The 144,179-nt window shown below is 31.9% G+C and overlaps 3 protein-coding genes across 5 annotated transcripts; all 3 read right to left on the bottom strand.

Annotated features, from left to right (window-relative positions):
- Positions 1 to 54,875: 54,875 nt before the first annotated feature.
- LOC130445103 (uncharacterized) lies at positions 54,876 to 66,981 on the bottom strand. The gene is made up of 6 exons (XM_056780614.1): positions 66,903 to 66,981; positions 62,510 to 62,731; positions 60,978 to 61,145; positions 59,725 to 60,000; positions 58,983 to 59,235; positions 54,876 to 55,390 (listed from the first exon to the last, which is right to left on the bottom strand). The coding sequence occupies exons 2-6, from the start codon at positions 62,583 to 62,585 to the stop codon at positions 54,952 to 54,954; spliced, it is 1,212 nt and encodes a 403-aa protein (XP_056636592.1). The 5' UTR covers positions 62,586 to 62,731; positions 66,903 to 66,981; the 3' UTR covers positions 54,876 to 54,951.
- Positions 66,982 to 68,218: 1,237 nt separating this feature from the next.
- LOC130445880 (uncharacterized) lies at positions 68,219 to 101,239 on the bottom strand. The gene is made up of 4 exons (XM_056781767.1): positions 101,121 to 101,239; positions 96,798 to 96,964; positions 69,026 to 69,257; positions 68,219 to 68,931 (listed from the first exon to the last, which is right to left on the bottom strand). The coding sequence occupies exons 1-4, from the start codon at positions 101,237 to 101,239 to the stop codon at positions 68,364 to 68,366; spliced, it is 1,086 nt and encodes a 361-aa protein (XP_056637745.1). The 3' UTR covers positions 68,219 to 68,363.
- Positions 101,240 to 103,129: 1,890 nt separating this feature from the next.
- Positions 103,130 to 114,368, bottom strand: LOC130445393 (uncharacterized). 3 transcript variants are annotated; one of them, XM_056780989.1, is made up of 4 exons: positions 114,328 to 114,368; positions 105,928 to 106,145; positions 105,523 to 105,606; positions 103,130 to 104,331 (listed from the first exon to the last, which is right to left on the bottom strand). In XM_056780989.1, exons 1-4 carry the CDS (start codon positions 114,353 to 114,355, stop codon positions 103,870 to 103,872), a joined length of 792 nt encoding a protein of 263 aa, XP_056636967.1. In that variant the 5' UTR covers positions 114,356 to 114,368; the 3' UTR covers positions 103,130 to 103,869. The 3 variants fall into 3 exon arrangements, with proteins under 3 accessions (XP_056636967.1, XP_056636966.1, XP_056636969.1); XM_056780988.1 differs by lacking the exon at positions 114,328 to 114,368 and adding an exon at positions 109,298 to 109,453; XM_056780991.1 differs by lacking the exons at positions 105,523 to 105,606; positions 114,328 to 114,368 and adding an exon at positions 109,298 to 109,369 and having other exon boundaries at positions 103,230 to 104,331.
- Positions 114,369 to 144,179: the final 29,811 nt, after the last annotated feature.

Below are 144,179 nucleotides of genomic sequence, written 5' to 3' on the forward strand. Positions count from 1 at the left end.
GAATGAAAATCATCCCTGAATCCTAAAAAATCGATGCCATGTCTTTGCCTGTAGATGGAACGATCTTTGGAGTCGGTTATCCCTTTTCAGTCCATTGTTTTCATTGTTCTTTTGGTTCGGTGAAGTGTAGGACTCACTTTCAACCATGTTTATGAATCTGCGTAGAAATTTGTGATTGAAACGTTGCCAAACACTCGAAGGAAACATCTTTACGAAGCTGATTTTGTTCGACCACTGCGGTGCTGGTTTTCTCAGATCGTACGGCCTCGTTTAAACTCCTCTACCCAATATTTTACTGTTGATAACGAACAAGCAGTCTCACCCAGAGTGGAATCTAGTTCAGCTTTAATATTGGTTGGGATAAGGTCTTTCAAATAAAAGTATTCTATCACAACAAATATTGAACAACGTGGCGTCTTCAAGCTTGAAACTTGTATTTTCTAATACAGTGGTACTTTTCAAACAGTTACCGCCATCTCTAGATTAAACCAGGTATTTCTGGGACCATATTTTATTAATATTACGTATTTCAAAAAAATTTTAAATAAAAATAAGACATGCTGCTATTTTTACGAAAAAAAAAAACGAAATCAATATGAAGTATATATCGTATAGGAAAAAATTCAAATAAAAACCAAAGTACGAACGCGACATAAAATACACTATACAAAATACAAAAAGAATACTCTACTTCCATATAAAACAATTTTACATTCAAAGTTACATATGCTACGAAACAATCAAACTGAGAACGTTTCCGAAGTTTTCCCTCTTCTCCATAACTATGCTTTAAAAGACAACCCCCTAGAGTTTCCGTATACCCGTAGAGCTTCTAAATATTTCATGCACTGAGTCGTATAAGGTAATTTTTGAGAATTCTCACCGACAGTCGTCTCAAACAGTGTTTATAGTCAGTAGCCTGCAATATCAATAACATCCAAAATAAATGCCTTTTCTATTTGATTTGGTCGTTTTTATTACGGTCGAGTTGGCTTCCTCAAGCCAAGAAATTGATAAAATAGAATGAAATATTCAATAAGGTATAGGATCATACTGTTTGTATGAGGTATTTCCGAAAATTATCGCTCGGACAAGAAAATAAGTTACTTAACATTAATCTTTTGTAGTATCAATCTCAGCTATATAGAAGTCAATTCGTGTAAAAAAATAATTTTTCTCAAGCAGATTTCCACTACCTAATGATCATTAAAACTAACTGAACAAAAATTAGGACGATTATTCAACTCAAATTACAATAGAAAACAAACGATTTCATAACTACAGTAGATGATATTGATAATTATCATGTATCAAATATAAACCAGAATTTTGCTATAAAAATGTTATTCACACTTTTTCCATCTTTCCGGAAGTCTTTCAATGGGCCTAATAAATAATAGTCGCGTGGAGATAAATCGGAATTATAAGGAGGGTGTACTAATGTTTCCAAACTCAATTCGTTCAACGATTCCATCTTGCAGCAATTTCGATCTACAGATTGGAATATCGTTTCATTTTGATCTGTAGACAGGTTTCACCGTGATTTTTAGGACTATATACTTTCGTCTTTTTTCCTCCATTTCATAGACGCACGATTATATCTGAACCACCCTCGTATAACAAAAACCATAAATCATATATCATAACAAAGATACAAATCATCAATTTCCTTTATATTTGTACGATGAGCTGTTCATTTTGTGACAATATTGAATATTTTTGAATTGTTTTTAATATATTTTGAATTAATGATAAAAAATTTTTTGTTTTCAATACACGTAATAGAAAAAGATACATTTCAATCTAGAAATTCACTTTTGATGACATTTTCTATATTCTAATCAACAATATTCTTTCCTTAATGTTTGCATCGCTCGGAGACGACGCAAAATTTGAAATTTGTACCAACCCTTAGATTAATTCATATCTTTGATCATTAAACTTTGAATAACTACGCGATATGGTATTCTTGACATACGTGGAACTGAAATTTTCTCTTTTCCATCTTCCATCTTGATAATTTTATTTGGCTACTTCAAATCTATTCGATATTGAGCGGCTAGGGCATTGGGAAATATCACGTTCATGGTTTTAATTGTAAATCCTCCCATATTTTTCGATATCGATGGAAATTTGCTTAGTCACCTTCCAGAATCTTGTGAACCCATGGGATTTATAATAAAAACATTCATCAAAGTTGAATTGTGTACAATAACATTTTTTAATCAGATGTAATAAACTTTTTTCGAGTTTTTAGTGTTAGCTAGATACATAATCAACAATATTAAATCAGTTTTGTAAAAGATTTAAAAATTTCAGTGCGATTAGATGAAAACAATGATAGATTCATTCACGAGAATCAATTTTTTACGAATTTATATGAAAGAAACGTATCGAATGCTTTCCGAACCGGCGATTTTCTGATAATAATTCATTCCGCGATTCCTCCAGACAAAAAAAATTGGGAAAACTGTTAAACTCTTGGAAGCGTCCCAACATTTTCAGACAGGTCAGGTCCAGCGCCGATGATTTATGGAAAATATTACCAGGCGACTTCTGGAAGAAAAGTAACGAATTTCGCATTTCCCCAGGGAAAACAATACCGGCCGATGGGGATTACGAGTTTTGACCACAACACATTTTGGATATTTATTATTTTGTATGTGAAAAAACTTAAAAATACGTGAGTGGAAATTATATACAACAATTTTTACTATACTATACATTTGTCGTTAATACTCACGATCACATTGTCTGACGCGCGTTTCGATAACCAAATTATCGTCTTCAGAGTAAATAAATTGCGTGAGCTTGTTTTTGGAACTCTCGTATCGAATATTTTTTAGAGCGACATTTTAAAATATTGATTATTTTGGTTGACATTCAGTAACACACATATTGAAAGTGAAAATTGTATCCCAATGATTTCTGTCGTTGAATTTTCTTATATAATGTTCAAGTCTCTTGTAGAATGCTTATAACTTTCCCAAAATCTCTTTACCTCTATAGAAAAGTGGTGTATCCAAAACTATAAATATATAAGAGGCACTTTATACAGGGTGTTTCAGGAATTGACGATTTATTTTCGATAAATAATTACAATTTATGGTAATTTTCTTCAGAATGTCTCCTTATGACGAACGGTTTCCTTGCATGTACGACTATCTAAACATCTTCGTATCTCCTAATATGATTTGAAAATGTCTTTTGGACATACGTAATCATTCATTTGAAATTAATAATGTTCTAATGTATAATTTAGAAAATATACTTCAATATAAGTTTCGATTTCGCAGCTTTTAAGAGCTTTAGCGGGGTCTCACTCCAGATTTTATGGTAACAAGACCCTGTATATCTCTTTAAATAAGAAGTGGTGGAGAGTAGGAACCTCTTTTTAATAAGAGCTTTCGTTCAGCACTAGAAAATATATGGATCCCAAGGAATTCGCTGTATATTATGTAGTTTAATTTTTTTTGTAGAACAGTCAGTAACTATCCACTGTATTCACCTGATTTAACCATGTGATTATACATATATACGAATGATAAGATGAGGCATTCAACAATTTTTTAATAGCATTCCAGAATGTGAATGATCCAAGCTCATAAGTTGTGATCACTTTGATTATAGATAGCATTGTTTTCTTAAAAAGTTTTCTGGTTAATCAAAATTATAGCCACACCCTCGTATTCTCAACCATTTGTATAACAGTCACTGCAGTCGATGCAAGAAACTTGCTACTTTTATAAATGAATTCCAAACACGATAAATTAACTTTAGATTTCCTTGGAAAAATAATGAAATTTTGATTGAAAAAAAAAAGATTACGAGCAATTATAAAGCACGAGAAAATAATCATATAGTTAGCAGGTTGTATCATATGGCGACTAGCTTTTGCAATCTGAACCCAATTTAATTTCAGAGTCTTTATTCCCGCGGGATCGTAATCTCCGACGAGGAAAGGTCGACCTGGAAGTGGTCAGGATATGATGCGGCTATGAGTTAGAGACCACGACCGCAAAACTCAATATTCAGCCGGTTGGAAACCTTATTAAAACTACCACTCAGACGGAACAACCAATAGCATTTCTGTATATATGTAGATTTATTTGCAATTAAGGATCAGTCTAAGGGTTTTCTGAATAAAGTCATCGGGGACTTCGAAAGTAATGATTCTGACTTTGTTTGACATCTACTGAAAATATACGTATCTCAATCACGATCGGCATATTTGTTTATTTGTAAATCAATATTTATATTTACTCTTAACGCAAAACTAGAATCACAATTCTTCCTCAAAACAGAATTTATTAGATAGGTAAACCTTTAGAAACAAACTTACACTAACTTTCAAAAGTTTTCGCATACTTAATAGTTTGCGTGATACAGTGCATTCTTCCTTTCGAATTCTTTGACCTACTCTTCGAGGAATGCTTGGGAGCGTCATCATGGTGGAAGATTAATTTTCAGCGCTGGCCAAAACATACTACATTTTCTTTAATATATTTTTTGATTTGCGCTCAAGCTTATCTTCTCTTAGACCCAAAAACATCAAACTTTGACCCATCATTACGGAACATCAGTTGAGAAGATCGAAGGAATGATTAATACAGAACCAATTCTAGATGAACAACTAAATGAGGCGTCCAAAGATTATTATTGTGCCATGAAAAAGAGTGAGGAAGTAGTCGTTACTGAATTTAATACAGACCTAGAACAAACCATTTCTAATTCTTTTATTCGTACTGATAAACCATTGTCAAACATTTCTGAAACAAAAAGTGCATCAGAGTCAAGTAAAATTGATGAATCCAAAGAGATCCAACATGCAAATATCCTTGATTTAAATACTTCACAATTTTCGGTACTATGTTCCCAATGTGGAGAATTTTCTGTAGGAAACACGAGCTTGGAACTCCCCGAAGACGCTATCTATGAACCTTCAACTACATTTAGTACACGAACAAAAACTGGAAAGTTATTAGAAGACAGTTATAAGAAAAAACAAACACCAAATGAAGGATACAGTGACAAAAATTTAGAAGAAAAAACTATTGCAGCAGAAGAAATTGGGGAAGATGTAACTATAATAACAACTGAATCCATAACAAATGATGAGTTTCAAACATTCAATCAGGAAATCGTTAACGATAGTTCTATAGAAGCTGTCGAAGAGGAAACTATATTTGAGGTTACCATAGAAGATTCTGTTCATAATGAAGAAAAATTGGAAGAAGGTTCTTTTGAAGAAAGTAAAAATGCAGATAATGACAATCAAGCGCTTATAATGAGCAACGATTCAATTTTAGGAGAAACCGAAGAATCAGCGGTCAGCCAAGTCCGTTCAAATTTTATGTTCTCTAATTTATTTTGAAACCTTGAAAGAGAATTTTCCATTGCCAATTTCCCAAAAAAAGCTAGATCTGCAGATCCCTATTGATCATTGATCTTAGTTCCTATCCCTGGGACTGTGGTCGTGGTGTTTTTTTACGTTGTAGTCCACGGTACTATTTCTTAACTGAATCTTTAGAGAATATACAGGGTATTTGTTTCCAAACAGTACAAATACTTTGATTTTCTCAAACTTTCTCTTTACTTTAGTACGGGAGTTCTTAATATAAGTATGATTTAGAAACGTAGCTGAGTAAACACACACAAATTACTAAATTCAAGTTCAAATTAACTTTTATACCTCCCGTAATTCTTATTTTCCATTTTATTGTGAAGTTATTTTCATTGCAAGTTTTTCTTGATGGTATTCTGTTATTTTCTGGTAATATCCTTGATTCGTACACTATGAAATTAGCAGGCACTTTTCTCCTTATTTATAGCGAAGACACCCTCAAATCTCAAACCACCAATTTGTATTAATTATCTATGGAACGCCACATTAAAACTTTACACTGAATAACTGATAACACGTCTGCTCAACGGTATGTCTTCATTATTATATTTGAGTCAAGATTCTGAATTATGCTACAAGATTTCGTCTCGTAAACTGTCAAAAAGTTTTATGGAAATGAAAATTAATACGACTTACACTTTGTGATGTTTAAAATCACATCCCCGGGGAAAAATTTTTCATAGATAAAGTGATGTTTGTTCCAAATTTCATGTTATAAAATAGACATTGCTTTTAGTAGTACCAATTAAATTGAAAATTCGGCAATAAATAATATCTGGATTAACAGTTTGCCATAGCTCAATAAAAAGGCCTTTAAGGCTTTAATTTTAAAGTTATAAATATCTATATTACAAATTGTGAATAAATTTTGATTTTTAGTTGCGGAAATCAAAAATTTACAGACGAGGCGAAGAATCTGGAATGATTTTTTTTTTGTGAATAACTCATTCCAATTTTTTTATATAAAAAACCGATAGAATGAAATCCTCTTCGAATAGTACAAACATGAAAGTAAACTGTTCCTGAAGTTCTGCTGCGTGCCATTTGGGTTAATTTGACCCCAGGGTGAAATCGACTAAAACACGACGTACATCTTGATAGCCGAATCGTTATTTTACTATCTGTCGAAAGTTTCAACGGATTCCGTGTTAATATATTTGATTTACTACAATAATCCATATAGATGTGAGAAAATTGGATTATTATGTATAGTATATTGAAAAAAAACAGTTTTAATATAAATATTTATATATTTTCATCAAAACATTCAATTCTTCCGGTATAAAAACATAAATTAATATAGTTACACAACTAAATATGAAAGTAGTGAATCAATTTCTTTATGATGAAGATGCAATACGAGGTCTGGCTATTAAATGGTGAGAGTGGTTACGAAAAAGGGTTTAGAATGCTCCCCTTCAACATACACCCTCCCCCTTCGCCTCACACATTTCTATAGGTTTTTTCCATTGATCAAAGCAGTGCTGGAAGTCTTCTTTGGTAATGGCCTTTAGAAGCTCTGCCGTTTTATGCTTTATCGCTTCCTTCGATTCAAATCGGGTCCCTTTCAAAGCGTATCTTTTTCTAACCTTTCAAGGAAATCTGAGCAGACCCGTTGACGTAAGAGCTTTTGGTGAGGAGTCAGATTTTTTGGCACCAGCTTCGCACAGACTTTCGTCATGTGTAATTCCTCGTGTACAATTTACAGCCTCGACAACTATGCGAATGTTCAGGCGACGATCTTCACTCAGAATTTAGTTGATTTCACTGTTTTCGAGGTTCCTGAACGCTGGTCGCCTTGAGTGCTCTATCTGCTCTCACTAAAGCGCTTAAACCACTCAAAAATACTGGTTCCAGTTAGAGAATTGTCCTGATAGCCCTCTTGTAACAATTTTTAGCACACAAAATTTTGAATTGCTACCTCACGCATCCTATTCGCCAGAATTAGCCCCCTCAGATTTTTTTCTGTTCCCAAACTTGAAAAAAAAATCTCGGTGGTTAAATATAGGGACTTCTAGGAACCCCCTCGTATATTGACAAAGTTTGCAAACGATTGGAATTGATTATTGCCTATGCTCTTGTGATATGATTGAAATTTAATATAATTCTATTCCATTTTTTCAACAACGTACATTAGAGTCGTAGACTGTAGTTAAAAATTGCAAATTCTCCTTTATTATCTGGTAGTTCCTCAAGAGCGATATAGCCGAAGCGAATTAAAAATTTAAATGTCATTCTTTCCTGAGTAGTTAGATTGAACAAACTTCCGTTGACTCTACATTCTGTTCTGTAATTGTGATGTTAATCATGTATTCTGTTGAACTTTTTGACAATCAGTTCAACTTCCGAGTCTACAGAGCTCGGGGAGTTTCCAGAGAAACTTTAAACTTATACAGTTTTACTAAAAATACTAAACGATCTAATTTCATCTCCTACATTCGCGATAAAAGCAGAGGAACAGGTGAAAATGATTTATTTTGAAAATAAATTACAAAAACAACTTTTTAACAAAGTAAATTTTGAGGGAGAGAATGAATAATATTGAATTATTTAACTGTGTTATGTTTAATAGAATTTTATTTCATTTTCAAATCTATTCGATATTGAGCGGCTAGGGCATTGGGAAATATCACGTTCATGGTTTTAATTGTAAATCCTCCCATATTTTTCGATATCGATGGAAATTTGCTTAGTCACCTTCCAGAATCTTGTGAACCCATGGGATTTATAATAAAAACATTCATCAAAGTTGAATTGTGTACAATAACATTTTTTAATCAGATGTAATAAACTTTTTTCGAGTTTTTAGTGTTAGCTAGATACATAATCAACAATATTAAATCAGTTTTGTAAAAGATTTAAAAATTTCAGTGCGATTAGATGAAAACAATGATAGATTCATTCACGAGAATCAATTTTTTACGAATTTATATGAAAGAAACGTATCGAATGCTTTCCGAACCGGCGATTTTCTGATAATAATTCATTCCGCGATTCCTCCAGACAAAAAAAATTGGGAAAACTGTTAAACTCTTGGAAGCGTCCCAACATTTTCAGACAGGTCAGGTCCAGCGCCGATGATTTATGGAAAATATTACCAGGCGACTTCTGGAAGAAAAGTAACGAATTTCGCATTTCCCCAGGGAAAACAATACCGGCCGATGGGGATTACGAGTTTTGACCACAACACATTTTGGATATTTATTATTTTGTATGTGAAAAAACTTAAAAATACGTGAGTGGAAATTATATACAACAATTTTTACTATACTATACATTTGTCGTTAATACTCACGATCACATTGTCTGACGCGCGTTTCGATAACCAAATTATCGTCTTCAGAGTAAATAAATTGCGTGAGCTTGTTTTTGGAACTCTCGTATCGAATATTTTTTAGAGCGACATTTTAAAATATTGATTATTTTGGTTGACATTCAGTAACACACATATTGAAAGTGAAAATTGTATCCCAATGATTTCTGTCGTTGAATTTTCTTATATAATGTTCAAGTCTCTTGTAGAATGCTTATAACTTTCCCAAAATCTCTTTACCTCTATAGAAAAGTGGTGTATCCAAAACTATAAATATATAAGAGGCACTTTATACAGGGTGTTTCAGGAATTGACGATTTATTTTCGATAAATAATTACAATTTATGGTAATTTTCTTCAGAATGTCTCCTTATGACGAACGGTTTCCTTGCATGTACGACTATCTAAACATCTTCGTATCTCCTAATATGATTTGAAAATGTCTTTTGGACATACGTAATCATTCATTTGAAATTAATAATGTTCTAATGTATAATTTAGAAAATATACTTCAATATAAGTTTCGATTTCGCAGCTTTTAAGAGCTTTAGCGGGGTCTCACTCCAGATTTTATGGTAACAAGACCCTGTATATCTCTTTAAATAAGAAGTGGTGGAGAGTAGGAACCTCTTTTTAATAAGAGCTTTCGTTCAGCACTAGAAAATATATGGATCCCAAGGAATTCGCTGTATATTATGTAGTTTAATTTTTTTTGTAGAACAGTCAGTAACTATCCACTGTATTCACCTGATTTAACCATGTGATTATACATATATACGAATGATAAGATGAGGCATTCAACAATTTTTTAATAGCATTCCAGAATGTGAATGATCCAAGCTCATAAGTTGTGATCACTTTGATTATAGATAGCATTGTTTTCTTAAAAAGTTTTCTGGTTAATCAAAATTATAGCCACACCCTCGTATTCTCAACCATTTGTATAACAGTCACTGCAGTCGATGCAAGAAACTTGCTACTTTTATAAATGAATTCCAAACACGATAAATTAACTTTAGATTTCCTTGGAAAAATAATGAAATTTTGATTGAAAAAAAAAAGATTACGAGCAATTATAAAGCACGAGAAAATAATCATATAGTTAGCAGGTTGTATCATATGGCGACTAGCTTTTGCAATCTGAACCCAATTTAATTTCAGAGTCTTTATTCCCGCGGGATCGTAATCTCCGACGAGGAAAGGTCGACCTGGAAGTGGTCAGGATATGATGCGGCTATGAGTTAGAGACCACGACCGCAAAACTCAATATTCAGCCGGTTGGAAACCTTATTAAAACTACCACTCAGACGGAACAACCAATAGCATTTCTGTATATATGTAGATTTATTTGCAATTAAGGATCAGTCTAAGGGTTTTCTGAATAAAGTCATCGGGGACTTCGAAAGTAATGATTCTGACTTTGTTTGACATCTACTGAAAATATACGTATCTCAATCACGATCGGCATATTTGTTTATTTGTAAATCAATATTTATATTTACTCTTAACGCAAAACTAGAATCACAATTCTTCCTCAAAACAGAATTTATTAGATAGGTAAACCTTTAGAAACAAACTTACACTAACTTTCAAAAGTTTTCGCATACTTAATAGTTTGCGTGATACAGTGCATTCTTCCTTTCGAATTCTTTGACCTACTCTTCGAGGAATGCTTGGGAGCGTCATCATGGTGGAAGATTAATTTTCAGCGCTGGCCAAAACATACTACATTTTCTTTAATATATTTTTTGATTTGCGCTCAAGCTTATCTTCTCTTAGACCCAAAAACATCAAACTTTGACCCATCATTACGGAACATCAGTTGAGAAGATCGAAGGAATGATTAATACAGAACCAATTCTAGATGAACAACTAAATGAGGCGTCCAAAGATTATTATTGTGCCATGAAAAAGAGTGAGGAAGTAGTCGTTACTGAATTTAATACAGACCTAGAACAAACCATTTCTAATTCTTTTATTCGTACTGATAAACCATTGTCAAACATTTCTGAAACAAAAAGTGCATCAGAGTCAAGTAAAATTGATGAATCCAAAGAGATCCAACATGCAAATATCCTTGATTTAAATACTTCACAATTTTCGGTACTATGTTCCCAATGTGGAGAATTTTCTGTAGGAAACACGAGCTTGGAACTCCCCGAAGACGCTATCTATGAACCTTCAACTACATTTAGTACACGAACAAAAACTGGAAAGTTATTAGAAGACAGTTATAAGAAAAAACAAACACCAAATGAAGGATACAGTGACAAAAATTTAGAAGAAAAAACTATTGCAGCAGAAGAAATTGGGGAAGATGTAACTATAATAACAACTGAATCCATAACAAATGATGAGTTTCAAACATTCAATCAGGAAATCGTTAACGATAGTTCTATAGAAGCTGTCGAAGAGGAAACTATATTTGAGGTTACCATAGAAGATTCTGTTCATAATGAAGAAAAATTGGAAGAAGGTTCTTTTGAAGAAAGTAAAAATGCAGATAATGACAATCAAGCGCTTATAATGAGCAACGATTCAATTTTAGGAGAAACCGAAGAATCAGCGGTCAGCCAAGTCCGTTCAAATTTTATGTTCTCTAATTTATTTTGAAACCTTGAAAGAGAATTTTCCATTGCCAATTTCCCAAAAAAAGCTAGATCTGCAGATCCCTATTGATCATTGATCTTAGTTCCTATCCCTGGGACTGTGGTCGTGGTGTTTTTTTACGTTGTAGTCCACGGTACTATTTCTTAACTGAATCTTTAGAGAATATACAGGGTATTTGTTTCCAAACAGTACAAATACTTTGATTTTCTCAAACTTTCTCTTTACTTTAGTACGGGAGTTCTTAATATAAGTATGATTTAGAAACGTAGCTGAGTAAACACACACAAATTACTAAATTCAAGTTCAAATTAACTTTTATACCTCCCGTAATTCTTATTTTCCATTTTATTGTGAAGTTATTTTCATTGCAAGTTTTTCTTGATGGTATTCTGTTATTTTCTGGTAATATCCTTGATTCGTACACTATGAAATTAGCAGGCACTTTTCTCCTTATTTATAGCGAAGACACCCTCAAATCTCAAACCACCAATTTGTATTAATTATCTATGGAACGCCACATTAAAACTTTACACTGAATAACTGATAACACGTCTGCTCAACGGTATGTCTTCATTATTATATTTGAGTCAAGATTCTGAATTATGCTACAAGATTTCGTCTCGTAAACTGTCAAAAAGTTTTATGGAAATGAAAATTAATACGACTTACACTTTGTGATGTTTAAAATCACATCCCCGGGGAAAAATTTTTCATAGATAAAGTGATGTTTGTTCCAAATTTCATGTTATAAAATAGACATTGCTTTTAGTAGTACCAATTAAATTGAAAATTCGGCAATAAATAATATCTGGATTAACAGTTTGCCATAGCTCAATAAAAAGGCCTTTAAGGCTTTAATTTTAAAGTTATAAATATCTATATTACAAATTGTGAATAAATTTTGATTTTTAGTTGCGGAAATCAAAAATTTACAGACGAGGCGAAGAATCTGGAATGATTTTTTTTTTGTGAATAACTCATTCCAATTTTTTTATATAAAAAACCGATAGAATGAAATCCTCTTCGAATAGTACAAACATGAAAGTAAACTGTTCCTGAAGTTCTGCTGCGTGCCATTTGGGTTAATTTGACCCCAGGGTGAAATCGACTAAAACACGACGTACATCTTGATAGCCGAATCGTTATTTTACTATCTGTCGAAAGTTTCAACGGATTCCGTGTTAATATATTTGATTTACTACAATAATCCATATAGATGTGAGAAAATTGGATTATTATGTATAGTATATTGAAAAAAAACAGTTTTAATATAAATATTTATATATTTTCATCAAAACATTCAATTCTTCCGGTATAAAAACATAAATTAATATAGTTACACAACTAAATATGAAAGTAGTGAATCAATTTCTTTATGATGAAGATGCAATACGAGGTCTGGCTATTAAATGGTGAGAGTGGTTACGAAAAAGGGTTTAGAATGCTCCCCTTCAACATACACCCTCCCCCTTCGCCTCACACATTTCTATAGGTTTTTTCCATTGATCAAAGCAGTGCTGGAAGTCTTCTTTGGTAATGGCCTTTAGAAGCTCTGCCGTTTTATGCTTTATCGCTTCCTTCGATTCAAATCGGGTCCCTTTCAAAGCGTATCTTTTTCTAACCTTTCAAGGAAATCTGAGCAGACCCGTTGACGTAAGAGCTTTTGGTGAGGAGTCAGATTTTTTGGCACCAGCTTCGCACAGACTTTCGTCATGTGTAATTCCTCGTGTACAATTTACAGCCTCGACAACTATGCGAATGTTCAGGCGACGATCTTCACTCAGAATTTAGTTGATTTCACTGTTTTCGAGGTTCCTGAACGCTGGTCGCCTTGAGTGCTCTATCTGCTCTCACTAAAGCGCTTAAACCACTCAAAAATACTGGTTCCAGTTAGAGAATTGTCCTGATAGCCCTCTTGTAACAATTTTTAGCACACAAAATTTTGAATTGCTACCTCACGCATCCTATTCGCCAGAATTAGCCCCCTCAGATTTTTTTCTGTTCCCAAACTTGAAAAAAAAATCTCGGTGGTTAAATATAGGGACTTCTAGGAACCCCCTCGTATATTGACAAAGTTTGCAAACGATTGGAATTGATTATTGCCTATGCTCTTGTGATATGATTGAAATTTAATATAATTCTATTCCATTTTTTCAACAACGTACATTAGAGTCGTAGACTGTAGTTAAAAATTGCAAATTCTCCTTTATTATCTGGTAGTTCCTCAAGAGCGATATAGCCGAAGCGAATTAAAAATTTAAATGTCATTCTTTCCTGAGTAGTTAGATTGAACAAACTTCCGTTGACTCTACATTCTGTTCTGTAATTGTGATGTTAATCATGTATTCTGTTGAACTTTTTGACAATCAGTTCAACTTCCGAGTCTACAGAGCTCGGGGAGTTTCCAGAGAAACTTTAAACTTATACAGTTTTACTAAAAATACTAAACGATCTAATTTCATCTCCTACATTCGCGATAAAAGCAGAGGAACAGGTGAAAATGATTTATTTTGAAAATAAATTACAAAAACAACTTTTTAACAAAGTAAATTTTGAGGGAGAGAATGAATAATATTGAATTATTTAACTGTGTTATGTTTAATAGAATTTTATTTCATTTTCGAATTCTATAGGAAATTTGTGTACAATTGTCCTATACCAAAAAAGTATTTTCGAGATATTTCGATCCTAATCCACATTAGATAACGATATCTTCATTAATATCGAAGCTACTGAAGCTACTAAACTTGTGATAATAGTAGATTATGTTGTATCAATATATTGAATAAACGTTTCTCAACGTGTAATTCGTTTTTTCGAAACGCCTTCTCAAAACTCCGTAACGTAATTGGCGCAGTCAGTAGGATATTTCAAAAATTTAACGATTAACAAAAATTAACGAATTTGTGTTTGGAAACTGTGAATTCGATTGCAGTTCGAGTGGACATAGAACGATTCCAGCGGTTCTAGAAGACGACACCAGTAAAGAACTTCAGAAAAAAGATGAATCAAGCCGAACGAGAAACAGCAAGTGAAGAAGACGTTTTGAATAATTTTCCTCTCATGCCGAACTCTGGTCCATCGCCATAGTTCTATCTTAAGGCGAAGGAGTTACGTTAATGAACATTATTTACTAAGTTATATTGTGTAAAGCCGTCGAGGCACTTCGTAAAACATATAAATATTGTAAACTTGTAATAGTAGTAAATTCTGTTTTGTCATTGTATTGAATAAACGTTTCTCAACGTGTAATTCGTTTTTGCGAAACGCCTTCTCAAAGCTCAGTAACGTAATTGGCGCAGTCAGTAGGATATATAGCAGGTTCCAGAGGACGACACCAGTAAAGAACTTCAGAACAGCTAGAAGATGATGAATGAAAAATGAAGATGAATCAAACCGAATGGAAAACAACAAGTAAAGAAGACGTTTTAAAAGTAAATTAATGAATTAAAGTTATTTTCTGTTTGGAGGTCAAAGATTTTCCAAAAATAAAGAGATGATCTTGATAAATAAAATAAATCATGATAAATATTGTGATAAAAATTTTTGTGTTTTTTTTTTGTTGGGCGAGGTTCTTTAGTGAATGCTTAATAATCATGTACAGAACAGAGAACAGAATGTACGAAAAAAGTTAGACCACGGTAGTTGCAAGATTATTCAATAAGTTTGATAAAAGATTTATTCATAAAAGATATTGATCGAAAAGTATTTTTGTGATCAAAATTTAGATCCGTGTTTTCCTGAATGAATTGTCAAATCTCTCAACGTGAGCCAAAGATTAACGAATGATAATTAGACCTCCAACATACAGTAGATGATTTAAATGAAGTGTCATAGCCTCAGGTACATCCAACTCGAGACATCTTTGAATTAATACGTTCAAGACGTTATAAAAAGTAATAAATTCTGTACAATAAGTGATGAATAGTTTTAAAAGTATAACTTTCAATTACAGTAAGTTAAACATCAGTATTCTTAGGCAATACTCACCTGATAAGAATGTAGTAGTAAGGAAAAGGGAGAAATCCATTAAAATTGATGTTTAAATAAACATCTTCGTGGAGAAAAATACGGACACGATTCCTATTGTATCGTAATGTTACATTAACAGAACAAGAATAGAACTGGGTTTGTAAACAATGCTGGGGAGGCATCCCCAGTAAGAATCATAGCGCCCATGAGAGGTTCACCTGGAGCATCTCATTCCCACCTCAATATCTCTGGAGATAGCGCCGTGGGCCTGAGAGATGGATGGGGGCTTTTTAACATCGGTTTAGTCGAGAAAAGAGCATAATACTGTTTTTCGGGTTGATGCTACACTCAAAAAAATACATCGTTGGAAATATCGTTAATGTCAGTCTTAAGGTACAGCAGTAAAAAATTGAAACACTTATTTAGAGTTTGATTTTTGAAATTGCTAACAAACACGGTTTTTAATCAACTCTGGTTTTTATCCAAATATACTTCATAGAATAAAATCATTGTTTATAACATCCAGACTATTTATAATAATCATTACAACGATACCATTCGAAACTATAATAATCTTATCACATGGTGGATCAGTTAGGTATGGACGCACTAAAAGAAACAATATTTGAAGCGGCAAGCTAAACTTAAGATCTAAATATAACAAGAACTGATCAATTTTCACCTAAACGAAGCATATTTTAATGAATAGGACGAGTAATCATCTGAAAACTGAATTTGAAACATCAATATCTTAAAAAATGAGTAACACAGCCCACTACGACGGAAAAAAATCAATCCTACATTGTGGTGAAGACAGAGTATCAATGAATACATTCAAGAAAAATTTTCAGGGGAGATTGGAGACTAGGAAAGATACTGAACGCATCCCATACGTCATAATCTAGTTGCGAAATAATTCTTAACACGTTGAGCCCCAACCAGAACTGATAAACTTTATCTCTGGGCCCAAAATTTTTTTTGAGTTTGCACACTTCATATGCGGTGTAGATTCATAGGAAAATGGAGTGTGTGCGGTTCATAGGCCCGCTTTGGGCCCGAAGTAAAGTTTACCGCTAAAACTTTCCCCAGGGCCCAGAGTGCGACATGTTGATGCTTTCTACAAAACATGCTGATGAGACGATCAGGAGTAGATGTAAAGCCTCAAACCGTGGTCGACTAGGCAAATTTCCTGTACATCTATCTGGCCTAATGGCAAGTTACAACATTTTTTTGAGAGGGACGTTGATGTGATGCAGGAAAATGGCTATTGAGCTGTTATTTGGTACAGCAATGGTCAATAACAGAATAACAAAAAAATATAGTAATTACTGATTTTTAAATCAGTGTAGCAAAGAAGTTACCGAAGAAAGAAACTGGGGATGTTGCTGATCAAGATGCCAAAACCAAAAAATCCCATTACTTAGTGAATAAAGAAGGTCTAAGTCAAAAGATGAGAAGGGATGGTGTAGGGTACAGTGAAAAAAATTTAGGTACAGGTAATGTAAAGTCTAGCACAAGTTACAAAATGTAATCAAATACTATTTGAATTATATCGATGAAAACAAAAAAAAAATATGAAAACTAAGACAAAATCAAATTAACCAAGTATAGGGTTATGTTCCAAGGACCCAGGACGGTCCAAATTACTGTAAAATATATTTAAATACGGTCCCTTGAGCCGTGAAGGAGATTTTGAATAAAATATGTCGTGCGGTCCACTGGATCGTTCTGGGTTGCGGGGAGAGTTCAGTTGCGGGCCTATGGACCGCACCAAGGCTCAACGTTGTCTACTATAGTTTCCAATAGTATCACACAACTACATGATTATACTGTCTAAATCACAGTGTATTCAATATTTTTTATACCAGTTGTACTCAGTATTTGTTATATTTTTCTCTTTAGGTATATTTGTTGATTTGTATAAACTGTCCAACGCTATATCAGATTAAATACCGAACAAACCTTCACAAATGAAACAAATCAACCACACCTCGACCATCAAACACCTTCACTAATTACTAAACGCCGCAAGCGGTCGTCGCCGATGCGGGGAAGATGACGCGAAGCGTCGGACGTCGACGGCGTTCATTTCGTAATTATCACCTCGAATAAACCTTATCACCAAAATAGGCCAGTTCTAAATAATACCTGGACGAAATAATTAGGATTTTTAAGTCTGTGGTGTTGTCGCAATGATCATTGTACATACCAAAGGAACCGTTCGCCATAAAGAGACATTCTGAAGGAAATTATAATAAATTGTAATTGTTTATTCCTTATTGAACTGTCGAACATCGTTTTACTTGGAAAAACTTTGTCAAAAACTAAAAAATTCTGGTATAGAAATTTCATCTTTCCAAAAATATTTTCTTTTCATCAGTGAATGAAGCAAAGAAGCTTCTAAATTAGGGACCATATTTGATTATTACATTTTTATATTTGTGAAAAATGTACAGGATGAAATTTAGCTCAAAAATTACAATAAAATTATATGTTATATCTACGTAAGTGACTCAAAAAAGAAATATTATAATCTTATAAAAAATATAGTAACCTCAGGTCAGTAATATAGAACGAGTTATGTAACATCAAATTTTATTTTCAAAAAAAGTCCGTTCACTCAAGACTGGCTTCAAAATCGAAAAAAAAGGCTTTCCAACTTTTATAACTCGCTCCCTAAGAATTTAACAAGAAAAACATCAGTATATCATTCTTCGTAACACCACTTGCCCCAACTATTCTTCAAAAGGCTTTCATTTTGGTGTTGAACGAACGTCAACAATGGAAAACGTTGTTCCACCATTTTTCAAATATTGAAGTTAACAACTAGAATTAACTGGCCTATTTGTTATTAAAATTAAATTTAGAACGATATAATCATCGCATACTTTCATTTTGTTAAGTTGGTTTTCTAGTAGTTATGGCCATTCCGATCGCTTATCGCCTATAATAAAAATTTGAATTGATGGAGTTTTCCATAGAGCATGGTAATACCGTCAAATCAATTACGCAGGGACATTATATAGTAAATGAATTGAAGGGGTCATAGCTATGGTAAATTTATACAGAAATATGTCTCTATAAAAAACTTTCTTTGTGAACAAAATTGTCGAGCTACGTTGCCAGCTTGTGTATAGCAAATTATGTTCATTATACATTAAGCATCCTTGAAGTTCATTATTTTATAATTATTATAAATTCACAATTCCATTCAATTCCAAGTAAGTGATTATGTTTTATTAACTTCAACTTTGTAGTTTGATTCAATGGAGGTCCTGCAGGTTTTTTCTGTAACCTGGTGAACCATATGGTCAACGATAGGGAAAAAAGCAGCTGCACCCGCTCACTCAACTACTCGCTTATCTCAATAAACAAAAAAACAAATACGAAACAAATAAAAAATATCATCAATATCTGCAAAGAACCGCTTCCTTTTTGTATCTTACTTTTCCTTTTTCATTCCTAGTTTTTCATTATTACTTTTTTCTACCATCTACTATAGATCCAATGTTGCAGAGGATTATCTCATTTGTTTGAATTGCAATGTCTAAATACTTCGAGATACCAAATATTTGGTAGTTTAGCAAAGATCTTAACTCGACTTATAAACTTCAAATTCTTGCCCACCCTATAGTTTGCGATTTTTCAACTATATCGACAAATAAATTAGGTTCCATTCGTTTTTCAGTATATTCCAGAGATATGAAGTGAAATCAGGACACTGCTTTCTGATTTCTCTGTCAATTTGTCCTACAAGAACTCAATCGGGTTGAGATCGGACGACTGTGCAGGTCAAATCATTACTTCGAGTACAATTCCTCCAAATACTTTTTGCACGGCTTCGAGTAATACTTGAGATCGTTGTTATACTGGAAAATACATTTCAGCCGATCAGGTGATGATCAAAACGTACTGCATTTTCTTTTCCTTCAATGTTTATCAAGTAGGCAGTCACCCTTTCTCCAAAATATTCAAGTTTATTTGTCTAGTAAACACATGGATCTAGTATCCGTTCTTCCTTCGACGTACATCCTCTCCTAGACCCAAAAACCTCAAGTTTGACTCATCACTCCATAAAACTCTCTCCTACTCTTCGGGCGTCCAATTTTTATATCATTTAGCACACTGAAGACTTAATTTTACTTTGACGTTTTCCCGTTACAACGAGGCAGATCCCTAGATTCATTGATCTGAGCTGCTGTGTCTGGACCAGGGTATTATCGTTCAAATTCCTGGTGGATGCATATTTGTTACATTGTACTCTACGATACTTCGAGATATTTTAGCTTCGGAGCCAATGATACGGTTACTTTTGCATAAACTACCGATAGTTGATTTTACCCATTTTAAAAGTTCTAAATCCGAATTTTCGAGATTGAAACCAATTCGTATACAAACTGCACAAAAAGATATCTCGTTCCAACAAGTAAAAATCACAGCTCTTGCGTCTCACAGGGACTAAACTACAATCATAAACATCAAACAAATAATGGATTATGGATTGGGACAAAACTTTTGATTCGTAGTGTAGGTATTCCTCTTATTCTTCCACGATTTTTGTCTATTGACTCTATTTTTGTGACACTGTTTTAAAATTTGTTTGTCCTCTAAATATCTTCCGATATTTTTTGCTGGCTTCCCTTTTTTCGTGACATAACTATCTCAATTTCAGTTTTTCTAAATTTGTCATTGTTTATTTGGTTTTTTTGTGGCTTTTTGAATGCTTTCTACTCTTTAATACCTTATATTTTCGACAAATTGCACTCAATATTTCGAAAATAATCTTTGATTACTGTTTTTGGTCAGTTTTTCTCTAGATAGGAGACAAATTGCACTCAATAATTCAAAATTAATATTCAGTAACACTTTTTGGTAGTTTTTTTCTTAGTTTGGGAGTCAATTTCCACTTGAGTGTGATACGGAAAGTCTATTTCCATCAGCTGTAGTGTTTTTTCCATTATAACCACTACAAAAACTGGAAAATGTAAAATTTACTTGACAAAAACGATATTTTCGACAAATTGCACTCAATGTTTCGTAATTAATCTTTGATTACTGTTTTTGGTCAGTTTTTCTCTAGGTAGGAGACAAATTGCACTCAATAATTCAAAATTAATATTCAGTAACACTTTTTGGTAGTTTTTTTCTTGTTTGGGAGTCAATTTCCACTTGAGTGTGATACGGAAAGTCTATTTCCATCAGCTGTAGTGTTTTTTTCCATTATAACCACTACAAAAACTGGAAAATGTAAAAGTTACTTGACAAAAACGATATTTTCGACAAATTGCACTCAATGTTTCGTAATTAATCTTTGATTACTGTTTTTGGTCAGTTTTTCTCTAGGTAGGAGACAAATTGCACTCAATAATTCAAAATTAATATTCAGTAACACTTTTTGGTAGTTTTTTTCTTAGTTTGGGAGTCAATTTCCGCTTGAGTGTAATACGGAAAGTCTATTTCCATCAGCAGTAGTGTTTTTTTCCATTATAACCACTACAAAAAGTGGAAAATGTAAAATTTACTTGAGAAAAGCGACATTTTCGACAAATTGCACTCAATATTTCGAAAATAATCTTTGATTACTGTTTTTGGTCAGTTTTTCTCTAGGTAGGAGACAAATTGCACTCAATAATTCAAAATTAATATTCAGTAACACTTTTTGGTAGTTTTTTTCTTGTTTGGGACGCATAGTAAAGACCCATCCAGGCAGTGATGGACTTGTTAGAGTAGTGACAGTAAAGACTTACAGTGGTATCACTAAACGTGCCATAAATAAATATGTATATTATATAGACCGAAGTAAGAACGTTTTTGGTTCTAATAAAAGAAGCTTTGCTTCCAGAAAATAAATGGGACTTTGTTTCATTTAAAATAAATAGAAAAATTAAATACAAAATAAAATTATACAGTCCACTTCATTCAATACAACATTTTGGTTAATACTATTCCCATATTTTTATATCGTTACTTTGAAGTTTCGAAACTTTAAAATATCTAGAAATACAAAAAATTAGATATGAAAAAGTAACGACAATTTCTTCTTGTATTAATAAACCAAAAACTTGATATGTGTTATTAGTTATGTGGCTCATCCGTATGAATATATTTTGAGTTGGAGAAAATAATTTTCGCCTATATGGTAAGCTGAGTAGATAAGCGCACCATCTATCATCGAAGGCGAAGTAAAAAGGGCAGAAACGGGACTCCTGTACTCTCGATCAAACTCTAATTGAAATCGGATATCCGACGTCACGACGCCTAATGAGCGTTTGTATCCTCCGAGGATGATCTCTACCTTAGAGGCGTTTCTTAAGATGGGTCCTTCGAGAATATTATCCCACGCTCACTCAATATCCCACTTAAATGCACAACTCGTTTATCCCTATCGATTTCTCATTAATTATTCAAATTAATACAAACTAATATTTTAATTGAGTTAGATCCATTTCTGACGAGAGTTTAATTATATACAAACTCGTTTCGAAGTTATTTATTTCAAAATGACTGTGTCGAAAAGTATTTTATTTATTGTTAATCATCTTTTCGGTAACTGTTTCTTCATCAGATCACTCTCTACGTCAAATAGAAAAGACTTGTTGGTGTTTTTGAAAACTATAAGGTAAATCTTGTTTCGTAAAATCTAAATTTGTTTTCCCCAGAAATAGCGATAATTAACTTTTCTGTACAGCCCCCGGAAATGAATTGGATCTGAAAGAAAAAAATATTATGATAAATAATTACAGATTGTCGAGTAAAGGACGCCGCTGCGTCGATTTTATAAACTTATACACGTAACACCAAATTGTCGCCTTGTCTGATGGTCAAAAGTTAGTTTAGAACTTTCGAAATAGCATATATGCTGAGGAAAAACAGACACATTGACATGTAAATTTTCTTTTGGCTGCATAAACAGAGTTTCAACCTCGTCAACACAGACAACCTCAAGGGTATCGATAAATTGATTCCGCGACCTCAAAGGGACTCTGTGAATTTCTTAAAATATTGACGACAATTTCTCTTTATTTTTATTCTGAAAGTATAATTCTGTTTTGAGATTCGACTGGTAGGGAAAATTCAAAAGATAAAATAAATATTTGAAAATAGTCATTTCATACAACATACAAAAATTTGAAAAGATGTAAGGTAAATATCACGGCAAGTTATAAGTATTTCAGCTTATATTATCACTTTTGATTGATTACAAATGATTCCGGATTAAATTACTGACCATAAACATCAGGTCAAGTAACCATCCTCTGAAAACCAAAATTTTCTATAGATGTTTCATAGTTCGTTCGAATAATGTTGATTAGTACTTAATTTTATAGTTATATATTAAAAATAAGTTCAAAAACCGATGAAATAACTAAAATAGAGACTTTACAAAGCATCTGCAGGGGTTGCCACCTTGACTTCAGCCCTTAAAATGAAGCTTAGCGTCGCTATAACGTTTACGCTAAGTTACAACGCGATATCACGATTTGCAACATAAGATGATGTATTAGAAACATGAAAATAAGTATTTGGAAAAATCCCCAATAGAATTTCCGAAATTTACATCAAGATGATAAAATTTGAACGAATTATGGCACAATATTAATTCATTGGATAAAAATTTTTCACAATACATCCAGGTCTAAAATTTCCGTGCATAGCTTCCATAAATTTATAGTGACGGTAATTCTTTTTGAACGTACCAATTAAACTACATCTCACATCATAGAACGAATTCCCCGGAGACGTCCCTGACGTATGATACATACCGAACACGAGAAGGGATCTTATCACCTATCAAAAGGGTGCGACATTCTAGCTCCATATATAATCGTAATTAAGACAGGTACTTTGGGGATGGGCAAGTGTAAAGTGACCACTGACATGTTTTATGGTCACCACGAATATATATTTTTACATAATACGTGTTGCGTAATGTGATTAGTCAATATTGCAAATTTATTTCAACCTTTCCCATTATTATTTCATTTATATATGCGGTGGTTGTTTCTATATCATTGTACTTATTCTTGTAGGCGAATTCTTAGATTCATTAATCTCTGAGTCCGTGAGTCGTCGATCAGGTTTACTTATCAATACATAGTGGCCCATTCTAAATGGATTCATCCATCAAAGAAAATATCTTTAAGATATCATTCTATATTCAATATTTTTTCCGAAAAGTCTACGCTATTTAAGCATTTCAAGTGGTACACTCATTTCAAACGGCCGCCATTATGATCCAAATTGACCTATCGGGACAAATTTTTCTTAAAAATGTGCGTAAATCATTCTACTTTCAGCTGGCCTTCTCAGAATTAACATTGAATCAAACGTTTTCCGTAAAATCTGGAAAAACTAAAAAAATGATTTTTTTTTACAAAAATCGATTTCTCAAAAACCCCACCTTTAATTGGCGCGATTTTTGGATATGTTTTTCGGGAATTCTTGACTTATCTTTCTGTCAAACGGCAATTAACTAAAATGCCCCGTTCGGACAATACAGCACCGTAACGAAAAATTCAGTTTTGACCTAACCAAGCCTCACATACTTTAAGTATTACACCCCCAGCACTTATAATGTAGGTTTTATCGTAAAAATAACAACTCTATGGTATTCTACGTGAAAAAATACATGGAAAAGATATATCACTCTATTTAGAAACATTTTTAGTCAGAAGATACTAATCATTTACAAAGCTATATTTTCCATCATTCATTTTACAAAGAATTAATAGAAAGAAATTTTCAATTCTAGTTTCAACCGATAGATCCTTGGTTTTACCAATTTTAAAACTTACAAGCCTCGATAATTTTTCGTGGATGCAGTAATCATATTCATAAAATGAAAAATTTGCTACAATCAGTTGCAAAACTACTCCCTATTTTTAAACCTTTTAAAGTCTCTAAATTTACGAGAGCGAAAATAATTCAGTTAATCAGAAAATAAAAGCAATTAAACAACGAAATTAAACTAGTGGTAAAATAATTAGAGTATCTTCAAAAATGTATTATAAAACGAATGATATTGCTTTGTTAATTTTGTTTACTTCGCCCTAAAAATAAATGTGACATGTCTCAGTTGACAAGGTAGAGAACTGATCTATAGACATATCAAATCAACCATCCCGAACCTTCGTCTTTTCCAATTATTTCGTTCAATTAAATTTCGTCTAACCCCATCAAAAGTTCTGATGTAATTCTTAGAAGAATCATCTCTCTAACTCGTACAATATCGAAACAGTTGGAGTGTGATTCCCGCGGGACTTCCCGGTCGACACCAGTTACTAGTGTTAAGAATTCAGCAATTTACTCCTGCCTGTTTCGCTTCAATGCAATAAAATTCAATATTACATCCTTTAGTATGCCATTATTTGTTCTTTTTCTAACTTTTTCCATACACTTTTCTCACCTGTAACAACGGAAACTCGGAAAACACGCTTACATAAAAACTTCAATAATTTATTTAATATATTTAATTCGCTGTTCAATTATTCATTCGAGGAAAGTATGTAGTAAACTGAGTGAATAACGGAAAATTCGGAAGGAATCAGTGCTTCTATTAATTGTATATAGTGGGCGCTACCCCAAAACACCCTTCAATTCAGAACCGCTCAATTCATCGGCTGTTCGCTTCTAATTCTTTGGTCCAGTAATCGCATTGTGCCTCAAACGATGTTTGCCCAGTATTTATTTATGTTTTATGCTTCGTTTCATTTTAATCTTTCCATTGTAGTACAAACAAACCTAAACAAACACTTGTTCAATAATAATTCTCTCTTTGCGACCGCGGCGAACATAATTATTTGTCAAAGATCATCCACTCTTCTTTTTACGAGTATTTTCGCTTCGCCAATTCCGCGCTGGTAATTAGAACTTTAATAAATCGCTTCCAATAAATCGCTAAATAAACAGAAAACCATCGTAGAAAACTGATGAAATGAATAATTGTGAATAAAGATTAAGTTTCCGTGTGAAATATTTGTCGCTCAGTATTAAAGAAAGCGGTTAGGTAATAAAATACTATCACTTGAATAAAACAATTTCTCTTGAGATTTACGGAAACGGCTCGACGTAGGTACTTAAAATTTCAAATTAAAACACTATTCACCGCGTTTTAAGCGATCTGGGGCTGTCAAACTCTCTCGCGTGTTGTGCTATAATTAGTTGTTTAGCATAAAATACAATACGATTAAAACTAAGTTGAGCAAGAGAACTAACTCTCATACGAGGGTTGCTATTTATATTTTTGGCATGGCAACATCAACTGACTGACAATTAGTTTTCATGATTTTTACTCACAACATTGTAGAAAACTGCGTAATTATTTGATACGACGACATTTGTAAAAGCGGACCAAAGTTTTGACCAGGGTATGAATATTCGTTGGAGCTTTCTTTATCGGTTTGAATATAGAAACTGTAGTTGTGCCAAAAGTAGACAATTATTGGTGTTCTTGTGCAAATACCACAAAAACATTTTTTTCTAATGTGTTCACTAGAAGGAAATTCAACCAATTATTTTGGATTTACATTTGACAACAATAAATTCTCTTCCGGGACAATTGGTTACCTTCAAATTAGTTGTAAACTGGATTACCACTTCACAATTTGCAGTTAAAAGTATGATTAGTTGTCATCATGCTACGACTGTGCAGTGGAACAAAATTGGCTGTGAAAAAGATGATGAATAAATTCAATGAAGCAACAATCATAAAAGAAAAATACAAAGGAAAGAATGTCTTGATTTTTCCAACTATTCGATTTTAAACGTTTATAATTTCCGGTACGTCTGGCATTTGCGATAACCATAAATAAATCACAAGGCTAGTCACTGGAAGTTTGCGTAATCAACAAAACTTAAAATATAGTTCATCAGAAAACTCTAAGTTGATTAACAAAATGTATCATATTTCAGGAAAACTCTATTTTGTAAATAAGCAACACAAAAAACTTCATTCATACCGAGCATTTCTTTTTGTTTGTTTTATACAAAAATTTAGGTCTTTTATTTATTGATTGAGGCAGTACGAAGTCTACCGGGTCAGCTAGTGTTATCTAAAATCCTGATTGGGGCATACGTTTTGGCTGACTCAGAAACTATGTACAATAAAAATCAATTACAAGGGCATACCTAATTCCATAAAAAAAACCAAAGCCCCAGTTATAGCGCTGGATTTATTACAAAAGCAACAAAATGTGGAAAAGCCAAAAATTTTTGATAACTACACGACTTCAATAGATCGCGGTGATCAATCATCATCATCGTCATACTGTTTCCTAGGAAAATGTCTCAAGAGGTGGATGAGAACTTTCTTTTGGGTACTGAAGATGTCTGCCATAAAAGTATAAATTTTATATAAATGTTTAGAATGAAGCAAAAACGAAAAAATACTATCCCAGTTCATCAAGAGATTAATCGATCGTAGGCGAGTTCCGTGAAGATCCATCAAGACCTTCCACATTAAACAAGACTGCACATATTACGAAAAGGCAAAAAAAATATTATATAAATTATATTTCATAAATTATTATACTTATAGTTGCTTAAAAAACTATTTTCTTGTAAAAAACTCAATAAGAAAGCTAACAATTTGGTTTTTCTGATGTATAGGGCCAAGGACAAAATTTAGCGATACTAGAAAATAGATTAATGAGTCTGTGGTATTTGTAAAGGCTGAAAAATCTTCAATATATCTTGTCTTTTTTCGTTTTAGCTAGAAAAATTTCGTATTTACCCCCAATTAATTGATATAATTATCAAAATACTCAATACATATACCGTGTAATGAAAAATTCACGAATAATCCCAATCGAATTAGCATATTCGATTTTTGACACATTTTTTAGTAACAATTTGTTTTGTTTTTATTATTTCATCTCATTTTGCAATTTTTTTCACAACTTCCACCTTCTAAAACTTTCTGCTAGTATATTTCAGCATTATCTGATTATAAAGCTTCTTTTGGTTCTCTTTTAGTGAATGAATGGACTATAATTTCATCCCAATTTTTCCTATATCACTACATACATAAAACTCCGACATTATATCTCGTATTTAGCCCCAATTAATTGATATAATCATCAAAATACTTAATACATATACCGTGTAATGAAAAATTCACGAAAAAACCAAATCGAATTAGCAAATTCGATTTTTGACACATTTTCTAGTACCAATTTGTTTTGTTTTTATTATTTCATCTCATTTTGCAGTTTTTTTAACAACTTCCACCTTCTAAAACTTCCTGTTAGTATATTTCAGCATTATCTGATTATAAAGTTACTTTTGGTTCTCTTTTATTGAATGAATGGACTATAATTTCATCCCAATTTTTCCTATATCACTACATACATAAAATTCCGACATTATATTTCGTATTTACCCCCAATTAATTGATATAATTATCAAAATACTCAATACATATACCGTGTAATGAAAAATTCACGAAAAAACCAAATCGAATTAGCAAATTCGATTTTTGACACATTTTCTAGTACCAATTTGTTTTGTTTTTATTATTTCATCTCATTTTGCAGTTTTTTTAACAACTTCCACCTTCTAAAACTTCCTGTTAGTATATTTCAGCATTATCTGATTATAAAGTTACTTTTGGTTCTCTTTTATTGAATGAATGGACTATAATTTCATCCCAATTTTTCCTATATCGCTACATACATAAAACGCCTACATTATATGCACACTTTATCTCTACATACTTATATTACCCCTATGGGGTGTTTCTAAAAATTGTATATTAAAAATTTGCGTTTTACGAAATATGGAAATTGGCGAAGCGTCGCGGCGAAGATCTATCCGTGTGTTAAATTATGAGATATAGGAGTTGAATTATAGAAAGTGACCAGTATCCAATTTAAGTTGAGTGTGAAAGAGACGGGGTCGGACCGGTAACGGCCCCATAGGGACAAAACTTCATCCAATGATTCAGACTCCTGCCCTATGCCTGCCCTTCTAGTTAAACCGATCACAACCAACATTGATGTTGCCATATTTCTATCTAGATGATATATTAATTCGTCCCAATTGTAGATCAACGTATTAAAGTCGATTTTCATTCAAGAAAATGTCACGAAAATTAGCGTCTTGTCTCAAAAAGACAACTGAATATTAAGGATTCAAAATCGTGTGGTTTATCAATAATTTCTGAGTCAAAATACCCAATCGGAACCTTTTCACTTTCCAAAACAATAAAACTACCATCGCTGTTTCTATTCGAATTAAATATTTTATTGGAACACCCTATATTTTTAGATCATGCTTCTAAAATGGTTTCTAATATGGAAAATATATGCTCAAACTGATTCTATTTCATTTTACGAATGTTTGGCTGTTTTGACATTTTTTGTTCCTTACTAAAAGAATTCAAGAAAGGAGAGATTTGTGGAGTAAATTTTATCGACGGTCATTTAGAAGCTTTCTGTGTACATTTTACTTTCCACTAGTGTTCAAAGTTTATCGTATGGTTGGATCGTTTCTCTTAATATTCAAAAGACTTCTTTATTCAAAATTACCTTCTTGGGTTATTCAGGAAGATGAAAAAAATCAGAAAATCAATAATATTTTGCTACTCATCATTAATTTTTGGATAATATTTTGAAAAAAATTGATTTTTTTTGCTTTCTGGATTTGTAAGATCTTTTGCAATTGCTCTCTTTGGTTACCTGGAATTTTTCCGTAACTAGATTTGTTAATCAGGATTTTTTTAAACTTGTGTAGAAATAGAATGATCCAATACTATTTTTCTGTGAATAGAATTATGAGGGAGGATCTAAATCTGATTCAAAGGCTGGTTTTTGAAAGCTTCACCGATAGAAGGAGGAAAGAATTTTAATAGAGTTTTAAAATATAATAAATCCGACTCCATTGTTAGATTTGAAACTCACTGTCACTCACTGAATAAAGAATCTTCGTTTTTGTGTCAAGTATTTTTATAATTGGATTCCAGGGAAACTTTAGAAGAAGTTCTTGTTTGAATTCGTTTGAATTGGTTTTGTATAGAATTGCGACAAAATTTACAAACGAGTTTTGCCAAACTGACCAAGCATCTTACAAAAATTGAAGATTTCAACCAGTAAGCATCGTTTTAGAATATACAAAATTTATATAGTATGTGTTTCAAGTTTGATGACGGCTCCAGAAATGTGTGCTAGCTAGAAGACATGGTAGTAATTTTAAAAAGTGCGGGACATCGCATATTGACTAGAAATTTGGACATGACAAAGCTGTGCGCAAAATGGGTGCCGCGTTTCATCTGCAGGCGTTGGTTTTTGGAGTGTGCATGGGGTAATTTTGACCTTGAAAAAAATGCGAAATTATTGCAATGTTTGAGCGAATGAATCAAGCCGCATTTGGCTAAGAAGAAAGTGTTGTTTCAAAAAGACAATACACCAGCTCAAATATCCGTTATTGCAATGGCCAAAATTAATGAATTAAAGTTTGAATCGCTACCTCATGCACCCTATTCGCCAGATTTAGCCCCGTTGAATTATTATCTGCTCCCAGACTTGAAAAAATGGTTCTGTGGTCGAGTATTGTGATGTCGATGGATATTTTGAGAAGCTTAACGTTTCTTATTATAAAAAAACTATCGAACTTAATCGCTGGAACTTTTTTTCGAAATTTTTGTGTATTGGAACCATCGTCGTACAAGATATCAATAAAATTTGTGCCAAAATTTCTTTAGCAACTAAAAGAGGTTTTTGGGGAAAATCTAATTGATAGGACATCTTGAAAAATTTGTTCAACATACTTCTAATTATCAACTTGTTAAAGAAATAAGATTGATTGCATGATATGTGTATAATGTGGATCTGATATGTTACATTTCCGATTATAAACTAAATAAATATATCTAATATTCATATTAGATTGATTTTCCTCGTTTGATATGTCCCAAAGGTTTGGTAAATAATTTCGTGTGGCAACGTAATGAAAACTGGCATTAAATCTTAAAGTTTCCGCCTCAAGATAAGCAATTCCTCTAAACCTCCTATAAGATTATGGGGAATTTAATAAGCTGATTAATATTCAGAATGGCGCGTAGGTGCCAACACACTACGAAACAGCTTTGTTAGACAATTACTTGTCTTGGAACAATATTAGGTGAACTCGCTGTCGAGGTTTAGATGATGTAATTCAGTTATGAAATATTAAAGGGTGATGCTGTCTAACCATGCATGGCTTTCGGATTAATTTGTGTTTAGTATGGTTTTGATGTGTTGACAATCTATTCCTCGAGTTCTTCCTAATTAATTTTAAAACGTATTTACAGGGAGATTCAAATTCAGTATTCTAATCTTTATTGTTCGTCGTACCAATTGATTATTTTTATTCTAAAGTGTTGATCTTGAATAAAATTATCTGCTATTTGCAAAATTCATTTCTTTTATGTACTCCTCGTATCAAAAAACTTGTTTCTACAGAAATTTAGCAGTAACTGAAAGTAAATTTTCTCCTTTTTTCAGAGAAAAGGTGTCCCCTTTGAAATTTGAAATTTTGTTTCATAACTTTTGACTTTATATTATATAACTTGATTTGTACAGGGTGCGGCAGCATAACTTCCTTTTTTAAAAAGTTCGCCATTTAGTCGGTAGATGTCGTAACGGAGTGCTAGTGGTCTCGTTCGAGAGGGGGGACTATAAAGTTTTGTCCCGGCACAGTTCAGTCGCCATCATGCGTTGGAACAGTGAGGAGCGTGCGTTTGCCGTTGAGGTTTACTTTTCGAGCGGATGTTCTGTGATCGCAACCCAGCGCGCCTTTCGGAATCGCTTTAATTTAGCCCCCTTGGCCCCTGTCCCTGACCGGAAATCAATTGTTACGTGGGTCACTACGTTCAGACAAACTGCAAGTGTGACAAGACGAAGAACTGGAGTCCCTCGGCCCATTAGATCACCGGAGAACATTGAGTTAGTTAGAACTTCAGTGTTGCGATCACCACGGCGTTCTGCGCGCAAACATGCGTCTGCCCTTGGACTTTCCGATCGTTCTGTGAGGAGAATACTTCATGATGATCTTCATTTTCATCCATACAAGATGGCAATTGTGCAGGAACTTTCTGAACGTGACTTCAATTCTCGGAGGAACGCGTGTGAGGTTTTTCTGGAAGTCGTTCCTGAGGACGCTATTGTTTTTTTTAGTGATGAAGCCCATTTTCATTTGTGTGGATCCGTAAACAAACAAAACATGCGCTACTGGGCTGATACCAATCCTCGACAATTGCATCAACGGCCTTTGCATTCACCTAAAGTCACAGTGTGGTGTGCAATTTACTCACGTGGAATTATTGGTCCCTGGTTCTTTGAGGAAAATGAAGTCACAGTGACAGTGAATTCGCACCGGTATGTAAACATGTTACAGGAATTTTTTTTCCCACGGCTAGATGAGTTGGACTTAGGGGACACTTGGTTCCAACAAGACGGAGCAACGGCACACACTTCAAGAACATCGATGGCTGTTTTGAGGGAACACTTCCCAGAGCGCCTTATCTCAATTAGGGGCGATTTGGAGTGGCCAGCCCGCTCTCCCGATTTGACCCCTTGTGATTATTTCCTATGGGGTTTTTTGAAATCCCGTGTGTATGTGAACCGTCCAAGGACCCTACAAGATTTGAAGACGAACATCCAGGAAGAAATTGCCAACATAACGCCTGCTATGCTGGCAAGAGTCATGACAAACGCCAGAAATCGGTTTACTCAGTGTATGGAGAATGGGGGACGTCACCTAACTGATTTGATCTTCAAAACTTAGTAAAACAAAACTTTATGTATGTGCCTGTATTATAAAAAACGAATAAAAATTTTCTGATTCATACAATAAGTTTTATTAACTTTTGAAAAAAGGAAGTTATGCTGCCGCACCCTGTATGATCAGGAAAAAGCCGTTGTATTTTTTTATGGCATTTACAACGTTCCCCTATGGATTTTTTGTATTATAACATTGATATTTCCCAACTGTAGAAAATATGATTTCATATATTGTTATTTTTCCAAAACAAAATATTCCAACTTTAACCCTGTATATTTCTCACAATTAATTCAATATATACAGTCACTCAGATACACGTACTGGCAATTCATTTGTGTCAAAAATTAATGGATATCTCAAATGGTTTCGAAAATATTGAATTTTTTTTATAGAAGCATCTCAAATATTTTCTAAATTCTTAAACTTTTTCACAACAAAGCTGAAAATATAGATTTATCGTGAAGATATGCGAAAATATATAGATTATCACAAAATTTTTCCAAAAAATTCAATTTTCATAGTTTTTCCTCAAATTTAAGCCAGCAGTTAATGTATTTTTTGAACACCTAGTATTGAAAAAGACTTTTTTACATAAATAAAAGTTTTTTACTATTTTCAAAGTAATGGGGTCCCCCCTTTGATATCTGTTGTGAACGCACCTCGTATATATGTATATTTCTTTCGTGTTATTAATCTATTCGCAGTTTATACTGAATTTTGTTACCGTGGCAACAAGCCGTATTGTGGTTTCTATTTTTAGACCTTTTTTTTTGTCTAGTCGTCCAACGCTGGGCTGTAAGATAAATAGAAAAAGATATGTAACACTTGCTTTTTGGCATTGGTATTGTGCGTGTGATTATTATTGCGCTACTATCTTATAATAATATTTATATTTTATGTATTTTGGTTGATGTCAATTAGCAAGAGTGGATAAATGTTTTAGTTTTAATGTACAATTTAGTTAAACAGTAAATACAGTCCACTACTTATTGGTTTATAGTTTAATGATGTAGTAAAGGTGAATAAGAAGAAAGTTTAGTGTTTTATTTGCTATTACAAATGAACTAAAAAATAACGTAATCAGGAATCTCCTGTATAATATCTCATAATTTTATATTAAATAACTTGGTTTGTACGATCACGAAAAAGCTATTACAACGTTGCCATTCCATAACTGTAGGTACTATCAATTCTTATAGTGATATTTAAAAAAAGCTACGCAAACGAATCTGTACGTTTTTTACAAGTATAGAACTAAAGGAATCCAATATAAACTGTCACATAGACACACGTTCACTCAAATGATTTTATATCAAAAATAAATGAATATCTCGAAAGAATTCGGAAATCTAGAATTTTTTTACAAGCTTGTCGAAGATTTTATAAATTTCTCCACTTTTTGACTGCTGAAAATACGCATTTATTGTAGAGGTATCTGATTCATTTTTTTTTTGAAAAATCCAAATAGCCTGTTGTTTTTTAGATCAAAATTCCTTAATTATTTTTAACACAATTTTTAACCTATAATATAACTGATATATTTGTCGAACTCCTCGTATCAAAAAGATCCCTTTGTATAGCAATTTAACAAAATCTGAAACAAAAATTTCTGCTATTTTCAGAGCAAAGGATATCTGAGCTTTCATTTCTTGCAAAATTGGTGTTTTTTACAAGAGTATTTTCTTAATTTTCCATCATTTAATGTCGTTTAGTTGCTGGATACCAATAAACCCTCTCCCACAAACTGTTAATCCAAAAATTTTACAAAACTTGGTATTGGTTTGAAGTAGGTTTCAAGGTTTGTGACAAAAAACTGTCTTTTTTAATTAATTGATTATTTATCTCAATATCCCTCGTCGTAATTGTTCTAAATTTGCTCTGATTTATCCTCAAAAAATTTGGAACCAGGCACTCTCCCGAAACCCTTTTGGTGTTCACTTTAATAATTTCGCGATTTTTTTTCTTTCAGGTAAATTTCATAATCATCTCTGAAAAATTCTACTTTGTATAAATAATGGCGTTAGAAGTAAATTCACTCATCTCCCTCAAATATTTATACACGTTTTCGAGCAGAGTATATAAACAAGAGATATTTGAAGAATGACAGTTCTTTCCTTGATTTTTTATTAATGTTCAAATTAGCCGCATTCTTCTGTCGAGGGTATGTTATACGGTTTCGCTATTTGATTTTCGGATGACGTATGTTGGGTTTCTAAAATATAAATGTGCAGCCAACGTTTAATAAACTGAAAAACGAAATCAGTCAGCTACATTTTTACCTGAGAAAGTAGCTTATTTCATACACATACCTGTATTGAAATGCTTCTTTTTTTATGTTATTTATGGCCTCGAACGATAGAAGGGAATACTCGAATACAATTTGAATCTGGCTGGGTGCCGAAAGGCAAAAGGCCAAATTTAAAAAGACTGAAGAAGTAGGCAGTATGATTTTTTGAGGTTACATAAGTTTGTTGTGATTTGTGTTCAAATACATGTCTGCAAGATAATTTAAACGTTAAAATTAAGTGTTATTATTATTACTGGGTAATGTATAAAGTAGTTGAATGAAAATTTATTCTCCACAGTTAAGTTAAAAGTTTAAAAAGTATATTAAGTAGGTTGTAGTATTAATTTTTTTAACATTACAGCCCACGTGTTAATATACTTTTCAACACATGTGTGATATTGTTTAAATGACGTTCTTATTTAAATAATACGTTTTTTTGAGGAATTTTTTACGTGGTCGTATGAAAAATAGTGTATACAACTCATTGGAAACTAGTGCGAAATGCATCCCTTTCCAAACTCGTTTTGTATCTGTTTTTTTAATGGCACATGAGAGTGTCGATTGTTTGCCAAAATATACCTACTCGAAATACAAACAACATTTTTAGTACAACCGTGAATAATTGACAGTGGCTGAGGTATATTGAAAATAAATAATTCTAATACATATTGACGTGGTTTTCTGATCTGATAAATTCTGATAAAAAAAATGATTTTAAATGACTGTTGTCTTGAAAAAAAATAAACAACGGCTTATAAAAATCTACCTCTGTAGCAGAGCCTGAGAAGAGTGGGGGTAGGGTGGTTATTCGTGCATTGGTAAGAAGTGATCCGATTCCGTGGTCCCAATCTGCCTACTCCAAGCCACGAATCGCCCCTTTTTTTGATAGATTCCAAGGCCTCAATCTACCTACTCCTTGAAACTTCGCCGAGGAAATGAAAAATTGGAACAGAAAAAATATAAAATGATTAAAATTGGCGGGTTTTTGGTTTTTGACGCGCGTGGGAGATAAATGCGTGGAGCTCGGAGATTCTTGGAGGAAATATTATTGTTGGCCGAAGTGGTATTGGAAAGAAGTGAATGAAGAAGGTGTTTCAAAATTGACGGTAATCGTCCCTTGGTTCAGACAGTCTGTTTCTCGATTTCGATAGCTTCCCGAATAATTCTGGACTTAATGGGGCGATAGTTTTGGTTCTATTGAAATCGATTGTGTATCCGGTATGGATACCATGATGGGCAAGGGTGGAGGAAGTATCGGAATTGTTGACAGATATTTAGTGTTCCTTTACTCTGACGGAAATAAGTCGATTTCTTTGATCAATATAGGAACATTCACCACTTTTATCCAAATTATTGATTTATCTGATAAATAATCTACTATTTCAGGGATTTTATCAATGGTTTTGTTTATTTTCTCATTTTTTCTGATTTTAAAAACATCAGGTAGTCGTTGGGGACATATTTGAATAATATGGTGATTTATTTTCTTCCCTATATAATTTTCTTCGTCGATTAATTGAAAAAATGGACAAGAAATAGTTACTAGACATTTTTTCTTACTTTTCTAAACACATAGGAAAATTTGTAGTTAGATAGTGTGAATCATTTTGTCTAAACTGTAAAATAATAAAATTTTTAGTGCTTTGAGTTGTGTTTAAAAGCTACTTCGTAAGCTCTAAAGGATTTTATTAGAGTTAGGTTATGGATCTATATAATTTCAATTGGGAGCATGATATCCCGTCTCCGAAAAAATTGATGTGGTTTTACTAACTTTCCTGAACTATGCATTCACCTGAGATTTTATGTTTTGAAAATTAATAGTTATATATAACATCAATCAATATATCAAATTCAATATCGAATGGATTCAAAAGAAAATTACTTCTCAGAGATTGTTTCTTTGACTCTATGACATTTAAAATGTCCATCAATGTAGGAACTTTTGAATGGCGATTTAAATCCCAATTTTATCAGACTAAACCAAATTATAGTTAAATGTTAACTATCAGTTCCAAAATAACATAAATGCAAATAAGGATCTCATCTCTATACCTATTTTGTTCAATTTGGAGTGAATGAGTTTTTTAAAATATTTTCAACATTATCCATTATAACATTATAATATAATGTATTGAAATATATGTTTCTCTTGCTGTTTCAATTTTTTAGTTAAAATCTATCAACTATTAACAACACTTAAATGGCTTATCCGACAACTCTATCAAATTCATTAATGAACCTAATCCTGATAACAAGTTTCGTAGTTAGAAGGGTTCTTAATTAAATATCTTCGAATTCGTGGTCAACTCGGTTTAAAGGTAGCACGTTAATAATAAATGAAACAGACTGTTCCATTTGATATGAGGGTAACTGTAAATATGAAACTACATCACAACTTTGATCACTGATCTTACTCCACTTATCCCTAATATACAAGGTGTTCCTGAAAATAATACTTGTATTAATAGTCTGGAAAATGTGTCGTCGTGTACTGTGACTTTTAAAAATGACATTTATTATACAGGTACACTTTAAATCACGATATTTCTCACACTTCAACTGTTTCCTGGAAAAACTTTCTGTAATTTATATATAATAACTGTCCGATGCCTGTCCAATTCCAATTCCAACCTTAATTTTAGAATTTCAAGTTAACTTTCTTTTAAAAAGTTCCTATTATTCTAACAGAACTTTATCCTATAATCCTGTTTGATATACTTGGTAGTACATTTTAGGAAAAACCAACATATATACATTCCTCTACCTTCCATATTGTTTCTTATAGCAATACTGAAGAACCCTGTGTTTACAGCTGATACATCAATTCCAATTCTATTAAAAAGTATGGAATGTGGGATGGCTTTGATTGCCAGAAATCTTCGTCTTCTATTTCATACGCTCCCAGGTGTAGTTCTCTGGAGTTCCTTAATGTTCCACACTTCGAGAGATTATGGGTAGAGGTTCAGTGCGAGACGTGTAGCATCGAGTTGCCTCTGACAGTGCTACGCTGCTCCTAAAGAGTAGACACGCGCGACTAAGTTTAATTTTACGTTTTGTATGTATATGTACATATAGTAAGTTTTAAATAATTATCGTGGTTATTGTGCTATATCTTTGTTATCTAAATACTACAAACTAAAGCGCTAACAAAATGGGAGTGAAGAAAATTGAATATACGAGCTGCAGTCTCACTTGAACAAGATTGATTATATTATTATTCAGAATGGATTTAGATCGTACATACATAACCTATATCGAGAGGGCGTAATCTAACCCCTCGTATTCGTACATTTTTCATGTGTACCTAACCCCCTAGGCACCACAAGGGTGAAATGCAATTCGCTAATATATGTTGCAGAACCATACGTCTAGGTCGATGCTTGCTTTCGAGGACCTGTCGATCTAGTTACCCTCGACAGCTTTATAATTCAAACTTGGATTAAGTTTGAATTTCGATTTCAATTATCTTTATATATAATGGCGAGATATTTCAAGATTTATGATTTCGTAGTTAGTTGTATTGAGTCTCTCGAGATAGAATCGAAATAATTGGATGTGAGTAATAAATATTGAATTATTAAAATCATAATTATATCTATGTAAACATTAGCAGAAAATGGGGTGAATAGTGGAGACAACTCAATCGATCACAGCGCTTGATGTGGTCAAACTATCGTCAAATCTTGCTCTTAATATAAATATAAACAACTGAAAATATAATTGGAAATTGTTCATAGTTGTACGTAAATGCATACTAAGAAGGTATTTTCAGAAAGTCAAACCATAAGAGTTCAAAATTGAAGTAATAAGTTTATATGGAACTATTTTTGCACCAGCAAAGCCACATGGAACTGCTGGTAACTTAATAAGCGCAGTGTCAATATATTTAGAAGCAATTTTGCTTATTTACCCACTAATGTTTCACTACTTGGAACAGTACTATGGAAGTCTTCCTTTTTCAGCTCCTTCAGGACACTTTTTCCTTCAACAATCTTCAAAAAACTCATTTTCGATTTGTATATAACAGTAGAAACATTTTCACGCTCTTTATTTTTTTCAAGCACCTATTTGACATAAATTTTATTATTATTTTTTATTATTTATCGATTTTTTAGCATGGATAGCGATCCGAATATGAATAATTTCGAATTTCTCTAGAATACTATATATAATGTATTTTTTTTTTCAAAAATTTTTGTGTTTTTTTGTTGGGCCAGATACTTCTCTGACCATCCTCGTAGCCACTTGAGTCACACACTTCTTTTAATCCTAACTAACAGTTAAACTTGCAAGTTAAACGTGAGATTTCATTTCATGAAGGCAACGGCTATACTGCTTTGTATTTCAAAGCAAAAAAAAGATTGACAGTTGCTTGAGTTTCTTTCAAAGCATCGTTAGTCTTATTATTAAATAGCTACACTCGCTATATCTCACCCCCTAACTACTAAAACGAAATATGTTCATACAGCTAATCGATTTTTTAAATTTTTCTCAAAATGTATCATCAATGTTTCGCCATGAGTTTCTTTTTGATAAAACAGAATAAAGAAAATCGCGTTCTTCGAAGTTCAAGCTTCATTTTTGTATTTTATAAAATGAAATTTCCTGTTAATTTTTGTTTCACTCTGTATATAACACACATTAAGACGGTCATTCCTATTATTCTTTTTTCTCAAACCAGTATCATCAGGACAACAGTATAGATGAATATGAAATAACTCAATAAGCGCAATGTCAATACATTTAGAAACAATTTTACTTATTTACCCACTAATGTTTCACTATTTGGAACAGTACTATGAAAGTCTTTCTTTTTCAGCTCCTTCAGGACACTTTTTCCTTGAACAATCTTCAAAAAACTCATTTTCGATTTGTATATAACAGTAGAAACATTTTCACGCTCTTTATTTTTTTCAAGCACCTATTTGACATAAATTTTATTATTATTTTTTATTATTTATCGATTTTTTAGCATGGATAGCGATCCGAGTTTGAATCATTTTGAATTTCTCTAAAATAATTGAGATACATTAGAAGAGATTACGTAGAAAAATATATTTTTTTTTTAAATTTTTGTGTTTTTTTGTTGGGCCAGATACTTCTCTGGCCATCCTCGTAGCCACTTGAGTCACACACTTCTTTTAATCCTAACTAACAGTTAAACTTGCAAGTTAAACGTGAGATTTCATTTCATGAAGGCAACGGCTATACTGCTTTGTATTTCAAAGCAAAAAAAAGATTGACAGTTGCTTGAGTTTCTTTTAAAGCATCGTTAGTCTTATTATTAAATAGCTACACTCGCTATATCTCACCCCCTAACTACTAAAACGAAATATGTTCATACAGCTATTCGATTTTTTAAATTTTTCTCAAAATATATCATCAATGTTTCGCCATGAGTTTCTTTTTGTTAAAACAGAAACTTCTTTCAAATTCAAGCTTCGTTTCTGTCAAAATGGAATTTCCTGTTGATTTTTGTTTCACTCTGTATATAACACACATTATGACGGTCATTCCTATTATTCTTTTTTCTCAAACCAGTATCATCAGGACAACAGTATAGATGAATATGAAAAAAATTGTTGGATTAAAAATTATTAATTTCGAAATTGATCAATTCCAAATAGGCAAATGATTTGATTTAGTTGCTTCAAATGATATCCCCTTCTCAAAATTAACTCACCATAATTGAGTTTTCTCCATCACTTCCATTAAATCAAATTTGTAGTCAATCAAATTTGATCGATTCAGTTGAATTTAGTCGGGAAAATTGCAAATTAATGTTTCGTATTTCGAGGATAGAAAAATCACTCGTTTTACATATAAAAATTTCAAATTTAGTAATTTTTTATTCATTCAGTCACAAAAAAAGATAAACATTGAAATAATATGACAAAAAAACGGTTCATCAAACAAATATTTTCATTTATTATATTAAAAAGTCTTACTGGGAAATTGTCATTCCAAGCTGGTTCCAGAAGTACCTGACCTGACCTTTAAATGAATCTTTCGACAGACCCTTGTGATTCTTCTTCTTTGACCACTTGAAATTGTCTTGTCATTATAATTTTGAAAAACACTAAGCGCTCCGAATGTAGTAAAAAAAGTTTTTTTTTGGGAATACGTTTCTCCTTACAGGATTGACATATATGGCAACGTATTCAGTAGTTTTATTTTGATGTTTTCAATATTAAAAAAGATCTAAAATTACTATGAATGATCACGTGAAACATAAAAAATGTATGACAAATAAAAATATAAAAAAAATCGTATAAATATCTAAGCATATTCGTCAAATAATACACTTTTATATTTGACTGAAAACTGATCTACTGGTGGCATTTCTTCGAAAGACTACATGTTTTTCATTGTCTTCTCATTAAAAAGAGATGGTAGTTTTCATTTTATGAACCTTGACAGTTATGTAATTTGAAATATTGGTTATCATACAATTTGCCGAAGTTTTGATTTGTAATTTTCGATGTAAATTCAATCCTACCCCCGTAAACGAACTATATTTTAAATAACGACACGTATGCTGAATTAAACAATAATCGTTTACAAAATTCTTACACCACTGGGGAGAGACCTATTAGTCATTTGTTCCGATTTTGATGCAATCGTCAATTGGGCATCGTTAAACAGGATTATCGTCCCTATTAATTGCGCAAGTGATAGGTGGCACCGCTGAGGCTCACCATAAACTACATTTTGACCCCCTTAACGAGCAATGCATAATTCTAGTCATCATAAAAATGTCGAAAATATTGCTGATTCATTGTTACATACGAATGAAGTTGTTATATGGATTTCGAGGCTTACGGACCGGCAACTTTATGTTGGGTTGGGGTAGTTCATATTTCAACGGTATTTTGGTTGAAAAATTAATCGTAAAAATGATTTTACAACAAACTAAGTACGATCTTTCATCATTTATCATCGTATAAGTTTTTCATTCTAATTGAACATAAAATATTTGCAAATACTCGATTTTATTGGTTAAGAAATGATGATTGTATGAGGAAAATTTATAGTGAATTGTCTAGGAAAATAAAAATTTTCACTGGACCGACAACTCCCTTGCTCTTATGATTCCGTGTTTGTTTTACAATTTCAAACATTGCAATTATATATTCCTGACACATAAGCAATTCTCAGCAAGCCGAGAAATATGAAACATTTGAAATTCTATGTCACTCACTGGTCGACGTCGGGACGTGACTAACAGAACTCATGTCATTGGCAATAAGGAGAATGTTTTAGTCTTTTTTCCACGGAAAATGCAGTCGAAACACATAATGACCTTTTTTCCTCGGAATTTTCAAACTTGATATACCACTAGAATCGAGATGTGACCAGATGTAAGATAAAAAGTAACTTTATATGAATCTAGAATAATTAATTCAATCACAACCTCATCAGGGTATCAGTTTTGAGACCTGACAAAACTGGAACAAAACTAGGACCAATCCATGAACCTCGGAATCGAAAGAGGACACAAAGGAAAAGTCAGAATATTGAGAGGAAAACCAAGCGAAGCACTATATAAGAGAAAAAAATATAGTGCTGAATACCTTCTTCAACAATTACAAACTTTCTTTTAAAATAAAAATGTTAAGAAGCAACGTTTTTTCTATCCTGTTTTATGGAGTGTCTTCTATTAAACCTCCCCTCAACTCTTTCGCATTGCTGCTGATAGAATAAAGATTTTCACGGATAGAAGAAGAAGATCAGCTGAGGACACACCAGTAAAACCAAGAACCAAATTTGTTTTACTTATAGTATGCCACAATATTGTGGAAACTAAATTAAGTAAGAGAAAGTGATAAAATTGATGGAAAGATGCTTTCTCAGACAGAAAGCTTTTATGTAACTTCTTCATCTACTCAAAAGGTGATTTAGTTATTTTTGATAAGCCATTTCGATTGACTGAGTTGGAAATTCTGGAACCGCCGGTGATATTCGATATTCATAATGAACACACTGTTTAAACTACCACTACACCAACAATCACAATTAAACTATCTGAGGCGCGTTTCGATAACAAAGTTATCCTCTTCAGTTTATCTGAAGTTCACGGGCGGAAAATAACGAAAATTGCAGAAAATAGAGCATTTCCACAAGTAGTAACTTAAATATAGCGATTCAAGACAAACTACTTTTGAAAATTTAGAAATAAATGCAAAAATATACGAAAAAAGTGAAGTTATTCCATTCATAGTAGTCTCTTTGGATATAACTTGACCGATGAAACTGAAACTGGGACTGAAGAAGGGATTAAAACAATGCAAATCGCCCACAGTGTTGCCAGTTTCATTACTTTAATGAGACAATACAATTTTAGTCTGAAATAGTAGATTTGGGCATGTTATTTACATTGTAGGTCATTTTGGTATTGATGCACTAATGAGCAACATTTTTTTTTCATCTTTTATTCGATTTTAACGGAAATTTAGATTCGAAAAGTGAGAAATAGAGACGTTGCAACAAATGATTAACACCTAATACCACTGGTACATATGGTAATTCGATTTCGTTAACGCGGTTCCATCAAATATGATGTGTATCATATTGGTGACATGACGTATTCTATTTCGAACATATATACGATTTAGGGTAAACGCAGCGAGCTGTCTCGTTCATTTCGCATAACCAGATTTCAATCGAGCGAATTGATTCGATTCGCCATACCCGTACATGCATAAATGATTAGAATTTGTAATACAACAATCATTAATCATGTATCCAGTTAACCTGCCTCTTTTCTCTCGGGAAATGCTTCGTTGCTTTCGACGACGTTATTCCTTATTTTTTTCATATATCACAAACTAGTATAATCTGACACGTTGACGTTACACGGTGAAGGAATTTTCTAGAAATAAAAATGACTCAAACCATTTTCCAATTCAATTCAAACACTTTTTTCCAGTGACTTGTCGAAATCTTTACTTTCGCTCAAAGCTTAGGAATTCCTCAACAGTAATTCGGATCAAGAAGCAACAAAGTCCATTCCATTCGATTTGGAAAAGCCTCAGGAAACTTTGTGTACGAAAATTATGAAGAAAAAAGGAAAATTCCATACTGAAAAGTGCATCGTGGATGGTTGAAAAGTAAAAAATTCATAAATCGAAAAACATTGCCGGAAATGAATTCACTTTCTCAATACTTGGAGGTTTTCGAGGTCATTGCATGCGAAAAACATGACAGAAAAGCTCTACGAGGTACCTGGTGCCCATCATAGCCAATTAATATATAATCCTACTAGAGCTCCGTGGAAACTCATTATGAAATTGGTTTTCCAAGTCTTTGAACACGAATCTAACGACAAAAATAGTGTACAGGGTTCTCATTATAAAATATTGTGGATAAAACTAGTGAATTTCCAATTTTCAAGTTTTCAGTTAACAAAACCAGTTAAAAAATAATTCAAGACAGTTTTTTTGCTACATTATTATTCTGTGTTTTCATTTTCTTCGCCTCTCATTATATTTTCTCCCTTTACAATGGTACTCTTCGAGATATTTTACCAATACTGCCATTTAAAGCGCTAAATTTGAAAGGATTTATTCGAATTATTCTGATATATTTGATAAAGATTATTGAAAAATACACAGGTTATCGCTTTCATGATATTCGTAGTAGACGACGTATAAACCAGCAAACCCGGGCAACAGGTACATCCGGGGTCATCGCCGTCGTGGTATTCGCACTAAGCAACCTAGAAAACTCCCAGGACATATATAATCGTCCAACTTCATAACGAAATTCCACGGAACTACATAGATGTCGTCCACTCTGGCCACCAGGTACCTCGTAAAAGTTTTCTGTCATGATATTCGTGTTCTACAACACTTAAAAAGCCACCGAATAGTAAAATCGAACCGCTAATAATTTCCAAGAGTTAGTTCTAGTTGTTTTTTCATTTTCTACATTTCCGATCTACATATCAACGTACGTAATCATTGTATCATGGACCAAATTCGTTACTATATATTACGATTTGTGGTTACAACAAAAACATAAATGTCCAGTATACATTTAAGAGAAAAATGCACCTATTACACAAGGTGGTATGAATAATCATCATTGAGGGAACAAGACCCTCCTAGTCCAGTAAGGAGGGAAATCTTCGGAAACAAACGTTTACACTTAAGAACATAAAGCAGCTCTTTCCATTGAACAAACTCAAAAGTGTGTATTAATATAAAGGTTTTAACATTGTCATAGTCAATACTGGAAAAGATTTATTATTTATGGGACTAGGTCAAGAGAAAATTGTATAAATACCAGCCTAGAACCTCAAAAGCTTTGAAGCTTGTAGTTCGCCTCTAAGTTGGTGGCATTCCACAGCAAATACAAAATTTCGGAATCAATATATATCTACTTGTAGATTAAAATTAAATAAACTAAATTAAACTAAACTAAAATGATGACTGGTCAATATTAATTAGAAAAATGATTTAATTCCATTTTCAACGTATTCATAGTGAAGTAACAAACTTGCTCGACGGAAAACATGGAAAGGGAGGACAGAAGACGGTAAATACGAGGATGGACTCCCGCGCGTTTTCAGCTCCTGTTTCCGAAGAGATATGGCGAACAATTCGCGCCTCTGTGTTGTCCGCTTTGGGATTTCCATCAGAACTGGACTTGTTTCTCATAATTAACGGTATCCCTTGACGGAAAGACGCAAAGTTGTGACTTCGGATTAACTCCGCTTACAGGGTTATTTCGATTTTGTTTAAAACAGTATATTAAAAGTTGAAAATTGACAGAGAGTAGATGAAAAAACTATAAACATTATTTTTTAGTAATGAATTTCCAATATTTTTCCGAAAAATATGTTTTGAATTGAATAAGATTAAAGCCTCAAAAATCCTGATGGTGCGCAAAAACTTCGCAGGGAGGAATAGGGGGTTTTCACCCAAAGATCCTACTGTGAGAATAATCATCACATATGGGACAGTGATTTGGGGTACAAGAACTAGTCTTGATACCACTAGGAACAATCTATCAAAGGTACAAAGGCTGGCTTGCTTAAATGCAGCCACGGCCATGAAATCATGCCAAACAGCTGCACTAGAAGTGATTCTAAAAAGCGTGGCAGATAAAACATCACTTAGAATGTTCAGAGAAGGAATCACCAAAGAAAATCCGTCCTTAAATAATGACCAAACCAAAGCCTGGATAACACACCAGTTCTAAGCTCCAATATTATAAAATCCAAACTTGTTTTGGGAAGACCAAGTTACAAGTAAGGCAGACTAAGATTACATTAAACAAAATCTGATCACTTATAGAACCACCCTGTAAATTCAACGAGTATAAGCATCTAACTAAAATGTATCGCTTCATTAAGTTCGAATTTGAATTCATTTTGGAGGGTGCGGATAGGCTCGTATTCGCTGACTTTTTCCTTTATTGAAAGGTAGCTTTTCTGTTATGGATGGTCTCGTGAGGTAATATAAATCAAACTTCTTGACGTTTCAGAATATAACCCAATTTCCTCTTTCCACCAACTGGATCAGAAAAAATATTACAGCCTAAAATTATGGCGAAATTTAGGGAGCATTTACATTGTGTTGGTTTTTTTGTTGGATTTCAAACAATAATCATGCACATTCATACGTTCGATTGAATTTTTTCTGTGTCAAAACAGAGTCACTACTTTTTATAAAATAAATTTGATTTTTTATTTGAATATTTTGATTATTTTGTTCGTTGTAACTTAAGAATTGGAGGGTTTAATGAACTGGAAACGCCGAATATTTGAAAAATAATGTCCTCTAAACATCAAAATAAATCACAAACATATCAGTTAAAATATTTCCGACGTCCAAAATACAATACACCGAAAAACAAAAGTTCTAGCAAATATTTTTGTTCACAAAGGACAAACATCATAATATTTGATAAACGAATTGATAATCATCAAAACGATGTCGATCGGACGTATTGCTAACTATGAAATGCAACATCACTTGCCAAAACAATGCTGCCAGCTCCTAGATGATTTAGAATAGATTCAGAATAAAGCTAGGAGACTTTCGATCATTTTAGCAGTAGAAACAGTCATTTAGAAGATTTAGCTAAATTACAAACAACGATTTATTAAACTTAAGCAAAGACTTAGTGAATCAAATGGAACAAGATCGAATCTGAGCTCATAAAATTTATTTACAACCAAAAACATGTGCCAGTAAGATTGAATAATGTTTACGTAGACTGATAAATAGCTGTGAATCACATTGGATACTTAGTAACATTAAAAATCCCATGTCTAGAATGTGTTGAATGATAGAGAGAAAGTCCACTCTGCATATTTGCAATATAGGCAAATTTTTTCATCATACAACTCTAGGACTTTACTAAAAAAGGTAACTCAAGAGCCAAGGATAATAGTAAAAACTATACTATAAATAATGACTACTATTTTTTGACGACACTAACCAGACAAGAAGACTCAAAATGATTACTTCAATAGCTCAAACGTAATACTTCAACAATTGAAGAAATTTATTTATTGAGGTGGTGTCAATGTCAAAAAATATTTTGATTAAGATAACAATCAAGCCAGAACGTTAAAACAATTTATTTAAATAGTTCAAAAATAAAAAGAAGTACATCGAATATAATCTTTCTCTTCTCGTAATATCTAGAACTCTAAAAACGTTTTTGATCTGATTCATTTATCAAAAAATGGTCAGTATTTAAACCTTATCTTCAGTATTTTGTGGTAATTGACGATTTTTTAATGAAATTTCAATTATGCATGTACTAAATTTTGATTTATAGGTAAATAACTTCTTTCAAAATGGAATATCAGATGACAGCCAGGAATGTTTTGCGTAACGATTTTTTTTGGCATCAAAAACCACTGTTATTATTATACAGTTGTTAATTAGACAAAGTCTGATTATTTTTGAAAAAATATTGAAATAAATCTCCTCCGAATGAAATCAATTCATTCATATGTAATTCGATCCAATTTAAATGATAGGATAGTTATTATTTAAATTAATAGTCTCAATAATTAATCAATAATTAATAAAAACTGATCATCCACGTTGATTGTTGTTATATTAATCGTAGTTTTTATAAGTCTGGAGCAGATGTCGCTTCATTTTTTTACAGAGTACTGTAAAATTTTGTCCTTTGCACTACCTCATAGATGGCGCCACATATATCACTAATTTTCTTAGACTACATACCATACATGTCTTATTTTGTCTATACCACTTAACGTCGCTTCTTTCAAATCATTCTTCATTTTGTTTTCGTTGCGTAAATTACTTCGAATATTTTTTTTATATAACTTACAGTTATATAAAAATCACTCAGCCACCTCAACACGTGGCCGGATCTGCTAGTTATTAATATTTTATTGACCGGTTCTATTTTATTTTAGTGAGCGCTATATTACAAAATATTTCATTTAAATGTAGTTTCTACTAATGTACGAGGATTATCTTCAAAATTTTGTCAACATTCACAGAAAATTACTGGCAGAATATTGTTGTATAAATTCTGGAATGTAATTTGGAAAATCGTACGTTAGAATGTATAATAGCGGCAATGAAAGCAAAGTTGGGGGCACGTCTTATCAGTGTCCGCGGAAATTATCCTAAGTATAGCCATAATACTGAAAGTAGCGCACACAGGCCCAGTGCGTCGATAAAACTTTTTCCAAGAAACAAAACTGTCATCAGCACGCCTTGTCTGACAATGTGTTGCAATGTAGCGCAGTTACTAGCAGAGTTCCGCCCCCATTTGTATTATAATATTTATTATTTGTGTGTCCCTCACGGATATGTTCCCGTCCCATCGGTATCATAACCACCTTCCCGTCTCAACTCTCATAGAAATATTATTTTATTCTGAAGTCTGAAAACAGCGTCCCTTGTCACCTCTTTTTCAAAGACACAAAATGGTTCTTTTTCGCATCTTTTATGACAACAGAAGTGTTTAGAATTACGTCGCCGGGGAGGTCATATCATTTAATTTTCATGGCTTCTTACATCGAAGAGCCGAGCTGAATTAAAACGTAATGTATCATAACTATGTTACGGCTGAATCTACGCTTTTTTTTTTCGGCGCAACAAACTGAATAATTGAATTTTATGGTGGTAGCTTTATTGTTACTTTCTTAGGTAAATTGATACGCTTCAGTTGAGATCAAACGAGCAAAACTTTGCTAAAGTCTAACACACTAAAAAGGAAATGAGTAAGGAAATGTGTAATATCCCGTTTAATGAATGAACAAGAGTTTGAATACCTGATAATAACATTGATAGGTAAAGGTGACGAAATTGAAGAATTCATTCATTCATTCATGTCCATGACATCACAAGAGGAGTGAAGTTAAAAATAGTTATACAACCTGCGGTGTCATATGGTAGTAAAAGCTGGGTCATGAATAAGAAAGTTAAAAACATACTAAAACATTATTAAAAAAATTTTTTGGAGGGATAGTTAGTGGAGCAAGATAAATGGAGAAGAAGACATATGTAATAAAGATCGAAGCCGGTACAAGTAGTTGATAAAAATACGTCGACAAGAGATCGCAAACAATTAGGATTCGAATCTAAACAAATTAGTTTTTAATACTTGATAATGACATTTCTACAGACGAACTCGCTATTTTCGAGATAGAAACATATTTAATTCATAAATGTTAAGCCGATTGCGCAAAAAGTAACCGAAATATAAAGATATTTATCCAGATTCAGATCAGATAGCGAACCAGCTCTTCAAGCACTTGATATTGAGACGAATTTACTCAGGGAATGCACACATTCGGAGTAAACAAAGAAGTTACTCTAATATGAGTATCCAGCTACACCAGAGATCACCAGGTGAAGAAAATTGAAACAACTTCTTTTATAAGATCACAACCTCAGGTTTCCATCAAGTTATTGTCGTGAAAAAGTACTGCTCCCAAGAAACCCTTTCATTAAGCAAGGAGAAGCCAAGAAGATTTAGTGGTACGATTGCTAGACGGCGAATTGTCATATGGAGGGGAACGAGGGAGCTCCAGATAGTTCTTGCCGTTTCTGTAAGAGACCAAAACAACTGTAACTGCAAGGTTGCCGACAAACAAAAACGACAAGCTTCTGAAATCCAGAAGAAGAAGAAGTAAGCAACACAGCCCACATTCTTTGGAAAATCGTTGCTTCCTGACTGGTTAATAATAGATCTAAGTGTTAGTCATTGACGGCCTAGCTAAGTCATTGTGGCAAACACTTTTACTAAGACAAACAACATATTACAAACGACAATGTACTACGAAGAGCAACCTCAAAAGTTAACTCTTGACGACAGACTTGATGAAATTGGTATATTTTAGATCATACTAAAAGGCAAGATCGAGTGATACCGTGTAGTTGGAAGAAAGAACTTTTTTGCTTGACAGAGAACCGTACAGCTGTTGCCAACGTCGGGAAAACTGGACAAGGCACATAAAACAAGTAGTTAATACATAGATGAAATATGATGAATGACCAATTGTAATAATAATTGTAATATTAAGTATAACATACCAATCGCCCTGTTACGTGTTTGGTTAAGTATTTATTTCTTTATCTATAACATATATGGAGCTATAGTTCTTTTTTATGCTCACTCAGTATTCAGTTCCTCTTATTTTAAAATACTATATTTAGTATGCATCAAAGAAAAACATCTATTATTGTAGTTGAAGTACTTTGAGGCGTCGAGTACTTGTACAATTCTTTTTAATTGGAACAGTTTCGTTAACGAGTCTCATCTCGGAGACGCTGCCGCAAGCCGTCTCGACTGCCTAAAAAAAAGTCGAGACGCGTTCGCCATTGTTAAGAAAAAAACTCCTTATAATTCAATAATCACCTTTTTCCAAATATCAATGTTGAAATATTTTTTTCTCACCTCGAAGCAATGTCTATTTTTCATCTAGAGAAATTTTTGATGGATTTCATTTTCAAATCTTCACAAATTAGATTCAACACAAAATCAAATTGATTCATATCGAGCCTGAAGATGCAACGAAATTTTTTTTCATCAGAATCTAAATAGGTTTGATTGGTATTTGAAAAAATTCTTTTTGGCACCCGGATTTATATAATTAATTGATTTTCTATTATATTATCATCATTTCGTTCATCTTTTAACAAAATCAATGGTATTTTGATTAATAACTTTATCAAGAAAATCTCATTTTTAGTTGATACCAGAATTCTTGCTTTTTGAAATTTATAAATCAAAAACAAACGATTAAAAACAAAATAAAACCTAAACCAAACATTTTTCTTGTTGTTAACCATTGTTGGGAAATTATTTTTTACTGCTATGCTAATGAATTGAGTCTCTTCTGGGCTGTGACGTCCTGATGCAGCGAAATTAGTCCAGGCCCCCTCGCCATACCCAAGAGACTAAACTTACGTCGTTGACAATTTCCAAACTTATTTTAACATTCATATAGAGATACACGTCCGTTGTCCTCATTTTAATTTATATGTATATTTATTAGTCTCCGTATATTATTCCGCAGCATCAGACAAAATTACTTAAGGGCGGAGAAGAGATAAATGGTATTAGAGAAAATTAAAATCGGTGTCGTTTTACGTTGGTACTTTGATTCATTCCAAATAAAGCCAAATAAAAAGCACTGTATTCATAGTTGGGCCAAAATTATAGTCATTACTATAATTTTAGATTAGTTCAACTTTAGCAATTTTTAATACTCATAACCACCTCTAAATTTACCTCATAATTGATCACCTTCGATCTTTGAAGACCATGACTTGGTGATCCAACGTGTTTTAGATACAGTGGTTGTTTTCCAGTTTTCCTTCTCTAATGTTTGGAAAGATTTTTTGTAAATACCGGAAAGCATCACTGTTTTTGTTAAACGTCTTCACAAAATTTTTATAAGCCTCAATTTTATGTGTAAAGGGATGTTATTCGGATCTACCAACAGCCCATCTTCTCTTTTGAACAATTCTGAATAAACTAATGAAGAAATTCACTTTTTGAAGAATTTACAATGTGTCTTGTCTATTTCGAAAACATAAAAAAACTATCAGAACTTTGTTTTCACTTTTCACTCGACATTTTAAATCATTCCGAAATAAGATAATTGTCTTTTAAAGCGAACGAATAAACAATAAACGTCATCACGTTAGATAGTTAAAAAAAATAAGATTCTACAATGTTCTGGAACAAAAAGTAAAACAAGAAATAGATAAATAGACTTTTCGCCTTCTATAACAAAAATTTCATCAAAAGCGCATCCGCCATTGATTGAAAACAGATTAAAGGCGCCGTGCGAATTCGCTGAATTTTAATATTCCATTGTAGCTGGACACGGCCGGCCTAAAGACACATTTCTTGAGCTTGTTTGTAACAATAATTATACTTTTAATCTTGTAATAACGATTCTTATAATTTTTGATGTAATATAAGAAATATCGAATTATACAAAATGAAACGAAAAAAGTTTGGCTTGAAATGTAACTTCGGTGAAATAAAAAACAATATCCGACAAACAAAAGAAAACTTGTCTACTTATTAATTCACATTATTCGGCTACAGATACGTCGACATTTTTACTTGCAAATGAAAATATGAATAATGAATGTAATATTTCCAACGTCGAATTTTGTAATTGAGGCCCGCAAGGACATCATCGCCGTAGTCTTATTGTTCAACTTCCAAAGTCAACATTGACACCCCTAGCAAGAATTCCAGTTTTTTTTCTGCTTATACCTCAGTGCCATTTTAGTGAAACTTAATTTGAGCTTATTAGACGCTGGCAAAAGTAAACTTTTTAACTTCAGGTCTCTCGGGACGCTCTATAGACAGTCAAATTGGAATTGTCTATGGGCCTGATGGTTTTATTAAATCAAGTGACGTTGTGAGTTTTTCATTTAGTTGCTCTCTTACGTTTCGGTAAAAAAGGAACTTTTGTACGTAAACAACACAAAGATTCATCTCGAATTTTATAATCAAAATATGATATACACGATCTAGTATTTGAAAAAAAAAGTAGTCACAAAAATTATCGCATCAATTATCGAATATTTTCAATACTTAATTTTAGTTTTTTGGGACAATCTGTATATGTATTTCTGGTTTCTTATCACGGGTAAAAAAATAACAACAATTTCTTACAAATTTTTTTGGAAGCAAAAATGCTCGAGTGGATAAATCATTTCTGTCTTGGAGAACGCATTGAGATCGAGAACTTTCTAAGCAAATTGTGTTATTGTATAGTAAAAATTTAAATTTATTTTGTTAATAATGGATGTGCCTCAACGTTTAACAAGTCATGTGACGAATGAAGAAGCCGTTAGAATCATCGCGCTCATACAAGTTAGCCGCAGTCAAAGGTACGTCGCTGGGGTAATTGGAGTTCAACAAAGCACCATATCCAAAGTTGTTATTCGCTACCAAGAAACAGGGCAGCTAGCCAGGAGATCCAGACAAGGCCACGGAAGGGTAACTTCGGTAGCAGATGATCGTTATTTGAGGTTAACGGCGTTAAGAATTAGACATACCACCGCTCGTTGGCTGCTCGCAGGTATACGAGCCAGAGTGCCAGCTAGAAGTCCACGTCTTACCAGAGAATATCGAGTAGCAAGATTGGAATTTGCTCGAGAACACGCAAATTCAAATATTTAAGATTGGTCCAATATTTTATTCACGGATGAATCGAGATTTTGTCTGTATTCATCAGATAGGCGTGTGGGTGACGTGGTGATCGGCACGATCATGTTAATTTTTGTCAAACTGAAAGCTTTGATGATGGCCCTATCATGGTTTAGGGAGGAATTTCTTTCTAAATGCTGACAGGTATATAACCAATATCCTAGAATGTATGTATATATCTCATATCGGTGACAACTATGTGCTAATGCACGATAATGCTTGACCACACGCTGCTAGAGTGGTTCGGCAGTACTTAGAAGAGGTCAAGATACCCACACTGAATTGGCCTGCATATAGCCCGGACCTTAACCCAATAGAGTATGTCTGGGACTATCTAGGATGACAAATTCAGCAACACCCGGCACCAATAAGAACACTAGATGATCTTCAAAATGTTCTGGGAAAACATGCAGGAAGGATACGTCCAGAACCTGTTTAGAAGCCTTCCAAGACGAATTGAAGCTGTAATTAGATCGAGGGGCGGCAACACACAATATTAGAAATTCATTGGCTGGTTTTAGTTTAAGCACCGTTAATTTTTTTGTATAGACGTTTTGTACAATTTTTTTGATATTTTCTATGTTTTGGTAAATCAAACTTTTTGTCCTCTGTAGATTAAACTGATATAAAATAAATGTTGCAAAAGGCGTATCTATTGGTGTTTTAATTCTTAATAATAATAAAATTCGAAAAACAGGCAAGACGTTTAAACTATTTAAAAAATAATGAGTGATATATTATTATGTAAGTTAAGTCGTGAATTATGATGAAATAATGCTTTACATAATTATAATTGTTGGGTTTTTATTCAACCCTACGAGGATGGTTCGAATATTAACCGGTATTTGATATAAAAAAAAATTATTATTAAGTTACAGAGGTGATATTTTTTACAGTTTTTCTAGAAAGTCTTCGTCAGATTCTACCCTACTTTTGCCACCTGACTTTTTCGTCAAAATTTCCTCCAAACCAATTCGTTCTACTTTGTTTTTACAGCTCGTTATTTAGTGAGAAAATCAACCGCAATTACTTATCTCATGTCTCAAAACACCTTCTCCGCTCACAGTGTAACGTCTAAATATAGTAGTGTACCCAATTCTAGTTTGTGATCATTATTTGGAGCAATGAGTCTTTACCTTCCACTTCATATCGTTGCAGGACGCGTCCAAACTCCACATGCGAAGCAAATTATTCATTAATCGAACCTTTAATAAGTAATTTGCTCAATACTATGCACGCTTATGTCCAATCCTTCAGCCAAATCGCGTACAGTTCTGCGTCTGTCTTCTTTCTACAGCGCTGACGTTTTCATCGGCGACATTCGTTCTAGGGCGCCGCTTAAGTTTGTTACCACTTTTCAGCCTCTTAGGAAAGCGAACACCAGGTAATTTTCGATTATAATTGACCAAAAAACGGTGCGTTGCTCAACACTGGTAGATCCATCTTGCTCATGGCTATGAGTATACTAAAAAGCGAGAATACGCACTTCCGGAAGTTTCCCATGCTTCTAGTCTAACATCTACTGATTTTTTCCGGTTTATACTCCAACCACCCTATTGAGAATCTTCAGCCATTTTCCAGTCAACCTCTAGAATTCACATGAACTCCACCTATTGTGATTTGAAGCAGTTTCCTTGAAAGAAAACCTAATCAATAAAAATTACAAAACAGTTGCGCTTAATCCACTTAATTATGGACCATAAACAATATTGTAGAAGACTTTCAGCATGTTCAACACGTTGATTTGATTGGATGATGCGATTTTTAATATCAGTCAGAAGGTGTTTGAGCTATACCAACATAAACTCAAAATTCATGGGATGTTTAGGAATAAATAATAAACAAAATTATATTTTATTAGATTATATTTTACGTGGTTATGTATATTTTGATACTCAATATAATATCTCTAATTACAATACACTATGGGCTAGAATTTAAAATTCCATTTACTTGGATTGAGGGCATAGTTTTAATAACCCCACTAAGTTCATTCACGTCGCAACAATACGTATAACCCCTTGATATATTATCCAAAGATTTCGTACCCCATCCATAATTGTCGCAGATATTTGTGCAAAGTAAATCATCTTTGGTAACTTTCTCAATAAACGGATCGTTTATGGAAACAAAAACGATTCCTTTTCCCGTATCTTCGTTCAAGGCCACTTTCCAAACAAATTTCGGTACTGGTAGTTTTTTATTCGACACCAAGTATATTTCAATTGAGTTGTCGTTCACGTCCGGTAGTTCAAGGACGTCATGGGTTCCGGTGATTATTGTGAATTTAGTATTATATTTTTCTGCTGCTTTTCTGATAGACATCTCGACGTGCAGCCAATTACCAGCATTTATACTTTGCCTAAAAATTTTGTTATCAAATCAAAAATAAAAAAAAAGCTGCGAATTTCTTTAATTTTTATTCCTCAAACCTTAATACAAAACTTTGGCTTGAATATTCTACACAAACCAAAATCGTCAGGGGTTAAACTGTCAATATTGCACGGGTCGATCTCAATTGACAGGAAATACGAGGTCAATCTTCCCAGAAGGAAGGAATCTCTAAGAAAGATAAGCAGGAATATATATGAGTAAACGAGGTAAACTCAAAGCTGATTCTATAGTGCTGCAAAGAGAGGTGGAGCTGCTATGAGTCACTCGACATAGGGGACTCAAGCCGACGACATGGCCAAGCTTGGATTTAACCTAGCGGAAGAGCTTTGATTCCAATACATTGAGGCTCGGAAGATCCTACAGTTGGGGAGAGGATTCTCCATTGACTAAAAGCAATTAGGCTCATAAAAGTATTATTTCTTTAGAAGAGACAATTACCACGCTTTCTTTCACTTCAATCTCGTCGGATAAGCGCGGTTCTTTCTTATAGTTAATCGTTAATCACACAATATGTCTAAGTGACCATAATGACTAGAGATTAACATTTTTACATAAGTGAGTTAACCAACTGCATATTCCTCTTCTCCTTTAGACTGCAAACAAATATTTTCAATCGATTTAAAATACCCATCAGTCTGATTAAAGCCTGGTGAGAAGGTCGGATGGTTTGAACTGCTTCAGCCGTCCCGCGGTTTCCTCTTAATTTATTTGGATGTTGTAGCATCTTGTTTTGATACCTCTGGATGATATATCAATGTTGAAGCTACTAGCAGTGCCCCAGTATTGATACCATAATACCAAATTGACTAAATGCAAGTAATTTGTTTACGAAACTAAGTTGTGATTTTTTGAGTTTGAGTTTTGGTCCAGATTGCTTCCTTTTGAAGAAGATTTGTTTTTTCCCGGATAGTCTTCTATCTTTATGCATACTCAGGATCAGAATCTTATAGTTGTCAACTATATAGAGTTACCCAATCATTAGTTTTCATACGTCATTTTCCTAACCAACTTTGGATGGTTTGATCTGCTTCAGCCGTCTTGTCTCTTCTGGAGGTTTCCTCCTAATTTATTTGGATGTTGTAGCATCTTGTTTTGATACCTCTGGATGATATATCAATGTTGAAGCTACTAGCAGTGCCCCAGTATTGATACCATAATACCAAATTGACTAAATGCAAGTAATTTGTTTACGAAACTAAGTTGTGATTTTTTGAGTTTGAGTTTTGGTCCAGATTGCTTCCTTTTGAAGAAGATTTGTTTTTTCCCGGATAGTCTTCTATCTTTATGCATACTCAGGATCAGAATCTTATAGTTGTCAACTATATAGAGTTACCCAATCATTAGTTTTCATACGTCATTTTCCAATTTGGATGGTTTGATCTGCTTCAGCCGTCTTGTCTCTTCTGGAGGTTTCCTCCTAATTTATTTGGATGTTATTGCACTATGTATGTTTTTATGAATCCTTTTGATACTTCTGGATGATATCAATATTGGAGCTACTAGCAGTGCTCCAGTATTGATACCATAATACCAAATTGGTTCAAATTTGACTGTAAATACAAGTAATTTCTTTTCGAAACTAAGTTGTGATTTCTTAAGCTTGAGTTTTGGTCCAGATTACTTCCTTTTGAAGAAGATTTGTTTTTTCCAGTTTAGTCTTCTATCTATATGCATACTCAGGATCAGAATCTTGGAGTTGTTACCCTATCATTAGTTTTCATACGTCATTTTCCCAACCAACTTTGGATGGTTTGATCTGCTTCAGCCGTCTTGTCTCTTCTGGAGGTTTCCTCTTAATTTATTTGGATGTTATTGCACTATATATGTTTTTATGAATTCTTTTGATACTTCTGGATGATAACAATGTTGGAGCTACTAGCAGTGCTCCAGTATTGATACCATATTACCAAATTGGTTCAAATTTGACTGTAAATACAAGTAATTTCTTTTCGAGGCTAAGTTGTGATTTCTTAAGCTTGAGTTTTGGTCCAGATTACTTCCTTTTGAAGAAGATTTGTTTTTTCTAGTTTAGTCTTCTATCTATATGCATACTCAGGATCAGAATCTTGGAGTTGTTACCCTATCATTAGTTTTCATACGTCATTTTCCCAACCAACTTTGGATGGTTTGATCTGCTTCAGCCGTCTTGTCTCTTCTGGAGGTTTCCTCCTAATTTATTTGGATGTTGTAGCATCTTGTTTTGATACCTCTGGATGATATATCAATGTTGAAGCTACTAGCAGTGCCCCAGTATTGATACCATAATACCAAATTGACTAAATGCAAGTAATTTGTTTACGAAACTAAGTTGTGATTTTTTGAGTTTGAGTTTTGGTCCAGATTGCTTCCTTTTGAAGAAGATTTGTTTTTTCCCGGATAGTCTTCTATCTTTATGCATACTCAGGATCAGAATCTTATAGTTGTCAACTATATAGAGTTACCCAATCATTAGTTTTCATACGCCATTTTCCTAACCAACTTTGGATGGTTTGATCTGCTCCAGCCGTCTTGTCTCTTCTGGAGGTTTCCTCCTAATTTATTTGGATGTTATTGCACTATGTATGTTTTTATGAATCCTTTTGATACTTCTGGATGATATCAATGTTGGAGCTACTAGCAGTGCTCCAGTATTGATACCATAATACCAAATTGGTTCAAATTTGACTGTAAATACAAGTAATTTCTTTTCGAGACTAAGTTGTGATTTCTTAAGCTTGAGTTTTGGTCCTGATTGCTTCCTTTTGAGGATCAAAATCTTGTAGTTGTTAACTATATAGAGTTACCCAATCATTAGTTTTCATACGTCATTTTCCTAACCAACTTTGGATGGTTTGATCTGCTTCAGCCGTCTTGTCTCTTCTGGAGGTTTCCTCCTAATTTATTTGGATGTTATTGCACTATGTATGTTTTTATGAATCCTTTTGATACTTCTGGATGATATCAATGTTGGAGCTACTAGCAGTGCTCCAGTATTGATACCATAATACCAAATTGGTTCAAATTTGACTGTAAATACAAGTAATTTCTTTTCGAGACTAAGTTGTGATTTCTTAAGCTTGAGTTTTGGTCCTGATTGCTTCCTTTTGAGGATCAAAATCTTGTAGTTGTCAACTATATAGAGTTACAAGTAGTAAAATGTGTGGCCAAGGCTAAGATGGAGAGACGGGGTCTCTGAAGAAGTAAGAAAGTAATCATTTTATAGAAAGAATATAGTTTATATAGTATACTTTATAGTTTTAGGTTTCTTTTTATAGAAATTTGGTTGTTTTAAATAACAGGTAACAAAGTTGAATGTTTGATCTATTTCGGTCTTGATTTTGGGTTTCTTTACGGACTGTTTGCAATAATTCAATTCAATATAAAATTTCACTTAATGTAGATTTGTTGTTGGTTCAAATATCACATTCAATTCGAAATAAATATCTCATACATTTTAATTTTATAATCAATTCCGGAAGTAGAGTTTGTATTTATAGTATATCCTATCGAAAATATTCCCAATAAACATAATTTAATTAAAATATAAATAAATGACAATGATAAACATTTACTTCACTTACCACTGCGGACAAGTATTGATATAAAAGTAAGTTGTGAGTTGAGAGCTTGCGAATAGGAAATCAGCGTCAGGTGAAAGATGACCACGAGCTAGGAAAGATTTTTTATTTACAAAACGTTCGGCTTGACGAGAACTACCTAATAAACTACTGAACTTCGATTTTTGATAAGCTTTTTTGTAAGCTACGTTAGCAGGTACATCGGCTGGCAAACCGTCTACAGAAAACGGAAGCCGTTCTTTGAAATCTGATTTATCTGGAAAATAAAAGTATATAAATAACAAAATAATGGAACTTTTTTAATATTGAAGCATAAATATTTCATAATACCTATTATTTTACACTCAGGAGAGAAAATATCATAGAAAAGCTAAGGAGATGATAATTATGAAACAAATAAATAATTAACACGCTAAAACATGGAAATATAATAGAAAGATGTTCCAGAAAGTTCATCAACATCAACAGACGTCTACAACTGAAACGGAAATCAGTAGTAAACAAGCAAAAAGCTGTCGAAAGAGACTTTGATTGACGTCCTTTTTAAGAGTGTCATATCTAGTGCCAACTTTCATCTCCAGTAACAACTTTCGATATTGCTAAAGATCCAAACTGCAAATTCTCGTTAAAGTTGCTATAAAAACATACTTACTTACTAGTGATGTAGAATGCGAATAGTTTAAACAAATTTAATGTAAATAATTACTGTTATAAACGTTTATTTATAATAAAATTGAATACTTACTTGCTATTTCTTCACCATGGACGATATGTTGTGTATATAAAGTTTTTCCTTCCTTATCGTCATAGCAAACCAAAATTAATTGTTTGAAATATTTTTGAGTGACTCTATAACCGATATTTATAATTTTCCCGTATCCGTCGCCGCAACTTTTATTAGTTTTTTGTACATCGCCGTGAACTGTTTTGGCGCACAATATTTCGTCGAAATTATAATTTTTTCTGAATATTTTCAAAGTTGTGTTTTGAACGCATGTGGCGTAAGTGAAATTTGATTGAGCTGGAATAACAATTTACAATAAAAAAGTGAATTTGGACAATGATTATTCTATTATATTATTCTTTAAATTGAATAAACCATGACGTGTATGTAAACTCAGAATTAACAATTATCATGTCAACCATTTAAATATTTTGATTTTCTTTGAACAATTTCAAACATGAGACTATAAAAAAACAATATTCTTCGTTTAATGTAGTTTTCAGATAAATTATTAGTATATAAACAATAAATAGTTGTTTTCAAGGACTATTTGTGGTAACTGCTCGCCATAAACTAGTATTTGCTTTGTCTGCATTGTTTGTCTTGTTATTTATTCTAAATTTGTATCAGGTTAATCGATTCGATAAATAAATGTTTGTTTATAATTCCAATCTTATACGATATTAGAATAGCGGCCTTTCTCGTTTAATTTTTGATTTTTTGAGTTAAATTTTTCGTCTCTTACGTCCTTAATTTATTTACACACTATAATAAAAAAGTTCATCAACTGTGCCTCCACCATTTACAAAAAAATTTAAAGACACCGCGCGAATTCACCGAATTATTGAAAATTCTATAACAGCTGGACAGGGCCGGCCTAGGGAACCATTTTTCAAACTTGTTCGAACAATATAAAGAAATGGAAAGTGGATGAAATATAATTATGAACTTTTTGTTTGTTTACTAAGTAAATGCACGTAGAAGAATCATGAAAAAATATTCTAAACAAATTCCTAATGAAAAATAAATAGATTTTTTACATACAACAAAATATCTTAATTTCACTTAGATATTAAAGGATTATGGTGATTGTATTACGATTTTTTGCTCATTTTATCGATTTTATGATTTATTCAGAACTTATACAGGACACGACTAACTTTACAAATTTCTATATTGGCTTCTACTTCTCTCTTTTCAATCTTTGATACCTTCAAGGATATGGTATTCTGTCACTTGTATCCCAAACAGATAAGACTTTTCAGTTTACTTACTTGGTATTAAATAATTTTTCACCGGACAAAGAAACGTTATTCCATCTCCAGTTTTCAGAGGAATTCGACCATGATTTGGAATTATGAAAGTGAATTCAGAAGATCTATTATTGAGCATCACTGGAAAATACTTTTCATTTGTATTATTCAATACGTTTATCGTACATCCTACAAAATATACGACAGCTTTTAAGTTCTCCAATCATCTTGAGATTACAACAAAATTATTTACACTATCGGTCAAATGTTTTCGCCCATAATACACCGATTAAATTTAGAAATAATAACTTTGTTTTTATATAAACCTGAAACCACGGGCCCAAAGATAGCAGCTCAGATCAATGACTCTGAGAATCTTCCTTTGAGTACAAAAGAAAATCAAGAGGTTGCAGTGGGTTAAAAAACATAAGTCAAAGTTTGTGGTCAAAGAGGAAGTTTGTGTGCAGGTCAAAAGAAAAACAAATGTTAGATCCATGTTTAAGTGTGAAACACAGCGGAAACTCGGTGATAGTTTCGGTATGTTTTGGAAAAATTGAAGAGAGGCTTTTGAAAGGTATTAGAGGACAAATTCATCTTCCTCCATAACAACGATCCCAAGCATTTATTAAATCTGAAAGAACTGGAAACTAAGAATGTACTGAGACTAATAATTTGGCTATCGCCCGACCTCAACCCGATTGAGTTGTGGGACAACTTGGACGGGGAAATCAGTGTCCTGAATCTACTACATTTCTTTGGGGATATCCTGAAAATAGACCAAATCTTCTTCTTTTTCTAATGCGGCCTTCTCATCGAAGGTTAGCGACCACGTTTTTAAATACGTCTCTGTCCCTCGCAATATGAAACAATTCTTCGTAGCTGAGATTTGTCCATTTTCTTATGTCCAAGAGCCAGGATTTCTTCTTCCTACCGATGCCTTTCTTTCTCTCTACACCTTCCTACATCATTTTCTGTAGCAGTAGGTATTTGTCGTTACGTAAGATTTTTTTCTTATCTTAATAATTGTCAACAGCTTTCATTTGAGACCAATGCGTCTTAGTAGTTCATCGTTGGCGATTCTGTCAGTCCAGGGTATCTTTAGGATAGACAAAATACAGGATAATTATTTGTCAAAATTGTTACAGAGCATGTTAAATTGTGGACTGAAATAATAAAAGCAAAAGATGAATCAATCAATCAAGCAAACTACATAGTTGGTACTGGTCAAAAATTTTTGACCAGTACTGTATATTAATAACCAATTCTGATATACATAGATTGGATTTAGCATAAATATATATAAAACAAGGTTACTATTCTTTTAATTTGATGTTAAAAGATTAATTAAAACATCAGAAATGTAGATTATAAAGATTTATAATATTTTCACAACTTATTTTATAAATATCACTTTTATAACTTTTTTTGTATGTACTAAAAGAAATATTGTCTATTTACCTTTGACTTCTAAATATTTATAATCTACTTATAACATCTTATAGATACATTACTAAATAGAAACGAGTGTTTATTATATTTTGCACGACGCTTACCTGTTCCAGCTTTACCGTATACAACACCGATAATTTGTATAACAAATAATAACAAAATACGTCGATTTGGCATCATGTTGCTTCTTCTACTGATGAAAATATTACAAAAATTTATAGTTCAGTAACCAAAAAATTGATAAAATACCGTATTTCCTATATGTTATCTGTACCAAAACCAAATCAGGTTGCGTATTAATTAATTTGAACGGTTGATTAATTGGACTGAAATAAAAAGTTAATTTACTATCTCATTAGCAGCATAATTTATTATTAGCAGGTGATTCAAGTTGATAAACAAAGAAAATTATAGTTATCGTAGATCATGCCCGTTTTATCATTTTACGTTAATAAAATATTCTTTGTGTGTTTCTAATTGTAATGCATTGAAATTTATCGTTTTATCACAATGTAAGCAAACGTTAATCGTGATTATAACTAATAGAGAAACAATATTTTTTTAGAAAATGATTTCACCAAACAGTACTTCATATTGTGTACAATAAACAATGAAATTTCGTCCGTTTTGCGAAAACTACAACCTCCGTGTTAGTCCATGTTTTTAACAAATTAATATTTTGCATTTTATTGTATTGAATATAATACGAACAGCGTTGAAATTTCTTCGATTCAATTCCTTTGTTTCGTAACTTCAACGCGACGTACATCGACAAAGATAATAAAACCCCATCACCCAGCGAAATCCCATTAAAAATTATTAATTCTTCCATCCGCCACTGGCCGAGATAAAGCGAGGGATGGTGGCGTCCGAAAGGGGTCCAGCCTAGGGGTTTGAGAATCCCATGGGCCTCGACCCAGCAAAAATCATCTCCGTTGCTATTCCCTTGTAAAAATCATCTCGTTCGTCGGAGCGAGATGTAGAAGGGACATATTGGTCGAATAAGGAAGAAAAAAGTGTGTATTTTTTTCTGACTTTCGCAATTATTTTCTTAAGACTCTCGTGATTTCAGCCGAATAAAAAAACGATTTTATTCTGTCATTGGTATTTAACTAATCCGTATTTAAGTCAATATATCATGTTTGCGGGAAAAAAACGAATAGGAAAAGCTAAAATAACGACATATGAAGTACACTGATCTTATAAAACAAGTGTTTTAAGTTTCGACAACATCAAAAAATCATTTGACTTTGACAATCCAAATCCCAATCCCCATTGTTGTCTTTTCAATCTAATTCGTATGCATTGGGATGTTTGTCCAATGTAAATAGCACCATAATAATTAATTAGAAGAAATCTTTCTTCTCTTGTTTATTAATGTTTTGGATTTCAAGCTATTTGGATATTTTCAAAATATATATAACGATTAATTTTTGTCTTAATCCATCTCTGTGCGTGAAAAGAAATTCAAAAATCGGTTTGACCTAAATTTCCGGAACAATGATGAATACTAAATGCAAACAAGACTACCCGAGTATATAAAACTGATTTGAATATCTTTGTTAAACACAAGGGTTGCTACACTCGATTTAGCTTCCGCGAGGAAAGCTATAAAGCTATAAAATGCGATTTATAAGTTTACTGCGGGCGGGCTGGGCTGTCTCTCTCATTTGAGAGACTACAAAATATGAGAGATTCGCACACCTTCTTACTGTCGTAAAATTTCTGTTGTGTATACGAACACGTCGAATGTATTATGTAATCATTTTTATTTTGCTCATTTTTCTTCAAACGAGATTCAGTCCGGTATGTGTTTCGTTTTTTGACAATCTACTTTCAGTATTTCTGACTAAACTAATATTCATCACAAAACTACATTTTTATCAAATTATTCGGTTTATTTTAGATACGGTATTATGATTGGATAGTCCTGACGTCCTCTTCGTGGTTTAGTTTGAAGATTCTTTGGAATTTAATACCCCAAACAATTCCCGTGCCCTAAATTGAGATAAAATTTGATGTTAATTTTTTTTATATAGGATACAGTACGATCTTATGACAGTATTTTTTAATTAACTATAGTTATTTGATAGCCTGTTCCCTGTTGAACAATAAAAAAACAACTAAAATTCTCTCCAATCGCCTTTGCTTTATTCCTGTCACTCCTTACGCATGGACTACGGAACTAATTTGAAGTTGGCGGAAGGATACATTTGTCATAGAGTCCCGAGAGAGCCATGATCGGGTCGAATGAAGTTATGAGAGCCAGAGTGCACTAGATCACTTTTCGACGATGTTGGAGAGAAGAAAGGGGCAAACGTAGAGAGTGATAGAGATGAGTTCCGGCTACCGTACAGGATCTCGCGATGATGACAGCGGCCTACGGTCCAGATTTTCGCCAGTTTATTAATCATCAAAATAAATAATACATCCTCGGATACGTGACTTGTATTTAATAACTTGATTTTCCGTGGAGAATGCATAAAATATACTTACGCACTGAGCGCGATTCTGTTTTTTATCCACATCCAGTACAATATTTATGTAAAATAGTTAAAAATTGTATACAATAACAGGCTAGTTGACAAAATTAGTTTAAAACTATAGCTTAACATCTATTTCGCCCCAAAAATATATTATTTTAAGAAAAATACGTTTTTTACGTTAGTATTTTGAGTTTTTAGAAATGAATTTGAAATTTACCGCGTCAAAGGCCTGTCATGGCGTCTTAAATGACGTCACACCTCGCGAAACAGCTGTGTTTGTTCATGACAGTCAATTGTGTTTTTTAATAAATAATGAATTCCTCGTATTATAAATACTGTATAGTGCCCCAATGTAAAACTACAACGATAAAAACGCCAGACACAACAAAAAACAATAAAAATACGAGGAAATTGAAGAAAATTATTTCTTTTAAGACCATTTTGATGTAAGTAACAAGCAAAACTTGATGTATCTATTTATAAATGTATAGTAAAAGAAATTTATCAAAATCTACTATAATATACCACACATAACATGTTTTGACTTAATTAAGTTAAAGTTATTGAAACTTTGTATTCCCTAACCTCAAAATAAGTTTGTACGAAAATGACAGCTACAGCATAGCGTTTCGTGAGGTGTTTAATGTCACGTGTTTAAAGGCTTCATTTTGTCGATTTTATTTTCCAAAAATATTATTAATCTTTTATTATTTTTGTAGAAAAGTTGTTTTTGACGTGAAAATTTTCGATTGAAATTAAAGTATGCTTCCGATATTAACTCAAAATGAGGTAAACAAATAAATATTTTAATCCAAAAAAATTACAGCGTGTTTGTGACGGAATTTCGAAAAAACAATGTTAGAAAATGAAATTAAAAAAACCAAAAACATAATCAAATGACATTTTAATAGATAATTATATAATTTCGATTATGACAGAATACTTATATGTATATTTAAATTTCAAAGTAATCATTAAAATTACAATGTATCTAATGAAACCTAGCATAAACTTTGTATTATCAAAAAAATTAGATCCCAGATACTGTTGTATAGCATAAATCATAGTCAAGTAAATATTTGGACATCCTCTTAGCACATGGTCCCCTTGAATAATATTATTATTGGTATTTTTCGATATTCGGTTACTAATTTAATATTTTAACTACGACATGTAATACTGCTTCGAAAATATCTGTCCCCATATCTATACTGTATAAATAAACTAAATACGAGTGTAGAGACATCTATTTGTAAGTCAATAAACTATTAACATAGTAATCAGACATTCCTTCCACTTCATATTTTGAAATAGTCTTTAGAATTTCCAATTATCAATTTATATGTATCGTATTACGTATAATGATTGAATTTTCTAATATTTTAATTTGTTTAGCTAATTTAAGCACAATTTATGACATGAAAATCCACTACTTTTCCGACATAAATTATTCATTAATATTTTAATTCAAAAAGAATGTGACATTGAGTCTATTGAATATATGATTCTGTATGTTGACTATAGTATTTTTAATTTAAAAAATAATAAAAACAATTGACCAAATTTTCAAAAAAAAAGTATTTTAGTGTAAGTCTAATCGACTTGAAATTATTCATTCACCATATGGATATAAATTTCTTCAATATATAGACTACAGCGTCATCTCTTAGACGATAGATATACTAGAACGTTCTAATTAAAGATAGAAATCTACACCACTTTTGATCATTACAGATTCCTTTTAATTTCTTGAAGAATTAAAACTTAGATCACTGTTATTTACGTATGACATTATTAAACAATTTGATTCATTGTAAGACCTTCACAGACATTCCTCGTAAGTAAGTTGATTATTACAAATATATAATTTACTTAGGAGTCATAAATGTTTTGAACAAGTTTTTCATGATGTATAACAATAAATACAAATAACAAGTTATTTGACATGAATATTACCATTATTGAATGTTAGATCAGGCTATAGATTGATGAAAAAAGTTATTTAACTTACCGATATCAACAAAAAATAAAACATAATGTGGAAATTACCGTTTAACGAAATTATATTAACAATATTTATTTGTTGACTCAACCACCATCTTTTAACTGTAATCAGAAGTATCTAAAAGTAAAAAAGAATTCTTCCACTGCAGATTTTTCCATAATAAATTTTATGTTAACTTTATAATTCAGCAATAGATGTCACTGAACCAAATTCTTATTATAAAGTTGATACATAATTTGTAGCTCAGTGGCGTGCAATTATTTTATATCTTTTATTATATAGATGGCAACGTCTTGACTTAATTTGAGTCTTCAACACAATATTATCTGACATTGACAACTTTTATTTATGAATATATGATTTTGTTTGATTAATAATTAATTATTAATTTTTAGATTTAGCCTTCGGATTCTAATATAATCACTCAAACGTAGTCACCTTTCAAAGTAATTTTCTTTTAATAGAAAGAGCTGAATAAGCAGAGGACATATAAATTTCGTCATAATTTTCGCAATAATCGTAACAAATATTTCAACCTTAAAAAGTAAGAGGTTTCATGTAAATTTACACATTGTAAGTTATCCGCATTGTTACACAATCCGTAATAAGTATTTTAACATTTCAAACAACCATATCGGTGGAGGTTCGATCCCATATAAATCCCCAATCCACATAGTTATTTGTACACAACATTTTTTAGACGACGCGTAAGATCCAAAACTGTTTCAATTACACTGAGGAAAGAAAATAAATAATAGAGAATTATAAACATTTTATATATAATGTACTAAATGATATTTGCAATGTCAATATTAATTTATTAACTATTTTTCATCATCATTCATTGTTATTCATTAATTTAGACAAAACTTCGGATAAAACAAATAGTTTAAGGTTATGCAAAATCATCGAAGTAAAACTGTCAACTGTCAAAATTGTAGTTGTCTACTACTTCAGAGCGTCCCGAAAGTGTTTTGCAGTACGGAACTGTCAACTGTCACTACATGGAACACTCGAAACGCAACTTTTGGTATGTAAATGAATACACAACTTTAAGATGGCGTCGTCTAAACTCGTACAGTCGTTAGAATGCTCTATACCTTTCATCAAATATATTGAGATTAATGATACTTATTCACTGTTATATATGTAATAAAATAAGGCATTATTTGTGTTTTATTATTATTATATTACAATATAAATATAGATTGATCGGTTTGGGTTAAAACTAAAAGTTGAATTGATATAAAATATCTCTGTTCATTTCAACCTATCTCATCCTACACTAATATCAGTCTTTTTGCAACAAACACCGAATAAGAGAGGTAGATCTGACACGATTTATCCTAATATCAAATCAAAATCACAATTTTTCTATGCTGACTTCGATTCATCAAGGAATTATATACATCATTCTGCAAATCAGAATGTAAATTTTTAATTTCATCGAAACTAAGCAGTTTTCAATTAACTTAAAGCCAGAAGTGGTTCTTCCAGTTCTCTAGATTTGGTTTTCTTTATAATTTTTATGAGATGCTTCTTTTCTGGTTTAAGTAGAGCAAGCTTCCTCTTTGACGCTGACAGTTTTTTCTCTGGTATTGTAGTTATATGTTCCGAATCTATTAAAGTTAGGCTTTCAATAATATTTTTTGGAATTGGTTTTGTAACCACTGTTTCTTCTCCTCGATTTTCTCTCTCAATCGTATCGTTCTCTCTTGGAGCATAGGCAACAACATATTGTGAATATTGCCTATCATTTTGGGTATTGATGTCAGCAAAGTCTTTGAAATTAGCGAACTGTTCTTGTTGATACGGTTGGGGTTTGGATTGCGATGTAAAATAAAACGCAGGTTTTCCGTGTCCGTTGTGGGAAAACGAATCGTAGTTCCCGTATTTTGAATTCTCGTCCTTCTCGCTGTAGAAAGTTCCACCAGTTATGACCCCGAAATTACCAGATCCTAAGATGCTTTCTTGTTCGGGTTTTGGCGATGCGTTGTTGTTGTTGAAGATGTAGGAGTCTTTATATCCACTGTGTCTGTAAAAATTCAATATATTTGTGATCCATTCTACTTCGAAATTTCCTAAATGATAGAAAATTTCAGGAATGACAAATATGAGATAAAAATTACCTTCCCGAATTGTCAAAATTATTTTGAAAAGGCGTCCTTTGGCTAAATGCTGTGTCTTGTTGAGTGAAGAAGATAGGTCTAGAATGACCTAACGGTTGATTTTGAAATGGAGAAAACGCGGGGTAAAATGTATTTTCACTGGCCTGTCTATTATCCGTGTTAACGAAAAGTGAACCGTCTTCTGCATTACTTTTTTGGTCGACGTTATCGTTGATATTAACAACAGGATTACCTGAAACAAATAAAGTTATCAATAATATCACAAGTGGATCAGAATATCTCAAGAACCTAATCGTACGGTGAGGTATTCCCAATCTGAAACTCAAATTAAATCGTTTTTACCCTGAATTCTGCATAGGGTTTAGATCAATTTGTTTCGGCTCTTCTTTATTTTTGTTGACATCGACTTTTGCATTTTTCAGCAACGAATACATTGAATATACAGAAGAATGTACAAACTTTAATTCTTTTTTAATTTCGATATATCTACTGATTTCGATTTGTATGGACAATGGGCGCGCTTTCATTTAAATTTTGATTTAATTTCTTAGGAATTTATCTCCAAGTATTGATTTTAATAACGAAATGTTTGAAATGAACAAGTCATAGTTAACCGAGACATATGTCATACAAAGACATCAAATATTCCATTGTCCAAGTTGCGTATTAAAAATTTCATATATTTTCCCCAAAAGTATTACAAAATCAATGTACCAGGTGAATAAACACTACCACTACGAAGTAACGTCGTTAGTTAGATAGGAAATTGAAATTAAAATTCGGAATAATAGTTATTTATACGACAAGTTTTTATTGCATAATGGCGGACATGTTTACGTGGCTGTAGCATAACGCCGACTGACGCCTGAAGGTCAACAATGGCGGAGAGTGTAATGCGAAACCTTCGCAGTCGCCTACAGCGCATGTCCGCATTTATTTATAGGTGTTGTTAGCAACGACATTTTGCCAAAATCTTAACTCATTACTTCTCAAGCACTGTTAGACGTCATATTTGTACAAGAGATTTCTGTAAAATTTTTTATTCTTTCGACCCTGTTCTTGGAGATAATTTTTTGAACATTTTGTCAGATGTAGTACCCTATAACAAAAAGGCTGGGTAAAATTTTTTAGCTCAACTTTATAGATGTAACATGTTTGAGAAATAAGATTGCTGAAGACATCGGGAAACATTTTCCTATTGTAAATAATTTAAGTATAAAATTTTCGTGTATCATACAACTAAATGATTTATATATTTATTCGTGTATTTAGGATTTTTATTTTGCACATTTGGGTCAACTCAATAATAAATTTTCTAATTTTTCAACTCCTCATTTAACATTCTACAAATTTTAAATTGAATTGTGTCGATTGAAAATAAAATGAACCCCCCTTTTTTTGATTTTTCATATTAAATACTGATAGATATTAATTCTTTAGAATTTATATTTTTATTGTTTCGTAAATAGTTAACTGTATCCATCCCTGATTAAATCCAACAACCTTGTTAATTTCGAGTAATTTTTAACAATTATATCGAATCATCTATTGAATTGCAAATTGAAATAGTACTTTTTCTGCTTCACGCACTAATTATTTTATATGGAATCTTACCTAATCTAATTTCTATTTTCATACTGTAATGATGTATATTTATAATATTTTGATCTAGTGATAACAAAACAATAAACTTGAAATTAATTGATTAATTAGTTTACAAAACAGCTTCCTTTACCTCTACCATTTGATATTGCAATTTGATAATTTGTTAAACATCACCATTTTTCGCTAGCCTCTACAAAGGAGAATTATTTGCAATCCTACAAACTCTAAACTCTCTATCCCATTAGACAATTAATCCGGAAACCATCTCACATCGGAATACATGGGACCGAATTTTCGAGTCAAGCTGCAAAAGGAGGTTTGATGGCTAACCTCCCCAGTGGATCCAAAATGTCCAGGGTACTGACGGCAGAACAAGTACCACATTTCAGATGAGCAATATCTACTGGCAAAAATGATTTTAGGATCTTTGGAGCATGTCGTAGAGATGGTTAAATACGTTTGAGCTTAAATACTTTAGAATATAATTGGCGCTCTATTGTTTGTTTTACTAATTCATATGAAGAAGTTTTACCATTACTAATGAGAGGTGTTATTTACATTTTACCATAAATATGCAGATATATGGCCTGAAAATATGAACAGCATCAGCCCGACTAAAATTTTTTGTGAGAACCTTATCAGATAAATCCGCAACCTAGTGAAGTATGGGTCAGGATAACCAGACAAGGTCCTGATGAGGATGTAGCGCAGATGGTTCTGATAACAATTACTTTATATGGTCCTCACCAGAATTGGTGGTAGTACGAGGTTCATACAAGCAAAAACTATTTATAATAATACTCATATACACCATAATTTTGTTTGAAAAATTGATATTATGAGAATGGCCCTAGAAGTACCCAGCCTAACACAAAAAACCCAAAAATTTTGGAAAAAATATATTTATTTTCTTTTTAGCTTTTCCCAGCGAGGTACAATAAGTTCGATACCCTTTTTATAATAAGAATCGTCAAGCTTTTACCACCAATACATTTTTTTAAGTCTGGGAAAGTTCTAGGGAACTGAATCTGGGGAATAGGGTGCATGAGGTAGCAATTCAAACTTTAATTCATCAATTTTGGCCATTGCAATAACAGATGTGTGAGCTGGTGCATTATCTTGATGAAACAGCACTTTCTTCTTAACTTTCTGCAGCCGTTTTTGCTTTATTTCTTCGCTCAAATGTTGCATAATAATCGCCGTTGATAGTTTTTTTTCAGTCAATTAAAATTATCCCAAAAAACCGACGCCATGACCTTGTCTGCAGATGAAACGGTATTTGCTTTCTTTAGAGCCGGTTTCCCCTTTTCAGTCCATTGTTTTGGTTATTATTTTGTTTTCGGGTGTAAAGTTATGGTTTCACTTTTCAACCGTGGTAATGAAACGGTTTTATTTCTGTGAAACGTTGCCAAACTTCTTCACGACGATGTTTTTGTTCCATTGTAAGCAAACGCGGCACCAATCTTTCACACATCTTTCTCATGTCTAAAAGTTAAAATGTGATGTACCGTCTGGTAGCTCGCGCACTTTCATGGATCGACGACGTGGACGATCATCCACTACCGATTCGTGGATTTTTCAAGCAACTACCGTCATCTTTTGGTCAGGCCACATACTTACTGGAAAGTAAACATCACTGATAACATTTTTAGATCAACCAAAAAAAACGGTAATTGTACACTTTCGCGGTCACCTGGTTTTTTGGCTCTAGAAAATCGAAAAATGGATGGATTTTAATGATCTTGGTCTCAAAATGTTCCATTTTACGGCGGATTTATAAAAAAAAATACGAAAATTAAAAAAAAAATAAATATTTTTTACAGTTTCATGACTTTAAATGCAAAAAAAAATGACTTTCTACATATAATCCTTCGTAACTGTTTCTGACGTCGTGGAATCAAGTTCGTATATTTTTTTTTCGCAATTTACATAAAAAAATGAATATTTTGAAAAAAAAAATTCAAAAAAGTTAATTTTTTTGAATAATTGTGAGTTGTGGGATTTTGTTAATAATAAATTGAATGAGTTGCAGCAATTGTTAATTGAATACAATTGAAGCACTTACAATATTCAGTGATACAAAACAACCTAACCTAACCTAACCTAACCTAACCTAACCTAACCTAACCTAACCTAACCTAACCTAACCTAACTTAACCTAACCAAAATTATAAAATTTATCTATTTTTCGATTTTTAATGGTCCAAAAACTATTAACATTGAAGAATATAGTACGAAACTATTCACGAAAATTGATTGTTTTTCATCGATTTCATTTTAAGCTATAAAAACTGAAAAACTCATTCTTTTTGGATTTTTTTTAAATTGTTTATTAATTTATGTAGAATACAAAAAAAATATAAGAACTTTATCTGATAATGAGATAATTTTTTGTAAAGGATTATTTTGCCAAACCGTTTTTTACGACTTAAAACAGTAAAACTATGAGAAATTTTCATTCCAGCTATTTCTACTAATTTTTTTTATAAATCCGCCGTAAAATGGAACATTTTGAGACCAAGATCATTAAAATCCATCCATTTTTCGATTTTCTAGAGCCAAAAAACTAGGTGACCGTGAAAGTGTATAATTACCAAAAAAAAACAAATCATAAGCACTGTGTTTTTTACCAAAACTTCAAATTATAAATAATTCTCGAAATCATATAACATAAATCACATAAATTTAGTTAGTTTTGTTATAAAATTAATTATAATCCATCCATAATGTTCTCAAAGATTATTTTTTCTATGTACTGAGAAATAATAGATTATTTTGGACATACTGTATACTATAATTAAACGAAATACTGTATCCGTTCGTGCATAACAGTCTCGCCAAATCGTATAAATCAACCATATACAATTCGTTGTAGTATTAAATTATTTTCAATCTTTAAGATGTCGCAAAAACTAGTTTGCGTATTTTTCATGTTACGAAATTAAATAAGTCAAAATATATGTAAATACCTTTTTTTTTTTAAATTTTTCTTGATTGTTCTTTACATAGTATTGTTTATTACGTAATATTGAAGAATGGATGTTGGATATAATTTTCTGTTACTTTCTTGTAATCTCTATAACCGGGTAAATATGATTTCAATCAATGCATATAAATCACAATCACGATTTGTCAATACTGAAGAAAAATATGAAGTTACGGAAGATGTTGTCAAGGAAAAGTTTCACTCTCTCGAATCGTAGTTGTAACAAATATTTAAAATTTCTTTATACTGAAAAAACAAATAAGGAAATGCGATGTTTTATACAGTGAAAATAGAAAATACAAGTAATAACGAAAAATCGAATACTAATTTTTATTCTCCCGACGTAATTGTTTTAATAATTATTTATTATGATATGAATTGTTAGGAAACACTGCAATTTGGGTGTTTCTAAATTTATGTGACAAAATACAGGGGGTAATTACTGAAATTAAGATGGTTCTTTCCCTATAACAAGTTTCTCATCCGAGATGTCATCCTCAAAAGGTGGTGATTGAAATTGAGTTTTTTATTCGCAAATTTCAGTAAAGCTAGAAACGGAAATTCTGTTTTTGACTCATTTTATTGTGATTAATGCAGTGGTTTAAGAGCACGAAGAGCTAATTGTGGACGAATTTTGTTAATAAGAAATTAAAAGTTAGTTAGCTGTCACATTTTCATAGAATAATTCTTATATTATATTGATTTTTCATAATCATATAAAAAGTATTGTTTCTATATCTGAAAATTTTGATTTCTTCTTCTTCCTCTCATGCGTTTTCTCATTGAAGGTTGGCGATCACGTTTTTAAATGAGTCTCTGTCCCTCGCAACATGAAACTGAGATTTGTCCATTCTTCTGTGTTACGGAGCCAGCATTTCTTCTTCCTGCCGATGCCTTTCTTTACCTCTACTCTACCCTGCACTATATTCTGTAACAGTAGATATTTGTCGTTGTGTCAACAGCTTTCTTTTGCGACAGATGCGTCTTAGTACTTCGTCGTTGGTGATTCTGTCAGTCCAGGTTATCTTGAAGATGTGTCTATAGATCCATATCTCAAAAGCTTCAAGTTTTTTCATCATTTGAGCTTTCGAGGTCAAAGTTTCCACTAATACATCAGTACTTACCATACATGAATCCTATTCTGACGTGAAGATTTAGATTTCTATTTGCAAACATTGAAGAGTATTTGTCGCTGCTTAAGATGTGTCTTAAGTAAGATGCTTTTCTTGTCCTAATAATTGTCAACAGCTTTCTTTTGCGACCAATGCGTCTTAGTACTTCGTCGTTGGTGATTGTGACAGTCCAGGGTATCTTCAAGATGTGTCTATAGATCCATATCTCAAAAGCTTCAAGTTTTTTCATCATTTGAGCTTTCGAGGTCAAAGTTTCCACTCATACATCAGTACTTACCATACATGAATCCTATTCTGACGTGAAGATTTAGATTTCTATTTGCAAACATTGAAGAGTATTTGTCGCTGCTTAAGATGTGTCTTAAGTAAGATGCTTTTCTTGTCCTAATAATTGTCAACAGCTTTCTTTTGCGACCAATGCGTCTTAGTACTTCGTCGTTGGTGATTGTGACAGTCCAGGGTATCTTCAAGATGTGTCTATAGATCCATATCTCAAAAGCTTCAAGTTTTTTGATCATTTGAGCTTTCGAGGTCAAAGTTTCCACTCATACATCAGTACTTACCATACATGAATCCTATTCTGACGTGAAGATTTAGATTTCTATTTGCAAACATTGAAGAGTATTTGTCGCTGCTTAAGATGTGTCTTAAGTAAGATGCTTTTCTTGTCCTAATAATTGTCAACAGCTTTCTTTTGCGACCAATGCGTCTTAGTACTTCGTCGTTGGTGATTGTGACAGTCCAGGGTATCTTCAAGATGTGTCTATAGATCCATATCTCAAAAGCTTCAAGTTTTTTCATCATTTGAGCTTTCGAGGTCAAAGTTTCCACTCATACATCAGTACTTACCATACATGAATCCTATTCTGACGTGAAGATTTAGATTTCTATTTGCAAACATTGAAGAGTATTTGTCGCTGCTTAAGATGTGTCTTAAGTAAGATGCTTTTCTTGTCCTAATAATTGTCAACAGCTTTCTTTTGCGACCAATGCGTCTTAGTACTTCGTCGTTGGTGATTGTGACAGTCCAGGGTATCTTCAAGATGTGTCTATAGATCCATATCTCAAAAGCTTCAAGTTTTTTGATCATTTGAGCTTTCGAGGTCAAAGTTTCCACTCATACATCAGTACTTACCATACATGAATCCTATTCTGACGTGAAGATTTAGATTTCTATTTGCAAACATTGAAGAGTATTTGTCGCTGCTTAAGATGTGTCTTAAGTAAGATGCTTTTCTTGTCCTAATAATTGTCAACAGCTTTCTTTTGCGACCAATGCGTCTTAGTACTTCGTCGTTGGTGATTGTGACAGTCCAGGGTATCTTCAAGATGTGTCTATAGATCCATATCTCAAAAGCTTCAAGTTTTTTCATCATTTGAGCTTTCGAGGTCAAAGTTTCCACTCATACATCAGTACTTACCATACATGAATCCTATTCTGACGTGAAGATTTAGATTTCTATTTGCAAACATTGAAGAGTATTTGTCGCTGCTTAAGATGTGTCTTAAGTAAGATGCTTTTCTTGTCCTAATAATTGTCAACAGCTTTCTTTTGCGACCAATGCGTCTTAGTACTTCGTCGTTGGTGATTGTGACAGTCCATGGTATCTTCAAGATGTGTCTATAGATCCATATCTCAAAAGCTTCAAGTTTTTTGATCATTTGAGCTTTCGAGGTCAAAGTTTCCACTCATACATCAGTACTTACCATACATGAATCCTATTCTGACGTGAAGATTTAGATTTCTATTTGCAAACATTGAAGAGTATTTGTCGCTGCTTAAGATGTGTCTTAAGTAAGATGCTTTTCTTGTCCTAATAATTGTCAACAGCTTTCTTTTGCGACCAATGCGTCTTAGTACTTCGTCGTTGGTGATTGTGACAGTCCATGGTATCTTCAAGATGTGTCTATAGATCCATATCTCAAAAGCTTCAAGTTTTTTCATCATTTGAGCTTTCGAGGTCAAAGTTTCCACTCATACATCAGTACTTACCATACATGAATCCTATTCTGACGTGAAGATTTAGATTTCTATTTGCAAACATTGAAGAGTATTTGTCGCTGCTTAAGATGTGTCTTAAGTAAGATGCTTTTCTTGTCCTAATAATTGTCAACAGCTTTCTTTTGCGACCAATGCGTCTTAGTACTTCGTCGTTGGTGATTGTGACAGTCCAGGGTATCTTCAAGATGTGTCTATAGATCCATATCTCAAAAGCTTCAAGTTTTTTGATCATTTGAGCTTTCGAGGTCAAAGTTTCCACTAATACATCAGTACTTACCATACATGAATCCTATTCTGACTTGAAGATTTAGATTTCTATTTGCAAACATTGAAGAGTATTTGTCGCTGCTTAAGATGTGTCTTAAGTAAGATGCTTTTCTTGTCCTAATAATTGTCAACAGCTTTCTTTTGCGACCAATGCGTCTTAGTACTTCGTCGTTGGTGATTGTGACAGTCCAGGGTATCTTCAAGATGTGTCTATAGATCCATATCTCAAAAGCTTCAAGTTTTTTCATCATTTGAGCTTTCGAGGTCAAAGTTTCCACTCATACATCAGTACTTACCATACATGAATCCTATTCTGACGTGAAGATTTAGATTTCTATTTGCAAACATTGAAGAGTATTTGTCGCTGCTTAAGATGTGTCTTAAGTAAGATGCTTTTCTTGTCCTAATAATTGTCAACAGCTTTCTTTTGCGACCAATGCGTCTTAGTACTTCGTCGTTGGTGATTGTGACAGTCCAGGGTATCTTCAAGATGTGTCTATAGATCCATATCTCAAAAGCTTCAAGTTTTTTCATCATTTGAGCTTTCGAGGTCAAAGTTTCCACTCATACATCAGTACTTACCATACATGAATCCTATTCCTACGTGAAGATTTAGATTTCTATTTGCAAACATTGAAGAGTATTTGTCGCTGCTTAAGATGTGTCTTAAGTAAGATGTTTTTCTTGTCCTAATAATTGTCAACAGCTTTCTTTTGCGACCAATGCGTCTTAGTACTTCGTCGTTGGTGATTGTGACAGTCCAGGGTATCTTCAGGTCTATAGATCCATATCTCAAAAGCTTTTTTGATCATTTAAGCTTTCAAGGTCCACTTGGTAGAGCAATACTGACCACACATAACATTCCATGAATCCTATTATGATGTGGAGGTTTAGATTTCTATTCGCAAACATTGAAGAGTATTTGTCGCTGCTTAAGATGTGTCTTAAGTAAGATGTTTTTCTTGTCCTAATAATTGTCAACAGCTTTCTTTTGCGACCAATGCGACCAATGCATTCTATTTGTTTTCCATTCAGTATGAGTACTGGGTTAATGTAGCTTATTACCATGAATTTAGTTTTATCAATATTTATAGTGAGTCCTACATTTTAACGTAATCAGTTAGGATTTGAAAATCTGAAGATTTTGATATATTTGTATTCAATTGTCGACAATATAAGTCATCAGAAATGAGATAATTTGTATAAATTGGATAAGGACCTATTTGTATACAAAAATCTTTCTATAAGATTGACATAGACCCAAATGGTTTTAAATTGAACTATCTACTTTATTATCTACAATAAATTATTAATGGAATTGATTACATCAAAAAGCAATTATAATGAAAACGTAGTTTCAAATTAATAGTAAAATAGATTATACAACATTCGTAATTGCTTATAATCCCAGATGGTTGATACGGTTTGTTTCCAAATAACAAAAAAAAAAAACATCTGCGACATATACATTCACCGGTGAATGTCGACAATTATTATTTCCTCACGGATCTAGTATTCTAGTATGTATAATATATTTCTTCTAAGAGATTCGTAGGGTGTATTGAGGTGAATATTCTTTTCCTTTAGCCTCTTTTTTTTGGGATAGGAACCTGTGTTTGAAAATAACACATATTCATTCTAATGTAATTAAAGATTACCAAATTAATTTCAATCTAATGACGTTATTATATCCAAAAAACATATTGTTACTTTCTCTTCCTTACAAGTTTTTTTGCTATCAATAATAACGAGAATAATTAATTAGATATTACTTTTACCTTATAATAATTCAATTAGAGGACTAAAAATGTATATCTACGTAGATGAGTTTGGTTATTTTCTATACGGGAATGTATTCATCTACGGAGACGATTTCTTGCAAATGTTATCTCGATTCAAGGTCAATAAATTTTCCATCTGGTTGTATATAATGTCGGTTTTCCACCAAGTAGACAGGAGAAAAACAAAACATGAACTCTCGTTCCGTTTCCGTAATTTTTTACAATTTTTGGAGTTTCTACGCGGTTAACTTAAAAGAGTCCACGTCTAGGAAGCTTATCGGTATAAACTTGTGTGGAAAATTTGGTTTTTCTCGAGGCTCCGAATAGCACTGATGTTAGTACAAACCCTTATCCATACTCAAGATTTTTTGGGGGGATCATAATCTGTTTATTAGCATTTTTAATTCTCTATACAAAACATTTTTCACTTTTTTTTGTACGATATTTACTTTCCATTCAAAAACCGAGCTCAAATTGCCCTTTAACGTAGTACAAGAACCGACTTTAGAAGACAAATTTTTTGAAGTGGGATTAACGGCCAAAACGAGGTTTTGGTGGCCAAATTGAGTTCGAATATTTCATCAGGACCAGCTGATGAGGGGTAATCAAATTTTTTTCTGCGATTTGATTGAAAATCTATGATGAGGGGTTTTGGAAATGTAGAATTCAACGGCAGTATTTTCACTATTGGACATGGTTATGAAAAACCCAAAACTGTTGATTTTCGTCATCTGACAACTAGTAAATTACTGAGAAAATGTTGAATTTGATGTTAGTTGAAATTAGTTTTTTTTTTTTGGTGGTAGTCTGATCATATGCCTACATTAACTGTATACTTAAAAATGTTGTACAGTGCGTTATATACTTCTGGCACAATTCTTTATATATATGGTACCGAAAATTTGAATAAATACATTGAACTTTGGTACCAATCTCCTGTTGCTAGGCACCTCAGTGTGGTGGTGCTGTGCTGGGATGGAATCTCTGCAGTTGATGTTGTTTTCTTCCACATTTCTTCCTTTTGGTCTTAAGATGACCTACCACCAAAGTGACGTCCACATTTTCACAATTGTACGTCCGGTGTCTATGTAAACAAAATATAAACAGTTTTTATTGATTTCTGTTCGTGAACACATAGTCCGTCGTAGACCCATCAGTGCTGAAACACTTTGGTGGAAACCCGGCATAAGATAAACTTAATGATATGACTATTTTTATTGTTATTTGAAACAACTATTTAACCTAGTTAATTCCATACTGTTGGATTTTCCAATTAGACGTATTTGGAGTATGTCTGCAAGCTTAAACACGTACCACAACTTCTCTGTAGTGTAAAATCGCGTTACGCCCGATTTAGTTTGCGAAATTATACGGGCAATATTGGTAAACACAAATTACATAAAATAGATTTTTGTGTGCTAGTAAACCTGAACAATTTTTATAGCAGCGTCTTCTGGTGAATAAAAAAATACATATAGACTTTTATTGTTTGTTTTTTTTTGTTTGTTAAGCTTCATTTAACCAAACATTATTTGTTTTTTCCAATAACTTAAACCAACTCACTTTGTGTACGAAATTTACTAGTTATTTTAATAAAAAAACATTGAAAATTATGTTTTATTGTATAGAACAACGTAAACGATTATTGGTAATTGTTTGTAATGGGTTGGTGCCCCTGAATAACAGTTTCATTTTGACAGCTGACTGGATGATTGTCTTGTGTGAGAGTGGTGAGAGATTATTTCAATTTTAAGATATTATTTACAAAAAATTATATAAAGAGTTTTTAGACAGTGAATATAGTCATGAAAACATATAAATCTACATTGAAAAATATCTTGGAAAGACCTGACTTTAAAATGAAAAAATAGTTTAATTATTCTGTCACTCTCTAAAGACGTAATGTAATTATGGCGGTAGAGGCTACGTCTCGCAATTCTGATGGTGTAAATTGAAGTTTTTCAACCGATTTTCAGCTAACAAGAATGATATTTTCAACTGTCAACTGTCAAATATGAATCAGTGCTACCAACCGACCACCTACGTAACGGTGTAATTTCCCTAATGTATATTTTTAAGCAATCATCCTCAATGTGCTTGGCTTGCTTTAAATTCCATTTGTAACCAGGATTTATATACAGTTTTTACAGAACTAGTAGAAAAGGATCTTCTGGCCGCGTTTCTTGTGACCATGGTATGTATAAAAGAAGGTCAAGGGATTATAGTTCTTCAAACAATGGTGATTGCATGGTAGACTAGCTTCGTGGATGTCAATTTATAGATACACGTTTTCACAAACACAGATTATAAATAAAGAAATTGAAAATCTAATTATAACGAATAATACTCCGTATGATGTCAGAATTTCGATTTTTTACGTGCTACGCTCAATGATGGCTAAAATTGATGGGGAATAAGGATGTGGGAGAAGCAGCTAAATTATAATTTTTTTTATAGAATATTAAAATATCATTGTTTAAGTATAGATTATAGAATTCCACTCTAAAGTCATTTTTACGTATTGAATAGATTTTCCGGAACATCCGACGCTATAACTGACTTTTATTAAGCGGTTTTCTAGGATATTTGCGTTAGAACTTGGAAATTGTATAGAATAATTTAACAACAGGATCGAACGTCCATTTACGGAAATTCGAAAATGGTGAAGTGATCAATTAGCATTACAATCAAAGTCGGAATATATTGCCAATCTTATAGAACAAAATTCACTATAAAAATAATGATAGTTTTGAGGTTATTTGAAAGAAAATTAGTTTATGAATCAATTTTAGAACACCATTTGATTTGTTTTTGTTAAATCTGTTCATTTTATATCAATACACACATTTTTTGTGTCTTTTCCTCACATATTTTTAATATACCTCGTGTTTTTGATTACTTTTTCTTTTAATATCTGTACCTACATACTTATACCTTCAATAAAGTTGCGTTTAATGTATTGTTCACCCTGTATATATTTCAGTTTGTGGAACGATGTTGAAAAAAATTCAGTTTATTTCAAGCAAAAACTATGCAACACAGTTAAATGGAGAAGGTTATCTTCTACTATGAAGAAGACGATATTTTTTACATTTATTAAAAAATAATGAATATCAATAAAAAATGATATTTATTGTTGTTGAAATTGTAATTTTAATTATGTCATTAATCGTAATAGGAGGATTTAAAGATAAAGAACACATGTGAAAGTGAGTTATTAGAAATCCGCACCAGTAGTTGTTATCATTTACATTCTATTAAACTATTATCTTAAACCAGAATTAAATATTAATATGGTGAATTGGTACGGTCAAAATATGAAGCAAACATTTCCTTAATGTGTTGGTGTCTGATATAAACCGAAGGACGACAAGTTTAGAATTCGATATCAAACTTTTTTATAGTTGAAATAGTTGTTACTTTCGTTCAGATTATTTATTACAGAAATTTGCATTTATAGTAACTCTCAGATCAAAATTATCTACAATATTCTATGATTGAGAAATATATTTAAACTAAATTACACAACAAATTTCCTAAAAAGGTTGTAAATATTAGCCTTGTTCACGGCAGATATCCTGAACATGTTCTGTCACCAGATTCATGCGCAGTTTGAAATCCTTTATTCTTGACGCATAGATTTCTAGTTCCGAACGAGTTCTGAATACGTCCAATGTATGAGTAAGAATATGCGCATGTGTATTCATCCTTTTTGTTATATTTACCACGAAATAACCTCTAACAAAATGTTTTTTTACATAATTGTATTTAAAAAACGTGCTAGTTGATTTTAAACTTACAAATATCAAGAATAAATTTTCGACCAGTTAATTATATACATTTTATTCTCTCAACTAGTTTTGAATTCAAATTATAATTATAGATATTCATCAATCGTTCGTGAAACATAATCTGAACAAAGCATACGCTTTTGAAACGTCCAGGTATTCAGAATACATTGGGAATGTGTCAAAATTATCTAACGCGAACGAAGCTATTGTTTTCATTTTGAATAACATCTCCTAAGTGTTCACCTAAGAAGAAATCACAAGGGGCTAAATCGTGTGAATGAGGCGGGTGGTCTGTAAAGGTAATTGAGCTTCGAGCGACGTGTGAACGGGCGTATTATCGTGATGAAGAATCAACCTACTCCTTTGTGACAAATCGGGCCATAAGATCTCAAAATTTCAACGTGAAAATTTTCGTTTACTCCCTGGTCGAATCAAAGAAAACAGTCAACACTGTTTTCACCTTGGACTCACATTTTTTTCTTGGTTTTCCTGCTTCTTTTCTTGCTTTCAGATTTGAGTTTTGACGTTTTCATTTTCAACAAGCTCCTTATCATGGTATGTCTCGCGTCTATACCATCTAATTTACTCTTTCCGCAATGAAAAATTCTTTGCTAATTACTTACGAATTCTAGTTAGTATATTAATACTATTCAATGTAACTTTAAATACGGGGAAAGTATGTATTTAATTGCATGCATCCTAACTGATCTAGTTTAATTAGGGTTACGTAATATTTAAAGACAATTTAAATTGAAATTACTCACCGATACAATAATTATAATTCGTGATATAATAAGAGAATGTTTAAAGAATAGGAAACGAACGAAGAGTAACCTTCATGTGCGTTAAATTTTTGAATTAATTATATCAGAACGTTGAGACAATTTAGGATTATTGTCCTTTTTCAAATTATCTGATTAGACCAAGCAGACTATAGAATGTACACTAAAACACTTAATATGGATTACGGATTCATTATATCAACGTCGACAGATATTTTATACAACAATCGCTTTGTATATATGAAATAAATGAAACCAAGTCGGAGACTGTCACTTCTTGTGACATTTATATGAGTCAGCAGACGCCATAAGTCACGGTAACAGATTTCTTCCAAGCATTATTCATAAAAAAAATGTAAAAAAAGCTCTTACATAATCTTATTTACTTATATATTATGAATTGTTAATCGATGCATGAATTACAGTTTTCTGCCACGACAATCGATTACAAAATTTTGAAATTGAACGAAAAACTGAATGTCAATTATTTTCTTTAATAGTATTTGATAGTAGTTTCCAAAACACACGGTATAAATATCAATCAAAAACGTATGGCTCCTCATTGAAAGCAATTACGCTATTGTTTGACAAGTTGTGTAAACCATTGAGTAACTATTCCAAAGTAATTGTTGATATGCTAATCAACTAAATTTTCTACTGTTGATATTATAAACTTACTTCATAGATGACAGATATAGTGATCACTTAATGGAGAAGATAGAGGCGAGTGACTCAAAATTCTTAAAAAATCCAATCACTCGTTTTCAACCATTCAGATACTCGTGATCGATCTGAACGATACTCTAGACAGAACACGGAGGTAAGTGTGTGTTATGAAGGAACCAGAAAGAGAATTCGGACAAATGCACCCTCTTAATTACGTGTAATCCATTCTAAAGGACTATCGATTCAGATAGTAACATCTTTTTTGTCGATTTTGACATAATCCCCATTCCAAGCCGTCTAAATCACCAACAAACCCGACACGTTATTCGCACAATCGAATCAAACAATTCCCTTGCCTTCCAATCTCCTGGATCATTGTAAAACGGCCCTTTTATGTCCAAGAAGAAAGTTCATTAGCCTCCCTTCGACTGCTAGCGAAGATTCCCTAGAAAATTATCTTTCCTTGGCAATTCCCTATCGCCATTAGCTGTAGCAGATTTTCTGTGGTTTAAGCTGGAATTTCTGGAACCGTTGGTGATACTCATACTGAACACACTATTTACACTACCATTACACTATGAAGGTGAACCGTTTACCTTCACTTTCTGAAGAAGATAACTTGGTTATCGAAACGCGTGTTAGACAGTGTAAAAACTGATGAACCCGTTCAGCATCTTACTTGAATAAAGAAAAATTTTCGTCTTTTCTTGTTCATTTTATTTCAATCCATACCGCATTGCCCTTCTAAATAGTCGATTACAGTCCGGTCGAGGAAAAACTGAAAATATTTCTCACCCCACATGGATAATATTTCTTGCTTTGATAATCAATCTTCAATCATTCTTCAGGTAATTAAATGGCACAGTACAAATAGTAGACTGTCCATAATTTCGCTGGGGAGGAACAACTCACATTCCATACGTTATCAAAGTCGTCTTATGAAATTGTTGAATTTTTCATAAAGATTATTTGGAAATTTCGTCATTACTTTTAACCCCAAAATCGTTAAAATGTTTACATACTTCTCCAGTGGAACGTTCAGTGAATTTGTGTCAAAAAAATAACGTGTACATTTATTATTAATTTCTTAAAAACTGTTGTTACTTTTATAATAATTCGAATTATAAATATTTACTTTATGGAAACATTATTTAACATCATCCGCTGTGTAATTTCTTACCTAATTGATTTCTTTTATAAAAATTTCAGGATTTGAATAAGTAAAAATTATTTATTTTTTAATAATAACTATATGTAAAAAGTATTTCCTACTTATTTCTAATTGTTAGTCAAAATAATAAATTAATTAAAAACATAAATGCAGAAGATATATACTTTACTGGTGATAATGAGAATGATATTCCACTTTTTCATAAACCATAAAAAAAATAATCGTTTTCAATTGCTATCTATGTACAGGATTGATCTCAAGGTTTATTGTGACCTTGCTTCTGTAGAAGCTCACCCTCTAGTGCCTCTAGAATTCTAATACATCCCCTCATCTTCCCCCTTACAAATTACCCTTCAGAAGCATTATCTTCTGATAGCACTAGGTACCTATATCTTATTTTTTCTCACAAAATCTCGTGGATCTAGTATCAGGTATTTCTTGTAAGATATCCAGTGAGGTAAATAACATATTATGACAAAATCCGGATCTCACAGCACAGTAATTTTCTTCCAAATTCTTCCTGCAAGTCTTTCTTGTAGATGCACACCATTTCATGGGAAGTTTCGTAATGAAAAGCTTTTCCACGCCGCTTTCTCGGTAATAAATTCTTTTTGAAACTCTTTTTTATAGATGTACCACATGCCAAAAGAAGGTTCAGTTCTAGTGAGCTAGTGCTTATTTTTTGCTGAGACATTCACCAGTCATCGCGTTTCCTATCCATCAGCGTTGATTCGATGGCTTGTGCTTATCGTATGTCATACTTCTTATAGTTTTTATCGCATTGATTACATTTGGAGATAATTTTAGCCCTTAAAAATCTAGTAGTAGTAATTGACTCAGTTCTAAGTGCTATTCCTTTATTCTTTTTTGTAAATGTGCTAGTAATAGACCATCAAATCCAGGCGATTTGTTGAAAGAAATCCATAAACTTCATAAAATGTTTCATGTGTATATGTAACCAAGCAAAAAATGAAATAGTTCTTTTTATTTTAGCGTTCTTTTTGTTGCTATATACTGTATTTCTTACCAATCTACTCACCTGTATGTAAAATGTAGAATCTTTATCCAGTATAGCCCAAAAAAGCGATATTAAAAAAATAAAATAAAAAATGCTAGTCGAAAGCGATTTTTTTAGTTCAAAATTGACTAAAAACGGCATAATATCATCGCGTATATTGAATTACACTCATTACTTTACTAATTATTGATCCTATATTCGTTGTTATCGTTAAAATTATTTCCGAAATTGATAAAATCGAAAATTCTATTAAACTTTGCGAATTTTTGAATATCTAAATTGTTTTCCTTCATTCATCGGTTTAGAATTAAAATTTTTAGTTGTAAAAGTTACCAGTATCTTCCGGCATCGAAAATCCGGGCGAGAATACTGCAGATAATACAATTATTGTAGGAAGCAGCCTCCACATATTCACAATCACTTTCTTCTCAACAATAACAATAAACGAAGAACACGTTTCAAGACCCGATGCAAACTGACACAGACAGCGACACTTTCTACCATTTTACCATCAGGATACCATGATATATACTGATATTGCAATTCACGTTGCTGAATCAGTGGTGTGCTCGCCTACCCATAAGGAGCACCCATTATGAGGAAATAATTTAGTATCGGATTGAAATACTAATCGAATGAAATTTTTATTTATGATTTCTTTATGGTAAGGTCGATGGCTTTACAGAAGTAAATAATCCCTATTCGTATGTCGTATTTATAGTTTGTTTTGCCATTTAATTAATTCTTCTGAAAACCAGTTGCACACGGTACTGTACAGTTTACATAAGTGATCACATAAGTATAAGTACCTTAAAAAATCTTGATAGAAGATGACGTGATCGTTACATTTGATTTATCAGTAACAAACAATCGAAACAAACAAAAATTTTTCTTCGTGTGTAATAATTTATTCCAATCCTTTCCATCAGGCAACGCGCCATACATCGAACTCTCCAAATCTAACCCCTAGTGACTATTTCCTGTTTCCTAGTCTAAAAATTTCAATAAAATGAGAAAAGGTACAGAATTTTTCGTGATCCAAGAAAGTGACTAGCCTCCAGTTAATATATGAGATGCAATAGAACCATTATATTCATACCCGACTCTAACAGGGTCGAATTATGTATGGTCCTAACGCTTTTGTCTGTTTCAGTTCATTTCGAGCCATGAAACAGTGTGTTTTATAAAGAACGATAGCGTATTTTTGAATGTGTACCAAACAACGCAAAGTTTTGTCCTTTGAGGCGAAAATGATAGTTAAAAATGTCTAGTAGAGCGAAGCTATGATAATACATTTAATTGAAACGATCATCCCTGAAAATTTGAATAATAACTGATTATGAGATTCGAATACCTTTCCTCTTTTTGGGGCGAAAGACAGAGACTATTCTTTATAAAGTTTCCAAAGTTACTTTTAGGATAATCAGTTAAATTATATGTCTGAAAGCAATAACAATCAGTGTACAGAACACAGTAATTAGGATAAAGTTGCACAGATCTTGAAATTGATTTTTCTCCATGTATATTTATATTCAGTATTATCAGTAAAGTGGTAAGGGACAAATTTGTATGACTCTGTAATAGTTTGTGACGATGTATCTTATCATTCAGTGCAGGTTAATCAACCAATTGATGGAAAGATAAAACTATCCGAGAGCTAATAGAAAAATAATATTGAATCAACTTTATTTCGTTTTTCTATGTTCCAAATAATTGGTATTTACTACATCATGTTTTTTGAATAACAGACAATACCTCAATTTTATACTATTATGAAGAATATTGCATAACAAAGATTTCAATTTTGTTGTGTTCAAGAATGGAAACAAACATTTTTTTGTTGAGGATGAAAATATTTTGTAAATATTTTTGTTTTGCTGGTAATTAGTATTTCTTTTGATGATTTAATTGTTCTGTTTTGGAAAGTCTAGTAATTGAAGCAATGGCGTAGGCGTAGAAATCAATTAAAAAGTTTATTCATTGATTTTTTTCATATTGTTACGTTCTTTCCTCGTTGCATTGCATTGCAATTAAAATTTAATCAAGATCTTTCTTTTCTTTAATATACACAGTTGAGATCTGTAGGAAATAAAAATTGTGCGATAATTTGTTCTTAAGCAAATTTTGTCTCGCTTTTGGAACTTTAACTCATCAAAGAGGAACTTAACATAAATTATAAAAGAAAAATTATAAACTCAGGGAGCAGTGCAGGCCAAAAGAGAAATATATCAGCTTAGAGCAAAAAGAAGAAAAATTTTACATGTAAGCGGTAAAAACGAAAATACAGTGGGAAAATTTGATATAACGGAACTAAATAAGTTAATTTATCGAGAAAAAACAGAAAAAATGTCAAATTTAGGTGGCAGAAAACAGAAAATAGCGAGAAAAATTGATTCAAGGAAACTAAATAATTTAATTTATCGAGAAAAAACTGAAAAAATGTCAAATTTAGGTGGCAAAAAACAGAAAATAGTGAGAAAAATTCATTCAAGGAAACTAAATAAGTTAATTTATCGAGAAAAAACAGAAAAAATGTCAAATTTAGATGGCAAAAAACAGAAAATAGCGAGAAAAATTGATTCAAGGAAACTAAATAAGTTAATTTATCGAGAAAAAACAGAAAAAATGTCAAATTTAGGTGGCAAAAAACAGAAAATAGTGAGAAAAATTCATTCAAGGAACTAAATAAGTTAATTTATCGAGAAAAAACAGAAAAAATGTCAAATTTAGGTGGCAAAAAACAGAAAATAGTGAGAAAAATTGATTCAAGGAAACTAAATAAGTTAATTTATCGAGAAAAAACAGAAAAAATGTCAAATTTAGGTGGCAAAAAACAGAAAATAGCGAGAAAAATTGATTCAAGGAAACTAAATAAGTTAATTTATCGAGAAAAAACAGAAAAAATGTCAAATTTAGGTGGCAAAAAACAGAAAATAGTGAGAAAAATTGATTCAAGGAAACTAAATAAGTTAATTTATCGAGAAAAAAACAGAAAAAATGTCAAATTTAGGTGGCAAAAAACAGAAAATAGTGAGAAAAATTGATTCAAGGAAACTAAATAAGTTAATTTATCAAAATATATAAAAAAATTTGAGGTTTTCAATCTCTAGAATGACTAAATATTGTGTGCAAAAACATTTGGAAAACATTTGTATACGTCAACCAACAGCTCTTGTTACTATAAACAAATCAGTGTAGCCGTCGACTTCATCCACATCAAAATTGTTTTCTGTTTCGTTCTTACAAATGTAATAGAAATCATTAAAATCAATTCAGACAATGAATCTTTACCTAGAGTCAAAAAACTACCACGATTTAATCAAAATATGAAGTAACGATTATATGTTTGATTTTCATCGGATTCCCGAAGGTCAAATTATCACCATTTCAATATTTTTGCTAAAAATTATGAAAGGAAAGGGAAAAACAACTTGAAAGTCGTGTAGGGATCTCTCCAATCCAATCCAAAGTACAAAAAAATGCTGAATACATCCAACACTTTATATTGAAGGTGGTAATGCGTGAAAAGAAAATATATTTTTTCTACGACCGTGCGTTTTAACCCACTTTCCCGCACGCATTTTAGTTTTGAAAGTGTCACTTTTCCGCACTAGTGCGGGAAAGGAGAAAGGAGAAACAACTATCAAACCACCCAGGTTTGATATCAGTTGCTATGACAACCCAAGCGTGTAATTGTTACTAAAACGTCAAAGTTGTTCAAAACGTCTTGGAAGTGACCGAATAAGAACAATCTTCTTCTAAATTAAACCACATTAAAACGAATCCGATACAATAATATTAATTTTGAAGGCTGCAAATGAAGCTAATTCCAAGCTGTTACCTGCCAAATCCAGACTAAGGTATGAGAAGCAATACGACCATTTTGTTACATCATGGTATAAGGAGAAAGGGGCCAAAACTTATAAGGAAGAGGTATTTCTGGCGTATTTTTCAGACCTAAGTAAGGTTTTGAAATCTAATACATTATGGTCCCGCTATTCGATAGTAAAAAGTTTAGTAAAAATGAAACAAAATTTGGATATAGGAAACTTCCATAATCTAACGTCGTTTCTTAAACAAAAAAATATTGGTTTTAGAGCACACAAAGCACAAGTTTTTACCAAAGAAGATATATCCAGGGTTATGCTAGCTCCCGATGAGGTATACCTGATGATTAAAGTGAGTACCATTTTGGCAGGCGCTCTCCGCAGATCCGAGCTTTTAAATATCACTATCGACGACATTCAAGATAAAGGCAACCTAATTATTGTAAAAATTTCTGATTCCAAAAATCATTCATCAAGATCATTTGTTTTATCTGAAGAAATAAATGATGGAACCTATTTGACCCTGTACAGAAAGTACGCAGATTTACGACCACCTACCACTCCACACCGCCGATTTTTTTATTCATTATAAGAATGGAAAATGTTCAGTTCAATGCGTTGATACTTTTGGTAAGATGCCAGCAGAGATTGCCGCATATTTACGCCTACCTAATCCGGAACGTTATACAGGACACAGTTTCAGACGTTCTTCGGCAACGTTCCTAGCAGACTCCGGCGAAGAAATAACCAACCTAAAGCGCCTCGGTGGCTGGAAGTCTACTACTGTCGCTGAGGGCTATTTAGAAAAAAATTTCAAATAAAATTCTTTGTACTACAAATGACTTAAAACCGTTGCCGTCACCGTCATCGTCATCTTTATGCGACCTGCAACCGATGCCATCCATCCTCATCGACGTCATCTACCTTCCAGTTGAAACCAAATAACTCCACTGGACCGGCAATTCTTACTAGTTTACAGAATGCAACAAATTGTGTTCTCAATATTAATATTTATAATAATTGGTAGTTTTTAGTTAAGGTTTTGTATATTATTATGTTATGTTGGAATAAAATAATTTTAGAAAAATGGGTTGGTATACTTTTTTGTATACACGGTCGTAGAAAAAATAATGTTCCTAACTAATGCGTAAAGTGTCTTTCCCGCACTTGACCGCTTGCCCGAACTCCGCTCCGCGTCGTTCGGGACAACTGCAGTCGCGTGCGGGAAAGTATCACTTTCCGCACTTGTTAGAAAAATAACTATTACAGCGTCAATGTCATTATTTGATAGTCAAACCTCGTATATTTGCTTATTCACTCGTACTCGAAATAATCTCGTAAAAGTTAACCAACAATTCTGATTTGTTCGTCTAATTTTATTTTTTCGTTTCTGTGTTGGTTAATAAAATCATTCTTTTTAATATTACGAATACAAGTTATCATTTCCACCTAGGTCAAAAATAATTGTCCCATTTTTTCGCAAGCTGTACACGTAAGCTTCTTGCCTAATTTGAAATCACAATTTTTTTTGTTTATTATCTTTAACAGTTCAGTATTCTTTTAGGTCAAAGTAGGATTTGTCTGTTTTCAAATAATTGATATTTATTATAGTATAATTTGCATATTTATGTCACGTCTTGTGTAAGTCACTTAATAAATTAGTGAAAATATTTGCCTCTTCCTCAGGTTACATTATTTTCATTTCATAAAAAGGTTAAAGATCAGTAACTCTTTGAAATTATCCAACTTCCTTAATCAATTTAAATACAAAAATAATTAATTAATTTTAATTTTAGACAATGAGGAAGAAAGAAAAACGTTTAATTTATTTAATCCTATAAAATAGGTTCGAAAGATTCCGTTACATACTATCCTAGTGAATCTGGTACCGATAATGAAATAAATTACTAAATAATTACTTTAATGTCATCGATTTATTAGTGAGTTATAAATTTCAAAACAACTACTAAAAAAATTATAATCCTGTTAAATAATCGACAGTACGCCAATGAATGTTGTTAAGCAATGATGGTTGTACAAAGCACCCGAACTGTTACAATTTTGACGACCGCAATTTGTTCGCATTTAAGTTTATTTGCATCACAATAGAGGATTTGTATTTTATAAGATTGGTTCAATTATAGATAAGTGATGAAATGTTTATAGGTGAGCCTGTGGTTTTAGTTTTAATAAGAATGTTTATGGATATTTTGGAAAAGTTTTATTTATAAAAGATTATTTATATACCTAAATTTCAAATAAAAACAAAGAAAATTTTATAATAATAAAAATACTCAGTCATGTATACAAATCACAATGATGATCGTTACAGTTACAAAAACTGAAATGGTATTTTTCATTGATGTATTCCCATCTCTACATTAAGAATAAAGATATTATCCAAACTATAATTTAGAGAACAAATTCCAATTCATTCTAATAAAATAAGAAGAAATTACATCTTTAGCACATATCAATCAATTACTTTATTATTAGTATCAACACTGTGTATCTATTTAGAAAATTTTACATTGTTTATAAAATTAACTATGTATTGGTGTATGTCGCCATCTTTATAATGATAGTGGTAGCACTTATATTACTTAACGTAGAAGTAAACTGTCATATAATTCTAGAATAAATAACTAAATAAAAATCCAACTTTAAAAAATTAATAATAACTAATAATATTTCAATGTAAATTAATATAAATTATCATCTAATAATTATTGAATTAAATTTTATAACACATAGGAATATAGTTCTACTACCAGTTGAAAGATGGCGGTCATATAAACATTATTTAGGGAAGAAATTTGAATTTTTAGAATCATTTATATGTCTCCTATGATTATAATCATTCCTTATATGTATTTTAAATATGAATTTATATTATTAAGAATAATTTTTAAATGATTAGTGCTCACTGCCACCTAGTGGTTAGGTACTAAACTTATTAGAATACTGTAACAGAAATCTTTGTTACTGAATATGTAGAAGGTTTAAAGTTTGACTAGTTCTGTTAATAGTCAATAGGTGTCTTATAAATATTATTCTAATGAGAAATTTGAAATTCTGAAAATAAATATGCTGCGAACTCTATATTTCAAAAATCATTATATAATTTGAATAAGTACATATTTATTTGATATATAAATGATGTAGTATGATAAATACAGTATTTTGGTTGCGTTGTGACATCTAGTAGAGAAAAACGAAATGTCTATGACAGACATCACTATATTGTTGGAAAACTTGAATACATATAATAGTTTCATTCATAGAAAGCGGATTTATTTCATTAAAGAATTCGAATTGCATAACTGTTGCAAATCTCAAAAGGTGTTAACAGCCTGTAATATATAAATAATTTATTTCAAAATGATAAACATTTAAGAAAGTGTGTTGATAGACATTATTTCTTATTTTGCTTAGTTAATATTTTCTCTCTTCAACGATCAGCAATCACAAGATGTATGAACAATCATATTTGATAACATGAAAATCTTGCGGAATATTATAATATTTTAACGGTTATTAACTTTGCTGTTGTTTGCACAAATAACATTTTTAAATCTCGAGTGATGTTTTTATTTATTTTATACGATAAATATAACTTGAAATGCTAAATGGAATGAATTTATAAATATTTTATAAAAATAGGAAAAAAAAACGAATACTTATTACATACAAGTATGTTTTATTTTGTCCTTTCTTTCATTCTATGACTATTGCTTGCTATGTTCATTCAAACGAGCCGCGTTTTGTTGTTAATTATCTTTCTATTCCACTATTTCCAATCAAAGACCTATGGGGATGTTTATCAAAGACATTCTAGGTCCATATAAATTTATTCTAGTTTATATTATGATATGAATTATCAATAAAACCATAGTGTCTAAAGTAGTTGTTAAAATAAGTAATAACTCCTGTTTGTAATGGAAAAAATTAATGTTTTTTCTAAGAACAAAATTTGCATATTTTCTTGTGGTTTTTCAATTCCTTATGCATATGAATACTATATTTTTATACATAAAAATAATTCAATGTAAACATATTCTTTTATTTTCTCAGTAACTATAGGAAACAATCAAATCATTTCCTTTTTTATGGAATAGAATTTCTGGGTGATGGATGAAACTAGTGATTTCCTATGTTGGAATAAAATGAGAAGGAAAAGATAATCAGTATCAACAAAAATTCTTTATTGTAATATAAGAGTATCGTTTGTCAAGACTACGTTATCATAAAATTTAATTCAGAGGTGTGGAGTGTAGATTGGAATTTGTTTGAGGAGTCGTTTTGGTTTTACAGCCACTCTGCACCTATACATAGAAGATATTTTGGACAAGACTATTTTTCTGGGGTTTCTGCAAATAGAAATCGTGTGTGGGTAGTCAGACAATAAACTCAAAACGACGACAAAACAATACAAATCAAACTTTTGGGTTTTCATCCCAACAATCTTTGAATTAGATTGTAAATTGCTCGCTCAACCACTAGATTTTCTGGATTCAGCATCGAATAAAAAAAAATTTGTATTTTCATGACAGTGACAGTGACAATTCTAATATTTTGATAGGGAAACATTGAACAGAGTATTACAAAAGACCAAGTATAGAAATGTTTTGATTTTTCATGCAATAATTTGTGTTTGAATGACCTGTCCTTGTAGTATATCGACAAAAATGTGAATCATGAATCAACAGACTTTAATGGATGTAAACAATAAATAGAATCGCGATATATAGCGTGCTATGTAAAGCCGGTACTATACGATGCGTCACCATTCGCGGTCTAGCGTTGGACGAAAGCTGGAACCTTAACTAAACTTACCTAAAAAATGAAAACTTTGTAAGAAAATGATGGAAAGCATACAACAGATATAAACTCTTTTAAATTAACTTGATCGTACTAGCAATTTTTTTGGTTTTTCATACTTGGAAGCATTGGACGACGTATCGTGTGGTACCGGCTAAATAATCATTCTTCATATTTGTAATTCTCAATTTGGAGTTCGACTTTTGCTAAAAACCTTTGTACTATATCGATAGTAAACAACGTACATGCCAATTAAAGTCGTTCTATTAACTAAATAATAAATAAAAGACCTTGAATAAACTTCAAATTTTTTTTTAATTTACATAATATTAATAATAGTGTTTTGTTTATAAGGCAATTGTTTTAGTTACATATTTATTGTAATGCCACAAATTCGTATTTTTTGTATAAAACACGTGTGAGAAATGGTTGAAAACGGGATGTCTCAAACAACATTGACCTATTTTTTTATTGCGAATTATTTAAAAAATGTACAAATATTGATGTTACTAAATAAATATGGAAAATACATATGAAGGTTGTCGTTAATATTGTGAAGAAACAACAAAATAAAAGCGAAAGAAATTTTTATTTTTTGATTTAGTCAAAGAGTCCTTACACATCTAACTAATTATTAGAAAGGAATTGCTCTTATATGACGAAATTCCTTTACATTTAAATTTTTTATTTATTTGAATCATTCTCAGACCAATTGTAACATGATTTGTTATTTCCCAATTTTTAGCTAATTTTGTATAAAATGTGGTTTTTATTAGGAAAATTGAGTTTTCTATTCACCTTCCGAATAAGATTTAATCCAACCATGGGATTTTAAGCCGCGTTTACGAACCCTTGAGCTATGGAAGCCATTTTACTCATTTCTTGGCGACTACCCTATGCCACCTTAAATTTAAAAAAAAAACTAATTAAAGGTATACATTTATCCGAACAAATTTCCCTAATAAAACGATAAACCGTCCACACCTGATTAACCTTCTTAATGTCCAAATATGTAGCATACAATAAAATTAATCCTTCCCGACATACCAGATTCATACTGTCTCGAGACCACGAACCGATCAGATCTCGAACGCCGAGATCTCAGCCGTAGCTCGCGCGACGTAGTTTAATCTTTGTTTATTGTGCTACCTCTCCACTATCCTCGACGTTAACATTAGCGCCTTTAGGTTTCCGGTTCTTTCTATTTGGCGTCAAATCTTATGCAAGATTTTTCCTAGTATGTTATCCCTTTACCGCTCGTGTTTTTCATTTTTCCTTTCCCAAATTTTCTTAACTGTCATTACGTTATCCATCCTTTCCTTTCTATGAATACTTTTATGGGTTCAACTTTTTGTTTTTCTCTTATATGCGAGTTTCTAAGTTTATCATCCTCCCTGATTTTAATTTTTGTCACTAACATAGTTTTCGTTTTGTTAATTTTCATTCGGTTCTTTGTCAATATCTGGTTCCAGTTGCTTGGATTTTTTTGCAAATCCTTCTAGTTATCCGCTTTGATCATTATATCATCTGATATAACATTTCTTTGTTTTTTCCAGGTTCTTCCATATTTTCATTCGTGGAACTTCATCGAAAGCTTTTTTCATATCTTGGAATGCGTTGTATACTTGCGTACTTCTTTTGAAGTTGGTTCTACTTCAGCTCGCAGTGTCTTTTCGATTATTTGTTTAGCTTTAACGGGATATTTCTCTATAATTATTGCAGTCTTTGTTGTTTCTCGCTTCGTGCACTGGTAGAATCAAACCCATTTTCCAATCTTCAGGGATTGTTTCTTCAATCCATACTCTGAAATTGAAAATTTTCAATTCATCACTTTTTTTCCATTTTCTTGATCTTCTTCTTCATTATTTACTGTGATCAATTCCTTTTTAATTACAAGCCTTCTTTTCCTCTAGTATTCTTACCTTCCTCCTCTCTTTTCTGTTCTGTTTCGTCGTGTCTTTTATTTTCTATATTAAACAGTTCTTCGGAGTGTAAATGAATAAAAAGTTGACGACTTTCATTATTTATAAAAGATTCGATAAAATCATGAATGAACGCTATATATATATGATAGATAAGACTAATTAACCTACATAATAATTCGTGCTATTGACTCTGATTCATCCGAAACGATTTCAATTCCCATTTACATTATTTTAATCAGAAACTTGAGTTTTGGATTATTTTGATAAACTTTTTTCGACTTGGAACTTGTGCAAGTGTTTGTTGAGGGGTAAATTTCATTATAAAATCAAAATTTTAGTTAAAATATAAACTAGAGATTCAAAAAGTCAGTATTTAAATTAATATACTTTAAAAATATCAATAAAACGATATATGAGGTATGGTAAAATAATTATCTTGACTTAGAAGTTCTGTACGGAGTGGAAATTTGGATGTTGAAAGCTCTAATGATCAAAAAACTTGCAGCATTTGAAATGTGGATCTATAGACAATATCTTGAAGATACCCTGGACTGATAGAATCATTAACGAAGAATTTTTTCATGTTGCGATGGACAGAGGCGCATTTAAAAACGTACAATATTTGTACTACTCACTATCGAAGATCATATTAGGAAAAACTTTGAAGAGATTTATAATTAAAATCGTTTTTTGGGGATATTATAATAGCTCCGTGTATGCATCACCGATAAACAGAAGGAAACTTTCAAGTTCAAAGAAATTTTTGTTTTTATTTGATAAGTTGTTAACTAACTAAATAGCACGATGTTCAACAGTATGCAGTTCATTTAGACATATTTGATTGTGCGTTAATACCTTTTGTATTTTCAATAAATTTATGATAATTTTCTTCAGAATGTCTTGTTATGGCGAACGGTTTAGTTAGTAAAATAGTAGTAACAATAATCAAAATTCCTTTTAACTAGACGAATAGCTTCGAACTCATGCACAAAAGTTCATTTATTAATTTATCTTTATTGATTTATAAAAGAGGGGATCTTTATTGCCTTAACTAACTTATCTTACTACTGATATCCAAATTAGAAAACTTCGTTATGGGGTAACGTGGTAATAAACTTTACTTTACTGTTGCAAATATGTTTTCGCAATTCGGTTGATATATATTCAATGTATTTTCTGATTATTATTAATTGTCAATGACTTCTAGACGGTGTTTGATATACTTTCATTGATTAGTCATTCCGGATGTGGATTAATCTCTGTAATATCTCTATCAAGTATCATATCGTCATTATTGAAAAAACTTTTCATCTATATGTAGTGTAGCAAACTTCAAAAACCTTATGTGAAGAATTATTTGTTATATTATTTCATAATATATAGTTTTATGTACCATTTGCTTCCAAATGCTTATAAAAACTAAAAAACAAACATGAAAATATCTAAATAAAGATACAAATACAATAAAATCTCAATATAAACAATAAAACCATAATTAGTAACAAAATTATAGATAATATTATCAGATAATAATTAGTGTAGAGCAAAATTAAACTAGTACGCAGCATATCAGGAATTGAATATTATTATTAGAATAGAAGTTGTTCAAAAGAAGATCAATTGGCAAGTGATTGTGCATTGTTTTTGCATTGTAAAATATTGAGCCCTTAACTGTGCTTACGAATTAGGCAAACGGATTCAAGGATTAATAGGGAAGGAAGAGTCTGAATTTTTAATCTTTTAAAGTCCCTGCTGTTTAGTTCGAGTAAAAATTTAGCAGCTCTATTTTGTAGTTCGAAGATTCGCTCATATTGAGTCGCACCACACGTACTCCAGAAGGGAAGGGTTAAAATATGATACTGACTTATATATCTCTTTGTCGGATTTGATTCTTAGTTGCTTCAGCAACTGCTTAACCTAGAATCAATTTATTTGAAATTTCACATGAAGTTTTTCTAACAATTATTTGTTGTAAAAGTTTGCTTCTCATCCTGATATTGTTATTAGAAAAAAAGTGCCTACAAATAACGGTATATATAAGAATTTTATAAGTTCAACGTCCAAACATTTATCAGGTGGCATTAGGAAACTTTTTATTTTATTGTGTAAATCTTATATCTCATCCGTCTTTAAATGTATATGATTCACCTAATGGGTTTCGATTTGGTAGACTCAACAAAACTAAAATTTTCACAATAACAAGATTGATATAATAAAAAAAAAGAAAGAAAGCAGCATTTTTATAATTTCTCGATAGCAAATATAGAACTAAACTAAATAAAATCAACTAAACAAATTTTCAATTTAATTTCAATTGTGAGTGGATATCAAAAGAGCAAAGTTGGCCAATCGTGATTCCATCCAATTTTAATTTTTGAAATATACAGCACATGAACCAATCAATTCTCAAAAAATTTATTTAGGAAACTTCGCAGTAGTAAAAAACATTTTTGTGTTATAGTTATTTATTCGAATATATAAATTATTACGCTATTTATTTATTATTGTTATTACAGTCGTAATACGATCAAAACTAATTCAGTATTAGTGCTAAATCGTCAGCGAACGCAAAGGTTGTGGAATCTCTTGCTAGTTCCATCGTTTCATAATTTTGGGCCTGGTACAAAACCTTCAGGAACACTTGGGTCTATTTCAAGTTTTTCCTTGTCCTCTAGGAGTATCTTTTTTGACTTGATACTAAGTTGACCACGTATTTAGAGATGTGTCTTTATCGAAGTTTAGTTATGATCAATTTATAACTCACAGCATGAATTCTTGAAACCAAATAAATTTATTTTCGTGGATCCCGCTTACAATTTTGGATCCTGTCGAGTCTTCCTCTTGGTCCACTTTGAGAATTACGACTCCACGTGGATATGGATTCACAGAGATTGAACACCCACCATATAGCCCTGATCTGGCCACGTCAGATTACTTCTTTCCGTAAATCCGAAGGCCGAATTAAGGGATAAAAGATTTAACAGCGACGATGAAATTAAACAAAGTACCTGCATTTTATTCTACGTCGCATTAATTTACCTTCTAGTTCTAATTTGTATCTAATGGGCTCTTTTGGTGTTCCCATGCATCTACGAAGGTATCTACGAAGATAATTTTTGGCACAATTGATGGCGTCATAGATGTAGCACAGGATTTTGATTTATCCGTCACCAATTCTGTAATTTTTTTATGAAAATAAACCTAAAGTTTCTATATAAATGCGAAAATATTGGGGAATGGATTTCCCGTATCAAATATGATTTTTTGTAATTTTCTTAACATCCCTTTCACATTTTCCGCAATCGAAAATTTTTCTCGAATTCACTGTATAATTAAAAACATCTGTTAACCTTGAAGTTTTTTATTTCTCGAACAGATTCGGTAAAAATATAACGTCTCGCATTTATCGCATTCCAAAACTTTCGACAACAAACTTTTCATATGACTTTCCATCTTATAATTATATTGGAAGTGATTAGTTTCTGCGACAGCCCAAAGGATTTTTAAATGAGTCACAATCGCTCTAGGATATACGTCTCCTGAAGGGAATTCTCCGTCTAGCCGGTCGGTTTCGGCTCCGCGAAAAATAGGAAATATGATACATTTCATGCGAATAGCCTTGTAACAACGCAAACAATATTAACCTGCCACACCATCGGCTGGCTATAGTTGAAAATTTGGTGGAGTTGCGACGCCAGGGACGGACCTCGCACATTAATTTACTCTGTAATGTGGAATAAGCTCAAATTTTTTTGCTGATAAGCATTCAATAGACTTTCTAATGTGATTTCGTTTCATCTCAATCATTGCTTCCATGGGTGTGCTCGATGGTGTTTATTAATTGGCAATACATACAATTTTCGGTAACAAAAATTGGCTTAGGAAGTAGTCAGTTGTTCGATGTTTTTCTTTCTTTCTTACCACGTTTCGAAACTTTTTTCACTGGCTGTCCTTTTTCTTTTCTTTTGTTCGTCTTCAGTGTTATCAGGAATGTAATTTCTTTCGGTAATCATCAGGTCTTTCGGTGTGATTCCCGTCATTACCTGCAGTGCAACTCCCGAGGTTGTTCTGTACGCAAACGCTTCCCGAAAAAGTGAGTTTCTTTGTGATCGACTCAGTATTGTATTGATTCCTCATCACCAGTTGTTATTTAATGTCAATTTCTGTCAATTGGGGTCTTTGTACATGTTGATAAACCTTGCTTGCCTAGGATTTTTAATTGAATTGTCTTCTCAGACTTTTTAAAGAATCAGATTTAGTCGGTGACAAAAATTGGCTTAGGAAGTAGTCAGTTGTTCGATGTTTTTCATTCTTTCTTACCACGTTTTGAAAGGTTTTTCACTGGCTGTCCTTTTTCTTTTCTTTTGTTCGTCTTCAGTGTTATCAGGAATGTAATTTCTTTCGGTAATCATCAGGTCTTTCGGTGTGATTCCCGTCATTACCTGCAGTGCAACTCCCGAGGTTGTTCTGTACGCAAACGCTTCCCGAAAAAGTGAGTTTCTTTGTGATCGACTCAGTATTGTATTGATTCCTCATCACCAGTTGTTATTTAATGTCAATTTCTGTCAATTGGGGTCTTTGTACATGTTGATAAACCTTGCTTGCCTAGGATTTTTAATTGAATTGTCTTCTCAGACTTTTTAAAGAATCAGATTTAGTCGGTGACAAAAATTGGCTTAGGAAGTAGTCAGTTGTTCGATGTTTTTCATTCTTTCTTACCACGTTTTGAAAGGTTTTTCACTGGCTGTCCTTTTTCTTTTCTTTTGTTCGTCTTCAGTGTTATCAGGAATGTAATTTCTTTCGGTAATCATCAGGTCTTTCGGTGTGATTCCCGTCATTACCTGCAGTGCAACTCCCGAGGTTGTTCTGTACGCTAACGCTTCCCGAAAAAGTGAGTTTCTTTGTGATCGACTCAGTATTGTATTGATTCCTCATCATCAGTTGTTATTTAATGTCAATTTCTGTCAATTGGAGTCTTTGTACATGTTGATAAACCTTGCCTAGGATTTTTAATCGATTGTCTTGTCAGACTTTTTAAAGAATCAGATTTAGTCAAATTATAATTTATAATATAGTTTTTCATCTGTTATTTAAAATATTTTAATCTCGAAGGAATTATTGTCTAAAGTGGTAGATGATTGCTATGTTATTAGTTATTTTTTTAAGTTGTTTGGTTTTAGTTCGTCTGATAGTTCTTCTAGTGGTGCTGGTGGTTCTTCAGTTAGTACTGGTAAGATTTCAGCATTTTTTTTGTTAAATTTAGTTTCACTAGATTGTTCTATTGTTCAAAAAAGTTTATTTAGGAATTTATAAACTATAAAACAGTATTTCGGAAGGTAGATATTGACTCGAGAATAAATAAACGATTAAGTTTTTGTAAAATACGGGGTAGATCAACCGTTTTTTGTCCTCAAGACCACCGAGGAAAAATTTTAGGTATCAAAAGAGATGTTCCTGGAAGCAATAAGATCATCAAATACTTTCCTGCCAAATTCTTGTAAGAATTTTTTGTCACGATCGCAAAGTACAGTCGGGTATTATCGTGGACAAAAATAAAACCTTTTGAAAGCAATCCTCGGTGCTTGTTCTGTATTTTGCGGCGTTATTTCTTGATGGTTTCCCAGTAAACATGTGCATTGGCCTTGTGGTAAGACTTAAATAAACTTTTCTACCCCAAAAAACGGTTTTCACGTGTTTTTGAGGTGTCAAGATTCGGTTAGACTTAACTTCCGTTGGAAACGAAATGTACCTGCATTAAATTGATTGCTGTGCTTGTTTTGTATTTTGCGGCGTTATTTCTTGATGGTTTCGCAGTAAACATGTGCATTGGCCTTGTGGTAAGACTTAAATAAACTTTTCTACCCCAAAAAACGGTTTTCACGTGTTTTTGAGGTGTCAAGATTCGGTTAGACTTAACTTCCGTTGGAAACGAAATGTACCTGCATTAAATTGATTGCTGTGCTTGTTTTGTATTTTGCGGCGTTATTTCTTGATGGTTTCGCAGTAAACATGTGCATTGGCCTTGTGGTAAGACTTAAATAAACTTTTCTACCCCAAAAAACGGTTTTCACGTGTTTTTGAGGTGTCAAGATTCGGTTAGACTTAACTTCCGTTGGAAACGAAATGTACCTGCATTACATTGATTGCTGTTTAGTTTTTGAAATGCAGTACGATGTCTGTGATTGGGAAGGCTCTAGGGTCCGCACCGAATTTTGTGTCTATGAATTTAATTGTTAGTTTTTCTGGAAGCAGCGAGTGAAAAAATGGACTATACTGAATCTGTAATATCTGTGGTGGTTTACTGGGTTTTAATAATAAAAAACATGGAATATACTAAAAATTAATTTATTTACAAATCATATCACATGGGGCAAGACGTAAATAAATTATTAATAAATTAAAGTGAACATTCAATCGTCTAATAAAAATTCTACAAGTAAAAAATTTCTATACGATACAAAATAAATAGTAATGAAACGAATATGAGAAATAAATAAAATAATAAATAAAATGGAATGATACGGATCAAAATTTCGAAAATTTTTATCAAAAATAGAGAATACAAAAAAGCAATGTCATATTAGGACAGTCCTTTAAAGAGGTAGCTATTCACCACGTGTTTTTGACAGATTTTTAATGTATTCTGTACAGCAAATCACAACTTGCGAGACTGATTTTTCCTCAGTAAATCGTCATTGAAAACACATTTAAAATTCAGTCTCTTATGGAATAATAATACTTGTTCAATATATCACAATATATAATACAATATCAATGGTTAAAAAGCCATAGATTTTATTAAAATAATACATATATTTATACCGACCTCTTTCGCTTATATCTCGAACCAAAATTGGGAAAAATATTTATTTTGATTCGTGATAAATGCTGTAGGTAAAAAATTATTTTCAAAAAACGAAAAAGGTTTGTCGAAAATTCACTAAAATAGAAAAAGTCTTGATACGTACGCAGCCGAATATTATCTAATAATAAATAAATAAATTACTACAGTAATATCACAGAAATATACGCACTGAGATTTCATAGGACATTCCGCTATGGGTATTATCTAAGAGGCACTTTGTTGTTTAGTCCTTTTATGTTTTAACAAATTCTTCTTCCCGCGATTTTTATTTTTCGTTTGTTTTTTATTTTCTTTTCCACCGAAAACTTTCCTTTTCTTCTGTCTTAAAATCCTCCTACTTTGTTTGAAGAATTTTTTCATTTTTTTGAAAAAATCTACGTCGACGTCCTGAAGTTCAGTCAGACTGTTTAATTTGTAACTGCATCCGTGAGACATACTTCTACGGATCTGTTTGATCGCCCGCATCGATTTCGGTTTAATGGGTTCGAACTTGGTTAAAGTGTCATTAAATTCGCACATGACGCTTTTCAAATTAGCCTCTACTTCTTCGTACATCGATTTCCTCAATGCCGTATTATATTTTACATCGGTTTCTACTCGAATTGCTGAGATTTTATGCACCAGCTTCGCCAACTCCACCATACTTTCATAAAATATGTGACTCGTCTGTAACAAAAAAAAAAATAAAAATTCATTTCGTTATTTACACTGTGAGCAATAAATAAAAAGCAAGAGATAGGTTTGAGAATAAAAAAACCGGGAACGGATTTACCAGGTTTTAGTAAATCAGCAACATTGACCATCTACGAGGTGGAATTTATGAAAGGGTTCTACTTGGCTGTTTAATACTGATTCATGAGTGTTTTTGGGAAGGAAATCATTCAAACGACTCGTAATGAGCGGTCAATACCGGCCTTAATGAGACAGACGACTTATATGCAGATTTCGAGACCTTTTCATCAAAGCCTTTGGTGGAAATTTTGAGGTAGTAATCGTATGCTCCGGATATTGGGATGGTTGATGTTGATGGCTTGGGTTTTTTTAGAATTGAGAGTCACCCTTCGAGAACTGATTCAGGAGATTTTGGTACTTGTTGAGGCACAGAAAACAGTCCACTGCGATATTTTCTAGTATTGATTAGATTTTATTGGAGAGATCATCTTAATTGAGAAATTGGAAGCAGAGCCTTCATTCTATGGTTTGCGATATCCCCTGATTTAATGCATCTGATTTTTTTTTTGAGTTATTTAAAGGCGAAATTTGTAGAACAAAACCTGGTGAGTTTAAAGGCTAATTCGTATTTAGAACCCAAACAATTCAGTTTAAAGGTTCATTGAAAAAGTATATTTTTATATAAGAAAGCAGAAAGAAGAAAAGCCATATGAAAATTTTAATAATGTAAGAGTTTATTTCGCACATTTTGTTTACTTGAAACAAACTTAACCTTGTTCAAAATCCATATTTCACTGACAAGTGGAAACAGGTAAAAACTTAGACTGACGGAATGAGACTTGAAGATAAAACAAATACCAAAAAAAAAAAAATTCTGACTAGAAATTTCCAATAAATAAGATCGAAAAATTGAGTAACGCGAAATCAGTACGGATAAGGGGTTTCAGAAGCTTGAAATGGTTTAAAAATTAGAATTTTCGCAATATTATTAACAAAATTGGCTCAATTGTAAATTAAATTGATTAGAATTTATTATTTGGAAGCTGTCTAGAAGATATTGTGAAAATTGGTGAATTATCTAAATTTTAAAGAAGGTTTTGCTCTAATTTTCTGATATTTTTTTAATTAACCCATAAATATAAAAGAAAATCTTGTTACTAATAAAAATAGAATCAATTAACTAACCTGACTGAAGTTACTCGATTTTGTCATCAAACGTAATACGGGATTCACTTTCGGACAATTTTTAGTTTGATTGCTATCAGCATTCTGCAAAAAAAAAAAGAAATGATCAGTACAATCGCCTTTCCAAATCACATTTTACTAATATTCTTTTCCGCGTTAATTTATGTACAAAGTGCAATGTCGATAACAGCGATAAAAAAACCACGAAAACGTCGCCGTTATGCGAGAAAAAAATTTATTCTAATAATCAATTCTTGTAAATACCGCAGCAATAAACATGTTAATCATGTTAACGTAACCTTAATTAAGATAGGTCGCTAAAATTTCAAAGAATAACTCCGATGTTTGCGTTTCATAGAACACCTATTTATTGAAACAATAAATTCCCAGTAATGATTTACTTACATGTGGGTAAATTGCTTTCAACTTTTTATTCACTCCAGTCTCCAGCATTTTAATAAATATTCTGAGTTGATTTTCGGCCGGGCTTCTTCCGTGCCTCAAAAGGACTGTTTGTATACTGCAAGGATTCGTCCACCATTGCGGTTCGGTCGCAGGAGCTGTCATTGTACTAGATATACTTGACAATACAACTGCTATGCTCAAAATGAACGATAAGTTATCTAGAAAAGAAAAATAACGTTTACCGATATTGTCGATAAATTTTAGGTGGATTAACGTTTGATAAGTGATAAAATAATCGTAGTCCTAGCAATATACACCCTGGAATCAATAATTTGCGTCAAATCTAATCCAGACACACCAATTTGCAATAGCCATTGAAATTTGTTGATGGAAAATTAAAGCTCATACTTTTGAGAGCCTAAAAATATCAATAATCATCTTTTTTTTTTGATCTAAGTACGTCAAAATGATATTTTAGGTGGATTAACGTCCGATAAGTGATAAAATAATCGAAGTCCTAGCAATGTACACCCTGGAATCAATCATTTGCGTCAAATTTAATCCAGACACACCAATTTGCAATAGCCATTGAAATTTGTTGGTGGAAAATTAAAGCTCATACTTTTGAGAGGCTAAAAATATCAATAATCATCTCTTTTTTTGATCTAAGTACGTCAAAATGATATTTTAGGTGGATTAACGTTCGATAAGTGATAAAATAATCGTAGTCCTAGCAATGTACACCCTGGAATCAATCATTTGCGTCAAATTTAATCCAGACACACCAATTTGCAATAGCCTTTGAAATTTTTGATGGAAAATTAAAGCTCATACTTTTGAGAGGCTAAAAACATCAATAATCATCTTTTTTTTTTTTTGATCTAAGTACGTCAAAATGATATTTTAGGTGGATTAACGTTCGATAAGTGATAAAATAATCGTAGTCCTAGCAATTTACACCCTGGAATCAATCATTTGCGTCAAATCTAATCCAGACACACCAATTTGCAATAGCCATTGAAATTTGTTGATTGAAAATTAAAGCTCATACTTTTGAGAGGCTAAAAATATCAATAATCATCTCTTTTTTTGATCTATGTACGTCAAAATGATATTTTAGGTGGATTAACGTTCGATAAGTGATAAAATAATCGTAGTCCTAGCAATGTACACCCTGGAATCAATCATTTGCGTCAAATTTAATCCAGACACACCAATTTGCAATAGCCATTGAAATTTGTTGATTGAAAATTAAAGCTCATACTTTTGAGAGGCTAAAAATATCAATAATCATCTTTTTTTTTGATCTAAGTACGTCAAAATGATATTTTAGGTGGATTAACGTTCGATAAGTGATAAAATAATCGTAGTCCTAGCAATGTACACCCTGGAATCAATCATTTGCGTCAAATTTATTCCAGACACACCAATTTGCAATAGCCTTTGAAATTTTTGATGGAAAATTAAAGCTCATACTTTTGAGAGGCTAAAAATATCAATAATCATCTTTTTTTTTGATCTAAGTACGTCAAAATGATATTTTAGGTGGATTAACGTTCGATAAGTGATAAAATAATCGTAGTCCTAGCAATGTACACCCTGGAATCAATCATTTGCGTCAAATTTAATCCAGACACACCAATTTGCAATAGCCATTGAAATTTGTTGATGGAAAATTAAAGCTCATACTTTTGAGAGGCTAAAAATATCAATAATCATCTTTTTTTTTGATCTAAGTACGTCAAAATGATATTTTAGGTGGATTAACGTTCGATAAGTGATAAAATAATCGTAGTCCTAGCAATGTACACCCTGGAATCAATCATTTGCGTCAAATTTAATCCAGACACACCAATTTGCAATAGCCTTTGAAATTTTTGATGGAAAATTAAAGCTCATACTTTTGAGAGGCTAAAAATATCAGTAATCATCTCTTTTTTTGATCTATGTACGTCAAAATGATTTTTTTGAGCAATATAAATATAAATTTCAGTTATTTTTAAATCAGTTGTTTATTATATGATAAAAATGAAGCTTCACTTTTTATTTATAGCACCATCTGTGTAACGTATCGGATATTAGGATTTTTAATTTTGAAAATTATAGTTTATAAAAAAAATTTTTCGTAAACAAAACCCAGAATTTAAATTTATCACTTTCTATGCTCTAATTGGTTATTTTTTACTAGCAAAATTTTTTTACAAGATAATTTTTAATAAGTTTAGTCGTTCAATAACAGATGGCGTTATTAGTTTCGCCATTTTAGTTTTCTTAAAGTGGTACTACGTTTTTATGAACATGTGCGATTATAGATCGGCACCTTATTCCAATATTCTAAGTCGTAACACAATAATTTAGTACAAAACTTAAAAAATATAGTGCAGTAATGAAATTAATGGTTTTAGAGGTTTTATCACCAAAACAAAATCACAAACAATTAGTGTAAAGTGTATAAGGATTTTTAATTTTCAATATAAAATTAATAAACAAGTTTTAAATATGATCCTCGTGGAAGACGTTTAAAAAGTGAATCTGCATCAGATGATAAAGCAAACATACGGTATATAATTAAGTAAAATGTAAACATCTCTTGAAGAAATACGAATAATATTTCGGATGAAAATTTAGATTGTAGATGCAAAATACATACGGTTCTCAAAACCATTTAGAGCACTTTTCTTTTAGATAATAAATCCACATATAAAAACTTCACAAGTACATTGAAATATAAAAAAATATTTCAAACAAACTTTTTTTTAGACAGAAATCGATTAGCAATTCGAATCAGATGAAACGTTCTATATTTCAAAAATAAAAAAAATTATTATTATTAAGTTTATAATAATAAATTTTTGACATTTCGCTGACCTTTAAAGAAAGACGTAATTTTATGTTTAACTCCCTCAGGTAGTTTTAAATCAAAACCCCGATGAAAATAAATTCAACGTATGAATATTCAATTTAAAATTATACCCAAACTTGTAATTTACTATTGATAAGTTTCTCAGGTAGTGTGAGTCATGTTTAACAAGATATAATTTTATTTTTATATATTCGTTTTAATTTTTTGGTAGACTAATATTTAATTTTTACAACAATTTTTAAATCAGTTCATTATGATGATTAATTAGGGTATTTTATAAAATTTTTGTTTATTATGAGTATAAAAAGATCGAACAAAAATCGTGGATATTTTTTTTAAATAATCTTTTTTTATTTACCGATTAAATAGTATAATGATTTTTTTTATAAGTTATTGTCGTTAATTTATCTAATATATATATTTTTTTTAATTCGGAAGTAACAAATTAATTTTTAATTATATTTATTTTGAATAAATAATTTATATGCAGAAAAACCGTTTACTTACTAAATGAATTAAAAAATAGCATTATTTTTCCCGCACCACAAATTCCGTACCGCACAAATAAAGTCATTTCCACGGAACATGAGTAAACTAAAATCACTCTCACCTAAACACCAAATATTGGCGACTTGTTAGCAAGCTAAATGTCTGACTAAGACTAAACCGCACCAGTTGAGTGGACATCCAACATGAGGTCCAGCCTCCCATGATGAGACCGTCATCAAGATGTTGTATTAAACACTCCTGCCATTTTTTCTTATTGCTTTTCATAGGTGGCTACGATTAATTGTAACAATGCCGCAACAGGAGACAGAGACAGGTACTCAGAGATGATCTACTTGTTTGTTTATAACAAATTTATTACGAAGTTTATTAATTTATCGGTAAACATTGTGATTTATTTGAACGTTTCCAAGAAATTTTATGAAATTCTCGATAATTATAATCATTATAAATACAAGAATATACAAGGAGATTTATCCTTTATAACTTTATAAACTTAAATATGATAATGTATCGAAATTATTATTTCCACTGTCTCGGAAGTCTTAGTAGTTTTACGACATTGTATCCTAATTTAACATTCACCCTTTTTGGGTATTCTAGAATTACTTCAAGTCAATAAAAGCCAATAACAACAAGAAAAATAAAAACGAGGGCGTGTTGGGAAAAACGCTTAGACATTTGTTTTTTTTTTAATGCGCATTCTTTTTTTAAAAAAAATTATAGAGGGTGTATCAGGTGAGAGTGGCCAATACCAACTTTATTAGAAAATTCATTACAATGTCCCAACTGTGTTATTTACGTTAAAAAACGAAATTAAATGTATAAAAAATGTCCCAACTTTTCTATATCCAAAGAAATGATTAACAATTAAAGCTTAGTTACGAAGGACAAAAAAATGCAATGCAGTGAATGATGATAATTATGGTCGAATTGTAGCGTTAGTCACTTATCAATTTTTCGAATATTAAAGGAAAAAAAGCATTTAAAATGATACAAACTTAGTAGAAAGCGAAACTGGTCTTCGATTGAAGTCTTGGTCTTGCGAAAAATGCAACACCAAGATCAGCTGCAGGCTTGCAACACAAAGAACACGCATGCAAGACTCCAACCAAAACTAAACCGGTCTTGGTCTTGGTTTTGGTCTTGCATTTTTTGCAAGACCAAGACCAGCTGAAGGCTTGCAAGACCAAGACCAGCTGAAGGCTTGCAAGACCAAGACCCCGCATGCAAGACTCCGACCAAAACTAAACCGGTCTTAGTCTTGAACTTGCATTTGTTCATCAATACAACTGAGGAGCTCATGGAACAAATAAAAAAAAATGGTATTTGTAAATACTACGTATCTAACAGTCTTTCTCAAAACGCCTTCATTAAAAAAATAAAATAAAAAGTTCTCATCATCAGAATCAACTATCTAATTTATTTTTTCATTACTTTTGAACCTAATTTTTGTTATCATCATTTAACGAAGAAAAATATATTTTTTTCTGTGTTTGTGTGTGTATTTTTTGCCATTAGTTCCACTTCTTTGTCTTGTGCTCTAATTTTGGAAGTAGTACTTCCTCTGAAATCTCCAACTTAATTATTTCAAATGCAATGTTTTAGATTCATTAGAAAGTTCATTACAATGTCCCAACTGTGTTATTTACGTTAAAAAACGAAATTAAATGTATAAAAAATGTCCCAACTTTTCTATATCCAAAGAAATGATTAACAATTAAAGCTTAGTTACGAAGGACAAAAAAATGCAATGCAGTGAATGATGATAATTATGGTCGAATTGTAGCGTTAGTCACTTATCAATTTTTCGAATATTAAAGGAAAAAAAGCATTTAAAATGATACAAACTTAGTAGAAAGCGAAACTGGTCTTCGATTGAAGTCTTGGTCTTGCGAAAAATGCAACACCAAGATCAGCTGCAGGCTTGCAACACAAAGAACACGCATGCAAGACTCCAACCAAAACTAAACCGGTCTTGGTCTTGGTTTTGGTCTTGCATTTTTTACAAGACCAAGACTATCTGAAGGCTTGCAAGACCAAGACCAGCTGAAGGCTTGCAAGACCAAGACCACGCATGCAAGACTCCGACCAAAACTAAACCGGTCTTAGTCTTGAACTTGCATTTGCTCATCAATACAACTGAGGAGCTCATGGAACAAATAAAAAACATGGTGTTTGTAAATACTACGTATCTAATAGTCTTTCTCAAAACGCCTTCATTAAAAAAATAAAATAAAAAGTTCTCATCATCAGAATCAACTATCTAATTTATTTTTTCATTACTTTTGAACCTAATTTTTGTTATCATCATTTAACGAAGAAAAATATATTTTTTTCTGTGTTTGTGTGTGTTTTTTGGCATTAGTTCCACTTCTTTGTCTTGTGCTCTAATTTTGGAAGTAGTACTTCCTCTGGAATCTACTACAGCGTGTTTTACATTTAACTGAAGCGGTATTAATTTGTTTTTTTTGTCAAAATTTGACAATACAAAATTTATTCGATTCGTTGTAGTTTAAAGTTTTAATATTTTCAAAATTAAAATTCCAGTATTAGCTATAGGAGCCGCGATAGAAAAACATTATTAATGATTCGAATCTAAAAGGTCTGAAAAGTTTTGTTTTTTGGTCTTTATTAACTTTTTTATTTTGGCGCATACCTAATAAGCTTTTTCTGTTCTGTGCAGGCTTTTTCACGACACAAAAATAAATTAGGCAATGAAAAATATTAATAAAGCTTAGCAAAAAATTCAATTTAATCTTATCGTTTTTTTGAAATAAATATCAATTAGTTGATATCTACGAAGATATGTTTAAGTAGTTGAAATCAATTAGCAAAATCAAGCTGAAATGCATATTTGTGATTTTGATATAAAAAAAAAATGGGAAACTTTATATTTTAAAATCACTTTACATAATATTTAATATTTTCAAATAAATTATCAGTTCCCTAACCCAACGTAATTCACCTTTACATATTTCCATAACAATTATGTAATCGGATATTTGCAGAAAACTATTTCTGGAAATACTGATATTTATAAATTGTTTTTACTTACAATAACGATTTATTTAACCTTCACTTAATGGAGTTGTAGAAATGTACGTGAAATAAATCTTTTGAATGAGTACTATTCTAACCTAGAACAACAAAATTACGAACGGATTTTCCATGTTATATTTCTTACGCAAACAATTCGAATCGTTTTAATCGATTGTTTGGACATAAAACTAGTTATAATTCGATCATGATGACAAAATTGTGGAAACGTACTAAAAGAAACAATGATCGAGTTTGAGATAACAAATTTTGAAATTTTGGTGTGAGCTGAAATTGAAAGTGACATTGACACATTTTATTACAATTATCGCGGTATTGTGTACTTGGAATTCTTGGTAGATAGTACTACAAAACCGTATCTATGGAATGGAAAGTCAAAATACCGTTTCATTTTTTCATTACGAATGAATTCCCAGGTAAAAGTTGTCTAATAACTAACGGTATTTCCAGATATGATTCCAATTGACTACAAAGACTTGTTTAGAGAGAACTCGCTCATACTACTGGACAAGATTCATAATAATGAAAGTATTTTAGCTAATTTATGTTTTCATACTAATTCAATTATTTCCCTTTTTCATTTTTTAAAAATTGAAAATTTTAAGTTTGTGTGGATTTTCAAAATTTAATCTTACATCAAATTAAAAATAATTATACACATAAATTGCTTCAGTTTCTGTTTTTGTTAATAAATCTTCTCGATTTTAGGTCTTCTCCAATTTTTTTAATTTAATTAACATAGCAAAAGAATTATATCAAAATTCACATCTGTTCTCAATTGTAATATAACAAAAAACAAGAAAACAATTAAATTTATGGAATAGAATTTTTATTTTTGATCGATTCTATGTAAAATTATCTTTTTCTTATCTTGATTTTATCGATGACCTCTCAATCTAATTTCCAAATATCAAGATGTTTGTCCTATGTATTTATAATTATTAATAACGTCATATATATCACTTTTTTTAACGTTCTATATTTTGATATTCATATTGTTTGATATAATTATGCAAGTTGTCAAATTATATTTTGAAATAGATAAAATTTAGGACAAAACGTAATTTCTATTAAAAAAAGTCACTTTAATTAAAAGAACATTAAAATTGAGTTTTATCATTAAAGGAATTTAAATTTAGATGTTATTAGATTGCATTTTTTTGATAAGAAGTCAAATTTATTATCATCTCATCACAGCTGATGAAACATTATCATTAATGATGAATAATTACGTAATTAATTTGCATTGTTTATAACTTGAGATTTATTTTTAGAACAATCAGACGTTTTAATATATTTTTCAATAATTTCTGTCAATAATATTTAGTATATAATCAAAATTTGATACAAAGAAAAAACTAGCTAAAAATACGGTGAGAATATAGAATAAAATTCTTAAAATAATAGTGAGAAAAACGAAAAATTACGGGGTGTGTTAGATACAACGATGTTTAATGTATAGTTGAATTTCTTCACTTTTTATTGAAGAATTTTGTATGAAATTTAACCTTTTGTGAATATTTTTTGGAATTTTTACAAAAAGTCATGTCTTGAGAGTTTGTCATATTTTTTAAAATAATAATAATATTGATGTAAAAAATAAAATAAAAAAACTGTAGTATTCTAAAGTATAGAAGCACAGTATAGAAAGGGATAAATTTATTATTAAAAACTACCCAAATAAAAGGTTGTTTGTTTTTTTTTTAATGTAATATCAATACTCTATAGAAAGTTTTCTATAATATAGTGATTAAAATATGATTTTATAATAAATTACATTATAATTGTTACAAACCCTAACTAGTGCGTCTCCTCGTATTTGCAAACGTGAAAATAAAAAAAATATATAAAACTTCCCGCGTTAATTTGCCGCCGCACTAGTTCCGACACGTTTGAAACATAACAAAACACAATCACCTATGCGAGTAACCTCTCCAAATATACCGCTAACACTTATCATGGTTATTTACCTTTGTTAGACTTCAACCAGACTGCCATTGATCGATTTTGAAACTGTTCCGCCGACTTATGTATACACTCCTTATATATGTTTTCACTTATCTCAAATATGATTCATCAAACGACTCGCAATAATTGTTCTCTGTAGATTTATTCCTCTCGGACATGTCAGTCTATTTTATTCTAGCTGATCCCACTCCACCGTAGTTTTCGTCTTGCATTCATGATCCTACGGGAGCACATCATACATATGACGTAGAGAAGTGACGATAGAAACAAAAAAAAAAGAGGAGAGTTTGTTTAATTTATACGTAGTTCGATTAAATTGTTTATTGAGGAAGTCGGAACGAATTTCAGGTATATGACTAACGAACGTGGCTTCCAATTTACAAATATCAAATTTGTACTTTAAATCAAAGCGTATGAAATTTTAATATTCCGATATTTGATTATATACAATCATATATCAGTATTTAGCGCGATGAGGTAATTGTGGTATATTAGAAAATTATTTAATCAAAACTTTCGTATATATGGAGATAACACCTTAATTAATAATTGATAAGAATGATAAGCACTATTTCTCTGTGTATCACACAGTCTATTTGATATAAAATATCTATTAGTATTCCTTCAGGTTCAAGTTTTTATGATTTTTTATAATTTATAAAACGAGCAGAAAGTGAAATAAAGAGAAATGACAGAAACAAGCAATCAAACACAAATATTAATACTAAATCGAATACTGAAGGTGAACAAAAGGAAATAAAGGTCTAGAAATCCGTTGCTTTCTGATGATCCTGTAACTGAATATTATTGTTAGGCTACAAATCGATCCGAGCTCCCCGAGAGCCACCTGCGAGCGGACCGCTGGTCATGTAGTAACTACAGGATGTGATTTGACTTTCAGGAATTCGTTACTGTGGTTTGAGATCATGGAATTGAGCGATTGAGCTCCGCAATCAACAAGAACTAAATTTAAATATATCGCTTCCAAGGGGACACCTAATGTGCATCAAGTGTTGCCAGGATCAAAATTCAAAATAAAGTTTGAATAAACTAAAAACGATAAATAAGGCAGTCAACATTTTTTTTAATTTTTTGATCTTATATTTTCAATAAATAAATATAAGTTCTGCCGTGGAACTTTGTAACAAAAAATTTACCTGAGAAAAGGTCGGGTTCAATTAGTTGTATAGTACAAAAAGACACAATTACCACGCCTCCGTTTCGTCTTCAAGAATTGATTTATTACTTTCGTTGCTTTCCAAACAGTCTTTAAACATTGTGGAATATTAGATTTTAGTAATAGAAAGAAAACTGTCAACCTTGAAAAATTTCTAACAATAGACTTTTATGAAAAAGTAGGGAAATAAGTAACAAGCATTTTAAAGGGTATGACTTGTTCGAGTAACGTTCAGGTGGTTATTAAACACGTTTTGAGTCATGTAATTTCTTCTATATTGAATTGAGTACAGCTCCTGACCCACGAAAATTAGTTTGTCACTGATTTTCTGGATTTAGATATTTCTCGGTTGAGTTAAAATTAAAATTTTGGCCGCTAAGCGATATATTTTTGTTCATATTTTCAAAATTCCGAATTTTTCGAATAATTCGAATTCCAAGCCAAATTTCGGAAAAAGTGAGAGTAGAAAAAATGTAGTTTAAGAAATTTTCTACAAAAAAGGTTTATTGTGATTTTTCCCTAAGAGCTGTCATTTCTTTGTAAAACGCGCTCGAACTTAGGGGTCGCATTTTATTAAAAAGTTTTCGCGCCACGTCCTCGGCTGAAGAATAAACTTCTGTATCTCCTCGAAAACTCAACACTTCGGAACGAAAGAAAGTGCATTTTACTCATTAGAGTCTCTACTTTTCAACTGCATCTACAAAAAAATTCAAACTTGTAAAATTTTCTTGGAAAACAACACGAACGGGATGGTTTTTTGCTGGCTGCCTGGGTGAACTTAAAACACATGTGTCTGTGACTCTGCTACACCCAGCAGCGAACCCTTGCTTGAGGTCGTCAATTAGACGATTACCTTTAAAATGAGACCAATTATACCTTTCAACTCACTCTGTGATAAGAAAAAAAACTACTTTTACTAATGTTAATTGTTGAATACCAGCCATAATAAATGTTAAAATATTGGTTTTCAAGGACTTGAATCCTGCGTTACATAAATGAATGAGGAGGCTAAAGAGGGATAAAAAACATGATACATGGAAGTCTACGACGGTAGACGTGAAGTGTGTTGATCATTCAATTGCTCAATCCATTGCTCAGAAAGTTCTTTCTACCTCCAGTAACTCATCATCCAATTTTGTACATTGCGTTTTCTAATAGTTATGATATTACTGGAGATTCTATTAATTAGTTTCAAGTACTTCATGCACGAGTATAATACAATATTTTATATACGACTACATTAAAAAATACTTTTCTTTGTTGAAAACAGAATTATAAACATATATTTGTTACAAAAGCTTACGACTTAAGTTACATTATCTAACAAATATAAAAATTTAGTTTGGTAATTTTTTTCTTCCACTGTTTATAAGGGATGTTTAAATTTAAATTTATGGTAGTTTTCAACAATGAATAATGGGACTATTACGTTAATAATTTCCATTGACATTAGCTTGACTTTTCCGAAAAATATTCAATAAGAACAGACTAAAATATTAGTCCTTTGCGAGTGAATTAAAATTGCAAAATTTAGAGTTTCTAGTTTTACTAAAATTTTAGAGAAAGAAAAAATAAAAACTTTCAGTCGTCGCGTTTTAAAGGTGATATTTCGGCTGAGGAAATTTTGTTATAGGAAACCACCCTGTATATTCGTGAGATTGACGTGGTTTTTATGTATTTCAATTTTGAAATATGACTTGAATTATTCGTTAAAAATTTTGAATGTTATGATTTATAACCAGGACAGAAAAGTACATTAAATATTCTGAATATTATTTCGAATTTATTCAACTAAATTATTTGCTTCATTGTACGTATTTTATTGTTACGACAAAAAAATTCTGTTTGTGCGGTATGAAAACCAAACATTTATTCTTTTCTAAGCAGTAAAAATATAATAACACTAACAAATCATGGGGATAATAATATTCAAATTTTGGTTTACCTTCAGGTAAATTGACATAAACCACGATACGGTTACTTAAGTATTTAAGAAATTTAAAAAGCCATAAATACCATGGGTATGAAGAATATTCAACACAAGGCTTAATCTTGAAAGTTTTATTACAAACATGTCACTACAAATTGCTGAAGACCCTTTTTTTTTCAAAAAATATTTTGTTGTAAATAAAAGTGGGTTCTTTAAAAAGCAATCGGAACCATTGCCACTGGTGGTGAGTGGAAAAACCAAAATAAATGACTGAAAATAGTGAGAAATCAACTACGAGAACCGCTAGTCATATTTTTGGTCTTCATAACAATTGAGAATGATCTAAATTTAATATTGTTGAACATAACCTCAACTTAGAATAGCAATGGATTCAAAAAGTGCAGCTTCTTCAAATTTTGACAGGAGTGAAAGGATACATGTCTGTTGACAGGACCAATAGTGTCCTTTTGATTAATAGGTGAGAAATGGAAAAGTGGCAATGAAAATCACTTCGAATTTTCGATCAAACTGAAAGCGAAAAAATGCAAATATCATTTCTTAAAGAAGAAGAGGCTTTCAATATGAAGTGGTCTATGAAGGAGGAGGTTGTGAAGACGATTTTGGGTATTTCCGCAAAGCAGAAAGAGTATTTTCAAGATTTCAATCCAAAAATTTAGTTTTTGAGGGTGGATGACACTCACGGTCAAAAGAACAAAAAAAATTGGAGAATTATAGAACATATTGGGGGGAAAACAGTTGATTTGATAAAGACACGTGCAGAGTATGCGAGAGATAAGATTGATAAAGAAATTAATAAAGTGCATGGAGTGTACGAAATCTAAACGATAAGAGCTGCAGCGGCAGGAAAGGAAATAATAGGTTTCAAAAAAAAAACATTGTGAATTTTCGACCTAAACTAATTTAGTATACTCAATATTCGAAAAATAAGAAACATTTTTTGCGAAAATGAATTATTCATATTCATATCTATAGATTTACGCACATGGAAAAATTTCCACACTCATGCTTTCATTCAACAATTCAATATCAAATGAATTATTCTAATTAATAGTTACTTCATATACATGCAATTATTAAGTAAATCTAAATTAGAAATTACTATATCTTGATTAGAAATGTTGTTTGTTGCACTTGATATTATGATGAAAATCCTTCTAAACGTGTCAGTGGTTTCGTCGAATTATTTTCTCAATGAAAAGAAATAGGAAAAAACCAAACGTCAAGAAAGTTTTCGGTAATTATTCTCATTATTATATATACTTAGAAAAGATATATGCATATTATGCATATATCCCACAAGCTTCGTGAATTATTTGTTATTATAATGATTCAATACATACTCAATAAGAAAGTGAATTTATATGTAAATTTCGGCAACACAAATTTAGTTCTACCACTTACGAATAGTGGCGCCAGTGTAATAAAAATGTATCATTACTGTCAATGTCAATTGTCAAGATAAACAAATTTTTCAAACGCTTTCTTGACGTGTGTTCTAAATGGGAAAAAATTTGTAAAATTCAGTACTCAACATCAAATTATCGTTCTTCGGAATACAATAGCCAAAATATCAAAATTGAAAAACATTTTGGGGAATAACAAAGAGCAGTTAAAGACATTAAAAGATGTCTGGAGTGTATAGACAAGATACAGCAAAACGATGGACTATACTGGATAAAACTTTTACTCTCTCTCTATGTACAAAAGAAGTTTCTACAACTTTTCCTTTCAACTGTGACAAATCGATAAATTTAGTCATTTTACTACTAAATCTGCAAGCTAAATTACTGTTTTATTTTTGGTTAGTACTTATTTACATACTACAAAAGTAATATTTTGATGATATTCTGTAAATAAATGTGTCCCAGTTCTAAGAAGTTGTGTGAATATTCTATGTTGTAAATTTAAATGTACCGCGAAAATAGATTAGTTCTGACACGCACCATCGAGGGCACTGGTACCGAAAATCCGCCATATTGTTTCCACTGAATAACACCTAAGTTTGCATTTCTTCTTAGGTTATGTTCTGTGGCCGCAATTGCAAATAAAACAACTGTCATTTGTCATTTGATAATAAAGCTATAGCTATAGCTATAATACAGAAAAATAGCATTTTTCTTCGTACTTAAATCTCTTTTTCTGTTATAAATCGAAAATTTGTTTCTATTTCAAGTAAATCGTGCTTTTATTTTTCCTTTATTACTTCGAGGATATTTAGAAGATCTGATTTTCCTTTGCCTATGTCAGAAATGCTGATAAATTAACAATAGAACAACAAAATTAAGTCGATTTAGTAACAAAAATTATATAAAAGTATAATAAGTAAGAAACTGAAGAGATTTGTACCAAATAATTAATTTAGACACGTAAAAATTCAAGATATAGGCAAAGAAAATATAGAAAATTCAACGGTGGATATTTATTGGAACAAATCACCATTAACAGTGACCTTATTCCGTGGTTTGGATTCGATTTTCAAGCACCTTCAATATACGGCGGTATCGGAAAATATAAAAGATCGTGACAATGTTATTTAAGATTTCTGTTATAGCCGACCATTTAAAAACCGTCCAATGAAAAGTAACTAGTGTTAATAAAGGATTAAGTACAATCAACACTGGACTGGTAAATTCTGAGAAATGGAATCAAATTAATTGATGAATGATTATATAATATATTGAAAATTATAAGTCACACGCACCTATCTGTACGAACTAATTCTAACAACCGCCCCGACACACATAGTCATGCTCATAGGCGTAGAACTTTAAAAATTTTGTAAAAATATTGTATTTTAATTTTTTATTATCAGCTAGAATTTATAATAGTTTGCATTCCGAACGATTCCTAAACCGATGTAGCGTTCCATTAGAGCGCCCACATATTGGCTCTAAGGTTCTTTCTGCATTAGATGTCTGAGCAATCAAAAAGACATTGCGTTGTGTACATTTGCCTTGATGACTCACTGGTCCGAATCATGGTCTATTTCCATGGAAACAAGGATAAAGAAACATAACCTAACTAACTCAATAACCTATTTAACCTCTTCCTGAGTTTGATAAATTCGTTTACCCAACTTTGCACGTGAAGAAAATAAATTAACTAGGGGAAGTTACCGTCCCATTAGTGCAACGTAGAAAAGTTAAGTCTGAATTGTGCACCCGTCATTTGTTTAGTAGAAGTGTACGAAAAAATCAGGGAAATCAATCGCAGAAGACGAATCATTCTCCACCAGGATACATCAGTTCAAACAAAAACGTTTTTGAGCATTCAAAACATCGAATTGATGGATTGGACACACAAATGACTTCTTCTTATTCACCTGAAGAAGCGGTTGATGTATTCACTTCATATGTTTGGCAGGTACCTCAATCAGAATGGAAAAAAATGCTTCGACGATTCGAGCCCATGCAAAAGTGTATTTTGTTTTTATTGGTCTTTCTAAAAACTCAATTATCAACCCTAGTATCTAGCATTGAGGAAGTGGTTTATGGAATGTGGAATACTTTGAATATGTAGAAAAAAATGGTATCAATTGAACTGAGTGAATCTAGGGTGAGAATAACTGTTTCCACCGTTTTATTAGAGCAACGTAGAGCGCTCAATTCTGAATGGTACACCACCATTTGTTTGGTAGTAGTGTACGAATAAATCAGTGGAAACCAATCGCAGAAGATGATCCATTCCACCACGACAATGCGAGCTCTCACACATCTGCACTCTGTCTTCGAGAAGGAGACGTGTTGGTAAAAATATGGGAACATAAAGAAGGGGAAATTCAGCTGTGTGAGAATAGATGATTCCTGTGAAGAAAATAGGGATTATCTCATTGGGACTAACTACCAAAATAATTAAACTGTTTATGAGAAATAAGAGTAAATCTATTTTAAACAAAAAAAAAGAGTAACATAATGAGTAACTTTCTCTTGCAGTGTGTTAATGAATTCTTCTCCTTTATATCTAAAAATTTTTGAAGGATTTTTGTTTGCATTTTAAAGAATAACAATGTTTTTAAGCTCTTTTCTGATTTCATCGAATATTGCGGAATAAATACAATAGAAATCGAATATAACGTTTCCAAAGAAACCAATTGAAATAGCATCGTATATACACCAAACTATTACCTGTGCAGAATGCAGTATAAGCAAAAAAACAAATATAAAACTCGACTTCTGTGATTAAATACCGCTTTTTTGTTTCATATGTTATTTATATTTTATTATTCCCAAGAAACCAACAGTTTATAAAGAATGTTTTTAATTGTACTACAAGTAAAACGGAGTAAAAGTCTTGGAATCTAATTCAATTGTAGCATTCAGAGAGCAGAGACATTCCTATTTTCTTAAGAGAACTGAGAGCAAAAAAAACCAATTCTTACGCTAGTTTTGATTAACTTTTCTTAATTGATGTATAGGAAAAAAGAGAAAAGTGGAAAGACCTGCTGGATCTCCTGATTTTGTCGCGGAAAACTTACTTTTATAGGATTATTTGGAATTTAAATCCGGCAGTATCAAATTTAATTTATGGCCAGGTTAAACTCATTATACATAAATGGGATATTTATTGTTCACAATAACTTTTTGTGAACCACCTTGTTTTCGACACCTCCAATACCATTGCATCCTTTTTGTGCCACTTTGTGATATATTTATTAAAATATCATAATTTTATTGAATTATTATAAAAAAATCATTTTTTTTATGAAAAAGTTGTTCAAAATCTAAAATACAAACGCCAGTTATCAAAATTTGGCAGTCGTATACCAAGTTTGTCAAGAAATGTGATTTTGTTCAAGAGTTGAGTACTTTTAGCTTTACAAATATCGAAAATTATTATACAAAAATTGTTTAAAATCAAATATAACTGTCAAATACCTAACATTGTTTGTTTATATTGGAAAAAAATTGATTTAACAACCATAAATAAACTTATATATTAAAAACTACTGATAAAATGAAACATCGATATCTCTTCAGAGTTTTTATGTAAATCATACCAGAATTCAACTAAAGAAATATATAGAATCGCTCTGGACATATAGAAGGCTTTTGACAGGGTTTGACATCTTTCAAATAACTTACTTTACTCATCGACTGTCGTAGTAGTTTTCTCAGACCGATTCATTCGGGTCACTATCGACGGATACACTTTAGAGAGGTTTAAAGTCAACGCTGGTGTTCCCCAAGGATGAATCTTGTCCCTTTTTATCCTATATATAGCCATCAAATATTGGCGTACCATGAAAAGAAATTTTATCTAGGTCTTCATAAGTCTTACATTGAATCAATCAATTTTTCCTTCAGTTTCATTGTGAATATTTTCGTTGTACGTGTACCATATGGAGAAATCTAGTGGAAAAATTAATGACCCGTGAGCCAAACAATAAATGGGAACCTAGCGTGGAGATACCAGCAAGAATAGCCAAGGCGAGAGCAAGTTTTATTAAACTCAAGCGTTTTTGATGTGGATTAAGTTGAGTCGACAGAGCTTCTTGAGCAAAACTTTGGAAACCATTATAAAGAGACGTTAATTCGAATACCTTAGTGATAGCAGCTTCATAAGTACGATTTTCTTTAGGTACGCCAACGATTGATATAGAAAATATATGAATATTTTCACATGCAGCTTCTTGGAATGTTTTATATTCATCATCCACTATCAGCACAATGTTTAACTTTATGTAAACGTTTCATAAATAAACTAACTTAAGTTATTTACAATTTTTCTTAATAACACCAGGTAATCTGTATTCATAATATGAATGAAATTTAATAATAAAAAAGTTCGTTTCGTGACGTAAATTTACATAGACAAACTGTATATTAAGTTGAGGGGAAAATAATATTTCTCATTGTTTTCATCAATTAGATAATCGTATAAAATTTAGCGTAACCCTCGTATAAATCGTATCGAGCTTCAGTGGCAGGATTCACCGTATGATTTGTGAGCATTAACCTTGAGTAAGATCGTATTCGTGAAGTTGTAATTACAATGTGAGCGAGAAAATACGTGAAAAACAAAGAAACACATTTTGTATGGAATATTTCCAAATTGTTTTAATAGCAAAATAATTTTTTGTGTAATTGTAACACTGCATCTATTACGCACTTCTAGGCGTTTTATATATACATAAATGAATAAAATTATTTGCGTTGAAGCATTTCAATTTTATGAATCATCGATGCGAATGGGATTTACCTTTTTCCAGTTATTACTTTATTGTTATCGTGAGATTTACACACCTTATGTCAAACAAATTGTTACATACCGTCAATTCGTTGTGTTTGTTGTTTTTAAAAATAGCGCATTACCTAAACGTTCGTATATATCATTTTTGAGTGACAAAATGATAAAATCCGATAATTTATGTTTGTTAACATTCGTCTACCGATAGTTAAAAACTGTAATAAGTTTCATAATATCTTTTAAAAATTTTTTGTCAAGTATAAATATATTCAAACTTTTAAGTATGAAAATTCGAAATTCGATTATGATATATCAATTAATTAAATTAAATTTCAAAATAAAGTGAAGCGAATATCGAAAATAATATTGTCTGTTATTCATTTTCTTTATATGTTTATATTTTGTGAGTGCGACAAGTTTAAACTTGCAAGTACCAGCTGAAATCTTTATTATTCTTTAAATGTGAATGGTTTCTGCGGTGTTTATGTTTGTAGTTAGCCCTGTGAGACGCAAAATCGTATTGTGATTTATACTTTTTATACTAAGACATCTTTAAAATAAAACCAATCGGTTGAAATTTGGAAAAAAATGCAACCATTGGAAGCTTTGATGATAGAAATTGAAAAACAATAACTTGCTGAAGACGAACTATTGTATTAATCAGAAGAAAGGCGACTGGAAACAATAATAAATCAAAATGTAGTACGTTCTGGTCTGCTACTAATTGGTAGAAAATGTATCTTCCAGAATGACAACGATCCCGCTCTTTTTACATTTTTAAAATTATTTTTTTAGGTCTTATCCATCTGTCTACTTTATCTTCTATATTATTAAACGTATCTGCTATTATTACTATAATATATCGTCTGCATTTAATAATCCGTCGATTTTCACCGGCTCTAGATTTGTGTATCAAATTATTTCTACAGTTTATGGTCTTCTTTATTACTTTGTTATCATCCATGAGTAGTTTAATCAGAAACGGAATGGGACTGTTTCCTTGCTTCTCCTCAATGTCAATCTTTCGTCTATTTGAATCTTCTCTCTCGGTAGTCTCAATGTACTCATGTCGTTTGGTTTCTTTTTCCATATGCACTTTGTTCATTCTTCATTTCCTCGTTAATCTAAAAGGTGGGCCAACTATAATGCAGGATGTTAATGGTGAGTCGCACCTTAACGTCAAGTTTTTTGCCCAACTTAATTTGACATTTCTTTGTTTCAGTGTTTGACAAATTCAACCATGGAGAGGTACACAATTGAGCAGCGCGTTAAGATTGTTGAAGCCTTTTACGAAAATGCATTTCGTGCACTTTGGTCAGCATAATCGATCAAATGTGTCCACAATCGGGAGAATTGTGCTCAAATTTCAGCAAACCGGATCTGTAGGAAATGTGAAAATACCTGTGCATGCTCGCCCCGTTCGTTCTGCGGAAAACCAATGCTGTTGTTCGCGATAGTGTGGCAGTTAAACATCTCACGAACATCACTGATGCTAATTTTGAATAAAGATTTGAATTTACACGCTTACAACGTTCAATTGACTCAAGAGCTGAAGTCTATTGACCATTTCAAGCGTCGACAATACGCCGAAAAGTTGGTAGAACAGACAGAAGTGAATGGTGAGGGCACAGGCACACTTTTACCTCAATGGATTCGTTAACAAGCAGAATTGCCGCATTTGGGCAAATGAGAATCCACGAGTGATTGTTGAAAAGTCGATGCATCCATAAAGAATGACTGTTTGGCGCGGTTTATGGGCTGGCGGCGTACTTCTTCGAAAATGAGGGCGGCCAAGCACTTACCGTAAATGGTGTTCGCTATCGCGGGATAATAACGGACTTCTTGGGGCCAAAAACTGAGGATATGGACCTGGACGATATGTGGTTCCAACAGGATGGTGCCACTTGCCACACAGCCAACGAAACAATCTCACGTTAATTGGCCGCCACGATCATGTGATTTGACACCGTTGGAGTTCCTTCTTTGGACTTATTCGAAAGAAAAAGTGTACGTCAATAAGCCAAGAACAATTCAAGAGCTAAAGGATGAGACATTGAACCTCAATTATGTCTAAGAGTCATTGAAAATATGGATCATCGGATAGAGGTATGCCACCGAAGCCGTGGCGAGCGTTTGGCCGATATTTTGTTTCACACATAATTGTCATAAATCCTTCTATCATTATAAAAAAATATTAAGATAATTCTCTGAAAATTTTTTGTTTCATTTACAATTAACATCGGGGATTTTGGGTTGTACCAACCTTTATTTAAAATATTACTGAAACTGCATATTTCAATTATCAATTACATTATAGAAATCAATCTTTTGGATTGAAAAATGCCTTGTTTTTCTTCATACGAAATTTTCATTAGAATGATATTTATTATTCAATTTTTTTCGAAATCAATGATAAAGAATAGCTATTATGTCATAATTTTTTAGTTTCAACTTCCTTAAATGAAGTATTAACCAAATAAAAATTACTCATTTCAGTGAACAGTACACTAACCTACGCAATGATATCATGCATATGTTAAACAACCCAACAACTGATAAAAGTTTCATTGATTAATTATTTGGCGCCGAAATTTCCTCTTAGAATTTTGCAAATATTCTGATAACGCAATTTCGCAATTCATAACGTCGATATAACTATTACGGATGTATACATTAGAAAACAATCGACTAAACATTTTCCTACTTCACTGTAAGTGTCTATAAGTCTATAAAAGGATATAACACTTCTTATCTATCTGATGATTCATAGAATTTATAATAACATATTTCTTATCAGTGCCGCTGGTTATTTCTATCAACTCTATCCCCAGTTTTGTATTTTCATTGATTACCTTCTCTAATTTACCTACTAAGGGCACAACAACAAATTTGACTACATATCTTTTACCCTCAATTTTAACGCTAATACTAACTAGTATTTCAAAGTTACTAGAGTAAAGATTTGTTGACAGTGGAGAGCGCCAAATTTACAAAAGACAAGGTCATAATTATTGACCAAGGATTTTAGAAAGGGAGTGGAATTTCTAATTTCTGCGTAGTTATAACATAATCACCTTAAAGATCTCACTCAAAGACTCATTTTCGACCTCATGGACGCCAATGCTGTGCAGTGACACATTAGGTGTTCTATTATCTCTTCCTCTTCACTGCATTCTGCTCAGAGATCGTCGGTTCTGATACCCATTTTCCTGAGTCTAGATCCTACTGTGCAGTGACCGGTAATCACTGCTAAGACCCTTCGGATCGCGGTTTTCCCATAGCCTAGCAGTTCTGTTGTCTTCCTCTTCTGTACCACCGGCCACAAGGAGCGTGAGTCAGCTCTATTACTCCATCTCTTGCCGTGCTCTCCCTCTAATGTTCTATCTATCGTGTCTCTCAGCAATTTGATCGGTGGTAGTGGCAAGCCCACTGCTTCGTCCCCGCTCCTGGTTTACAACTTTATCCGATAACAATTGGATGACATTGACATGGGTTTTAGATATAATCAATTACATTAGTTAGCGTTGTAGATACTCGCAATACGTTTTTCAATTTTCTTCCTGGGAAGTCCAAATCTAAGACGAGGTTTTTGAGACAATACTGGTATTTAATTTCGGTTTGCATGACTTATTTAAACTTGGACAACTTTGCCGTTTCCTAGTTGAAGATTATCTGATTTGTAAGGTGCAGATCAGTTTGAGAGCACCAATCAATGAGCAGAACCTTGGACAGCCCCATAGTCTCTAAGAATATCGATTAACCGTGATTGTTGTTTCACATGAAGGAGCTCAAAATTAGTTGAAAAAATGTTCTCGCATTTTTGTTATTGTTTTTATATATAGAATAAACTATTTGCAAATTGACAGTTCCATGTGTTATATGTTAATTCCAGATAAGTTTGCTGGGAAAAGCAGAGAAAAAAACAAACTAGCTTCTTCTTTTCAAAATGTTTAATGAAAATTTTAGTAGAACAGTTCAACCAATTCTAAGTAGTTGTCATGAAAGTCGGTTTTGAAGGCAGAAATTAGAATATTTTATATATAATTAGAAATAGTTTGAGCTTTTTTGAAACATTCTATGTATAGATCCCAATTCTAGACAAAGTTTCTTGAATCCTTGTCTTCCAGTCCAAGTAGAAAATGAAACTTAAAGGTTTCTGTTTTATAATACTTTTACTCATAAAAAAATAACATAAAATACAAAACAATAAATATTAACAATAAATAAATATAAACAATAAATATTAATTATTAAAACGTTGTAAGTTTATCAGTTTTGGTTGGGGCTCAAAATTTTTTCGTGTTTTTATTCTCCATATGGGGTGAGGATCCAATGATGTTTTTTGTGTGTATTATACAAGTTTGGAAAACTGCAACGAAACCAAACCCATTTATTGGGAACACTGCGAAAAAATGGGACATTGTACAAAACAAGCTGAAGAAATGAAATAATTGGTAAAGAAAACGATAAAGGAATAACAATATTAAAATGGAAGGATAATGATACTTTCTACAAAGTATTTTGATGAGTCAATAAGCATTGACAGACTATCAGCTATGGTTGTAAAGCCTTAAGCCGTGGTCGACTATAACATAGATCTGCCTGATCCAATGGCAAGCTGCTACAACACATAATTGGAGAATGATATTGAAGGGGCATAGAAAAATTTCTATTATTTGGTACGGAAATGGTAAATGCCCATATTATGTACTTTATAAAAGAAGTAGAAAAAAGAATAAAGCAATCACTGATTCTGGAATCAGTATAGTAAAAAAGTTACTGACGAAATAAACTAAAGTTGTTGCTGATCAGGAGACGCCAAAGCCAAAAAAACTCATTACCTAGTGTAGAAAGAAGATCCAAGTCACAAAATAAGAAGAAATTGTGTAAGATACAGTAAAAAAAATCTTAAGGACCGCACCGGAGCTCAACGTGTTAATACTCTAGAACTACCATTCCGTTAAAATGGTTTTATCATATCTATCGATATTAATGAGTAAATTATAACTTTTCAAAAAGAAAAATCGCAAATTATTCAAGAATTGTAAATCAAATAGGATTGTATTCGATTCGTTCCAGTCGCTGGAAAAACACATTTTTAAATGCGGCAATTTTCTGGGCTTCCGTTCGATGGTTAGTATGTTTTTAAAGCTGCAAATAACTGAACGGAGGTTGAAAAGTACTTCCGTATACATAATTCTTCGTTTTATATGTGGATTGGTATTGGGAATAGTATTCAGAATGTTGTAGATAAGTTTCGCCATTTCAAGAAGCATGTTGTAAAAAACACGTACCTGGAAAATTATAATTAGTGGTAAGAACCAAAGGTTCTGGTTTCGTTACAAATATAATTATAAAATAATACGCTTGGCAACAATATTCAAGCTAATTATATTAGTAGTGACCAAAATATCAAAGTCTGTTCTGCACTTCTACCAGAAAATGTTTCGCCTTCCAATTCCTAAGTTATAATAAATCCATTTTCTGTATTTTTTGCAATGTCGAGATTTTCTACAACTGAGTGCGAAGAAACTTCATCCTTCCTCCTCACTAGTCAGCTCCAGATATATCTAAAGTATCAGGTGTTTTCTTGAGACGACAATTGGGCAACTAGTGGAGAGTTAAGCAACATCAATCTTCCAAAGGGCTTTTTTGAGTTATGCAGACATCGAATTTTCTGCATTCTTCCAAATAGGAGCAATGTCCTTCACCTCAGGGACAATAAAAAGCATTTTTGATCTTTTTGTTACAAGAGGATTAACCTGAATGTTTTTTTAAATTTATATACACAGAATGAAAAGATTTCTATTACTTTTTCTCTTACTTTCCTTCATTTGAGCTCATTGATGTTTATCGTTGTTTAATCGAACCCAAGTTATGCCTGCTAGCTTCTTCATATCATGATCTCCTTCTAGGTCTTTTGATGTATTGTAAGTACCATGTTGTAATATGATAAATTTATTTATGAGGAGTTAAGGGTTGATTCGTCTATAATCGGCTGGAAAGTGTTATAAACTCAACGACCGAAATTAAATACAATAATACACATACAAACAAGTCTTCTTCTCATTGGAGATTTGATCTACTTTAGTAAACTTGTTTGTATTAGAGGTTTGTAGGTTCATTTTTCTTCAGTACTGGTGGATGGTTTTTTCAACTAATCATTTATTGGTTCTTTTGGTGATAATGATTGCAGAAGTTTTTTGATGTACCTCAGACAATTTTTGATTGATTTAAATTGACTTAACTATTTCTAGGATGATGAAACTTTTATTATGTTTAAAAAATTATTAGTTACAATAAAATAGTTCTTTTTTTGAGTTTCGTGAAATCTTTTCCGTAACTTACTTTTTTTGCTTCAGTAAATCGCCAAATAAGGTGTGTACTATTAGGACAACTGCTACCATACTCAATCTAAAATACAAATTTTAATAATTACAATAATATTGATAACGATTTATTTGAAAACTGCTTTCAATATAAAGCTTAATCTGATTAATTAAAATAAATCTAGTAACCAAATCTTTATAATTAATTATGATTATAAATGACTTACATCCGATTTATAATTTTCGTTTGTATTAAGTGTGTTGTTTAGAAGGTTGATAAAAATATACAACTGTTCAAGGGCTTCGTTGAGGGTTGAATCCAAATATAATTCCTGGCTATCATCACCGCAAGGATGTCTTAACCATTTATCTATATTTTCTGGTAGCTTTTGGGCTACTATTATTGAAATTGGGAACCATACTGATATCATGACGAGTTTATCTGTAAATACAAATGTTATAATTGTACTTTTTCTTCAAATACATTGAAGATAGTTTCACAATGTTACAAACATCAAAATTTTCCTAATATTTTGATGAATTGAACCGGATTTTATTTGTATAAGTATATAAATATACGTATATATTCGGAAAGGTTCCCGGGGTAAGGATTATGAAAAAAAAGGAGCTAGTTGACGGGTTTAACCGCGTTGGAATTTTGAAAATCCGGCTTCCACTTTAGAATTTCACTAAAGAGTAAGCAGATCGAGACTTTGAAATCAACCACGGAATCAGATCATCAATAAACGAATAACCATCGTATCTCCACCCTCTCTCTCCAATTTGGGAACCGAAAACATTTTGAAAACTATAACGCCGTTCAACCCGTGTATATATGTATCTCAAAATCAACCAAAGAGCTCAAGAAGTTTCAATAAAAAAATATAAATATTTACTTACAAGGTTGAAAAATAAACAAATGAATCTTCGTGGTGAGATTGTGGTAAAATAAAACACCAAAGTGTACTAACTCTAATATATTCCGAGCTCTCGAAAACTTATGTATACAGTCAAAAATTGCGGTGTGTTTTATAATATGTTTCAAAAAACATTAGATATATCAACTTCAAAATTCAATATTCAAATTGACCTTTGAATGAAAATTAATAATGATATCTATAGTAAGTAAGAATGTGAAGTAGACTGAATAAAATATAAATGAAGCTCTTGAGGAAAATTTATAGTAAAACTAAGCAGAAACAATTTTTTTTAAAGCATAATGAAGATACAAAAAGAAGTATTTAATATATAAATAATATATAGAGAGAATCGGTTAAAAATCTTCTTTTTTCAACTGATTCTGCTTAAATATACCAAAAACTTACCTCTCATTTTATTAATATATGGCTTACTATTCGTAAAAACCTGAAATTATAAAGACCCAAAGTTGCTTGAAGTGTTTGTTATAGTTGGGAGTGTATCTATTAAAAAAATTGGATTTTGATCAAAATTATACCAAAATAAATAAAATAGGAAATCTTTTAATAAATCGATTTGATTACGATATATTTTACAACAAACGTAATTGTTTCAAGCCAGTAAATTTTTGATGAACTAAATATATTAATAATTATTACATACTTCAAGTTGAGTATTGATAAATATAAAATAAAATCTTACTACTGCAACCACTTACTTAATAATTGAATCATATTAACTGATTGTTGTAATTATTATATTGTTATTATGTATCACCTTAATATCCTACTACCAAATGTGATTGGGAATCACCTACTTATATACTGATAATTTGTTTATCCCCTATTGATTATTTATTCGTTGAAGATTTGGATTTTTCTAGAAATTTCGTTCGGACTAATCTCAATTTAACTATAAAGGTTGTCTTAAAAATAAAGTAAACTTCCTAAAAATGATACTTGATCAATAAGTAGCATGGAAAACATACATTCTGACATTGAAGAAAAAATGCCAGACATTCAAAAACTGATAGAAAAACTATTCTGGAAGTTATTCAGATTACAGCATCTGTTTGGGTCTCATTCGAGGTTTATTCAAAGAAATTGGAGAACTACCACTTTATTATCGAAATTAATATCTAAGCATTTCGTACGCGGTAACGTCTTTAAAGAGAAATTTTCAACAACTCAACTACTCCTTCTTTCTATCACAGAATCAACATATATATATGCAGAATTTCCATCCCCTCATGGACAAAATACCCCTACATATAACAGACTTAGAGCTCGCCCATCCAAATAAATCAGAAACAACAATAAACGTAATAAAACAGTGAAACACCTCTTAATTGACTGTTTAAAATATGACAATGAACGAAAAATGAATCAACTGAAAAAGCTACTTCAAGAAGACCCCAAGAAACTTATGAATTACTTGAAAGACTATAAACTAGGTAGTAAATTACTGAAAAAGCTACTTCAAGAAAACCCCAAGAAACTTATGAATTACCTGAAAGACTGCAAATTAGGTAGTAAATTACTGGAAAAGCTACTTCAAGAAGACCCCAAGAAACTAATGAATCACTTTAATGAATCACTTGAAAGACTGCAAACTAGGTAGTAAATTACTGAAAAAGCTACTTCAAGAAGACCTCAAGAAACTTATGAATTACCTGAAAGACTGTAAATTAGGTAGTAAATTACTGAAAAAGCTACTTCAACAAGACCCCAAGAAACTTATGAATTACCTGGAAGACTGTAAATTAGGTAGTAAATTACTGAAAAAGCTACTTCAACAAGACCCTAAGAAACTTATGAATTACTTGAAAGACTGCAAACTAGGTAGTAAATTACTGAACAAGCTACTTCAAGAAGACCCCAAGAAACTTATGAATTACCTGGAAGACTGCTAATTAGGTAGTAAATTACTGATAAAGCTACTTCAACAAGACCCCAAGAAACTAATGATTTACCCGAAAGACTGTAAATTAGGTAGTAAATTACTGAAAAAGCTACTTCAACAAGACCCCAAGAAACTTATGAATTACCTGGAAGACTGTAAATTAGGTAGTAAATTACTGAAAAAGCTACTTCAACAAGACCCTAAGAAACTTATGAATTACTTGAAAGACTGCAAACTAGGTAGTAAATTACTGAACAAGCTACTTCAAGAAGACCCCAAGAAACTTATGAATTACCTGGAAGACTGCTAATTAGGTAGTAAATTACTGATAAAGCTACTTCAACAAGACCCCAAGAAACTAATGAATCACTTGAAAGACTGCAAACTAGGAAGTAAATTACTGAAAAAGCTACTTCAAAAAGACCTCAAGAAAGAAACTTTTGTATTACCTGGAAGACTGCTAATTAGGTAGTAAATTACTGATAAAGCTACTTCAACAAGACCCCAAGAAACTAATGAATCACTTGAAAGACTGCAAACTATGAAGTAAATTACTGAAAAAGCTACTTCAAAAAGACCTCAAGAAAGAAACTTATGAATTACCTGAAAGACTGCAAATTAGGTAGTAAATTACTGAAAAAAGCTACTTCTACGAGACCTCAAGAAAGAAACTTATGAATTACCTGAAAGACTGCAAATTAGGTGGTAAATTACTGAAAAAAGCTACTTCAACAAGACCCCAAGAAACTAATGAATCACTTTAATGAATCACTTGAAAGACTGCAAACTAGGTAGTAAATTACTGAAAAAGCTACTTCAAGAAGACCCCAAGAAACTTATGAATTACTTGAAAGACTGCAAATTAGGTAGTAAATTACTGAACAAGCTACTTCAACAAGACCTCAAGAAAGAAACTTATGAATTACCTGAAAGACTACAAACTAGGTAGTAAATTACTAAAAAAGCTAATTCAAAAAGACCTCAAGAAAGAAACTTATGAATTACCTGAAAGACTACAAACTAGGTAGTAAATTACTAAAAAAGCTACTTCAAGAAGACCCCAAGAAACTTATGAATTACCTGAAAGACTGCAAATTAGGTAGTAAATTACTGAAAAAAGCTACTTCAACAAGACCTCAAGAAAGAAACTTATGAATTACCTGAAAGACTGCGAATTAGGTAGTAAATTACTGAAAAAGCTAATTCAAAAAGACCTCAAGAAAGAAACTTATGAATTACCTGAAAGACTACAAACTAGGTAGTAAATTACTAAAAAAGCTACTTCAAGAAGACCCCAAGAAACTTATGAATTACCTGAAAGACTGCAAATTAGGTAGTAAATTACTGGAAAAGCTACTTCAAGAAGACCCCAAGAAACTAATGAATCACTTTAATGAATCACTTGAAAGACTGCAAACTAGGTAGTAAATTACTGAAAAAGCTACTTCAAGAAGACCTCAAGAAACTTATGAATTACCTGAAAGACTGCAAACTAGGTAGTAAATTACTGAAAAAGCTACTTCAAGAAGGCCCCTAGAAACTTATGAATTACCTGAAAGACTGCAAATTAGGTAGTAAATTACTGAAAAAGCTACTTCAAGAAGACCTCAAGAAACTTATGAATTACCTGAAAGACTGCAAACTAGGTAGTAAATTACTGAAAAAGCTACTTCAAGAAGGCCCCTAGAAACTTATGAATTACCTGAAAGACTGCAAATTAGGTAGTAAATTACTGAAAAAGCTACTTCAAGAAGACCTCAAGAAACTTATGAATTACTTGAAAGACTGCAAACTAAGCAGTAAAATTTAGATTTAACAATCGAATGTACTAAACCTGGTTTCAACAAGTTACGTTGGTTTCTAGTTTTCAGAGTTGTTGAGGCTGTTACCCCCTCAAAAGTATAACAAAAGGAATATATGAAAACGTATGAGGGAAAGTTGAAATAGACAAAGTTGATGATGAAGATTTGAGTCCACGTCTTCTAGTCATGGATGGAAACAGACGGATTAGTATATGCAGACGATATAGGAATAGGAATAGTAACAAATACAAAACTGGATAATGAAAGAAAATATAAAAAAAGGCAAAAAGATTGTAAGGTCTGAACGACAGGACAAATGATATAATGAAGTTGATTGTCGATTGCCTATCTATTCATGATAAAAACAAAAACTACTGAATGAATTTTGACCAATAGAGAGTTTTTGAGCGTTTAAGTTTTCAAGGAATAGCGAGAATCAGGATATAGATAGAATATAACCTTTATTGTCATAAAAATTTATTTCTCTTTATATTAGTCTTTCAATTAACTCCGATAAGATTGGTAATAATACAATTGAAGTTACTACTGTTATTTTTCTCGCCTCCCTTGTACAAAGGAACAATCTTTTACTAGACAGTTAGGGAAAAGCCCCTTTAGGTGATAACCCATCAACCAAAAGTTTGTTTTCATTACTGAGTATGGTTTGCTCTAGCTCAAATCTATCTACAGGATTGTCCGTGGAAGTGATGTCATGTTCTTGGATGAAGTACGTGTTCCTTTCGTAGTCCATGATTTGTGATTATTAGTTTTACGAGGGTGAAGGGAAAATACTGTATTGAAGCACCTGATAGTTCGAAAATTTAGAGTCAATATTTTCAGAAAGATCAATCCAATCATTTGCCAAACATAAGTAATGAAATTCGGTGGTTTTATTGAGTGTGTTTCTTTAAATTAAGTGAGGGTTCTAGTTACCCCGGATACGTTTTATTATCTAAAAATTATTATTTTTTGTTGGTGAATTCTCCATTCCGGGGAGATGTAAGTTTTGTAGATAATCATCCACTGAAGCTGAACTTAAGCCATAAAACTTGTAGTAAATTGCCCTTAAAGCTATTGGATAGACCCTCGAATATTAAAAATACCTTAACACTTACAGACATTCTTTACTAATGTAGATAGACGAGGAATAGCTTGAGAAACGCTATAATAACCAGTTCTTTCAGTTGCCTCCACTAGAGGACACTTGTTAGTATCATTGTGTGAATCTTTTGTGGATATAATTTCTGGACGCGAAAGGTCAGAACCTGTACTTAGATGATTTAGTTTCAAAGGGTCTAAAGTGTAGAATGGGGTCCTAAAAATTAGAAGAAGAAAATGATAAAGTCGGTTGCGCCTCTATTTCAGTTGTATGTTCCGAAATGAAGGTTTATACGGCAAAAATTCATTACAACTGAATTTTTGATACCCGGTTTGAAGTACTCATAAATAGTTGCTAAATCCCATTTATTTTTTATATCCCCAACCAATAAGATCTCTTGAAATATCAGTAGTCCATTTTTTATAACACTAATTTCGTTTCTATTAGTCACCAAAAATTGTAATTATTTTATTTCCATTACGAAATTGTACGGAAATTGCATAGGTCCAGATAAGTAGCTAGATGGTTATCTATTTTTATCTAATTTTTTACTATTATTTGTTTTACTGTTACTAATGTTTGAATAATGTTTAATTTGGAGTTATATCATGACTAATGATTGTTTGATTTTATCACAATCCAAATTTAATTAAGAGATTATTTCCGAATTGATCATATATTAGAGATAAAACTCGTTATTCCCATACTCAAAAAAAATCTATTTTAGAAGTAAATTCAAAAAAATTTCTAGGAAAATTGTAGTACTTATAAGGAAAAACATCTGATTGAAAAGTATATCAGCAAAAAAACAGAAATATTTGGATTTTAACTTTATCTCTAGCCTACAAAAATATATCGATTCCTTTCAGAATGGACTGTTTCGAACGATTTGTATATTTTATTTTAGAAAATATCAAATCGTTCCAAAAACAATTGGTCGGAAAAAATAATATAATGTTTCTAAATCGTCTTGAATTCAGGTCTGTTTTGATTTAAAATTAGTTCAACGTTTTGACCTGTCGCAGTCTTTATCAAAATATGATTTATATTAATCTATACCTCATGAATATCAAAATAGAAATAAAATTAAAATAGAAATCTGTTTTAACAAAAAAATTAATAATTCCTTGGTTTTCACATTTCAAAAATATGTAGCAGCTACCAGTCTAATTATCGCTGTTGTATTACAATTTTCAAAATAGATCTGTAAATTTTACTTAAATTATTTTATCATTTTTTCGTTCTTATGAATGTGAACCGTTTCTAAAAATTCAATTTTTCGTGTATTTCATTCCTTTTCAAGAATTTTTGAATCTTTTTTAATAGAATTTATATTCTTCTCATATTTCGTGGCCGTTTAATCTACTTTCTAAATACTGATATGTCTGCCCTATATAGACAGCGTCACAATCATTAGGTATTTGATATTATTTCCTCTTGGGTGTTTTTTAGTTTAGGGAAATATTTGTTTATCCTTTTCTAGGATTTTTTCCGGTAAATTATTGTCTTTCAATGCAGTTTTTGCTTTTTGAATAGCTAAGCTTCTAAATTCAGGATCTGATAATTGACATATCTTGAGTACCAATATAGTATCGGTTTGGTATAAATTTTTTTTCAAAATATTTTTCAAATAATTAGATAATGGGGTGAGAGGAGTTCGAATAATTGAAACAATCGCCGATCTATTGATCAATATAAATACTCAGTTTCAGTGTCAAGTCACGATTTAGAAACATAAACTTATCAAAACGTCTAAAAAATAAGATAATTAATGAAAAAAACAAGAAATGTTATCACAATAGGTCTCTTTGTTTTTTTTTTTTTTCGAATTTATTTACCAAAGTATACCAATTGGTAAATACTAGCGTTTGGTTGCGTTTTATTGAACAATATTCAATATTTTCCGTATCTATGATCAGTTCCTATTAACAGCATAATTGACAAGTTGCTGTGAGATTTGCGGTTTTTGTACTTGAGATTAGAATAAATTATCGGTATTAAAATGTGGTGTAAAATCCAAGTATGTGTTATTAAGAATTGCTCGATACTAATTAATAAACATCTAAAATACATTATACAACTTAATAAATGGTCTTAAAATCCCATAAAATATAGATAGGTATATATTAAAATTATAACAAACCAAATTGCAGTATAAAAATAGAAAATTTACGTAAATTGAGTTGTTTTAAATCGAAATTTCCACAGAACCCCACGCGACGTTCGGAATTTCTGATAAAAATCTTGTTTTGAATTAGGACCAGCAATTAGGCGATGTAGTGCAGTTGAATAAGATCTTTCCAAAAGGTCATAGGTCAATATATAGTTTTATTTTAATTTTCGAAAAACTTAATGCTCGGAAAAACTTCAGAAGAAGTTGTAGATGTTAGAGAAAACTCCAAAGGTAGAAGTTATGAGTTTAGTCAATTATTCACATCTCAAAATTCCATTAGAACTCTTCACGACATATAAAATGATGTATTTGACATAACCTAACTTAATTCTCTTCTTTAAGAGTTGTATTTCTATTGCTTTATTAGAAGTATTTCGATTTTATTAGTTTAAAGCTATGAAAAATGACTTACAGTTAATTTATGCTAATCACGCGATGTTTGAAATCCGAATTAATAACTGTTATCAAGCAATTTTACTGGACTAATGAGTTATCTACCTTATATGGTATCAAAGTTTCCGAAAATTATTTTGATTGTTTGCTTGAGTAACTTCTAGTTAAGTTAAAGGATACAAAAAAAATTAGCTGATTTTCTAACATGAATAAATCATGAGAAAAAACTATTTTGCACATAAATTCTTTTCTCAGAATGAAGATGATATATAACAGATATGCTACTGAAAAAATTAGTGCAAAAATAAGTAAAACAAGTGAAAATGATCTAAAACTATTCTGAAAATGGTCCGTGTTGCGGGATTAAATATCTATCTGAACCTCAAACAACCAACAGGTTAAGGAAATATTTAATGAAATAATTAAACCCTTCACATATTCCAATACACGAGGGCTGCTACTTTTGATTAGAGATAGACGAATAAAAACAAATCTTTATAATTATGGTTTTATTGTTATTCAAAATATACTTCGTTGAGTTCAATTCACTTGCGTTCCAACCAATTTTTTCCATTCGGATGAAGATACCTCCAAAACATGTGATTCGAACGCATCGATCGGTTCCTCAGGTGTAGAGAAACGTTGACCCCGGAATTTATCTTTAATCTACAGGAATAAGAAGCAATCATTGGATTCTAAACAAAGACGGTGGATGACCCATCAGTCCGACGTTTTCACTGTTCAAAAACTGATGTGAGAGATCTGGCATTGTTATGGGTGGTCTTCTACGATTTTTTCGAACACTTCTTTGCAAATAAATGCTGTACGATGGTGTACCATTCAGAATTTTTGTTGGATTTGACTGGCCTTGAAAGACACCGGAAATCGATTGTTGTTTATTTTCCGTTTCAAAGCCATAGATCTAGAATTCGTCGTCTGGTGATGACAACTTGACATATTCACATCAGTGTTGCCATTATACATAAATCCATGGTCTAATGATAAATTTCCTCAAAGTTCATCAGGTTTATTGTTTGGTTTTGAACTGATTATCGATATATTCCTTATTTGCAGGATAGTACTACTAAAAAGTTGATTCGGAAATCATGCTAGGAATGCTTTATTGATCAGTGTTTTTAGAATTAATATATTTAAGCAATGGAAGCGTTTGTCACGTGATTTTGACGTATGACATTAGAACGTTTGATTTTCGACCTCTCTGTTCATTAGTCTCACTTTGAAATTTCTCATATTCTGTTTCTTTTTATTAATTAATTTATTGTGCAATATTAAAAAATAACATTTTCAATTGCAATTAATTGAACTCAATATAGCCGCGAAGTAAAAGGTTGAGGAGCACTGCTCTTTGTGGGAACATGTGACATGTGGAACTGTTTTCGTTTCTGCAGGACTTCATCATAAGCCGATTCCATTTGTGATGCTGAATTGTTAACAATGGAAAAAGGAGGTCATCCGAAAGCCTATTACGAAGACAATTTCTGCTTAGTTTCATTATTGAAAACGTTTGTTCGCACAAATAGCTTGTACCAAACGTAGCCATTATTTTCTGGGCATGGGCAACTATATTTGGGTATCGTGTCCTAGATAAAGACTGGTACAATTTGCTGGTGTTCAAAAATGTTTTATGTTCGACGCTCACTACCATTACTGCCAATTGAAGAGAATGTTATTTCTGATAATAAGAAAACTGTACTCGATTTTTGTTCGATGGTCGCGGGCCAGATTTCAACGCTTTGTAGTTTTCCCATCCCTGGTATAGTTCATAAATAATGGATTGAAAATGCAAAATGTCACGAAAACAAAAAGCAGTACACACGTAAAACAATAATAACAAAATTTTTAGATTAAAGGCAGCAACGTCAAGTTTATGAATAAAGTGTAGAATTAGCTACGAACGTCAATCAACGAACGGCGATAGATACTAGGAAATAAAGTTTTTTACGCTGTTTTTTCTTGTACAAACCGTAAAATTGTCATTATTTGAAAATATTCACCCACGAACAAAGATGAAAATATTTATTACTGGCCAAACGACTAGTCTAGAATAGTATGACGTAATAACGATTGGCCTTCATTGTGTTTATCAATGAACTCAGAAGAAAGTATGAGACACACGATCCTGTGGTCATCCACTTCCTCTTTAGACTGATTACACAATTCGTATTTATTCATATTCGTAGATTATTCATTTTTCTTGTTAATGATTGGACAGTTGTCGTGTGTGGGATATTTGGTAATAAATTTATCTTCATTAGAAAGAAATTAATTCTAGGTCAAATTATATTTATGATACTCGTATATATGAGAACAGAAATTTATTTCTCGTCTAGTAGATGATATATTATTATTCAGGGGTGGGTTTTTTAGTCTTAAACTAAAATTATTTCTCGTATCTATCTTATATATTAAAAAAATTGATGATTTCCATTCCGAGTTCGTTCAGGCGTTCTACTCATCCGATTTGCTTAATTTTTTTTTTCAATGAAAGGTATTGATGCACAGATCAGCCATCAACCATCGGAATGCATCTAATTTTCACCATTCTCAAGTTATACTCAAATGCGATTTCCCCCTGTACATTACTTATGGGAGTTTTTCACATACACACGTTCTATCCTCAATATCTCAGGTTCTATTCAAGATAGAGACTTCGTTTTGGTTTAAGAACACTCGCTGAAACACCTCATTTCTTTTGAGTTTTTGAACACTTAAATCGGTTGAGTTGGAGAGGAGCTAGGCGCGGACATTCAATGTGGAGTTATGGATTTTTGTAGGTTTTTGGCAATTTTTCTACATTCAAAGATCTATATATCAGGTTCTAATATAGCTACAGACTTCGTTTTAGTTTAAGAACACTCGTTGAAACACCTTCTTTCTTTTGAGTTTTTGAACACTTAAATCGGTTGATTTGGAGAGGAGCTAGGCGCGGTCATTCAATGTGGAGTTATGGATTTTTGTAGGTTTTTGGCAATTTTTCTACATTCAAAGATCTGTATCTCAGGTTCTAATATAGCTACAGAGTTCGTTTTGGTTTGAAAACACTCGTTGAACACCCTCTTTTTTTTTAGTTTTTGAACACTTGAATCGGTTGCGTTGGAGTGGAGCTAGGCGCGGACATTCAATGTGGAGTTATGGGTTTTTGTAGGTTTTTGGCAATTTTTCTACATTCAAAGATCTATATATCAGGTTCTAATATAGCTACAGACTTCGTTTTAGTTTAAGAACACTCGTTGAAACACCTTCTTTCTTTTGAGTTTTTGAACACTTAAATCGGTTGATTTGGAGAGGAGCTAGGCGCGGTCATTCAATGTGGAGTTATGGATTTTTGTAGGTTTTTGGCAATTTTTCTACATTCAAAGATCTATATATCAGGTTCTAATATAGCTACAGACTTCGTTTTGGTTTAAGAACACTCGCTGAAACACCTTCTTTCTTTTGAGTTTTTCAACACTTCAATCGGTTGAGTTGGAGAGGAGCTAGGCGCGGACATTCAATGTGGAGTTATGGATTTTTGTAGGTTTTTGGCAATTTTTCTACATTCAAAGATCTGTATCTCAGGTTCTAATATAGCTACAGAGTTCGTTTTGGTTTGAAAACACTCGTTGAACACCCTCTTTCTTTTGAGTTTTTGAACACTTAAATCGGTTGAGTTGGAGTGGAGCTAGGCGGGGACATTCAATGTGGAGTTATGGATTTTTGTAGGTTTTCGGCAATTTTTCTACATTCAAAGATCTATATCTCAGGTTCTAATACAGTTACAGAATTCGTTCTTTTCTATTATAATGATTTCTGATACTTATTTAATGGATTCGATGCGAGCGAAGCCGCGGGTAAAAGCTAGTTATTATTAATTACAATGAAACGGAAACAAATTTCAATTAACGCTTTATACTTTGTTGTTGAAACATTTTCGATTTGTGTTGTGCTTAAATGCAAGTTTCTTTCCAAACCCGAATCAATTACTGAAGCTCTTCATTTTTAAGTTAAGTTAACTCAAAGAAAGTTGAGCCAAAATAACGAGTTGCGTTATGAATCAAATTCTGAAACTTTGCAGCTTCCAGTTTTTTATAAAATTCATTCAAAAACTGGGCAACATTATTTTTGTAAACTAAAATACCAAATTCAAGTTGCTTCAATTCGTAATTCTCTCTATTCTCAGTAGTTTTATTCATTTCATACATTCAATATTCTAGTCTGGAATATTCTTCTTCTTATCTTTTCCTCATTAATATCTTCCACATATTCGAACCATTTTCTACAGTTTTCTGTATGTTTTTTGTGTTGTCTAATCTGTTATTATCCTCAATTCTTCGGAAGATTCTTATTTCCTTTATTTATTTTTTTCGTAAGCTTTTCTGTTGTAGTCTACGTTTCGTAACCATATTTTAATTTGGGTATAACTATTTTTTTACTATTTATACTATTTCTTTGTCTTATCTCACATTTTCTACTAACATTGAGTCGTACGTATTCATTCAAAGTTTATTTCTATTTGTATTATTTTCTATTTTTATCTTGTGCGTCTTTATTTTCACGCTTATCATCAATATTTTATGTATGGTAATGTTTTCATTTGTATTTTCAGCTGTTTTGTTGACAATGCAAGATTTTTAATTTGGGTTTCTTCGCATATTTCGATTATTGTAGTTTCCCTCTTTTTCCAGTACCTTAATTTATAGTTATAATCTATTTTTTTATTCTATTTGGGCCTTATCTGCAATTACTGTGTTATCTACCTTATGGTGTTGGATATTTTTATACATATTATTTGAAATAATTGCGAATTTCTTGTTAATTGTTAATTTTTTAACTAAATATTTGATGAACAAGTGAAAATCTACCATTATTTGTTTTTCAAAAACTCCCCGCACTTCTAAAAATATTGCTTGTCTAAATACCGACGTCATTTTAGAATCAAATATGACGTTATTGACAAAATATGACACATTTTTAATATCATTGTTTATATCTAATCATTATTTGTTTATAATGAACAGGATTTCGACTGTTTTTTTTTATCAAAATCTACTTACGTTAATATGCCATGTGTTTTTTGTTATATTCATTATTGTATTACTTCCATATACATCCTATTACAATAAAAATACATAATTATTAAAAATAGATCATGTCGATCGAATTTTTAGCTTTGGTAATGTTTAGTTGATTAGATTTTTCAAAATCCTCTCATTTATTGATATACGGATCGAACATTTTGACTACGGTAAACTGATAATCAAATACGATGGTACTGCAAAGAATCCCACGCAAATAGAGGTAAACCGTTCAAATATGTTTTAACTCAATTATATCAAACAATACTGCTATATCATTTTTTTAAGCTAGTTCGAATTTCAACGTGGGTTGATCGGTACAGTTAACAATTTTTTTTTTTTTCAATATCATTTGTCATAATGATAAACTTCTTAAACTCTACGAGGATACATTTGAAAATTACTGTTATTTGTATGTATCGTGCTTCCAGAGTATTTTTTGCTTAGTTCTATACTGTATTCATTTAGGTCCAGATGGAGTACAGATACCATTTTATAGATGGCGTTAATTGACAGACAGACAGTTTAACATAAAACGGAGGATCTTAACCTAACTTTCTCAATTTTTTGACGTTTACCTTTACAATATTATTAAGGGTTTTAGTTGAATGATTAGCACTTGATGATGATGATGAAGAAATTGTCGACACTTTTTTAACTCTGTTGTGGTTGCCAACTTTCTTAAACAATTCAAGTTTCAAACAAAATTTCGGTTATATGTGTGACAACTGGCAGAAAAACTTTTTAGCTGTGACCTGGAGAAATCTTGTTCATTCTTGGTTTAAACTAGAGTTTAAATCATAGTTGTTAAATTGGCCCTAAGTACGTATACAGAGAAAAAAATTAGGA

The sequence above is a fragment of the Diorhabda sublineata genome, chromosome 6 (assembly GCF_026230105.1).
Source record: "Diorhabda sublineata isolate icDioSubl1.1 chromosome 6, icDioSubl1.1, whole genome shotgun sequence".
NCBI lineage: Eukaryota > Metazoa > Arthropoda > Insecta > Coleoptera > Chrysomelidae > Diorhabda > Diorhabda sublineata.

Coding starts and splice junctions, on each gene's coding strand:
- LOC130445393 (XM_056780988.1), bottom strand. CDS start 109,364: ATGACTTTATTTGTGCGGTACGGAATTTGTGGTGCGGGAAAAATAATG. Junction 105,607..105,927: donor TGAAAGCAATTTACCCACAT/GTAAGTAAATCA, acceptor TTTTTTTTGCAG/AATGCTGATAGCAATCAAAC. Junction 104,332..105,522: donor AATCGAGTAACTTCAGTCAG/GTTAGTTAATTG, acceptor TTTTTGTTACAG/ACGAGTCACATATTTTATGA.
- LOC130445103 (XM_056780614.1), bottom strand. CDS start 62,585: ATGATGCCAAATCGACGTATTTTGTTATTATTTGTTATACAAATTATC. Junction 60,001..60,977: donor GAAAAATTATTTAATACCAA/GTAAGTAAACTG, acceptor TTGTTATTCCAG/CTCAATCAAATTTCACTTAC. Junction 55,391..58,982: donor ATCAATACTTGTCCGCAGTG/GTAAGTGAAGTA, acceptor CAAAATTTTTAG/GCAAAGTATAAATGCTGGTA.
- LOC130445880 (XM_056781767.1), bottom strand. CDS start 101,239: ATGACGGGAATCACACCGAAAGACCTGATGATTACCGAAAGAAATTAC. Junction 96,965..101,120: donor GAAAAACCTTTCAAAACGTG/GTAAGAAAGAAT, acceptor ATTATTATGTAG/GTTAATTAGTCTTATCTATC. Junction 68,932..69,025: donor AATTTTGACAATTCGGGAAG/GTAATTTTTATC, acceptor GAATTTTTACAG/ACACAGTGGATATAAAGACT.